The sequence below is a fragment of the Hyla sarda genome, chromosome 6 (assembly GCF_029499605.1).
Source record: "Hyla sarda isolate aHylSar1 chromosome 6, aHylSar1.hap1, whole genome shotgun sequence".
NCBI classification, from domain to species: domain Eukaryota; kingdom Metazoa; phylum Chordata; class Amphibia; order Anura; family Hylidae; genus Hyla; species Hyla sarda.
Window position 1 is genome coordinate 91,343,893 of NC_079194.1, and position 144,179 is coordinate 91,488,071.

General features: G+C 45.3%; 2 protein-coding genes and 2 long non-coding RNA genes across 9 annotated transcripts in view; 2 read left to right on the forward strand and 2 right to left on the reverse strand.

The window, feature by feature from the left end:
- Positions 1 to 4,168: 4,168 nt before the first annotated feature.
- On the reverse strand, positions 4,169 to 71,736 carry DENND6A (DENN domain containing 6A). Of its 3 annotated transcripts, XM_056524438.1 has the most exons (22): positions 71,331 to 71,434; positions 62,506 to 62,731; positions 59,452 to 59,483; positions 53,254 to 53,292; positions 52,589 to 52,631; positions 51,962 to 52,074; positions 50,943 to 51,023; positions 46,907 to 47,012; positions 40,949 to 41,028; positions 39,368 to 39,430; positions 38,952 to 39,007; positions 37,353 to 37,475; positions 34,392 to 34,487; positions 26,411 to 26,505; positions 18,068 to 18,133; positions 17,919 to 17,983; positions 13,110 to 13,199; positions 12,083 to 12,136; positions 11,883 to 11,992; positions 7,197 to 7,299; positions 7,014 to 7,088; positions 4,169 to 5,706 (listed from the first exon to the last, which is right to left on the reverse strand). In XM_056524438.1, the coding sequence occupies exons 2-22, from the start codon at positions 62,525 to 62,527 to the stop codon at positions 5,575 to 5,577; spliced, it is 1,644 nt and encodes a 547-aa protein (XP_056380413.1). In that variant the 5' UTR covers positions 62,528 to 62,731; positions 71,331 to 71,434; the 3' UTR covers positions 4,169 to 5,574. The 3 variants fall into 3 exon arrangements, 2 of the variants coding, with proteins under 2 accessions (XP_056380413.1, XP_056380412.1); XR_008844932.1 differs by lacking the exons at positions 59,452 to 59,483; positions 62,506 to 62,731 and having other exon boundaries at positions 4,169 to 5,198; positions 5,443 to 5,706; positions 71,331 to 71,736; XM_056524437.1 differs by lacking the exons at positions 59,452 to 59,483; positions 62,506 to 62,731 and having other exon boundaries at positions 71,331 to 71,736.
- Positions 15,417 to 37,345, forward strand: LOC130275870 (uncharacterized). Its single transcript, XR_008844933.1, has 3 exons — positions 15,417 to 16,669; positions 34,243 to 34,328; positions 36,884 to 37,345. It is a non-coding gene; the product is annotated as an uncharacterized LOC130275870 (long non-coding RNA).
- A 47,301-nt stretch (positions 71,737 to 119,037) lies between the features above and the next one.
- LOC130277573 (uncharacterized) lies at positions 119,038 to 122,172 on the reverse strand. Its single transcript, XR_008845472.1, has 4 exons — positions 122,050 to 122,172; positions 120,715 to 120,732; positions 120,021 to 120,095; positions 119,038 to 119,188 (listed from the first exon to the last, which is right to left on the reverse strand). It is a non-coding gene; the product is annotated as an uncharacterized LOC130277573 (long non-coding RNA).
- A 15,601-nt stretch (positions 122,173 to 137,773) lies between these two features.
- SLMAP (sarcolemma associated protein) overlaps positions 137,774 to 144,179 on the forward strand; it is a 159,174-nt gene continuing 152,768 nt past the window's right edge. For 2 of the 4 annotated variants that reach the window (XM_056524439.1, XM_056524442.1), the window contains exon 1: positions 137,775 to 138,817. In XM_056524439.1, the coding sequence (XP_056380414.1) occupies positions 138,620 to 138,817 (198 nt within the window). In that variant the 5' untranslated portion in view covers positions 137,775 to 138,619. Of the gene's footprint in view, positions 138,818 to 144,179 lie in introns of all 4 variants that reach the window. The other 2 variants (XM_056524441.1, XM_056524440.1) reach the window with 2 other exon arrangements.

The window sequence follows — 144,179 nt, forward strand, 5'->3', positions numbered from 1 at the left end:
ACGCAAAAATTAAGCCATTATATATAATTTTAGGTGAAAATTTTTAAGAGTTATGATTTTTTAAAGTTAAGGAGGAAAAATTGAAAATGCAAAAACGGAAAAAGCCCGGGTCCTTAAGGGGTTAAGAGTCTCCTCTGTCCTCCACTCATTACCTGTATTAATGGCACCTGTTTGAACTTGTTATCAGTAAAAGACACCTGTCCACAACCTCAAACAGTCACACTCCAAATTCCACTATGGCCAAGACCAAAGAGCTGTCGAAGGACACCAGAAACAAAATTGTAGACCTGCACCAGGCTGGGAAGCCTGAATGTGCAATAGGCAAGCATCTCAGTCTGAAGAAATCAACTGTGGGAGCAATTATTAGAAAATGGAAGACATACAAGACCACCGATAATCTCCCCCGATCTGACCCCGTGGTGTCAAAATGATCACAAGAACGGTGAGCAAAAAGCCCTAAACCACACGGGGGGGGGATGTAGTCAATGACCTGCAGAGAGCTGGGACCAAAGTAACAAAGGCTACCATCAGTAACACACTACACCGTCAGGGACTCAAACCATGCAGTGCCAGATGTGTTTCTCTGCTTAAGCCAGTACATGTCTTGGCCCCTCTGAAGTTTGCTAGAGACCATTTGGATTATCCAGAAGAGTATTGGGAGAATGTCATATGGTCAGATAAAACCAAAGTAGAACTTTTTGGTAAAAACAACTCTTCATGTTTGGAGGAGAAATAATGCTGAGTTGCATCCAAAGAACACCATACCTACTGTGAAGCATGGGGGTGGAAACATCATGCTTTGGGGCTGTTTTTCTGCTAAGGGACCAGGACGACTGGTCTGTGTAAAGGAAAGAATGAATGGGGCCATGTATCGTGAGATTTTGAGTGAAAACCTCCTTCCATCAGCAAGTGCATTGAAGAAGATACATGGCTGGGTCTTTCAGCATGACAATGATCCCAAACACATCGCCAGGGCAACGAAGGAGTGGCTTCTTAAGAAGCATTTCAAGGTCCAGGAGTGGCCTAGCCAGTCTCCAGATCTCACCCCCATAGAAAACCTTTGGAGGGAGTTGAAAGTCCGTGTTGCCCAGTGACAGCCCCAAAACAATCACTGCTCTAGAGGATATCTGCATGAAGGAATGGGCCAAAATACCAGCAACAGTGTGTGAAAACCTTGTGAAGACTTACAGAAAATGTTTGATCTCTGTCATTGCTAACAAAGCGTATATAACAAAGTATTGAGATGAACTTTTGTTATTGACCAAATACTTTTCCACCATAATTTGTAAATAAAGTATTTTTAAAAAAAATCAGACAAATGTGATTTTATGGATTTTTTTTCTCATTAAGCCTCTCATAGTTGAGGTATACCTATGATGAATATTACAGGCCTCTCATATTTTTAAGTGGGAGAATTTGCACAATTGGTGGCTGACTAAATACTTTTTTGCCCCACTGTACATTCCATAATTTTAGAGTTAACAGCTATGCCATGCATGATTAACCACCCATTATACTCACTGCTGAGTGTGCAGCTCTGCCTGTTACACATACATGACATGTCAGACTATAGCAGATGTCTGTAAGGGTTGGATACAGGATTTTCCAGAAACATTTACTGTACTATGATTTATATCATATAAACCTACAATATAACTTACTGTAGTAGCAAAATAGTTCACACCTTAAGTGTGAGTACAATGTAAACAGGGGTATACAGGTATGGAAAAGTATACATGGTGGTGATATTGAAGGTTTGTTTTACATGTGGGTATCATGTTTGCTTTTGGGTGTTCGTTTTAATGCATTTTGCACTTGTATTGTGATTTTTTTTATGTATACTTTGCCATACCCGTATATATTGTATTCACACCTATGTTGTGTTGGATGACATTGCACATATATTTGTAATTCTTTTGCTCTGCACATCCCCAGTACACCCCATTATTTCAGTTACTACCATCTCATATATAAATTTTTTTCTTTTTCTAAGTGTGTGTTTTTAACTTTAATAAAGATTAGATTTTTTTTTATATTCTGCTGCAGTCAGTTCATTTGTAGGTTTATATTCAATACTGCTGCTAAAGCAAGTTACATTTGTTCATCACTCTTTCGCTGAGAGGTATATGTGGACGTTGATCCTCCCGGTACAGCAGTATTGTAATACACTGTGTTTTGTTGGTACGTATGATTTATATAATCAGTTACCCCTGTACAATGCAGGCTATAACCAATGCATGTGTAGGCTAACACAATGGTACTTTCCAACACAAGAATTTTTAAATGGGTAAATTTAGAGCAATGGCTGGGTATACAGGAATCCTAAAAATATTTTTATGCCTGTCAGGAGATTTTTGATGCTCTAACTGAACTGTATTTAACAGAGAAAGAAAATGAGCTCTGTAATATAGGTTTATATGAAGCCTATAGGATTTGGAGTAGGAGTAAAAACCAGAGTATATCCTGACAGGACTCTTGATAACCAGAGTATACCCTGACAGGAATCCTAATAACCAGAGTATATCCTGACAGGACTCCTAATAACCAGAGTATATCCTGACAGGACTCTTGATAACCAGAGTACTGTATACCCTGACAGGAATCCTAATAACCAGAGTATATCCTGACAGGACACCTAGTGATTGGCAGCTTACTGTATACACACCCTGATATAGAGAAAAATGTCAATCACTAGGTGTGGGCGGGGTAAGGAGGACTCTCACTATCTTACCTAGGAGTCACAGGATTTACTCAGAAACCCAGCTCCTAAATGATATAAATCTATTCCAGAACGAAGCTTATCTCATATGCTGCTTCATATAGGACATCCAAAATCAAAACAATAGGTAACTATCAGACATTAGAACCTAGCCTTCTATTGATTTACCACATCATCTGCTGTACTAAACATTCAAAAACAACAAGAAAAAACCCTTTCCCACTACTTTATACTGGCATACATATGAACAGTCCAATATATTGTAAAGCTTCATGTTTTGTGTAGTGCAGTACATATTCGGTATAAACATTCTAGAGCTCACATCAAATCTCTTCTTTTGGATGCATGAGACAAGTATGGTTTGTAGCCTTGACTGGACAAAAACCTAAAAATATATTTATTGCAGCAAAACCCAATATTACCATACAGGTAGTGGTATCACTATGTTAAAATGTGCAGTTAAAACACGATAAATTACATTTGAAGAGATTTCTTCAGTCAGTCAAATCTTATGGAATTTTAAAATAGTTAAGACAATTTTCAGAAATGCTACTCATAGAAATGTATAATAATCAGAATCACAAGGTTTCAAATTGTAACAGTCAGCGTTTTTGAAAGAATCCATTCTACATGGTTTAATATCCAAAATGGCAGGTCTTACTTTTATACACACTGAAAACAAACTTTACCCTAATCGCCTTAAAGGGGTTCTCTGGTGCTTAGACATCTTATCCCCTATCCAAAGGATAGGGGATAAGATGCCTGATCGCTGGGGGTCCCGCCGCTGGGGACGCCCATGATCATGCACGCGGCACCCCGTTTGTAATCAGTCCCCGGAGCGTGTTCGCTCCGGGTCTGATTATTGTCGATCACGGGTCGGCGGCGTGTGACGTCACGCCTCCGCCCCCGTGTGACCTCACGCTCCGCCCCTCAATCCAAGCCTATGGGAGGGGGCGTGACAGCTATCACGCCCCCTCCCGTAAACTTGCATTGAGGGGCGGAGCATGACGTCACACGCCGTCGGCCCTGTGGTCGCCCGCAATCAGACCCAGAGCGGGGACTGATTACAAACGGGGTGCCGCGTGCAAGATCCCGGGGGTCCCGCGATAAGGCATCTTATCCCCTATCCTTTGGATAGGGGATAAGATGTCTAAGCACCGGAGTACCCCTTTAAAGAGGGGTTGTTGTCAGCTCTGGTATTTCCCATTATAGAACAATGCTGGAGTATTTATTTTAGAACATCACATGCTGCTGATCCTCCCGCAGCTGGGACCCCCGCAATCTCTGTGCGGCACCCAGCATTCCTTTAGAACGCTGGGTGCGGGCGGCGGGGGTTGTGATGTCACACCACGTCCCTTGTGATGTCACACCATACCCCCTTAATGCAAGTCTATGGGAGGGGGTGTGGCGGCCGCCATGCCCCCTCCCATAGACTTGCATTGAGGGGGCGTGGCGTGACATCACAAGGGGCTTGGCCGTTACGTCACGGCCCCCACCGCTCGCACCCAGCATTCGGAACAAAATGTTCCGAACGCTGAGGCAGCGGAGTACCCCTTAAACACACCCCACTGACTATGTTTTGACTTTTTCCAACGTTTCCAGTACCACTATAAGTACCTACTAAAACAGACAGGCCAATAGAGTGGAGTCGTAATGCATAAGCTTACAAAGGTGTTATCTACATATAGAAAAACAAGGCTAATATCTTCCAAAAAACAGCACCACACCTGTCTTCAGGTCGTGTGCGGTATTCACTCCATTCACATGAATGAAACAGACATGCAATACCACACACAACCCGAGGACAGGTGTGGTGCTGTTTTTTGGAAGAAATTAGCTCCATTTTTGTATAACCCCCCCATTACTTTTATGTGACCAAAGGTGCTACCCGCTAGTGTAATTTACTATTATGATCAAATTTCAGATTAACATTTTTCCATGGACTACTGTAGTTCAATGTTAGGAAGTTCAATAAAGGATATGATCCGCGTCTTCCCTGTCACATACTGATATCCAATTCTCTCAATGTTTCACATACGCATAAAACAGGTAACAAAGCTCTAGTTTTCCTTTTCCTGTCGTGCTACATAGGTATGTGTGAGGGTTTGTCACTGCTCCGTTGCTATGCTTTGGAAAATGGGATATTAGCTTATCTGCAGATCTTTTAATAGGATTTTGTACGTGCCGCCAGCTCTGCATCCTCTTGGATCCATTTACCATCCCGGCATACCATTGATCAAGTGAACTATTCTCTTTATTTCCATCATACCATGTGATCGCGCCATAATCTTTGTATTGATATTGGGATTATTTATCCCTGTATAGTGTTCTCTTTGCATTTATCTATCTTTTGCTGCTCGATCTTGTGTAGAGCAGCGGTATAGGTTGCACTTGTCACTTTAATGGATTTCCGCTTACCTGATCATTTTTCTACCCATTGCAGCGGCCAGAATTTGTCTGATTATTGTTGTCCTTTTACCTATGTGTTTCAAAAAAGATTTTTTGATATTTTTCATGAAAATTGCCTTCTGGTGTTTTTAATGTGTCTTTTTTATAAAAAGGGAAGAATTGAATTATTTCATGATCCAGATTTCATTGATCCAATGCCCAACATTTTGCTCTCCTCTGTGTCGACAAATGACTGTCTATAGCAAAAGATTATAAAAATATACCAGATATGGATTCTGCTGTAAGTACAGTAGTAAAGAGCCTTCCAGTCTCACCTGGAGGATCTGCAAAGCACTGTATGCTTGTGCCATCAACAGTTCGTAGGGGAGACCCAAATGATGCATGGTTGTTGCTGTACAATGGAGAAGTCACATTGTCAGTGCCTTGTTGCCTTGACCCCATAGGACTCATGAGTTGGTGGTTTTCAGCAAGATCTCTTGCAAGTCTTCGGGCAGCTCCTGTATGATGGTGCCCACCTGCTCTTGCAGCTTCTGTAATGTGTCTGCACTCACAGGGAGGTTTTCTTTTTGTGCAAAATCCTGTCAACAGCAACCCTGGTTAGCTCAAGGTTTATAGAATCCATAAACTGAAGATGTTTGGGGGCAAAATTCTACACTGTAGATAAAGCCCTAAAATCTTACCTCATGTCCCTGCCTTCGTTTCTCCAGAGCTCAACATTAGAGATGTTCGATTCGTCGAGTAAATTCGACTCGTCACGAACGTCTCGGCTCGGCAGTTGATGACTTTTCCTGCATAAATTAGTTCAGCTTTCAGGTGCTCCGGTGGGCTGGAAAAGGTGGATACAGTCCTAGGAGACTCTCTCCTAGGACTGTATCCACCTTTTCCAACCCACCGGAGCACCTCAAAGCTGAACTAATTTATGCAGGAAAAGTCGTCAACTGCCGAGCCGAGAAGTTTGTGACAAATCGAATTTACTGTAAGTTCGCTCATCTCTACTCAACATCAGGCCAGTGATTCACTCTCAGCCATCTTTATAAGGCAGTGTTTCCCAACCAGAGGGCCTCCAGCTGTTGCAAAACTACAACTCACAGCATGCCCGGACAGCAACCGTTTGCATCCATTTTGTGTCCCTTTTTTTTGTTCAAGTCAGTTTTTATTTTTGACGGGAGGGGTCTAGATGGCCATGTGAACACAGCCTAAGGAGTAACAATGCAGTGTTCTAAGAAACCAGAAGAATTGTTACTTTATGGGAAATCTAAATATTTACTAAGGCTGGGTTCACACCACGTTTTGTTAAATACGGTTCCCGTATACGGCTGGGAGAAGTGGCGGCGCCCGCACTCAGCCATATTTAATGTATGTCTATGAGCCGACCGGAGTGAACCACAGCCTCCGGTCGGTTTCGTTTTCGGCCGTATGCGGTTTCCCGGCCATAGGCAAAAACGCGGTCGACCACGTTTTTGCCTGCGGTCGGAAAACCGCATACGGCCGAAAATTAAGCAGACCGAAGGCTGCGGTTCACTCCGGTCGGCTCATAGACATGCATCAAATACGGTTCCCGAATACGGCTGAATGCGGGCGCCGCGATTAAGCCCTCCCCTCCTCCCAGCCATATACGGGAACCGTATTTAACAAAACGTGGTGTGAACCCAGCCTAAAACAGACTTATCAAGAGAGCCAGAGCCAACATGATGTCTGCGAGGTTGGTTAGACTGCTGTGAACATCCTGCAGTGCTTCTAAACCAAACTTAGATCTTTTGGAATCTATGTTTAAGTCCAAAAGTTATCGGATGCATCAAAATTATACTTTTTCCAAGAAAAACAAAATCACTATATTATTATCAACATAAAAAAGAAAAGACATGCTGCAGTTACTGATACTCACCAATTTATTTTTAAGCTTTAATACCAAATCCACAGATTCTACTTCAGTGTGTTTCTGAACCCAAATGAGCAAATCCTAAAATAAAAATATAAAAAGCAAAAGGCATTGCCAACATGGATTTAAGATCAACATTTTTACGTTTCATACTGCACTAGAAAGCATGAGAGAGTTACATGAGATTACCTCATTGCAAAGTGCTTCTAGTTGAAGAGCCTCAAGTTTCTGCATCATTTCTTTTCTGCGAGCTCTGAACCAACCGTCAAAGTTTGGGGATCTCAAAAAATGTCTTCAATAAAGAAGAAGAAAAAAAAACAAAAAAAAAACATGTGGATACAAGAATTCTCATTCATCAGTCATGCATGAATTTCTAAAGCAGTTCAGCACCAGTCTGAAGTAAAGCTACAAAATGCTTGTACTCAGTGGCTACAGAACATGGGGGTGAGAATGTAAAATATACAAGTAGTTACTCCCGTCTCACTACTATATTCTGAAGCCACTCTGATCAGTAGCATTTTAACACAAATTAAAAAAAATAATAGCGCTTTCCCAAGCTCAACCCATCTGGACATTTATAGCATATCAACAAGATAGGCCATATGTCTTATGAACTAGGGTCCTGCCTCTAAGATCCTGCATTTATCTTGAGATATCAGCTTCCCAACCAGGAGACCCTCAAACAGCCCAATGGGATGCTTTACGCAGTTTATATGACTTCCATAGAGTTGCAAAACTGCGTAGCACTGCGAAATATGCTGTTCCCTTAACTTCGAAGATATAAAAACAATATAGCTTGCAGTGATAAACTGTTTAAGCCCATTAATGCCACTTCCAGCAGACACAACCTCTTTCAGACATTTATGGCATGTCCAGAAGGGAATACCCCTTTAATGGGGTACTCCGGTGGAATTTATTTTTTCCAAAATCAACTGATGCCAGAAAGTTACAGATTTGTAAATTACTTCTATTTAAAAATCTTAATCCTTCATGGACTTATCAGCTGCTGTATGCTCCACAGGAAGTTGTATATAGTTCTTTTCTGTCTGACCACATAGCTCTCTGCTGCCACCTCTTCCACCGGAGTACCCCTTTAAAGTCTGCTTTTCTCTGAGATTTTACAAGAAGTATAAAAAATCTACTTTTCTCGGTCACCTACATTGGGGGACACAGGAACCGTGGGATGTCCTAAAGCAGTCCCTGGGGTGCGAAAAACAAAATCCCAGCAAGAGGAAGTAAGGCGGAGGGACTGAGCCACCGCTGCCTGCAGAACCTTATGACCAAGCCCCACATCAGCAGATGCAAGTGTGCACCTGATAGAATTTAGCAAGAGTGTGCACGGACGACCAGGTGGCCGCCTTGCACACCTTAATCGCAGACGTTCCGGACCGCAGATGTGTGTCATACCAGGCTCGCAGCCTCTATATATATATATATATATATATATATTCACCAAAGAGCACCAATCGGCAGAGGGGCATGATTAGCCCAACACAGAACATGTATATATAAATTACAATATAAAAACAAAAATCATAACAATCACATAAACAGCTTACTGTAGGTATACACAGTAAAAATTATTGTAAGAAGAACTTTAAAAGAAGATTGTTATAAAACATAACTAGTTATGTAACGTAACCCAGATGTGATCAAGTGGAATTCTTCCGGACAATAAGTAAACATTGCACTTACCGAGACCCAACGGTCCCGTATACTGAAATAAAACTAAATAGCAAAATGTAAAAAAGGAATTAATACATCTGCAAAGCAGTTGTAACTAAAAAATTGTAGGGAAAGTTCAAATATTTAAGCAATACGGCCATAGGTGTTGTAGTAGTATCTATGTGTATACGTAATCATAGTAACAGCAATTTTATGAATGAACTAAATAGGCATCAAGACAAAAGTGCAGTGACGGCCGCAGGCTGGGGCATATTATGAATGGACGTGCGTACTGCTAAATGGTTGTAACGAAGAGAAACCAATTAGCGGCTAATAGTAGTACAGACAGGCTAGCGGCTAATGGTAGACAAAATGGAGAATGAAAGTAGCCAAGCGAAATTGATTGAGAATTCGCATGTCAGCGGGACTACAAAGGTTATATTTAGAGATGAGCGAACTTACAGTAAATTCGATTCCTCACAAACTTCTCGGCTCGGCAGTTGATGACTTTTCCTGCATAAATTAGTTCAGCTTTCAGGTGCTCCCGTGGGCTGGAAAAGGTGGATACAGTCCTAGGAGACTCTTTCCTAGGCCTGTATCCACCTTTTCCAGCCCACCGGAGCACCTGAAAGCTGAACTAATTTATGCAGGATAAGACATCAACTGCTGAGCTGAGAAGTTCATGACTAATCGAATTTACTGTAAGTTCGCTCATCTCTAGTTATATTAAGGACCTAATGGTAAATAATACAAGCATAAAGTGTGTGGTGAAAATTCATAATATAACATTCACATAGAATACAGACTGAAAAATGATGATGCGGAAGAACGTATGTGTTTTAAGATGTTTGATACATTGTAACACAATGCAAAATATAAATGCGTCACTATGTTTACATATACACATGGATACTACTCCAACACCTATGGCCGTATTGCTTAAGTACTTGAGCTTTCCCTACAATTTTTTAGTTTAAACTGCTTTGCAGATGTATTAATTCCTTTTTACATTTTGCTATTTAGTTTTATTTCAGTATACGGGACCGTTGGGTCTCGGTAAGTGCAATGTTTACTTATTGTCCGGAAGAATTCCACTTTATCACATCCGGGTTACATTACGTAACTAGTTATGTTTTATAACAATAAAATATAATGTGCATGCACTATTTCTTCCGTTCATTCGCCCATCACAAAATAACAGCTGTTAATAATAATGGGCGACAACGGGTTAAAACGGCTATTGGAAAAATCCCATAGACTATAATGGGATTTCCTAACGGCCGTTAGGGATTTTGTAATGGCCGTTTAACGTCCGGTTTTCAGGGTTTTTATAATGGATGTTTATAACGGAGGAATTTTTATAGTATGAAAGCAGCCTAAGAGGTGCATCCGGGACCCCTTGCCAGAATGCACCTAAAGCACACAGACTAATGCCTTTCACTGCGGCTGACATACTCATCCAAGGTATCTTTAGCCAGTATGGTGCCACGCTGCATCATGCAAGGCCGCAAAAGGCAGGGCGAGCAGGTGCATGAGCTTAAACTGACCATTGGCGGGGGGGGTATGGGGCGGCGGTAAACGGTACATAGCTTACATGCCGTGCCCCTACCCTGCAAGTGGGAGACCAGGCAGCGCCATGCTCCTGTCATTCCAACCTATAAAACAAAATTTAAAAAAAGGAGAAAGTAGCTAACTGGAGCTAACTAGAAAAAAAGAAAAAGACCAGGCCTGGAGAGCTCCAGACCTGCATCTGCCTCCTACTGACACTAAGCTAAAACTGATTAGCTCAGAGTCAGTGGGCGGGTATATCCTGCTGGGAGGGGCAGACTTTTTTTGCCTAGTGTCTCCTAGTGGACAAGCAGCATATACCCACGGTTCTTCTGTCCCCCAATGTAGGCGACCGAGAAACAGCCTTTTTTTTTTTTTTTTTATTTAACATAACCAATTTAACCGATTTATAGAGAAGCCCATTAATTCTCAGTCTCAGTTGTAAACTGGTGGTCTGACAGCTGCGCACCTTGTGCATATCACAAACATGTTAAAGGCACTCAGCAAATTTAAGGCTAAAGACAAACTATATTCAAATACCCTATTAGAGAATTCTGCATTAGAAGAGAGGAATCTTCTGTTCTACATAGGAATCTCTTGGCTAGTGTGAACAGTGGCTATAAAGAGCATCTCTCTTTCCTCAGTGCCTTGTTTAGCACAACACAGGGAGCCCAACAATGTGAATGGGCAACGTTTAATACCACCTGAGGTGGCGCTGCAGCATAAAAAGGACTCTTACATGTAATTCATGTATAGGTATATCTGGCAGTGTTATTCTACGATTCCTCTTCACGACTATGAAAGTCTAGGTCTTAAAGTGGAAGGGTGGGGAATATGTGATAAGCCACGTTGAAGTCCACTAATACGTCCTTTAAAGAGACAGATTTATGGCTGCAAATAAGTCCCCTACCATGGTTTAGGATGCACAACTGTATTTCTTCCATATGAACAAAATGTACCAGAATGACTTTAAATCGGGATCAAATTTCTGAGAACAATGTCCCTGCTCTTATTTGACAGATGGAACTGGTCATTGTTCTGTAACTCCTATGGGGTCACACAATGTATAAAGCAACCTGTTGACCTGTGATCACAAATAACTTTCTGAAAAAAAGAGGAACTGAAAGGCTGTTTTATGTAGGAATATCACTTAACTAATACATGGCAAAAAATAGCCAGGTTAATTGGCACGGAGCACACGTCTTCAGTAGTCAGTGCTGCCTTCATGCATAGCAATGATGGAGATCAGTAATTTCTATAAAGCATGCCACCTGAAAAATCATTAACCCAATATATGGCTAACTGGCAGCAATAAGGAGGGCAGCACAGTCACCTGCAGAGTCCCATACGTTGTGTGCTCTCAGTATATGAAGAGGAGGAATTATACGGTGATAAGTGAATATGGAATTTTCTGTAACAGGTTTAGAGATTATGGCCCCCACTGCATTTTTTTTTCTAAGAGATAGCATGCTTAATGTATGAGGGCATTTCACACCCATGGACATCATATTTTACAAAACTGCCCAAATGCTACAAATGACTGTGTGAGCTGTGCTGCAGATTTTGCAGAAGTGTTCTATGGCGTTTAGATTTTGTAAAAGCCTAATAGAAAGAGAGTGTGTGAATGAAGATGCCACGACATCACCGGAGAACTATAATAACCTGTACAAGCCTATCCAGTCTCCTTTTAACCGAGAGGTGAGTTGAGGTCCTGCCTTCTCCAATGTCTTCATAAACTCCTCCTGACTGAAGGGTTTAAGCTGTGGAGGACTCTGTGGTAGAACACATGGAGGCAATGATAAATATCCAGCCTAAACTTAAGGGACATATTAGAATTCCCAAAATTCGAACAGCATACCGACCTTCCATGCAGATATGCTCTTCAGTAGAGGCATTAGGCTGGCCACATATCGTTCCTATAGACAAACATAAGTAAGGGTAAATAGACACGTCCAGCATGGTCTGAATTGGCGCTTGCCAGGAGAAACCTGGCTGTATTTTCTCAATAGTCCTCAAATAACCACAACAGGTCGTCATGTTTTCAGGATGTTATAAGTACAGTACAGGTAATGCTGTCAGTGCATCAGAACTTGCTACAGCTATTATTAGAGATGAGCGAACTTACAGTAAATTCGATTCGTCACGAACTTCTCGGCTCAGCAGTTGATGACTTATCCTGCATAAATTAGTTCAGCTTTCAGGTGCTCCGGTGGGCTGGAAAAGGTGGATACAGTCCTAGAAGACTCTTTCCTAGGACTGTATCTACCTTTTCCAGCCCACCGGAGCACCTGAAAGCTGAACTAATTTATGCAGGATAAGGCATCAACTACAGAGCCGAGAAGTTCATGACGAATCGAATTTACTGTAAGTTCGCTCATCTCTAGCTGTTATCTAATATTAATCCCTAATGGCCTATTCTAAGGCTAAGCCATCAATAACTGATAGATTGGGATCTCCCAATACATAAATAACTTTAATGGGAGCTGCACAGCACTAACCCAGCATGGCCACTACACAATGTATGGAGTCAGCTGCTTCTTGCTTGATCAGAGATTGATGAAATATCATGAGGATAAGCTATCAATGAGAGTCCCAGAAAACCCTCAAAAGGATCTGTTGGGGGGGGGGGGGGGGGGGGGGGTATATGATAACCAGAGCTATTAAATATGGGCCTAGTGGGAATGTTCTATTACAGTACATATTACAAGATAAATACAGCCCCATAATTTGTGGTGGACATTCAAAGAGATAATAAGTAATACAATAAGCAAAAAGAAAGTAGAACATAGTGACAGAGATACAGGAAGAAACTACTAGCGCACTGTGGTTAAGAGATCCTGTAGTTATACAAGAGAGGAGACCGGGCCGCCACGAAACTCCACTACATACCAGAGGAATGATGAAGCTCTGAGTCAGCTCCAAGAAATGACGCCTGAGAATCGCATTCTGAGCTTCTGATGGTCTCTTCTGCTGAATGCCCTACAAAAAAGAGTTAACAGTATATCAGAATCCATGAAAATAAATGATGTTATATTATATTTTCTAACATCAAGTATATGACCGACGGATTAACTATGGCTAGAAACATTCCCAGCATCTGGTGAGTTAACTGAAACCTTATGACCAAGCAGAAGACCAAGTAAAATTAGATACTAACATTCCAGAACATATAGATAGTAGTAGAAGACATTCACTTCATATATACTGTAAATGTATGCTGGTACCAGTGGTCCCTCAACATACGATGGTAATCCGTTCCAAACGGACCATCGTTTGTTGAAACCATCGTATGTTGAGGGATCCGTGCAATGTAAAGTATAGGACAGTGGTCTACAACCTGCGGACCTCCAGATGTTGCAGAACTACAACACCCAGCATGCCCGGACAGTCAACGGCTGGGTGTTGAAGTTTTGCAGCATCTGGAGGTCCGCAGGTTGTAGACCACTGTTAGAGAAAGTTGTACTCACCTGTCCCTGCCGATCCGGACCGCCACTGCTCGTCACCGCTGCCCGGGATGTCTCCTTCTATCGCTGTCACCGCGTCCCCGACGCTCCGGCAAGGCCTCTGCTTCCCCATCATCCTCGCTCTCAGTCGCCGCCATCACGTCGTTGCGCACGCCGCTCCTATTGGATGACGGGACGGTGTGCGCAGCGACGTGATGACGACGATGGAGAGCGCCGACGATGCAGGGGATCCCGAAAAGGACGTGCCAGAGCCCCGAGGACAGGTAAGTGACCATCCCTGGAGCTCACGGGGCACCGTAAACAGCTATCCGGTGGCAGATGAAGCAGTCTGCGCTGCCGGATAGCCGTTTATGCGATGGCCCCGACATAAAAAAGCATTGTATGTTGATGCTGCCTTCAACATGTTTAAAAATTATCGTATGTCGGGGCCATCGTAGGTTGAGGGGTCATTCTGTATATTGTGCAAACAATGGTGGTAGTGACACATGGAAGCTGTTTTGCAATGCCCTTGGATACATCTGAGACATATGATGCCATATTTGAGAAGACCCTGCAGTACAATTTTTGTGACACCTACAATAGTGTCAGATATTTAGTTTAGTGTAACGTATCATAGTGGTAGGTAGGGGTTAGAAGCACCTCCACAGGCATACCTTAAGAATTACGAACTTATTCTTGATAGATATTTAATATATTATATATATATATTATATATATATATATATATATATATATATATATATATTTTATGCACACATATACACAAATAACAAAAAAGGACAGGGTCGAGCAATTGGAGTACCCAGCATTTCCATTCCCTATGTCTACTTGCCACCTCCTCTTCCTAAATCTGCTTGACAGCGTCTGTTCTGTGTGCAGTAGGGGATGGAAATGCTGGGTCCTTAAAGGATAGAGGATAAGATGTCTGATCGCGGGGGTCCCAACACTCCATGCCGGATGACTGGTGATGCGGGGCGGAGACCTGTGACGTCACAGTCATGCCCGCTCATGATGTCACAGCCACACACCCCTCAATGCAAGTCTATGGAAGACTTGCATTGAGGGGGCATGTGCCGCGGGGCATGACAGTGATGTCACGAGTCTCCGGCGCTCCACCCGAAGCTCTTAACGAACGCCGGGTGCGGCGAGACCCCCGTGATCAGACATCTAATCCCCTATGCTTTGGATAAGGGAAAAGATGTCTAGGTGCGGAGTACCCCTTTAAAGTGATGGGCCTCGCCCTATGGACCCTTGCTGCTCATTCACATATATGAAACCCAAATTGCTCACCTCACAAACACAAATCTAAAATGTAGGCCTGTAACACCTACATAACGCTAAGATTAGTTACACTATGTCAGACAATGTATCTATCTGCATCCAGCTGCTAGGCCATTGGTAGAATATAGGCTGCTTACTTTGAATGAGGCTTTGTTTCTTATTAGAGGTGGTAATATTCTTTAAGGAATAGCTGCAGTTACTACACGTATATACACGCCATATACACTGTGCCTGCCCCAACTATCACACAGAGCTCTACATGATGCTCCTGGCTGCAGACTGTATTCTCTGTCCTGAGAAAACATAACACGCCTGGCAGAACCATGACAGTCAGTGATCACTGGGGCCAGTCTCCTGTAAAGAACGTGACAGTGCCCGTCTGCTTGTTCAAACAACCAGTCACTTTTACTTTTGTAAGGATTGTGCATAAAATAGAAATGTCTCACATATTACGATCGGGTAGTAATACTCTCATTGTGCAAGATCCTTCCTCTGCTTCTTTGCTTCCTGTAACAGAAAACCTCTGCCTATAAAGTAATGACCGCATTATATACGAAGAAACAGGTCTGCAGTAAGTGTCTGAACGGACAACACTTACTGGAAATCTAGTTCATATTAGATTTTTCTATTTTTTCTGGTAGACAACCTTTATTGGGGTACTTACAAGTCATAGAAAAAAAAGAGTCTATACTACCCCTTACTACTATAAGCCAGAAAGTAAAGCTGCTACAACAAGGGCCTAAAAGGGTACTCCAGCGTTTAACTACTAATTCACTATCCACAGGATAGAAGTGTGTGATCGCTGGGGGCTCCAACCTTTGGAAGCCTCTGTGATCCTCAGAACAAGGGCCTAAATTTCCCAGCTGCAAGGTGCACCATGCATCCTCTGGGGGGCGCCAGAGGTAACAGAGTGCAGAGCTTGTGTATCTCTGGCACTTCCATAGAGAATGCATGGAGCTTGTGCCGACCCTGCACTCCATGCAGCTGGGAGATTCAGGGCCTAGAGGTCAGATTCCCCACAATCAAACACTTATCCCCTATCCAAAGGATAGGAAGTCATTGTTAAGTGGAGATCGGTCTTTTTTGTTCTGCTTCTTCATGAAGCAGCCTATTCCTGCAACTGTAAGCAGGTATGACAGCAATATTTTTAAAGAGTTACTACCATCTGCTATAAAAATCCTTATTTCAGAACTATTAGTATCATGTCCTCACCAAGACCATTGAGGACGTGAGCATTATTTGTGCTCCATGCTGCACTCCTCTTGCAGTGTATACACACAACTTGTCAGTGTATTTGCCCTCTCACCTAAAGTAATAACTGCGAGTCAGGTTGTATGGTGCATATATCAAAGTAACAGGACCAAGATGATATCCCGTAATATGCCCAAAATAATGTTTACAAAATTTGAACCCCCCCCCCCAAATTCACTAAAATAACAAACTGTTACTTAACTCTGCCGCCATTCCCACATCAATCCACCATTCTGCATCTGGTGACCTCTTGAGCCAGTCAGCGGCCTTGACCGTCATTCTTTGCACTCCTGGCACCAGGGCCCCTGTCACTGAGCATTTAAACCAGGAATACAGAGCGTGACCGCCAAGGCTGCCAATTAGCTGCAGTGGTCACATGACATACACGGCTGAAGTAACACTAGAGCGCCGACTGGAGGCAGAATGGAATATCAGAGCAGGGACAGAGATACAGTATGTAACAGTTTGTTATTATAATGCAATTGAGGCCTTTATTTTTTAAATATAGATAACCCCATTACATGCTGGAAAAGGCTGACAAAAACCTAGGCACCATGGGGGAGATGTATCAAAACCCGTGCAGAGGAAGAGTGGTGCAGTTGCCCATAGCAACCAATCAGATCGCTTCTTTCATTTTCCACAGGCCTCTAAAGAGGCCTGTGGAAAATGAAAGAAGCAATCTGATTGGTTGCTATGGGCAACTGCACCACTCTTCCTCTGCACAGGTTTTGATAAATCTCCCTCCATGGTGTTAGAGCGTATTACTTCAATGTGTGTTAAGTACCCTAAAAGTGGTATGCCAGTAATAACCGGTTATCTCCAACTCACTAAATATGTGGTAACTGTTAGATTGGTGGAGCTCCAGCCACTGGGTCCCCCATCGATCACCAAAACTCGGGTCTAGTTTCCTGTTTGAATGGAGGTTATTCAAATAAATATGCGCCATATACTTTAAAGCATAGCTATTGTTCTAGGTACATTTTTAAGATGAACGGTCATGTTTTGCATCAGTTCACCCTGGGGGAGATTTATCAAAACCTGCCCAGAGAAAAAGTTGTGGAGTTGCCCATAGCAACCAATCAGATCGCTTCTTTCATTTTAGAAAAGGCCTGTAAAAAATGAAAGAAGCAATCTGATTGGTTGCTATGGGCAACTCCACAACTTTTTCTCTGGACAGGTTTTGATAAATCTACCCCCCACCCCCTTGTTAATTTTTAAAGTATATGGGGGAGATTTATCAAAAACTGTGCAGAAGAAAAGTTGCCCTGTTGCCCATAGCAACCAATTAGATCGCTTCTTTCATTTTGCAGAGGCCTTGTTAAAAGTGAAAGAAGCGATCTGATTGGTTGCTATGGGCAACTGGGCAACTTTTCCTCTGCACAGTTTTTGATAAATCTCCCCCTGTGTTTTCTACTCTTGGAAAGGATAAAAATGTATACGTACTTCAAATTAGATACTAAAACAGTTTCCTATCAAGCCACATTCTGAAAAAACTCAGTGGAATGTGTATATATTTTTATGAAGATAATAAAATAAAGAAAGAAAAATAAATAAATAAAAAAAGAAAATAAACCGTGAAATGTCTGAACCTAGCCTAACCGGGCTGGTTGTCCCCAATTAACTACAATAGTCATATTTTTCTTATTTTTTTGGTCCGGTTCAGACGTGGATGATCACTGTATTGCAGACATTTCCCAATTACCTTCTGTAACTGCTTGATGATTTCCTCGTCTTTGTTCAGAAATGGCTTATAAGAGCTATACACCCCTGCGGAGAAAGAAAACTATAATGACACATAACAGTCTCACATAATAAGCCAATCACAATGATATAATACAAAAGCGCACTCACCAGGCTTTGAATCCAAGGTTTTTAGTGTTTTCAGCTTCTTTACTTTGACCTGTTTGGGCACATCTCCTGCAACGTGTGCAATGTTACATGTTCACAATACTTAAACGTTATACAATGCATTGCTGCCATGCAAAATCTATGAAATCCCTTATTTAAATTAGGGATCGACCGATTATCGGTTTGGCCGATATTATCGACTGATTCACGATTTTGGACATTATCGGTATCGGAAATTACCTTGCCGATAATTCCCCGCCCCGCCCCCCCCAGAGACCACCGCCGCTGCACCATTGCCTCCCCCATCCCTGGTTTTATAATTGCCTGTTCTCGAGACCGGGGGTCCGTGCTACTTCTGGCTCCTGCGATGTGCTGCGCAGCACAATGACGAGTGACGTCCTCAACGCGACGTCACCGTCAATGCACACAGTCACAGCTCAGGAGGACGCCACCGGAGCCAGAAGTAGCGCGGACCCCGGGAACAGGTAATTATAAAACTGGGGATGGGGGAGGCAATGGGGCAGCAGTGGTGGTTGGACTAGGGAGGACCCCAGGAAAGGCAGGGGGAGAGAAGCGGGCAGCGGCGGTCTCTGGCCCCGCAAAAGCCGCTGCAGTTCATTGATTTAAAGTGCCCACTTTAAATCATTAATCTGCAGCAGCTTCTGTGGGGCCGGGGGGGGGGTGGTGGAAATAGCTGATAACGTATACCGGAATATGGGCCTGAAAGGTCACAGATAATCGGTATCGGCCCTAAAAAAAAAAAATTATAAAATCGATATTGGTCGATCCCTAATTTAAATTCTTATTTTTTTAAACTGAAATGTACATAGATGAGTGTTTCTCAAGGAGGGTGCCTCCAACTGTTGGAAAACTACAAATACTGGGAATTGTAGTTGTGCAACAGTTGGAGGCACCCTGCTTGGGAAACACTGACATAGATCATCAACTAAACATCAGTTTCAGCCCCCAAAAAGGACCAAGATCCAATTTCCTATCTGTATATTTTGGAAGTGTGGGAGAAAGCTAGAGGATCCAGCAAAATCCACCTAATACACCAAGTTGGTGTCCTTTACTGGATTCAGATCTTGCACCCATAGAAGAGTCTTTGCTGTTTATGTACTTTATATGGTCATTGGGTGTGACCACATAGTAATTTATTTATCGTAACTATTGAAAACTTGGAAAGTCCAGAATTGTAATATGAGTGATACTCGCACTGTTGTTAAGCATAAATGCTGAAGTCCCCAAAAATACTAGCTTAGGAATTGAGTGCTCAGGGCAGTGTCTGTAATAACCAAGTGTCACATGCCTTTTTCTCAATGCAATAGTCAATTTTAAAGGTCAATACCACTGCCTTACTTCTTCAGGTGGTCTAGCTCAATGGGGGATATTTATCAAAATAGAAGAAAAAAAAACGTAGTTCAGCTCACCACCCAATAAGGACAGTGGATAACAGAACTGCGGCTGCGGTGCGGCACTGCAGGATTGCCAATGCGGGCCGTATCCCGTATGGAATGGATAGAACAAAAACTGGTGGGGTCCAGCTCAGAAAAGTATAAAATTAAAACATAACCTTTACTGAGTGATATTAAAACATGAACAAAAAGCAACAAACACCTAAGGGTGAGTTAAACAAAATGCAGACGAATTTTGAACTTCAAGAGAGTTCTTAGTCATGGCAAAACACGTCGTCAGTGTTTTGTTTTTAATGGACCCTTAGGTTTTTGTTGCTTTTGTTCATGTTTTAAGATCGCTCAGTAAAAGTTCTGTTTTAATTTATACTTTTGTGAGCTCGACCCCACCATTTTGTAGCGATATTTGTCAAAACCTGTGTAGAGGAAAAGGTGGCCAGTTGCTAACAGCAACCAATCAGATTGCTTTTATTTTTCAGAGGCCTTATACAAAATGAAAGAAGCAATACGATTGGTTGCTTTGGGCAAAAGGTCCACTTTTGCTCTGAACAGATTGTAATAAATCTCACCCAATGTTTCTTTCAGCAGCCCTATAAACAGGTTGTAGTCCCATATGCCTTATATCTTGCATATCACAGGAATGGTGGCAGAATGGGTGTTCCAACACTGCTGACCAACTATTCAGAACTACCAGAGTATTCCCAGGCACATTCTGCAGCAACGGGGCAAGTGCTGGTAGACATGAACAGTTTACTATGTCCAGCAAAAAAGCCATGACCATGCATGCCCTGCACAGAGCGAGGAAGAGAACCAATATACAGTGATCCCGTTCTACGATGGCCCCGACATATGATCATTTCAACATACGATGGCCTCTCAGAGGCCATTGTATGTTGAAGGCAGCATCAATATACGATACTTTCATATGTCGGGGCCAGCGCATAAACGGCTATCCAGCAGCGCAGACTGCTTCAGCTGCCGCCAGTTAGCCCTTTAATGTGCCCCGTGTGCTCCGGTGAGCGTCACTCACCTGCCGGATGTTCCGGACCGTCCTCTTCATGCTCCGCTGCATGGCCGTCGGTCTCCTTCATCGTCATAATGTCGCCGCGCACGCCGTCCCGTCATCCAATAGGAGCGGCGTGCGTAGCAACATGATGACACCGATGGAGAGCGAGGATCCAGGGCAGCGGTGACTGTCTGGAGCGGCGGGGACACGCGAGTATAACTACCTATATTATTGCACGGATCCCTCAACATACGATGGATTCAAGTAATGATGGTTCATTTGGAACAAATTACCATCGTATGTTGAGGGATCACTGTACTGACATAGTGGTGACAGGCAGTACAAGAACAGCCTGCAGAAAGAACTAATGTGGGGGATGTAACAAATGGCAACCAGGTAATAAACTAAATAGATTGGATATTTAAAGGGGGTATTCCAGGCAAAAACTTTTTTTTATTTATGTTAACTGGCTCTGGAAAGTTAAACAGATTTGTAACTTACTTCTAGTAAAAAAATCTTAATCCTTCCAATAGTTATTAGCTTCTGAAGTTTTCTGTCTAACTGCTCATTGTTGATGTCACGTCCCGGGAGCTGTGCATTATGGGAAAATATCCCCATAGGAACTGCACAGCTCCCGGGACGCGAGTCATAAGAGAGCAGTTAGACAAAAAACAACAACTCAACTTCAGAAGCTAATAACTATTGGAAGGATTAATATTTTTTAATAGAAGTCATTTACAAATCTTTTTAACTTTCCAGAGCCAGTTGATATATAAAAAAAAGTTTTGGCCTGGAATACCCCTTTAATAGTGTAAAACAGACTTATTATTATTTATTTAAATTTGTATTAAACCAATGATTTTTAAAATTGAAAGGGCAATAATAATGTTCATATGTTGGGACTATCCCTTTAGGATCTGCTCACACGTACAGTATTCTGCACAGATTTATTTGATGCTCAGGATCAGAAGCGGTGTTCAGTCATTTTGTTTACATTAAAATCTGCAGCATAAAATCCTGAGCATCAAATCTGTGCAGAATACTGTACGTGTGAATAGACCATGAGGGTGTGTTCACACGCTATTTGTTCTTGCGGGTTTTCCGCTGCGTATTTGAAAGTTGGCGGGCTCTTCTCGGCTGTCCGAAGCAGATTTTCCGCGGCAGAATTTACGCTGCGGAAAATCCGCTGCAGTCCCTACTGACTTCAATTGGGCTTGCGGCAGATTTTCCACAGCATAAATTCCTCCATGGAAAATCTGCTGCGTACAGCCGAGAAGAGCCCGCCCCCTTTCAAACACGCAGCGGAAAACCCGCAAAAACAAATAGCGTGTGAACGCACCCTTAAAGGGGAATGCATATGTATGGAATATGCAACCATATAATGATCAGTAAAAGGCTGATCTAGAGTTTGTCAGAACACAGAGGTTGCAGTCATGTTTTTTTTCCATGGGACCAGCTACAGATCCTTGTACAGCCGGGTGGTCAAGAAAACCCCTGCGCAGGGAAAAACTCAGAAGCAGGTGCAGTGGTAGATTGGTGCTGCATGACCTGCATTCTCAGGATGGATGGGGACTGGTCAGACACCCACTGATCATAAAAGGGATTAAAAGGGTTACCAGGATTAGAAAAACAGATCTATTTTCTTTCAAAGACAGCACCACACCTATCCTCAGACCGTATGTGGTATTACAACTTGGTTCCATTTACTTCAATGGACTTGAGCTGCAATACCACACGCTACTTGAGTAGTACTAATTTGTTTTTAAGAAATCAGATGTTTGTTCTTGTTGTTTTTTTAAATCCTGGATAACCCATTTAATATCCTAGCCATATGCCATTTGAGATGGGAAAAGCCCCGAAAAATGAATGTTCACCCTTAAAGTGATTCTAAATGAATATGATTAATAAAATCGGAAGTCAAAAAGGAACAAATAGAAGGTTTAAAAAGAGTGGAGGATTAAGAAAAATCAGCCATGATTTCCTATCACCTAGGGCGGTCTTGGGTGGGTGACAGATCCATCTTAAAAGGAGTACTGAGGCCTTATACAACTTACCCCCTATCCCTATTTTTTTATTTACTTTCTCGGCCTGGAGCCCCCCTGGCCTCATCTAAGATTATGGTTTATGAGTGTCTTTAGATCTATTTCTTTATTTCCGTTCTTGGAATACATAAGATGTTAAATATTATACAGGAAAGAAACAGAAAAAATTATAGTTGAGGAAGATTAGTGGAGAAGAGGCTCCAGGATTTAATGGAGGGGCAGAGCCAGGGGAGGGGGGCAGAGCCGGGGGGGGGGAGAGGAGGAGGGAGGCAGAGCCGGGGGGGGGGGAGAGGAGGAGGGAGGCAGAGCCGGGGGGGGGGGGGGGGGAGGAGGAGGGAGGCAGAGCCGGGGGGGGGGGGGGGAGGAGGAGGGGGGGGAGGAGGAGGGAGGCAGAGCCGGGGGGGGGTGGAGGAGGGAGGCAGAGCCGGGGGGGGGTGGAGGAGGAGGGGGGGGAGGAGGAGGGAGGCAGAGCCGGGGGGGGTGGAGGAGGAGGGAGGCAGAGCCGGGGGGGGTGGGAGGAGGAGGGAGGCAGAGCCGGCGGGGGGGGGGGGGAGGAGGAGGGAGGCAGAGCCGGGGGAGGAGGGGGAGGCAGAGCCGGGGGAGGAGGGAGGCAGAGCCGGGGGAGGAGGGAGGCAGAGCCGGGGGAGGAGGGAGGCAGAGCCGGGGGAGGGGAGGAGGAGGGGGGGGGAGGAGGAGGGGGGGGAGGAGGAGGGGGGCAGAGCCGGGGGGGGTGGAGGAGGGAGGCAGAGCCGGGGGGGGGGAGGAGGAGGGAGGCAGAGCCGGGGGAGGAGGAGGGAGGCAGAGCCGGGGAAGGAGGAGGGAGGCAGAGCCGGGGGAGGAGGAGGGAGGCAGAGCCGGGGGAGGAGGGGGGAGGCAGAGCCGGGGGAGGAGGGGGGAGGCAGAGCCGGGGGAGGAGGGGGGAGGCAGAGCCGGGGGAGGAGGGAGGCAGAGCCGGGGGAGGAGGGAGGCAGGCCCCAGGTAGAAAAACAAAAAATTAGGGAGTATGGGGTAAATAAGTACTTCTCCAGTTTAATGCCTGTGTAGCTTTAGGATCAGGAGTACACGTCAACTCTAATTAAAGATCCCTAGGAGGTGTTAAAGGGGTACTCCAGTGGAAAACATTTTTTTTAAATCAACTGGTGCCAGAAAGTTAACAGATTTGTAAATTATTTCTATTAAAAAGCTGATATGTAGTTCTTTTCTTTCTAACCACAGTGCTCTCTGCTGCCACCTCTGTCCATGTCAGGAACTGTCCAGAGCAGGAGAAAATCCCCATAGCAAACCTATCCTGCTCTGGACATTTCCTGACATGGACAGAGGTGTCAGCAGAGAGCACTGTGTTCAGACAGAAGAGAACTACACAATTTCCTCTTTAGCATACAGCAGCTGATAAGTTCTGGACAGATTAAGAATTTTTAATAGAAGTAATTTACAAATCTCTGTTTAACTTTCTGGCACCAGTCGATTAGAAAAAAAAATTCTCACCAGAGCACCCCTTTAAAAAGGAAAACCGACAGATTGTTCACCCACACTAAACACAATACACTGGGTTATAGTTTGGGTGAACATGAGTCAAATAAGCAAAATTATAAGTATTATCCATATTTCCTTTTGTATGCAAAGAAGAACTTAAAGGGGTACTCCTTTGGGCAACTAGTGCCAGAAAGTTAGAGATTTGTAAATTACTTCTTTGTAAAAATCGTAATCCTTCCAGTACTTATCAGCTGCTGAATGTTCCAGAGAAAGTTGTATAGTTCTTTTCCATCTTAACACAGTGCTCTTTGCTGACACATCTGTCTGTGTCAGGAACGATGCAGAGCAGGATAGGTTTGATATGGGGATATGCTCTTTCTCTGGACAGTTCCTGACATGAAGAGAGGTGTCAGCAGAGAGTACTGTGGTCAGACTGGAAAGAACTATACAACTTAATCTAGAGCATAAAGCAGCTAATAAGTACTGAAAGGATTAAGATTTTGAAATACATGTAATTTACAAATCTGTTTAACTCTCTGGAACCAGTTGATTAGAAAAAAAAAATTCCACTGGAGTACCCCTTTAACCCCTTAAGGACGCAGGACGTAAATGTACGTCCTGGTGAGGTGGTACTTAACGCACCAGGACGTACATTTACGTCCTAAGCATAACCGCGGGCATCGGAGCGATGCCCGTGTCATGCGCGGCTGATCCCGGCTGCTAATCGCAGCCAGGGACCCGCCGGCAATGGCCGACGCCCGCGATCTCGCGGGCGTCCGCCATTAACCCCTCAGGTGCCGGGATCAATACAGATCCCGGCATCTGCGGCGGTTCGCGATTTAAATGAACGATCGGATCGCCCGCAGCGCTGCTGCGGGGATCCGATCATTCATAACGCCGCACGGAGGTCCCCTCTCCTTCCTCCGTGCGGCTCCCGGCGTCTCCTGCTCTGGTCTGTGATCGAGCAGACCAGAGCAGGAGATGACCGATAATACTGATCTGTTCTATGTCCTATACATAGAACAGATCAGTATTAGCAATCATGGTATTGCTATGAATAGTCCCCTATGGGGACTATTCAAGTGTAAAAAAAAATGTAAAAAAATGTAAAAGTAAAAGTGAAAAAAAAGTGAAAAATCCCCTCCCCCAATAAAAAAGTAAAACGTCCGTTTTTTCCTATTTTACCCCCAAAAAGCGTAAAAAACATTTTTTATAGACATATTTGGTATCGCCGCGTGCGTAAATGTCCGAACTATTAAAATAAAATGTTAATGATCCCGTACGGTGAACGGCGTGAACGAAAAAAAATTAAAAAAGTCCAAAATTCCTACTTTTTTAATACATTTTATTTAAAAAAAATTATAAAAAATGTATTAAAAGTTTTTTATATGCAAATGTGGTATCAAAAAAGTACAGATCATGGCGCAAAAAATGAGCCCCCATACCGCCACTTATACGGAAAAATAAAAAAGTTAGAGGTCATCAAAATAAAGGGATTATAAACGTACTAATTTGGTTAAAAAGTTTGTGATTTTTTTTAAGCGCAACAATAATATAAAAGTATATAATAATGGGTATCATTTTAATCGTATTGACCCTCAGAATAAAGAACACATGTCACTTTTACCATAAATTGTACGGCGTGAAAACAAACCTTCCAAAATTAGCAAAATTGCGTTTTTCGTTTTAATTTCCCCACAAAAATAGTGTTTTTTGGTTGCGCCATACATTTTATGATATAATGAGTTATGTCATTACAAAGGACAACTGGTCGCGCAAAAAACAAGCCCTCATACTAGTCTGTGGATGAAAATATAAAAGAGTTATGATTTTTAGAAGGCGAGGAGGAAAAAATGAAAACGTAAAAATTAAATTGTCTGAGTCCTTAAGGCCAAAATGGGCTGAGTCCTTAAGGGGTTAAAGATTACAGAAGGAAAAAAAAAATAAGTATGATTAATCTTACATATTTATAAATCAGACAAAGTTCTGTTTTTGTGAGTAAAATGCTCAAGTTCTGTCTGCCTGCAGCCACCACAAGCAGACGTTTAGGATCTTACAGTCAGTATACCTTCTATAGCACAAGATATATTCAAAACATAGAGATCCAAGATAAACTATAACAAGAATCCGCTCATAATGTTGAATTGTTATTTGTTAGCCCTCATATCTTTTGTACTCCCCGATGTGCTGAGCCTGTATAGTTGTAATGAGGGTAATCTGCAAGAACATCCAGATAAGGGGCCAGGAAAGGGAGGTAACACTGAGGTGCTTTACCTTTCCCTCAGTTTTGATGCATTATTCAATTGCTGCTATAGTACATGTCAGTGGTGCAGTTTACTTTAAGATATTACAATAAAAATATGAAAAAAGCATTATTATGTGAACAATGTGGTTTAGAGAGAGCAGTTCTTACCTGCCAATTTCACATCTCCAATTCGTATTATGTGTGGCCAATGCTGCAGAGTTTTCGCAAAGAAAGGATTGGTAACACCGAAGATAACAGAAGGTCTATGGAGATGAGAACAAGAGTAATAATGCAGCAACATGAAAAGGACTAAAGCATTATTCTCTCATTCATCACCATTATACATTGTGTTCTTACACCTGCTGGAATGTGCCCGTTTTTTTTATTTTATTTTTTATTCTGGCACTGTAGAATAAATATAAAATCTGTGTCCGGGCCTTCGGTTCTGGTCCCCAGCCTTTCATCTTTTCAACCTGCTTTTGAGACATGCGCTCGGGGCAGGACCTTCCTGTTGACCTATTTACTGGCTGAGGAGGGACACGGCTGCAACCAGTAATTGATGGTCCTGGTCGGAGCTGTCACGATGCCGGCTGGCAGGTAGTGGATCCTCTGTGCCAGAGAGGGATTGGCGTGGACCGTGCTAGTGGACCGGTTCTAAGCCACTACTGGTTTTCACCAGAGCCCGCCGCAAAGCGGGATGGTCTTGCTGCGGCGGTAGAGACCAGGTCGTATCCACTAGCAACGGCTCACCTCTCTGGCTGCTGAAGATAGGCGCGGTACAAGGGAGTAGGCAAAAGCAAGGTCGGACGTAGCAGAAGGTCGGGGCAGGCAGCAAGGATCGTAGTCAGGGGCAACGGCAGAAGGTCTGGAAACACAGGCAAGGAACACACAAGGAACGCTTTCACTGGCACTAAGGCAACAAGATCCGGCAAGGGAGTGCAGGGGAAGTGAGGTGATATAGGGAAGTGCACAGGTGAACACACTGATTGGAACCACTGCGCCAATCAGCGGCGCAGTGGCCCTTTAAATCGCAGAGACCCGGCGCGCGCGCGCCCTAGGGAGCGGGGCCGCGCGCGCCGGGACAGAACAGACGGAGAGCGAGTCAGGTAGGGGAGCCGGGGTGCGCATCGCGAGCGGGCGCAACCCGCATCGCGAATCGCATCCCGGCTGGCAGCGGAATCGCAGCGCCCCGGGTCAGAGGACGTGACCGGAGCGCTGCCGCGGGGAGAGTGAAGCGAGCGCTCCGGGGAGGAGCGGGGACCCGGAGCGCTCGGCGTAACAGTACCCCCCCCCTTGGGTCTCCCCCTCTTCTTAGAGCCTGAGAACCTGAGGAGCAGACTTTTGTCTAGGATGTTGTCCTCAGGTTCCCAGGATCTCTCTTCAGGACCACAACCCTCCCAGTCCACTAAAAAAAAATTTTTCCCTCTGACCTTTTTGGCAGCTAAAATTTCTTTGACCGAGAAGATGTCCGAGGAGCCGGAAACAGGAGTGGGAGGAACAGATTTGGGAGAAAAACGGTTGAGGATGAGTGGTTTGAGAAGAGAGACGTGAAAGGCATTAGGGATACGAAGAGAGGGAGGAAGAAGAAGTTTATAAGAGACAGGATTAATTTGACACAAAATTTTGAAAGGACCAAGATAGCGTGGTCCCAACTTGTAGCTAGGGACACGGAAGCGGACATATTTAGCGGAGAGCCATACCTTGTCTCCAGGGGAAAAAACGGGGGGAGCTCTTCTTTTCTTATCCGCGAACTTCTTCATGCGTGATGAAGCCTGTAAGAGAGAATTTTGGGTCTCTCTCCATATGATGGAAAGGTCACGAGAAATTTCATCCACAGCGGGCAGACCAGAGGGCAAGGGAGTAGGGAGGGGGGGAAGAGGGTGACGGCCGTACACCACGAAAAATGGGGATTTGGAGGAAGACTCAGAGACCCTGAAGTTATACGAGAATTCGGCCCATGGGAGGAGATCTGCCCAGTCATCCTGGCGGGAGGAAACAAAATGTCGCAAATAATCACCCAAGATCTGGTTAATCCTTTCTACTTGTCCATTGGACTGGGGATGATATGCAGAAGAAAAATTTAATTTAATCTTGAGTTGTTTACAGAGAGCCCTCCAGAATTTAGACACGAATTGGACGCCTCTATCCGAGACAATCTGCGTAGGCAACCCGTGAAGACGAAAAATGTGTACAAAAAATTGTTTAGCCAACTGAGGCGCAGAAGGAAGACCAGGAAGAGGGATGAAATGTGCCATTTTGGAGAATCGATCAACGACCACCCAAATAACAGTGTTGCCACGGGAAGGGGGTAAATCAGTAATAAAATCCATACCAATCAGAGACCAAGGCTGTTCGGGGACAGGCAGAGGATGAAGAAAACCAGCGGGCTTCTGGCGAGGAGTCTTATCCCGGGCACAGATAGTGCAGGCTCGCACAAAGTCCACAACATCCGTCTCCAGAGTCGGCCACCAATAGAAGCGGGAGATGAGTTGCACAGATTTCTTGATACCCGCATGACCTGCGAGATGGGAGGAGTGACCCCATTTGAGGATTCCGAGGCGTTGGCGAGGAGAAACAAAGGTCTTTCCTGGAGGAGTCTGCCTGATGGAGGCAGGAGAAGTGGAGATCAGGCAGTCAGGTGGAATGATGTGTTGCGGAGAGAGTTCAACTTCTGAGGCATCCGAGGAACGAGAGAGAGCATCGGCCCTAATGTTCTTATCGGCAGGACGAAAGTGAATCTCAAAATTAAATCGGGCAAAGAACAGAGACCACCGGGCCTGGCGAGGATTCAGCCGTTGGGCAGACTGGAGGTAGGAGAGGTTCTTGTGGTCGGTGTAGATAATAACAGGAGAACTTGATCCCTCCAGCAGATGCCTCCATTCCTCAAGTGCTAATTTAATGGCTAGAAGCTCTCGATCCCCGATGGAGTAGTTCCTCTCCGCTGGAGAGAAGGTCCTAGAGAAAAAACCACAAGTGACAGCATGCCCGGAAGAATTTTTTTGTAGAAGAACAGCTCCAGCTCCCACTGAGGAGGCATCAACCTCCAATAGGAAGGGTTTGGAAGGGTCAGGTCTGGAGAGGACGGGAGCCGAAGAAAAGGCAGACTTGAGTCGTTTAAAGGCGTCTTCTGCTTGAGGAGGCCAGGACTTGGGATCAGCATTTTTTTTGGTTAAAGCCACGATAGGAGCCACAATGGTAGAAAAATGTGGAATAAATTGCCTGTAATAATTGGCGAACCCCAAAAAGCGTTGGATAGCACGGAGTCCGGAGGGGCGTGGCCAATCTAAGACGGCAGAGAGTTTGTCTGGATCCATCTGTAGTCCCTGGCCAGAGACCAAATATCCTAGAAAAGGAAGAGATTGGCATTCAAACAGACATTTCTCAATTTTGGCATAGAGTTGGTTGTCACGAAGTCTCTGAAGAACCATACGGACATGCTGGCGGTGTTCTTCTAGATTGGCAGAAAAAATTAGGATATCGTCCAGATATACAACAACACAGGAGTATAACAGATCACGAAAAATTTCATTGACAAAGTCTTGGAAGACGGCAGGGGCGTTGCACAGTCCAAAGGGCATGACCAGATACTCAAAGTGTCCATCTCTGGTGTTAAATGCCGTTTTCCACTCGTCCCCCTCTCTGATGCGGATGAGGTTATAGGCGCCTCTTAAGTCCAATTTAGTGAAGATGTGGGCACCTTGGAGGCGATCAAAGAGTTCAGAGATGAGGGGTAAGGGGTAGCGGTTCTTAACCGTGATTTTATTAAGACCGCGGTAGTCAATGCAAGGACGTAGGGAGCCATCTTTTTTGGACACAAAGAAAAATCCGGCTCCGGCAGGAGAGGAGGATTTACGGATAAAGCCCTTCTTTAGATTCTCCTGGACGTATTCGGACATGGCAAGAGTCTCTGGGGCAGAGAGAGGATAAATTCTGCCCCGGGGTGGAGTAGTGCCCGGGAGGAGGTCGATAGGGCAATCATAAGGCCTGTGAGGAGGTAGAGTCTCAGCTTGTTTTTTGCAGAAAACATCCGCGAAGTCCATATAGGCCTTAGGGAGACCGGTTACTGGAGGAACCACAGAGTTACGGCAAGGGTTACTGGGAACCGGTTTTAGACAGTTCTTGGAACAAGAGGACCCCCAACTCTTGATCTCCCCAGTGGACCAATCCAGGGTAGGGGAATGAAGTTGAAGCCAGGGAAGTCCAAGGAGAATTTCCGAGGTGCAATTGGGGAGGACCAAAAGTTCAATCCTCTCATGATGAGATCCGATGCTCATAAGAAGGGGCTCCGTGCGGAAACGTATGGTACAGTCCAATCTTTCATTATTTATACAATTGATGTAGAGGGGTCTGGCGAGACTGGTCACCGGGATGTTGAACCTGTTGACGAGAGAGGCCAAAATAAAATTTCCTGCAGATCCAGAGTCCAAGAAGGCCACTGTAGAGAAGGAGAAGGCAGAGGCAGACATCCGCACAGGCACAGTAAGACGTGGAGAAGCAGAGTAGACATCAAGGACTGTCTCACCTTTGTGCGGAGTCAGCGTACGTCTTTCCAGGCGGGGAGGACGGATAGGACAATCTCTCAGGAAGTGTTCGGTACTAGCACAGTACAGGCAGAGGTTCTCCATACGGCGTCGTGTCCTCTCTTGAGGTGTCAGGCGAGACCGGTCGACCTGCATAGCCTCCACGGCGGGAGGCACAGGAACAGATTGCAGGGGACCAGAGGAGAGAGGAGCCGAGGAGAAGAAACGCCTCGTGCGAACAGAGTCCATATCTTGGCGGAGTTCCTGACGCCTTTCGGAAAAACGCATGTCAATGCGAGTGGCTAGGTGAATAAGTTCATGTAGATTAGCAGGAATTTCTCGTGCGGCCAGAACATCTTTAATGTTGCTGGATAGGCCTTTTTTGAAGGTCGCGCAGAGGGCCTCATTATTCCAGGACAATTCTGAAGCAAGAGTACGGAATTGTACGGCATACTCGCCAACGGAAGAATTACCCTGGACCAGGTTCAACAGGGCAGTCTCAGCAGAAGAGGCTCGGGCAGGTTCCTCAAAGACACTTCGGATTTCCGAGAAGAAGGAGTGTACAGAGGCAGTGACGGGGTCATTGCGGTCCCAGAGCGGTGTGGCCCATGACAGGGCTTTTCCGGACAGAAGGCTGACTACGAAAGCCACCTTAGACCTTTCAGTGGGAAACAGGTCCGACATCATCTCCAGATGCAGGGAACATTGGGAAAGAAAGCCACGGCAAAACTTAGAGTCCCCATCAAATTTATCCGGCAAGGATAAGCGTATCCCAGGAGCGGCCACTCGCTGCGGAGGAGGTGCAGGAGCTGGCGGAGGAGATGACTGCTGAAGCTGTGGTAGTAACTGTTGTAGCATAACGGTCAGTTGAGACAGCTGTTGGCCTTGTTGCGCTATCTGTTGTGACTGCTGGGCGACCACCGTGGTGAGGTCAGCGACAACTGGCAGAGGAACTTCAGCGGGATCCATGGCCGGATCTACTGTCACGATGCCGGCTGGCAGGTAGTGGATCCTCTGTGCCAGAGAGGGATTGGCGTGGACCGTGCTAGTGGACCGGTTCTAAGCCACTACTGGTTTTCAGCCCGCCGCAAAGCGGGATGGTCTTGCTGCGGCGGTAGAGACCAGGTCGTATCCACTAGCAACGGCTCACCTCTCTGGCTGCTGAAGATAGGCGCGGTACAAGGGAGTAGGCAAAAGCAAGGTCGGACGTAGCAGAAGGTCGGGGCAGGCAGCAAGGATCGTAGTCAGGGGCAACGGCAGAAGGTCTGGAAACACAGGCAAGGAACACACAAGGAACGCTTTCACTGGCACTAAGGCAACAAGATCCGGCAAGGGAGTGCAGGGGAAGTGAGGTGATATAGGGAAGTGCACAGGTGAACACACTGATTGGAACCACTGCGCCAATCAGCGGCGCAGTGGCCCTTTAAATCGCAGAGACCCGGCGCGCGCGCGCCCTAGGGAGCGGGGCCGCGCGCGCCGGGACAGAACAGACGGAGAGCGAGTCAGGTAGGGGAGCCGGGGTGCGCATCGCGAGCGGGCGCAACCCGCATCGCGAATCGCATCCCGGCTGGCAGCGGAATCGCAGCGCCCCGGGTCAGAGGACGTGACCGGAGCGCTGCCGCGGGGAGAGTGAAGCGAGCGCTCCGGGGAGGAGCGGGGACCCGGAGCGCTCGGCGTAACAGGAGCACTTGTTTCGGAAGCAGTTTGAAGAGACTAGCAGCTGGGGCAAAAGAAGAGCCGGAGCTGCGGGGGATCAGGGGCAAGCAAGTATAGTTTTTCTTTTCTATTTTACTAGGGACCCAGCACAGATTTTTATCTACCATATATACTCAAGTAGAAGCAGAGTTTTTCGTGCTGAAAACGCCCCCCTCGGCTTATACTCGAGTGAACTCTCCATCTTTCAATCCCTTCTCAGTGGTCTTCAACCTGCGGACCTCCAGATGTTGCAAAACTACAACTCCCAGCATGCCCAGACAGCCATCGGCTGTCCGGGCATGCTGGGAGTTGTAGTTTTGAAATATCTGGAGGTCCGCAGGTTGAAGACCACTGTGGCCTTAGTCATCATCCAGACCCCCCTTTAGTTTTCTACTCACCTCCCCTCGGTGGGAAGGAAGGGGAGAGCTGGTCCGGGCCATCTATGCTGCAGGGACCGTCCGGTGGGGAGGGTTAGTCGTTCCAGGCTGTACCTCTTCTCCGTCCGGGCTGGCCCCGAACTAGTGACGTTGCCTTGACGACGACATACAGGGACGTCCCTGCGCATGAACGTCCCTGTGCGTCGTTGTCAAGGCAACGTCACCAGTTCGGGGCTGGCCCGGAGAGGAGAAGAGGGCCTACCGGTGAAGATGGACAGCCCGGAATGACTAACCCTCCCCACCGGACGGTCCCTGCAGCATAGATGGCCCGGACCAGCTCACCCTTCCTTCCCACCGAGGGGAGGCGAGTAGAAAACTAAAGGAGGGTCTGGATGATGACAAAGGCCGCAGTGTTCTTTAACCTGTGGACCTCCAGATGTTTCAAAACTACAACTCCCAGCATGTTGAAGACGACTGAACAGGATTGACAAGCGGTGATGATGAAAGGGGGGGGGGGGGGGGGAGATGATGATGATGTATTTCCCACCCTAGGCTTATAGTCAAGTCAATAACTTTTCCTGGGTTTTTGGCGTGAAATTAGGGGCCTCGGCTTATAATCGGGTCGGCTTATACTCGAGTAAATACGGTACATCCCCAGAATACCTTTTAAATGTTTGTTTTTGAACCTTTGATATTTTTCCACAAAATGTGTTTTCGCTTTATACGTCACTGCACTCCAAGAGAAATTACTTATTTATTTTTCCACTGATGTAGCCATAGGATGGATATGTTTTTGCGGTACAATGTAACTTCACAGCTTGGTACCAAATATGTATTTATTTTAGGGAAGCCATCTGAAAATGCATAATTTTTACTACTTTTTTTTTTTGGGGGCCCTCTAAGAAACTTAAATCAGCTTTTGATCACTTAATAACTATTTGGAATACACAGAATGCCAACGCATTATTGCGTGTCAGTGTTACACATATACACGTGTAGCATAAAGCAAAAGAAGGGGGTATTTTGAAAGGGGGGGGGGGGGTGGCTTGTTCTGGAGATCAGTGGGTATTCCAATGGTCGAACTCACACTAATCTCAGCTTTTATCACCTATACAGTGGATAAGTGATAAATGCTTCTGGCTGGAATAACACTGTGTGCCAAGGGGTTAAGCATGACTCTAGGTCTCACCTTGGGGAATGGAGTTAATGGTTTGTTAATTATGAAGTGAAATTTTTGTGCATATTAAATCTCTGTTCACAATAGAATCAAGGCTTCTATGAAACTGAGGTACGACTGCTATGATGGATCCGTAACGAGCAGATCATCTTTATTAAAGTTAATGCAGTCCATTCTGGTTTTGGCATTTTAAGTAATAGAAGTAGCAATAGAGATTGTGCTATTTTGCAGGCAATAAATCTGGAAAGGCCAGCAGAAATCCCTGAAGTCGAACGTGAACAGAGCCTTACAGAAGTACCAAAGACAGTAATAAGATGGTAAATTGCCTTCTGAATTGGTAGTTTATCAGATCCCTCACAATTTGCTCTGACAATACATACGGTGCCTGTGTGCGGGTGGTATACTCTTTGAATTCTGCATCGTGGATGGTGAAGTACGGTCTGAAATCACTGCAGTATTTCAGAGGGGCTATGCACCTGAACACAAAGATGAAAAATAATAAATGCTGATTCTGTCAAGACATAACAAATAACATCAAATTGCCTTTAGTATTAGATCTGTACAACAAGACAAAAAGATGTGTTCGGAATTGCAGAAAACAATGTCAACAAATACATAATACAACTGTGCCTTAAAGGGGCTGTATGGCTTACGAAAAACCATTCACAATTATTATGGCAATCTGAATTAATAAGGTCTCGACAGACAGGAGAATGGGCCCAAAAAGTGTCACCTATTCTGAAGGACTAGCCCATGTTTATTGATTTAAATGGCTTGTACAGGATAAGGAAAACATGGTGGTCTTCTAGAAACAGCTCAATACTGGTCCATCGCTTGTATGTATTATAGCGGCAGCTCAGTCCTATTCCCTATTATAAGACTTCTTTAAAGGGGTACTCCGGTGAAAACCTTTTTTCTTTTCAATCAACTGGTGGCAGAAAGTTAAACATATTTGTAAATTAGCTCTATAAAAAAATCTTAATCCTTCCAGTACTTATTAGCTGCTGAATGCTACAGAGGAAATTCCTTTCTTTTTGGAACACTGATGACATCACGAGCACAGTGCTCTCTGCTGACATCTCTGTCCATTTTAGCAACCATGCATAGCAGATGTATGCTAAGGGCAGCATGGTGGCTCAGTGGTTAGCACTGCTGCCTTGCAGTGCTGGGGACTTGGGTTCAAATCCCACTAAGGACAACAATAAATAAAGAGTTATTATTATTATAATGACATCAGCAGAGAGAACTGTGCTCGTGATGTCATCATAGAGCATTCCAAAAAGAAAATAATTTCCTCTGTAGTATTCAGCAGCTAATAAGTACAGGAAGGACAAAGATTTTTTTAATAGAAGTAATTTACAAATATGTTTAACTTTCTGCCACCAGTTGATTTAAAAAGAAAAAAAAGGTTTTCACCGGAGTACCCCTTTAAATAGGTACTGTCAGATACAAAAACTTTTTATATGTTGTACATATTGGAAAAACACTAGCCTAATATACTTAATTAGAAAATGTTATTTCCTTTTTATAGAAATCATGGCTTATATAATCATGGTTTGTCCAAGCTGAAGCACAGGCATGGACAGAGTCTAGAAAGTGAGGGTAGGCTAGCACTCCTCTGTGCTCTCTCCTGTCTGACAACACTCCTCTGTGCTCTCTCCTGTCTGACAGCACTCCTCTGTGCTCTCTCCTGTCTGACAGCACTCCTCTGTGCTCTCTCCTGTCTGACAGCACTCCTCTGTGCTCTCTCCTGTCTGACAGCACTCCTCTGTGCTCTCTCCTGTCTGACAGCACTCCTCTGTGCTCTCTCCTGTCTGACAGCACTCCTCTGTGCTCTCTCCTGTCTGATAGCACTCCTCTGGGCTCTCTCCTGTCTGACAGCACTCCTCTGTGCTCTCTCCTGTCTGACAGCACTCCTCTGTGCTCTCTCCTGTCTGATAGCACTCCTCTGTGCTCTCCCCTGTCTGATAGAACAGGAGAGAGCACAGAGGAGAGCCATCAGACAGGAAAGAGCACAGAGGAGTGCTATCAGTCAGGAGAGAGCACAGAGTTATATTTATACACCAAGTTATAGTGCGAGTGAACAGCAATAAAACGAGGGTTCACTTACGTTAATTGGTCTTGTTCTGCCTCCCAGGATCCTCATTGCTATAGCGCTGCTGTGCTTGCCAAGCTCCCCTGCCTTCTCTATACACAGCGATATGGCCGCCCATCTGTTGAATTTTCACATTTCTTCAATCTCTTGTCCTAGTGATGTACGAGCATACACTGGAGAGGTGCCTGTGCTCTGCTACAATAGCAGTGATCATGAGCCCGCAGGCTCTCACATCACTAGGATATAGGAGTTGTAACAAAAAAGATATACTGGGAGGCATAACTTTAAATCCACAGGACCAATTAATGTAAGTGATCCCTTGTTTTAATGCTGTTTACCTGCACTATAACCCAGCTGGATTTTGTGCGGGTTTACAGCCTGTCAGTTTTCCTTTAAGTGTGAATTCACATACACTGTAGATTTGAAGTTGTGAAATCCGCAACATCAGATTTTACAAGGGAATTGTATTTTTGACTGCTTTGTAAAATATGCAACTGCGGATTTCCCAACTGCAGGATCTGGTATGTGCAAATACACCCTGAGGGCTCAAAACACAGAATTATGCCGAAATGCAAAGCCCCATTGAATTCAATGGGATTCTGCCAATAATTCCATAAGATTTAAAGACAGGTATTGTGGAGTCATTTTGTGGAACGTGAATGCAACAGCAGAATTTCATTAAATATAATCTGCTTTAAATTTTGGCATTCCACCCGGAAATCTTGTTATGTGAATTGACCCTTAGGCTATGCTCACACGTCTTTATTTTTCCTGCAGATTTGCTGCCCATTGACTTCACATCAATCTCTGTCCCCAGTGGGGTTCATAATCTAATTTCCCTATCTCAGGCACACACCTCAGGTAATCTCAATTTTGAATGCTGAAGGAAAGCCATGCATAAAAAACTCCAAGCAAACATGGCTCTTGCATACCCCAGAACCACCATGCTGCCCAACAAAGAGGAAGATTTATCAAAACATGTGCAGGTGAAGAGAGACGCAGTTGCCCATAGCAACCATACAACGTTTTTTTTTTTTTTAAATGGAAGAAGTTATTTAATTGGTTGCTATGGGCAACTGCACCACTTTTCTTCTACAGTGTTTGTAATATCTAATGGATAAAGAATGGACATTGAGCCAACACAGAAAACAGTCATCCATCCCTACAAGTTATTTGTGTATAGTCTCTGTGTGAATTCACATAAATTAGACGATTCCAGCTGACAGGAACCCATATGGATACTAACCCAACAAGAGCCAGTACAGTCTCTGAAGATTGTGATGGAGACGGAGCCATGACTACAAGTGGTTCTCCCAATAAAACAAGTTCCCAAAGTAGCTGGATGTGGATAAAGACGGGTGTGAAGCACCTGCAAAATGCAAACATCGGTATTACAACTTGTGCTACAGCTGGCAAATTCTAAGTTACAGACAAGAGTAGAGCAGTTTCTGGAAAAAATGCAGACCCTTTAATCCTGGATACCCCCTTCAAGGACTACTTTTGTGTAGTACAATGTTAATAAGCTGTTGCTATCACTATACAAACCAACTGTGACAAAAACATTACATTACATTACAACAGTACATTATTCATAAGGTATCAGGTTTTTGAGTTAAAGAGGATGTGCTGCACGATATGAATTTTAACCCATACCACAATACCGGTTGGGCCCCTCCCCCTCGGGAATGAATGAATCAGCCCAGCGCTGATCGGGGAACTAATCATATGTGACCCGCGAGTGCTGTTCTGCCCCCCCCCCCAATTAATTATTAGCCCAGCGCTGCACTGTCCCCATCGGGGTGCTAATAACATGTCACCCGCAATCGCTGCCCTCGTCGTCCTCCCGTTCGTTGCGGCTGCCGGCGCTGACACTCTATAAAAGTGGTCCTCAACCTCCAGATGTTGCAAAACTATAACTTCCGGGCATGCAGGGAGTTGTAGTTTTGCAACATCTGGAGGTCCGCAGGTTGAAGACCACTGCTCTATACTGTATCCCTATGCCCGGGCTGCAAAAGGTAAACAAAATAAACTTTAACTCACCTTCCCAGTCGGTCTGGACCAGCTTCCTGGAGACGGGAACGTCGGAGAGCCGTCAGCCTATCACCGGCCGCAGCGATGTTCCGCCTCGGCCGGTGATAGGCTGAGCCCACTGTCATGTAAGAAGCCGGCTTCTTACATGACAGTGGGCTCAGCCTAAAACCGGCAGAGGCGGAACATCGCTGCGGCCGGTGATAGGCTAACGGCTCTCCGACGTTCACTCCCCCAGAGTAAGGCCGACGTAGGAACATGCGTTAAAGTTTATTTTGTTTACCTTTTGCAGCCCAGGCATAGGGATACAGCTATAGAGTGTCAGCGCCGGCGGCCGCAACTAACAGGAGTACGAGGAGGGCGGTCGGTCCAACCGCTGGGACCCCGGCTCTGCTCCAGGAAATGACGTTTCACACCCAGCACATCAGCTGGTCGAAACACGCCTCATCCATTTGTCCCTATGGGAGAGGCTTACACATAGCGTTAGTGTGTCTCCGCTTCTCCCATAGAGATGGAGGGGACGTGTTTCGACCAGCTGACGAAATGGGCATTAGCAGAGCAGAGCTGGCGACAAGCTAGGCCCCCATACAGGAGATTGTGGGGGGTGCCAGAGGTCAGACTCCCCCTGATGAGACACTATCCTTTGGATAGTGGATAACATTTTGTTTCGCTGGACATTATTAAGTTTACAGTTTCATTTAGTTTAGTGGTAGTGTTTGTTTTGGGTTAATGCTACACTTAAAACAGTAGACACAGATTCAGAAGAGGTGGCATTTTAGGAGTGCCCGCTGTTTCATGTGGTCAGTGTTAGGGTTACCTGAACAAGTCAATTTCATGGATTGTGGGCAATGACACAGAGATCTGTGCATCACTCTGAAAAAAACAAAAAGATGAAAGCAAAATGTATAAGCAAAGTAACTACAATAAAATCAATACCACAAATTACTGTTTTACAACATGTAAGCAACTCTACAACTACTCCAACAGAGTTTCTCAACCAAGGGGCCGCCATCTGTTGCATGGACCACCATCTGTTGCAAAATTACAATTCCCAACATGCACGAACACATCCTTGGGCTGTCAGAGCATGCTGGGAGTTGTAGTTTTGCAAAAGCTTTGGGCAACCTTGTTAGGAAACACTGTCCTAGAAAGAATGCTGTCAGGAGAGGTTATGAGTTTTATTTTGGCAACAACTGGAGAACCACAAAGCAACGTTAGCGAGATGTGTATTACCTGTTGTGTCATCTCCACTATTTGTGTTGTTCCTGGTTTGTCATGACGGGTCGGAATCCGCACCTTGAAAGAGATCATGTAGAATTACATTGATTAATATAATTTATACTTGACAGAAGCATTTTCCTTTTTTTGCAACATTAAAGTTACACATACATGCCATTTTAACAGAATTGTGGAAGGAGAAAAAAAAAATGGTTTTCTATGATTTTAGAAGAAAAAAATAAATACATCATCAATGGAAAAGAAAAGAAATTGTTGCACATCTACATGTTGCACAAAGATCCTGTGTTCCTCAGCATATATTCTGCTACTTGCCACTGGGCCGTTCCCCCTATGGGTGCTGGCACTTCGGCGTTAGTGGTCACCGACCAGCACATTGCCATTTTATGCTAGGGACCCGCTATATACAGGTGGTCGTGATGTGGCTAGCGTGCCTGCACTTTATGATCATAATGTACACTAACAACTTTATATATATATATATATATATATATATATATATACACATACATATACACACACACTATATATTTATTATACCAGGTTGTTAGTGTACATCATGATCACAAAGTGCAAGCACAATAGCCACAACACGACCACCTGTATATAGCGGGTCCCTAACGTTCCTACCATAAAATAGCACTGCACTGGGCAGCGACCACATGGATGCAAGCACGCTAGCCACGTCACGACAACCTGTATAAAGCGGGTCCCTATCATCCATAGCATAAAATGGCTCTGCGCTGGGCGGCAGCCACCAACACCAGCACCCATAGGGGGAACGGCCCAGTGGCAGAGCAGCAGCATTAATGCTGAGAAGCACAGGTTCTTTGAGCAAGATGAAGACGTACAAACATGTTGTTTCTTCTCCATTGAGGTTTCACAACTAATAATAGTGTATGTGGCCTTATGGTAAACCAGTAGGTTTGGCAAGATGGGAGTCCCAACAAGACATTCACCAACATTAGTTGCAATGTAGAAGCATTATTTACTCTCAACTAGTCAGTCATTGTTTGTTTTCCATTGTTTTTGTTTTGTTATTTGGGGAGTATGATCCATGTGTACATGTGGCATATAGTGCCACTACAATGTCCCCTGACTAGGAGAATTAACCAGTGTAAATGTTTAAAAGCCAGTAACAATATGGTTACTAAATTACATCAGAATAAATATGTCATGAGCAGTGATCAATGGCTGATTTAGGGTAGGGTCACACGTAGCGTATGCGCAGCATATTTCTCACTGTGCAGCAGGAAATACACTGTGCTGCGGGAAATCCACTATGTATTCTCCTACACAGTGCATTTACTGCTGCACAGTGGATTCTGCCCAGTGAGAAATATGCTGCACATACGTTACGTGTAGTTATGTCTGGGCGCTGGCCCCGCCTCCAAACCTCACTGCACAGACAGGGCTGTTGTGGTAGCCCTGTCTGTCTGCTCCTAGGAGAATATGCAGTGAATTTTCCGCTGTGCAGTGGATTTTGCAAAGTGTGAAAAACACTGCATATATGCTACGTTGAACCCTACCACAAATACAGCATAAATGGCCACTTAAGAAGGGAAAAATGGATTGTACCTTTATTACAAGCCCCATAATCGGCAAATGCAGAGTCTTCCCTGGCACAGGTGGAGGCCATCGATCTATTTCACTGCAAGCTACACGGAGGAGAGAAACAATGTTAAATAAATCATTTATTACACTTGATGAAACATGAGCAAGTAAAAGAATAGGTACAGGATTTATTCCAGTCTCTGAAATACACAAATAACCACCGGCAATTTATCAATAGAGTTACCAGCATCTACATTCCTAAAGGGGTTATCCTGGGTTACAAAAAAAACAGAGCAGATTTCTTCCAAAAACTGCCCCCCATCTGTCCTCAGGTTGTGTGCAGTATTGCACCACAATACCCTGACAGGACTACTGAAACATGAAGGTGGGCAATGTATGGAAGGGACAACTATGGTTGCCCCTTTTTTTCTTTCATACAGCAGCTAGAAAAGGGTTCTCCTAGCATGGCTGACCGCTTATCTGATGCTCGAGTCAATACATATACACAGCCCTCCAGTCACTGGATAGAACTCAAGCCTGTGAATCCTGTGGTAAAGAGATCTGCATAGACCATGGGCTTGAATACCTATTTATAGCAAAGCTTTAAATCAATGGAAAATAATAGATGGGTATTTAGGATTCAGCAGAACATAAAAAGGATTGGATTACTTATTTGTACATTATGTGAAATGGCTTCTCAATTATAGTAGGGGAGGTCAGGTACAACCTCTGCTATAGCTGGACTGGTGATCAATAGGTGTCAAGTCGGAGGAAGACAAAGTGCTGGACGCCAAAGAAAAGGAATAACTAATGTACAAAGCTCACGTAATAAGTGGGAAATAAAACAGCATTAGGATTGCTATTATACTAAACCTGCCCCCTGGTGGTGAGGTGCACCTGGAGGACCAAAGGTGAATTACAAGTGCTCAGACTCTCTTGAAAAGCCATACCAGACTTTTCTAGGGAATAAAAGCATTTTCCAGCGATTTTTTCATTTTTGCTATTTAGTTTTTTCTTCTCACCTTCTAATAACCATAACACTTTGAATTCCTACTTTAAGGGGCATATGATGGCAGGTTTTTCAGCCACCAATTGTACTTTGTAATGATATAGCTAATGTTCCCACCAAATCTAAGGCTAAATAAAAAAAAACTATTTGTGGAGAACAATTGAAAAATAAATCAACAAAAAAAATTGCTCAGATAGGGGAAGGGTGTTACAAAATATCACAACTGATGTGCCCAAAAAGGCACCATTTCCCTTATTGTCCCCTAATCACTAAAAACATAGGGGGAGATTTATCAAAACCTGTGCAGAGGAAAACTTGCCCAGTTGCCCATAGCAACCAATCAGATGGCTTCTTTCATTTTTCACAGGCCTTCATAAATATGAAAGCAGCAATCTGATTGGTTGCTATGGGCAATTGGGCAAGTTTTCCTCTGCACAGGTTTTGATAAATCCCCCCTCATTACTTTTTATTGTTTGCTAAAAAAAAAAAAAAAAAAAAAAAAAAAAAAAGTGTACATAATGTGGATACAAAAAAATAAAAAAAGTTTAAAATCACAGCATCAGTGTTTATATAGAACCAATGAATATCACCTAGTGAAGGGAGCACTACACAAATGGCACCCCGAGAATATAGTCATAAGGCACCTAATTGAATTGAATATATGCACAGCTTAAGAGATTGCCATGCAAATATGCACTAGTACCTAATCACTAAATAGTGTGCATCTCTAAAGAGGTTCCTAATCATACCCCAGGTACTTAGAAATGTAGTGATTGATCCACTACTCAATGGTTATGCACATCCTAATGTACACTTATAACTACACACTAGTGCCTAATATCCAAATAGTCTGCACCTCTAAAGAGGTTGCTAAATGTCCGATGTGTACTTATCAATGTACACTAGTGTCCAAAGATGTGAAAATCAATGGTGCTATTCAAATGTCAATTCAGGACATCTCATAGAGATTATTAAGTAGTGAACATAACCAGTAAAGCTTATGCATCTCCACTAAATCTGCAAAAATTGAAATAGATGTAAACACTGGGGCTGCTAACTGAAAACCTTAATGGCTGCTACTTCTTACATGTTTTGCCACTGCAATGTGGCTTCATCAAGGAAGAACATTGGCAGTCTGCAAAATACAAAGATCTTGCAGTGTAACCACAATATCAATTGACATATTAAAGGAGTTCTGTAGTGAAAGATAACTTCTCCTATCCAAAAGGATAGGGGATAAGTTATAGATCACAAGGGGGTCCGAGCGCTGGGACCCCCTGCGATCTCCTGAACGGGGCCCCGGCAATCTGCTGGAAGGGGATGTGCCGAACTTCTGCACAGAGCTATATGGAGAGGGCGTGTCGGCCGTGCCTTCCTGCTGGGGTCGGAACGGCCACTTCAAAACAGACTGCCGGGGCCCCTTCAGGAGATCGCAGGGGGTCCCAGTGGTCGGGCCCCACCCACAATCTATGTTTCACTGCACTAGTCCTTTTAATCAGTATTGCAGATCAGTTATCACACAAATTCTGTCATGCTTTTTTTTTTTATTTGGCATGGATGCAATTTCTACATGTCCCCTCCACATTACGGCTACATTAAGATGCGGTAAACTTTCCACACACACACGAACTGCTGCTGAAAATCTGCAGTATAATTACAGATGTAACCATATCCTAATGGGGACACCAGTATCAATGAGAGTTTTCTATGGATGCTCACAACCAGGGTGCTTCCAGCTGTTGAAAAACTACAACTTCCAGCATGACCCGGACAGCCAAAGGCTGTGTGGGAATGCTGGTAATTGTTGATTTGCAACAGCTGGAGGAATTCTGGTCGGGAAACACTAATCTACATGTTGTGCGTTACCAGATCATGGGGCAAGAGGTATGTACAGGCAATACAAACTGACCTGAACATATATATTGTTTGGTGTAAGCAGTGAATAGTACTTGGTAAGAGCTCAATGCAAGTGTTTTTCACTGTGGATTTTTCTGTTCATAGGAGTTCTTTTCAGAACGGCACAATGAACATTTCTCCATAGGAGTATCTTAGTATCTTATTACTGTATACAAAGACACAATTTAAAAAGACACATTAGCCACTTTAATGTTACAAAGTTGCTTTTTCGTGTCAAGCACTTAAAAACATTGACTATTTGAGTGTTTGTAATACAAAGTCTCAGTGTGACTATTTAGTCTAACACTAATGCAATACAAGTCTGTGGTGGTTTGATAATTTATTTATTCATTCAGTGTTTTACATTATTTTATTTGCAACAGCTTTTTTATTTTTGTTTCTTAACCACAAGCACCCTGTGGGTGAACTAAATAAAATTTCATAGGATGTATATAGTATAAATAAGTGAACATTTATAAAATACATTATTTGCATCTGTAAAGCTTATATTATCTAAAGCACTGACAGCATAGACATATCTTTATTTCCCTTTTCTTTCACCTATAAGTCTATTTCTGGCTAGCTCGATTTAAAAGGAGTACTCCAGGATACAAAAACGAATCCCTCATCCTGTCAGCTCGCAGTCGGTTGGACCCCCGCAATCTCCTGTACGGGGCGCCTGCTCTCCCCCTGAATGGGACGTGTCCGACCACCGCACGAAGCGGCGGCCAACATGCCGCCTCTGCAATCTCCCATAGAGCTGCACTGAGGAGGCATGTTGGCTTCCGCTTTGTGCGGTGGTCGAAGAACTCCAATTTAGGAGGAGAATCGGGGCCCTGTACTGCTAGTGGTCAGATTACATAAGCAATAAAATCATGAAAGTTTATTCAAATCAGTTATTAAAATAAGGACTATAAGAATAATAATAAGTGAGGATATATAGTTACGGCAAAACCTCCAGTGATTTAGAAGAAGAAATATAGATATTAAGCTAGAAGTGCAAAATTACATCTTGGCGTTTATTCGGACCTGACGGGACCCGTGTGGCTAAATTCAGGATATAAAATATTTCTCTATTGAGCAGTTTCTGCCGGTGATCCCCTCCTCTCATAGGGGGGGGGGGGGGGGGGTAACTCGCTCAATGGCAGAAAATGTCAAAGAGAAAGAACCATCATGTTTATCAGCTGAATGTATTGACACCACAGAGACGTTCTTGGAGACAAAGTAGGGAATATCAAACAGGTGTTTTCGTACCTGATTTTTAAAGGATTTCTAGTGCAGCCCACATACTGGACTCGGCAGGTGGTGCATGAAACCAAATAAACCACAAATGTTAATACAATTTATATATATTGTTTTATAGCATACGATTTATTAGTAACATAAGATGTAAATGTTTTGGTGACATGCATCACACTACAGCAATTAATGCTGCACCTACACGATCCCTTATATGTGAGCCAAGACAAAAGGGTAGGTAGAGATGTCTGAAATAAACTGGGGGACACTAATTGGCCGATGGTCGGTGCCTTTTTAGCAACACACCTATATGACTTGCTAACACAGGATAAAAGAGGATCAGATACAGTAATATCATAGGCATATATTTGTGTATTATCCTGCATACAGATGAAAATTCCTGCTCTGTGTCAGCAAGTCCAAACAGGGTTTATTAAGAGCAATATTTTTTGCTCTAACCAAAGACCATCTAGGAAAGCCCAAGCCTGCATTCTAAATGTGATAGACTCAGCTTCCGAAAAAAATCCACATTGGTTGTACAATTTCTGCTTTGCTGACACAGAGCAGGAAAACCAGTCAGACTTTGGAATGTGTTTTCTACAACATATAGTTTAGAATTTTCATCTAAATGCAGGATAATACACAAATATATGCCTATGATATTATCTGATCCTCTTTTCTCCTGTGTTAGCAAGTCAGGGTATAGGTGCATTGCTAAAAAGGCACTGACCATCGGCCAATTAGTGTCCCCCAGTTTATTTCGGACATCTCTACCTACCCTTTTGTCTTGGCTCACATATAAGGCATCGTATAGGTGCGGCATTAATTGCTGTACTTTCTGCAGTGTGATGCATGGCACCAAAACATTTACATCTTATGTTACTAATAAATCATATGCTATAAAACAATATATAAATTGTAATAACATTTGTGGTTTATTTGGTTTCATGCACCACCTGCCGAGTCCAGTATGTGGGCTGCACTAGAAATCCTTTAAAAATCAGGTACGAAAACACCTGTCTGATATTCCCTACTTTGTCTCCAAGAACGTCTCTGCGGTGTCAATACATTCTGCTGATAAACATGATGGTTCTTTCTCGTTGACATTTTCTGCCATTGAGGGAGTTAACCCCCCTATGAGAAGAGGGGATCACCGGCAGAAACTGCTCAATAGAGAAAATATTTTGGATCCTGAATTTAGCCACACGGGTCCCGTCCGGTCCGAATAAACGCCAAGATGTAATTTTGCACTTCTAGCTTAAAATCTATATTTCTTCTTCTAAATCACTGGAGGTTGTGCCATAACTATATATCCTCACTTTTTATTATTATATTCATTATTTTAATTACCGATTTGAATAAACGTTCATGATTTTATTGCTAATGTTTTATGTGTAAGGGGTTAAAATAACTCCGGCTCATGTAATATAGCCGGATGAATTGCCCTCCCTATATAAACCTGTGTATCTGTTTCACCTGCGTACGACTAAGAGCGCACCTGTGCTTGAAACGCGTCATCTGTCTACTCGCTGTTCATGTGTGTGTCTGTTTGGAAATAAATCCACCATTTTATGCATCTTTAGAGCTGGATCCGTCTCCTTCTCCTCATAGGAATGCTGTCCAGCATTGGAGTCCGTGCTCCGGCCGTTTGCTCTCGGGTGAGCTGGAATTGAACTCGTTTTTGAATTTAATACCAAAGCTTTTCAAATTCTATGACCCAGGGTAGATCATAATAAGTAAAGCTATGTACACTATGAATAGCTGTGAATCTCTAAGGTAAGCTGGAGACTCCCTTGAGGATGCCAAGAAAGGGTTTTATATTAGACTATAAATGTTACCTGCTTCCAAGCATGGATCATTCCTCTCAAAGTACTCAGGGGCGATCTGCTTCACCACCGTGTGGAAGAAATTGATGTACGGCAGCTTACTTATCAACACTAAGGACTGAGGATACAAAAACAGTTGTCAAAGATCAATATGTCACACCTGTGGTCCTCCAGGTGGTGCAAAACTACAACTCCCAGCAAGCATACTTAATATTAGGTAGGTAGTTTTATGTTAAGGCTGATCAGGGTACATCCTCAATAGGCAAGTCCCTTTAACACTGTAAATGTAGAGAGATGCACCGAGCTATTTTTTACTGTGCAACTACAGATACAGTATCAGGGCAGTGGGACTGCAGAGCGAGCTCCTGTCTACAACCGGGTAGTTCTGTGTGTCTGCTCTTTTTATTTATTTTTTTTATTTTTTATTTTTTGGATGAAATAATTTTTTGAATGTTTAACACACCAAACAGGAGTGGCTCAATGCCAAACAAAGTACATATCAAAATCATAGTCAACAATAAAGGACACAAATAGGCATATCGATGAAATGTACCAAGATAAATAAAAAAATAAAAAAGAGAAAGAAAACATTAAAAGCAATGGTCTCACGCACCCGGTATAGTATACGCAGTATACCAAGAGTGGCATACTCATCATGCAGATCCTGCTCCAGACAACCCAATACGCATAACAGGGGGGACAGGGAAAGAGCCACTCCATAGACATCATGCACTAACTTAATACCTCACCAATACTTCAAACTCTCTACACTCCTAGAACATATGTAAGATACAGGAACCCTCCACAAGGCATCAGAAGAAAGAATCAGAGCGCACTCCTATCTTATACAAAAACTTAGAGGTTCTGAATACCCTATGTAACAGACAGAGCTGGAAAAGACACTGCGCTTCACTAAGAGACAGAAGTGGGATAGTCTCCAGAATACACGTCAGAAATAGGGTCCACATCCGTGACCCACTTTTCTCAAACTATAAGAGGAGAGATAGGCAGTCAGGAGAAAGGCATAGGCAGAAGAGATGCGTGTCTGCTCTTAGCGGCAGATTTCTACCACGGGAAATATGCCACTACGAGCGGACACACAGACAAACCCGGGAGCAGTCTCTCTGTGACTGCTGGTGATGCATTTGAAGCATCAAATACGATGTGGATGCGCCCTGTATGACTCTGCCCTAACTGTTGAAATGAACATTAGAAGTGTCTGGGAACTGCAAGCAGTCACAAAAAATAGGCGATATCGAACGGCGCTTGAGCTCCGATGTAGAAAGAACAATACTAACCTTAGATCTTACATAAAAAGAACTAGGTCATTTATTTCATTTATATGCCCATACAGCATATTTGGAATTAACTACTTGTGGTTAGTATAGTCAGTCATTCTTCCTTCATCGGAGATCAAGGTTTGTTGGATATTGCCTATTTTTTGCGGACTTCTTACTGTTCTCAGACACTTACACTGCTTGCAACAGGGATCCAGCCAGACCCAGGGAGCACGCTGCAGCAGCTGATCTATACCAGGACTACACTGCAAAACCAAAAAATGCTGTAGACTTGCAGTGTTTCTGTTGTTCACAGACATCTGTAGAATATTCAAAGGCTACCTCTGGGACCGATACCATCTTCAAGAAAAGAAGTTCCCTGATCCCTGTCCTGCCTGGTAAGGTGGCCAACAGTTTCCATGTTGCAGTCGTTATTATAGTTATCATAAACAGTGGTCCCTCAAGTTACAATAATAATTATATATATTCTATAATTGGTTCCAGGTTGAAACCATAACTTTATGGAAACCTGGTAATTGGTTCAGAAGCCACCAAAATGTAAATCAAAAGATAGGAAAAAGTGAGGATTCAGCAAAAATAAGTAGATAACTAATATAGATAAAGCAAGTCCTTATATATGAAAGTAAGAAAGATCTGCTGGGAGCTGTAATCACTGTCTATGTAGAGGACAGGAGCTTCTTCAGGGTCCTGTACAGTACACAGTGTCCTAAAAAAGTAAAATGGAGACGCTTTCACCTGGTGTCAAAAAGGATCAGCAAACCCTGGCACAGGTTAAGAGTACAGATCATGTAATACCGCCCTGTATTGTAGGGGGCGCTACCAGACAGCAAGTCAGTGCATGCACTTCAGTGATACAGGGGTTTTGCCAGTGAATGTCCATTCTGATTGGTCAGTTCTTCCAGCCATTGACCGGTTTCACAGATCTGGACTGTCTGTAGCATTGTATGTTGAGTCTGGTTTCAAGTTACAATGGTCCAGAAAAGAGAATTGTATGTTGAAACTATTGTATGTTGAGGCCATTGTAACTTGAGAGATTACTGTATAGTCTTAATTTTTTTCACTACTGCAATGAGAATTATAATGGAAATAACTGCGTTAACTCTGACTTCACATAGGTTGTATACAAACCCCCAACACATACAATTATATATTAAAAACTTTAGACCACCACAAGATTGCACTAAACCATCAACCATTAAAGCAAATAAATGTTTTTGAAACATTTGTTGACCAAAGGTTTACTATAGTGCAGGGATGTGGTAATCCTATCGCCCGACGCCCAGGACATTTAGTTCCAGGTGCCGGGCAGGTGACTTTTTCCATAGATTTAGCCCTGTATTGGGCAAGCAGGGCCAGACTGACTTCCCCCTTTATTTTTATTATGCCGGTGTAAGATGCAGGAGCGGACACAGACTTGCATGGGATGCAAGTCTGCACCTCACATCAGCGCTCAGGGTATATGGAGCGGGCTCCTTACTCGAGCCCGCTCCATACCTGTCGGCCCCCGGCTAGTGGTCTAGTGGGGTGGATCGCCCCACCCTCCAGCAGTGCAATCCACTGTGGCAGTAGCCGGAGGGCTTACCTCTGCATTCATGGCTGCCCCCTTGGATCTGCATTTGATTGAGCCTGCCTTGAGCAGTATCAACCAAATGAGCTCAGATCAATAGAGTTCAACAGAACTGCATTGATCTAATAATTCCACCTAATAAAGTGTATTAAAAAAAAAAAAAAGTTTTTAATTTAAAGTAAAAAAATAAAATAAAACAACATTAACCCATGATCCATATTAAGTTCATATCACCCCCATTTCCCATATAAAAATGATGTTCACATAATAAAAATAAACCTATTTGATATTGGCGTGTGCGTAATTGTCCGAACCATTAAAAAATAAACATTATATATCCTGTACAGTCAATGACGTTAATGTAAAAAATGTAAATAAATAAATGCAAAAAAAAAAAAATCACAGAATTGTGTTTTTTATGTTTCTAGCATCATATCCCAGAAAAAAAAAAATTATGTAAAAAAGTGTTCAAAAAGCTAGATCAATACCAACATGGTACCAATACAAACAGCAGATTACGGCCCAAAAAATTAGCCCTCATACAGCCCAGTATACAGAAAAATAAAAATGTTATAGGGGTCAGGATTAAAAAAATATATATAAAGAAGTTTAAAAAAAATGCATTTAGTAAAACATGATGGAACTAAACAAATTTGGTATTGGTGTAATCAGGCTGACCTAAAGTATAAAAATAATATGTAAGTTTGACCACAAGGTGAATGACAGAAAAAAAAAAACTAAACATTTGCTCAATTTCCCCTCACAAATGTTTTTTTTCCAGAGCATAGGTTATGGAAAAATGAAAGGTGTCATTACAAAGTATACTTGGCCATTATAGGACGAGGAGGAAAAAACAAAAAGTGCAGAAACAAAAAAATTTTATTAAATAAAAAAACGACCGTATTTACCTACTAGTGGATTTTCATGAGGGACAAGTAGATTGTGCCCCGTTTTAGTCCCTTGGACAAGTAGATTTTTTAAAAATTTCCACACCCCTGTAGCGTCATGCCAACATCTGAACATACCAGATGTGACAGTGCTGAGAACGACTGTATCAGACACATAACAAGTTAAATAAAGTGGATAAATGCAAATAAACAAGCCATTATTCTTTCATGCCTAGAATCTGCTGTCATTTAAAACTTGTTAGAAGAAATTGCACGAACCACCGCGAGAGAATTACCTTTTGAAAATAGCCTCTTTTTAAAGTCTTGTCTCGAACTTGTCGGAAATAGACGTAACCATAGAAACAGGAGGGATCTTTCTATTGAAAACACAAAATTGGCATATAAGAAAACACCAATACATTTGTTTTACACCACTTAAAAAATCTGCAATTGTTACCAACACTTTATCTTATAAGAATTTCTGCACTTATTAAAGGGGTATTCTTATCTACTGTAAAGGTGATACATGTTTAAAGTGTACCTGTCATTAGCCAAACCTTTTTATATATAATGTAGAAAACAACATTATATGTATATTTGTAACATACATTCGATAAAAAAGGTATATTTTGTCCCTGAAGCTCTGGGCACCGAGGACAAGCAGGGCCCGGCTCTGGGCACCGAGGACAAGCGGGGCCCGGCTCTGGGCACCGAGGACAAGCAGGGCCCGGCTCTGGGCACCGAGGACAAGCGGGGCCCGGCTCTGGGCACCGAGGACAAGCGGGGCCCGGCTCTGGGCACCGAGGACAAGCGGGGCCCGGCTCTGGGCACCGAGGACAAGCGGGGCCCGGCTCTGGGCACCGAGGACAAGCGGGACTCGGCTCTGGGCACCGAGGACAAGCAGGGCTCAGCTATGGGCACCGAGGACAAGCGGGGCTCGGCTATGGGCACTGAGGACAAGCAGGGCCCGGCTCCGGGCACCGAGGACAAGCAGGGCTCGGCTATGGGCACTGAGGACAAGCAGGGCTCGGCTATGGGCACTGAGGACAAGCAGGGCCCGGCTCTGGGCATTGAGGACAAGCAGGGCTGAACGTCAATGTCTTGCCTGCAGCATCAAAATGCCTAGCATGTGGAGACCGGGCACTCTGATATCAGAGGCTGGGGAATAAGGGAGGCATGCATAGGTTTGTTTTATTTTCTCTGATAGCCTGGGCACATCGAACATGTGATAGGGGTTCAAAGAGAATTCAATATAGTGATATTGACATTTGTGAGTAATTAGTATGAATAACTGATTATTAATAAGTAACCAAACCTTTAAATAAACAGGTGAATCTCTGTCCATTTGATCCAGGACACAATGCAGTGAGGATTTCCTGCCGGCCGACTGACGGAACCTAAAGCAAAACTGTGTGTCCCCCAGGCAGCCTAAAGTAGAAAGCAGATATATTATTTGTACCTATCAGATGCTGGGATATGTTCTCAGAGGAAATTAAACATTGCAGCTACCAGGAAGCCGGGCTATGCACATTAAGCACAAATAAGAAGGCAAAATCAATCTTCATTTGTTAAAGTGCTGCCTCCATCCTAAAGCCACAGAAATGTCCCTGGGATCTCTGCAGCTTCTGATCAGCACATTAAAGGGAACCTATCAGAAATGTCATGCAGCCTGGGCATAAAGGGGTGAATGAAATGGTAACAGGCTCCCTTACTGCAGCAAGCTAGGATCTAACAAGGAACGCTGCTGCATTTCAGAGAAATCATAGTTTGTTTTTTTATTCTGCTTTGGCGGTTGTTGGTTTTTTACTGTTCCTTTCTCTAAATATTAAAGTGGAAAAGTCACAAAAAACTATCAGAATCAGATCGGCAAATACCAACTGCAAGTTTATCTCCTGTTCACTTGTGTCATTCATTTTTTAGTGATAAAGGAACAAATACCTACCAGAATTGGAGTCAGGGAATGACAGGTAACAGATGCTGGTTTTCTGTAAAACGAAATATTTTTAAATATTGATGAAAATGGAAAATTCATTCCTAAAATATGATTAACATAAAAACTTCATCTAAAACCGTAGGTCATTTTATGTTCAAACCTTTTGAATGGACACTGTCAGATTCCAAAACTTTTTATATGTTGTACATCTTGGCAAAACATTGACCTTTCTAAAACTAAAAAACACACCACTAGGGGTCCCCATACCATCCGGAACATAATCCTGCCCAGCTGCCACATTATCTTGAAGCAAAGGCTGGGACAAAGTCTAGGAAGTGAGGGTGGAACTGTGCTCACTCCTGTCCTATCAGACTGCAGCATGAAAACAAGGGGGGGGGGGGTTACAAAGCAGTTTGCAGTAATTGGATGAAGAGACCCAGCACAGCACAGCAGCCTCAGTGTTTGCGACTGACACACCTTTCTGAGCAGTTGATGTCAGAATGAGTGAGCAGCAGAACAGGGGGATTTGTGAGCCCAACACAGACATTAGACACATAAAAAAGACATTTAAAGCATCTGCATGACCTAGGGAGTAATACATATAAACATTTTTTTTTTCTGTGATATGACAGGTACATTTTAAAGAAAGCCAGAGGAAATGCTTGCAGACTTACCTCCTTGTCAGTTAATTTGGCATGGGGAGGATACAAGGCCTATATAGGAAAAAGATACTATTAATTATCTGTAAAGAAATAAGTACATAAGTCTAAGAGGTAACTAGTACATACAATTTAGACTCTGTTCACAGAAACAGGAAAAATAACATGGAAATGCAGTGTAAACCCTCCCTAAGAATGCAAATGTGAACTATTAGGGTCCTATTTGACAGCACAACGCTCGCTGTAAATAAACAGATCAAAATGACCTGAACAGCCGAAGAACGAGCGTTTACTTGTTGTACGCCTGATCATTCAGCCTATTACACAGGTCATTCATCAGTCTGTTCAGCCGATACCCACCCCGTGTAGTAGGGACCCTTAATTCTTTGTACAGGGTATGTACTGTACCTCCTGATGCCAAGCATACATATCTATTTTCTTTCTTTTGCACACAGCTAGTGTCCTCGTGTGTGACAGAGGCTTGTACAACATACAATCTGCTGGCTCAGCAAAGTCACAAATCAAAGGTCTGCAGAGACATTCTAACAATTTTCCCAGCCATAAAACACAATAATAAAAAAATAATAAAGAACTCCATGTCGTTAATGAACACAATAGAGATAAGAAGTTCATAGAGTATTCTGAGAGGTCACCAAGGTCTCGGCAACATTTATCTGCTTCCGAAGAACTTTATATTGAACATTTTCTATCTACAGAGATACAGTGATCCCTTAACTTACAATGGCCTCAACATACAATAGTCTTTTCTGGACCATTGTAACTTGAAACCAAGCTCAACATACAATGCTATGGCCAGTCCAGATCTGCGAAACATGTCAATGGCTGGAAGAATGGGCATTTTACTGGTTACACCCCTGTATTACTGAAGTGCATGCACTGACTGATGTCTGGTAGCACCCACTACAGTACAGGGAGGTATTACATGTTCTGTACTGTTCTTTACCTGTGCCAGGGTTAGCTGCTCCTTTGGACACCAGGTAAGGGCGGCTCCATGTAACTTTTTTAGAACACTGTACAATACAGGACCCTGAAGAAGCTCCTGTCCTCTACATAGACAGTGATTACAGCTCCCAGCAGATCTTTATTACTTTTTATATGTAAGGACTCGTTTTATCTCTATTAGTTATCTACTTATTTTTCTTTAATCCTCACATTTTCCTATCTTTGGATGACATTTTTGGTCTTTAGAACCAATTACCAGGTTTCCATAGAGTTCTGGTCTCAACATACAATGGTCGTCCTGGAACCAATTAAAGGGGTACTCCAGCGCTAAGACATCTTATCCCCTTTCCAAAGGATAGGGGATAAGATGCCTGATCGCAGGGTTAATGCTGCTGGGGACCCCCGTGATCTTTCACGCAGCACCCTGTTACCACTCGCCCCCCGAAGCATGTTCGTTTTGGGTCTGATGACTGCCGATCACGGGGCCGGAGTATTGTGATGTCACGCTCCACCCCCTCAATGCAAGCCTATGGGAGGGGGCTGATTCTAACGGGGTGCTGCGTGAAAGATGACGTGGGTCCCCAGCAGTGGGACCCCCCCGATCAGACATCTTATCCCCTATCATTTGGATTGGGGATAAGAGGTCTTAGCGCCAGAGTACCCCTTTAATATTGTAACTTGAGGGACCACTGTAAAGTTATCTTTTGCATCAGCAAAACCCGAGGATCATCATCTTATTATGACAATCCAATATCTTTTGGAGATATAATGGGGTGTACATTTACATTTTGATTGCATAGTGGTATCACTATTTTTGCTATTCCACATCACAAAATGAACCAGTTTTTATTTTAAAAATAGTGAATACTGACATAAACCAATAGTGAAACACTGACAAACTAAAAAGTATTCTGTGAAAAACTCCAAAAGCAAAAGATTAAAGGGGTACTCCGGTGGTCAACATGTTTTTCCATTTTTGACTTACCCTATTTGTTTTGTTTCATTTCTATTCTTGTTGTTTAGCCTACTCTATTTCCGTTCTTTGTTGTCTCTTTATCCCCCACTTTGTTTTCCAATCTTTGCTTCTATTCCGTTTCTTGCTGTGCTGAAAACTACAAATCCCAGCATGCCACATGCCTTGCTGGTTTGGGGCGGCTCCTTTTTATTTTATTTTTTTTGTTTGTTTGTTTGTTTGTTCCGCCCTTTACCCATCCTACTATTTTCCCGGGTCGGCCCCCTTATGCACAGCACACTAATATAAATCAGCCCTGGTTGGGATACACTGGCATACACACACAAAAGGGACTACAACTCCCAGCATGTGTCATTCAGGAGTCTTCAGTCTGCGGTATAACACCAGCATGCTGCCTCTGTAGTCTCCTGGGGGTTGTAGTTCACCACACCTCTGTAGGGCATACACCAGTGTTTCCCAACCATGGTGCCTCCAGGCGTTGCAAAACTACAACTCTCAGCATGCCCTGACAGCCTTTGGGCATGCTAGGAGTTGTAGTTTTGCAACAGCTGGAGGCACACTGGTTGGGAAACACTGGTGTAACATGATGTGTATGCTGAATAGGCTAGAACAGTGTTTCCCAACCAGTGTGCCTTCAGCTGTTGCAAATCTTCAACTCCCAGCATGCCCAAAGTCTGTCAGGGCATGCTGGTAGTTGTAGTTTTTCAACAGCTGGAGGCACACTGGTTTGCAAACCCTAGCATACACACACAACAGGGACTACAACTCCCAGCATGTGTCATTCAGGAGTCCCCCCTCTCCCTTCAAATATAGAGATCATTCCCAGTATGAGATTTATTCCCCTGCAGTCCATACATCCCCAGCCCGTGCACCTTCTCCTCCTCCCCTTCAGATAACACTTATCTTCTCTGTGAGGTCCTTCTCCTGTGAAGACCTGCGTCCTTAGAATACAGAGCAGGGGGAGGGGAGGAGCTGTGTACTCAGCTGGATGAGATGAGGGGGCGTGGCTTATTCCTCTCATGCAGACAGAGGGAAAATAAAAAAAATAAACAAAAGCCGTGACATCTTGTCCACCACAGACTCAGAACTGTGGACAACAGTAAGAGAAAACCCCCTGAACTACAGAACTTCCTGCCCAACAAACAGGTAAGAAAAACACATACATGCTGCCAAAACATATAACACATGTATATTGCAAAAAAACTAAACTTACAAAGAAGATGCCATATAGTCAGAAAAATTTACCACCGGAGTACGCCTTTAAAGCTCATTGTAACCAAGAAATGAGGAGAGGGGTTCACATTACCCAATGAGTGAGGGAGACCCCAACATGAACAACATGTCGCAAATCCCAAAGCAGTTACAGGGACTAGTCCTTAGTGTACCTGCATGTATCAATTCCGTATGTACATGCATACAGTGAAGCCTCTCTAAAAGACCACCCCATATACAGACCAGATCCTGTATGGTATTTCAGGGAACTAAAAACTTTCTAGACACTTACCCCCTAACTACAGGATAGGGGATAAATATGTGATTGTGGGGGTCTGACCACAGGGACGCCTCACAATTTCCTGGCTACTTACAAGTTCTCAGCACGTGCCGGAATGCACCTAGGATGGGTAAGTAGTTGGGGCTCCTTACAAGAGATTGCAGGGGTCCTGGCAGGCGGAACCCTTGTGATCAGACACATCCACTAAACTGTACAAAGGAGAGAAGTGCCTGATAAAAATGTAGTTCCCTGGACAACCCCTTTAAAGATTATACATAGCTGCCATTTTCTTTAAGACCACTTGACAATGCAATTTTGGATGGTCTTCTTAAAGGGGTACTCTGCTGCAAAGGATAGGGGATAAGATGTCTGATCGCGGGGATCCTGCTGCTGGGGAACCCAGCAATCTCCAGGCCTGTACCGGCAGCATCCAGAACACGGAAGCGTGAAGCTTCCGCGTTTGTAACGTCACGCCACACCCCCTTCAATCATGTCTATGGGGGGGTGTGATGGCTAGTACGTAGCTTTATCTATGTGCTCTGTTTGTTGCTTGCTTTTGCTGTTTGTGTTTTTTCTTTCTTTTAGGTCTGAGGATACATCACTGCGGTCTGCAGCTCCAAAACCCGAACAGACCATTTGATTATCTCTTATATGAGCAGAGTCTAGTATTGTTTATTTATCTATGTACTTGCTTTATTTGCTGCCTATATGTTTTATATGCTGCTCACACAACTTTTTGCACTATAGCGACCACAACCATCTTTTTACCCCTGATGAACCGTATGTTACTGTAAATTACCCAGTTACGGGGAAACGCGTCGGGTGAGGATGTACTATTGGGGATTGTCCCTACAAATATCGCACTTTGTGTATTGACTGTTAATTACTGTTTTTATGGGGATTTATATACTGTATTCTGTAATATGTTATTTGTAATAAAATGAAGATATTTTAGCAATTGGAGATTTTGATTTGTTAGTGTGAGCTACCTATAATTTATCTATATATCAGTGATTTGGTGTACGTAGTCATCACGCCTCCTCCTATTGACATTAATCGAGGGAACGTGGCTGCTGTAGTCACCATTCACGTGGCGGAGCATGACTGGGATTCCATCCTGCAGATAACGGGGGTCCCCAGTGGTGGGACCCCCATGATCAGACATCTTATCCAGGGAATAAGATGTTAAGATGTTTTTCGGCAGAGTACCCCTTTAAAGAGGATTCACCATTTCTCCTGAATAGCCCCCCACCCCCCCCAAAAAAATAATAATATGGGGTGGTGTTTGGGGGGTGTCAAAGAAATGTGCATCACAGAGGCCAAGTTGCCAATGAGAGATGAGTATAGAGAAAGTAGAAAAGGCATGGGTCACCTAGTATGCCACAACAAAGTACAATAAACAGTACAAAACAAGCCACAAAAGGAACAGAAAAAGGTCAAAGCTGTATTAACAGGTAAGTAAGGTGCAGACTGTGAATCAGTCAATTGAAAATACACATTTGACTGCTAAAATAATATATATTTTTCACAAAAAAAAAGTACTAATAAAATAAAATGCAGGTCAGTCACAGGGCCCGGCCCCTTGCTTAGGGAGAAATACTAATATTTGCCTAGTTGGCCTGTCTGCTACGTGTCTTGTAAACAGCTGAGTAACTAAGAAATAGGTCTTGTTTCCATTATACGAAACTAAAGAAGCCAGATAGAAGCAAAACAAAGACCTATTCAAAATGTCCGATATAAGAAATTTGCACATTGTTGCTTCCTTTTCCTACCTGAATCACACTTCAACCCAAAACAATACAGTGGTCCCTCAACATACAATGGTAATCCGTTCCAAATGGACCATCGTTTGTAGAAACCATCGTATGTTGAGGGATCCGGGCAATGTAAAGTATAGGACAGTGGTCTACAACCTGCGGACCTCCAGATGTTGCAAAACTACAACACCCAGCATGCCCGGACAGCCGTTGGCTGTCCGGGCATGCTGGGTGTTGTAGTTTTGCAACATCTGGAGGTCCGCAGGTTGTAGACCACTGTTAGAGGAAGTTGTACTCACCTGTCCCCTCCGCTCCGGACCGTCACTGCTTGTCACCGCTGCCCGGGAAGTCTCCGTCCATCGCTGTCACCGCGTCCCCGAGGTATCCCCAATGCTCCGGCAAGGCCTCTGCTTCTCCGGCATCCTCGCTCTCCGTCGCTGCCATCACGTCACTACGCACGCCGCTCCTATTGGATGACGGGACGGCGTGCGCAGAGACGTGATGACGACGATTGAGAGCGCCGACAATGCAGGGGATCCCGAAGAGGACGCGCCGGAGCCCCGAGGACAGGTGAGTGACCATCGTCGGAGCTCATGGGGCACCTTAAACAGCTATACGGTGGCAGCTGAAGCAGTCTGCGTTGCTGGATAGCCGTTTATGCGATGGCCCCGACATAAAAAAGCATCGTATGTTGAAATGATCGTATGTCGGGGCCATCGTAGGTCGAGGGGTCACTGTACAATACTTTCTACAGTTTTCTTCTATACTTACATGGTCATTGTTCAATTTGACAAACTTTGTATAAAATACAAAAGTACAAGAAAATATAGGAATATAAAGGTTTTCCGTCATGCACGCTAAATGCAGATTAAAAGGGGGTGTGAACGTGCTGTGGAGCAGAACACGTTTCTATGTCTATTACTTTCCTGTGTTTGTCTTGTATACAAACAGTAACCACAACAGCAGTGGCCACTTCCCAATTGGTAAGACATAAAAAATACCGCACAAAATACCCAATATGTACACACCACATGTGCCAAATCTTCAATCATTTCACCATCTGCCAGGAAAAGGAGGCAAGAAGTAAGACTTGATTCATTTCTAGCCCTTTGTCTTGTTCTAAAATAAACTGGGGCAAGTAAGGCTGCATTCACACCACGTTTTTGCAATACACTTCCCGTATGTGGTTTTTGATGAACGGATTCCTCAAAACTGGACTAAACTGTATCAAAAAGTGTGGACAAATTTTAACCCGTATACAGTTAAAAACCGTATGCGGTTTAAAAAATTTTGTCCGGTTGCATCCGTTTTCTAAGAAAAAAACGTATACGTTTTTAACTTTTCACTCCATTATGAATAAAGTAGGGCTGGGCGGTATACCGGTTCATACCGAATAACGACATTTTTTGTGCTGCACGATATGAATTTTAACCCCATACCGCAATACCAGTTGGGCCCCTCCCCCTCGGGAATGAATTAATAATCAGCCGCAGCGCGCTGTCCCCACATCGGGGAACTAATCATATGTGACCCGCGAGCGATGTTCTGCGCCCCCCCCCCCCCCCAAATAATTATTAGCCCAGCGCTGCGCTGTTCCCATCGGGGTACTAATAACATATCACCCACAGGCGCTGCCCTCCTCGTCCTCCTGTTTGTTGCGGCCGCCGGCGCTGACACTCTATATCAGTGGTCTTCAACCTCCAGATGTTGCAAAACTACAACTCCCAGCATGCCCGGACAGCCAACGGCTGTCTGGGCATGCTGGGAATTGTAGTTTTGCAACATCTGGAGGTCCACAGGTTGAAGACCACTGCTCTATACTGTATCCCTATGCCTGGGCTGCAAAAGGTAAACAAAATAAACTTTAACTCGCCTTCCCCGTCCGTTCGGACAAGCTTCCTAGGGAATGGAACGTCAGAGATCTGTCAGCCTATCACCTGCCGCAGTGATGTTCCACCTCGGTCGGTGATAGGTTGAGCCCACTGTCATGTAAGGAACTCTGGCCGGCTTCTTACATGACAGTGGGCTCAGCCTATCACCGGCCGAGGCGGAACATCGCTGCGGCAGGTGATAGGCTGAAGGCTGTCCAAGGTTCACGTACCCAGCGTAAGGCCAACGTGGGAACATGCGTTAGTTTATTTTTGTTTATCTTTTGCAGCCCGGGCATAGGGATACAGTATAGAGTGTCATCGCCAGCAGCCGCAACAAACAGGAGGACTAAGAGGCAGCACTTGCGGGTGATATGTGAGTATTTACCCTGATGGGGACAGCGCAGCGCTGGGCTAATAATTTTCTTTGGGGGGGGGGGGGGGGGGGGGGGAGGATACCGTTATATACCGTGGAACCGCCATAAGTTACACGAATACCTCGATAAACATATTTGGCCATTCCGGTACCCTTATACAGTTTAATACGGTTTTTTACCCGGACCAAAAACCTTGTTAGACTATGGTTTTGGGTATGGCAAAAAAAAATGACAAAACCGTACAAGATGCAAAACAGATGCATCATTTGGCATACGCTTTTCAATGGAGAGTCAATGCATACGGTTTTCAATACGGTTCTGTACGGTTTTCACATTGAAAACGTATACGGGAACTGTATTGCAAAAATGTGGTGTGAATGCAGCCTAACAGATCTAAGTCAAAGCTGAGCCCCATTCATTAGAGTTGAGCGAACTTACAGTAAATTGGCTCGTAGCGAACCTTGCAGCTCGGCTGTTGATTATTTTAGTCTGTGTGAATTAGTTCAGCTTTCCAAGAGCTCTGGTTGCCTGGAAAAGTCCGGGATGACAGTCTTAAATCTCCTAGGTCTGTAGTCACCTTTTCCAAGCAACTGGAGCCCTTGGAAAGCTGAACTAATTTATGCAGACTAAAGTAATCAACAGCCGAGCTGTGAGGTTCGCTACGAGCCAATTTACTGTAAGTTCGCTCAACCCTAATGAAGATGTGCACTGTCTCCATAAATGTGACAATCACTGTACGACACGTTTACCGGTATTAAAGGGGTTATCCAGGAAAAAACTTTTTTTTATATCAACTGGCTCCAGAAAGTTAAACAGATTTGTAAATTACTTTTATTAAAAAATCTTAATCCTTTCAGTACTTATGAGTTTCTGAAGTCTAAGTGCTTTCTGTCTAAGTGCTCTCTGATGACACGTGTCTCAGGAACCGCCCAGTTTAGAAGAGGTTTGCTATGGGGATTTGCTTCTAAACTGGGCGTTTCCCGAGACACGTGTCATCAGAGAGGATTTACACAGAAAAGAACAACCTTAACTTCAGAAGTTCATAAGTACTGAAAGGATTAAGATTTTTTTAATACAAGTAATTTACAAATCTGTTTAACTTTCTGGAGCCAGTTGATCTATATATAAAAAAAAAAAAATAATAAAAAAAAAAGTTTTTTCCTGGATAACCCCTTTAATAATCCCCACTCCAAAAAAAGAAAAAAAAAAACCTACCGTAGATGCAAAATCTATAGAGAAAAAAGATTACCAAGTAGGCTGGGTTCACACTACGTTTTTGCCATACTGTTTTCAATCCGTTTTTCTAAAGAAAACCGTATGGCAAAATAACGGATGGAACAGTATGGAAAAAAGTAAACCGTATGCGTTTTTAAACAGTATACTGTTTTTAAAAGTGCATACAGTTCCGTCAGTTTTCATCGAAAAAACCCCCATACGTTTTTGAAAATTTTGTCCATTTTTTATGGGAGGGGTCTTGGGTGGGGACTTTAGGATTCAAATGCGCCATACTGTTCCATCAGTTTTTTTGCCATACGGTTTTCTTTAGAAAAACGGATTGAAAACAGTATGGCAAAAAACGTAATGTGAACCCAGCCTAAAATAAAAGGTCCTCTTTTTTCAAACTTCATTAAAAACGTTCCGATGCTAGGGTAGGGAGACGCGACAGCGTCTCCCTACCCTAGCATCGGAACGTTTTTAATGAAGTTTGAATAAAGAGGACCTTTTATTTTACTGGGTAAGTTCGATCTTTCTTTTTTCTCTATAGATTTTGCTATCATTGGTCGGCTCGATATACAGATACAGCGGTCACTTACATACACGGACCTGCACTTCCTACCTGCACTTCCATGTAAGTCCATAGCTCCGGGATTTTTGCAATGGTGCCTGCCGGGTCTTTCTCAACCTAAGTGTTTTTAATAAAATAGATGCCACTTCACACTACACAGCAGAATTGGTTAGTTTTGACCGATTTGATTCCCTTTCTAATAGTGACATTGGGCAGGTGGCAGCTGCAGAAATGGCTCCGGGCGGAATCCCTTCTATCGTGACTGGTAAGTATTTATCTGTTGCCAAGGACAAGAAACCACAAACATGTCAGGAATCAGAACAGTTAGTTCTTGGCATCACTGTCTGAGAGTTAAGGAAAAGTCATATGAAATTCATCACAAAGAATAGAGAATCATGAAGGTCAAGTATACAGAGATGTCAGTCCTCAGCACATGCCTCCAATATCCCATCCATATTACTGTATTAGAGACATTCTGCTGTCAGTTACTATAGGACCATACAACACATGAGAATGAGAAGATAGCAGAAAAGATGTGTTGTAACCGGCACTACCGTGAAATGCTGAGCAACGAAATGAGCAGACGGCCAATGCTACCGGAATCCACACGAACAGGCTCAGGAGGTGCTACGGGTGATACAAGTCCATGCAATGCGAAAGAAAGAAGACTCGGCGACTCACCATGCCGCAGCAAACTTCTCTTTATTCCGAGAGGTACGTCAGGGTACACATAAGGGCAAGGGAGGGCAGGGAGAGAGGCAGGGGGTGCTGGTAGGACTGCACGATCATGCCGATTTCGTGCCGATCATATTGCATGTAGCTTGAGGAAGAGCCAGGTGCCTCTCTCCCTGCCCTTGTGTGTACCCTGACGTACCTCTCGGAATAAAGACAGAAAAAAGCACAACCAGCTCACCCCGCCGGGCAGATGGAGCACGGACTCAGGTGCTGGGCAACAACGAAGCACATAGAAAACGAAGAGTAGAATCCAGCTCTTGGTGCAAATAAAATCCACTTTATTCGATAAAGAGAGACACAGGAAAACAGGAAGTTAACGCGTTTCAAGCGTAGAGTGCTCTTAGTCATACAATGTCTCAGAATAAAGATGTTGCATTACATTCTATTAAAAGGCTATCAGGCGAAATGAGTTTTCAAGCCACTAACACTTACCGTATATACTCGAGTATAAGCCGAGGCCCCTAATTTCTCCCCAAAAACCCAGGAAAAGTTATTGACTCGACTATAAGCCTAGGGTGGGAAATGCATCATCCCCCCCCCCCCATGTCATCATCCAGACCCTCGTCATTAACACCCTCTTCATCATCACCCTGTCATCATCCCCCCCCCCTTCATCATCATCACCCCCCCCCCCCCCCTTCATCATCATGCGCAGGGATGTCCCTGTGCGTAGTCATCGAGGCAACGTCACTAGTCCGGGGCCAACCCGGAGCGGAGAAGAGGACCTCCCGGTGAAGATAGACAGCCCGGAACAATTAACCCTCCCCACCGGACGGTCCCTGCAGCATAGATGGTCCTGACCAGCTCACCCTTCCTTCCCACCAAGGGGAGGGGAGTAGAAAACTTAAAAGGGGGGGGTCTGGATGATGACGAAAGCAGCAGTGGTCTTCAACCTGCGGACCTCCAGATGTTTCAAAACTACAACTCGCAGCATGACCGAACAGCCGATGGCTGTCCGGGCATGCTGGGAGTTGTAGTTTTTTAACATCTGGAGGTCCGCAGGTTGAAGACCACTGAGAAGGGATTGACAGGCGGAGAGTTCACTCGAGTACAAGCCGAGGGGGGCATTTTCAGCACGAAAAATTGTGCTGAAAAACTCGGCTTATACTCAAGTATATACGGTATTCTCTATCCACATCATAGGTGATAAGTGTATGATCATGGAGGGTCTGACTGTTGGCACCCAACCCATATGAACTCAAGATCAGCGTTCTGAGCCGCCCGTCAGAATGGAGCGGTGGTCATGCATGTGATCTGCTGTCCTATTCATTTCTATAGGAGAAGCCATTTTTATTTACATTCAGCATGTACACCTGGAGCCGAGGGTGTACATAACATAGTACCATGAAGCTGCTATGGTATGATAGTTGATAGAGATATATATACATGTATATAAAAATTTTGTTTCCTGGATAACCCCTTTAATTCTTCTATGTACACCACTGGTAGAATAACTCCAAAAGTGCATTCTAATGGTGTCCATTGCCAGACAGACACCAAAAGAATGTAATTGTGACCATTGTATGTACATAAGACGGTTGTCCAGTCCAGTAAAAAGACAAATCCAATCTAAATTTATAGCGGTTTATTATTTTTGTTTTTTATTAAACATGGTAGCCCATGGGTGACGGACACTACAGTCTGGGATCCATTAAACGCATACGTCACAGGGTTTTCAAAAGCTTCTCATGACATACGTATGAGACCAATAGCCTATGCATAAAAGAGATGCATTAAACCCAAGTCTAACTATACCGTCCATCACGGTCACAGAGTTGTATATTGTATCGTTCTCAGAAGTGGAGGAATTTTACAGAGTATATGTGGGAGCTGCGGAAATAATTCCATAACATTAGAAAGCTACAGAAAGAAAAAGCTACAGCAATGGCAGAAGAGGCCTTCAGTGGGACAGCTGGGAACTTTCACAAGACATACTGAAGCTGCTGACCGCCACAGAGAGGTCCCATGAGGAAACCCCTTTCCATTTGTCCCAGGAATAAAGGCGTCATGAAGAGAGACTTCCCTTCACCTATTAATTCAAGTAGAAAACCTCCATACATCAGACCCACCAAGTTCTACTGCATTTTCCCTAAATGTGCGGCCACCATAGAAACCGATCACCAAGGGAGCCGTATTTTAAAGAGTGGTCAGCTCGGAAATTCCAGTGCAGCAGAGTCCCATTGATTCAGTCGGTTTAGACAACCGTTATTGACTTTTTCCCTGGAAAAATTGACAGGGTCTACTGCAAATGTGTAAGCGCTGCGGCCTTCACTCCCTATTAGGCACAGCTCCATTCATTGGGTAGTTGATGCAGCTGATATTGCAGCTTGTCCTATTAAAGTCAATGAGATGAACTGCAATACTAGGTACAGCCACTATATAGTTCTATGGCAAGAGATGAAACAAGAGCCTAATGCAGTGTTTTCCAAACAGTTTGTCTCAAGCGGTTGAAAAACTACAAGATTTAGCATGCCAAAGGCTGTCCGGGCATGCTGGGAGCTGTAGTTTTTGCAACAGCTGGAGGCACACAGTTTGGAAAACACTGGCCTAATTGGTCTGGATCCCACATCTGCTTTCTAAAGATTTTAAAAAAGGGTATTCCAGGACTTTATTCTTTAGCTATGAGACCATGATGACAATTTATAATAATGTATAATATGCTTCTATTACCATTTTCATGGACAAGACGCACTCCCAGGAAATGCTTTGGCGCAAGTCCTTATTTTACTGATGTCTCTGACCTTTTCCAGCATTCCATGCAGCCAGAGACAACATGTCATAAGGCACAGAGTCCAGGGGCATGGCTATGCTGCAGTGGGGGGTGGATAGCAGGGTGGAAGGGATTTACAGAAGTAATGCTATCTAACCACCCACCTCAACATAGCTATGCCTCCTAGAGACCATGTGACTTATTACATATTTTCTCTGGCTGCATGGAATGCTGGGAAAAGTCAGAGAAAAGTAATCTTGTACTACAACACTTCTATGTGAGGGTCCCGTACATGAAAATGGACAAAGCGATGCAGGAAGGTAATCGAAGTGTATATATTACACAGTATAATGGCATCATAGGCTGAAGAAAAAATATCCTGGAGTACCCCTTTAATTCAATGAGGAGGCAGCTGATGTAAAAGGAAACCTGCTCTCCCCATGGATACCAGAGATGGCATAACCCATCAGGCCTTTACAGCAAACCCTATGGAACTCATAAGCACCCTGGTGTGCCCCTCTGATAGTGTTAGGCTGCATTCACATCACGGTTGCAGCCTACAGCTGCCTGATCAAGCTGGGGGAGGGGAAAACCAAGCGCTCCCGTACCCCAGCCAGACCGGCGCCAAAATCCATTCACTTTAATGAGCCGACTGGAGTCCATTATAAATAAAGTTTCACTTGTTTGATTGAAATTCCAAGAAAAAAAAATGTGCAAAGTCAAAAACCGTATGGTGCAAACCGGATGGAACCGTACGCACACACGGTCCTGTCGGGTTCCCATTGACTCCCATGTTAAAAAAAAAAAAAAAAAAACGTATACAGTTAAATATGGTTTTTCACCGGGACCAAAAACCGTGGTAGACTATGGTTTTGGGTATGGGAAAAAAATAAAACGGACAAAACCGTACAAGACGCAAAACGGATGTATCATTTGGCATACGGTTTTCAATACAGTTCCGTACGGTTTTCACATTGAAAAGGTATTGCAAAAACGTGGTGTGAATGCACCCTGACTCCGGTCGGCTCATTAAAGTGAATGGGTTTTGGCACCGGTTCAGCTGGGGTACGGGAGCGCCTGGTTTTCCCCTTAGGATGGCATCCCATGCCATGTGCATCCCCCATGCTGCCGCCAATCACTGGTGTTGGAAATTCCCCATTATTACAATTCCCTTATGAAGGTGACTAATCTATTCGTATAACATGATGATTAGAATACTTTTTAACCTCTGGACCTTACTCTCTCATCCACCTGAGCAAAGCTTTTTCTTATCGGAGTTGTCAGATTGTAAAGGACCAGAGAACACACTGACTCCCGAATTATACCCATCTGTGATATGAACAGAGCAATTCTACATTCTAAATAAAACGCAAATACGTGAGCTCAGGAGAAGAGCTGGAAACACAACACACACACGCACACACACACACACACACACACACACACACACACACGCACACACACGCCATCGCACCGTAGACTCTGTTCAGGTCTGCACTAGACACCCCTGGTGTCCAATGGACAGGTTGGTCAAAGATAAGACTGAATCCTTGATTTACCTTTCTAGCACAGCGTGGACCCTCTGGAGCAGGCAGACAGGCTCAGTTTGCATGCACAAGCCCCAGGATCCCTTCTGTGTACGACAATAGGTAAGACTCACCCCCACATCCCATGTTCTACCTGGTTTCCCTGCAGCATGAGATAGATTTCACCTAATAGGAGGTGGACGGTAGTTTGCAGGAAAGTGAGACTTTTTTTTTCTGGTGTAAGGGGGTCATTTTTGGTAAATGAAGTGAATACAGAATATGTTAGGAATCACATCACAAGGAGGGAAGCTGTTTGAGATGACAGTAACCATGTAACAAAGCTTGTATACCAATTCTGACAGTACAAGAGTGGCTACTTTTTTGTAATAGTCATTCTGCTCAAGGAGTCCCACTTTTTCCATCTTCACACAAAGTGGATTGACTTTAGAGCAGTGTTTCCCAACCAGGGTGCCTCCAGCTGTGGCCAAACTACCACTCCTAGCATGCCCGGACAGTTAAGGGCTGTCCGGGCATGCTGGGAGTGGTAGTTTGGCCACAGCTGGAGGCACCCTGGTTGGGAAACACTGCCTTACGCCCCTTTCACACTACAGGTACCAGTCCTGTCCTGAAGACAGCCGGCAAAAAAATCCCATTTACGTCAATGGGATTTTTTGACCATCCTTTTGCATCAGTTATGTCCGTTTTTACTAATATCCGCTATTTTTGCCTGCACAAAAGACGGTGCATGCTAGGGATCGACCGATATCAATTTTTTTTAGGGCCGATACCGATACTCTGTGGCGGTTAGGGTCGATGGCCGATAACTTATACCGATATTCCGGTATAAGTTATCGGCTATTTATCCCCCCCCTCCCCGACACCGATGGAGATCACTGATTTAAAGGGGGTGCTTTAAATCAATGAACTGCAGCGGCTTTTGCGGTGCCAGAGACTGGCGCCGCCACCTGCTTCTTTCCCCCTGCCTGAGTCCTATCACCGCCACTAAATAAATAACTAAATAAATAAATAAATAAATTAAAAAAGTAAAAAATCGGACGTTAAAACTTAACATTGAAGTCTATGGGAAACGGATGTTAAAAAAAAATGTAAACAAACATCCGTTATAGTCTGCTTTTTTACCTCCGTTTTTTGCACTGAGCATCCTCAGTACAGCTTTACAAAAAAAAAAAAAAGCATTAAAAACCTGATTAAAAAAAACTGCTGTAACTGGTAATTACAGATAAACAACATCAGGTTTTTTTTTTTTTAAAGAAAAAACCCATTAAAAATAACGGGTGATGTCATCATTTATCATCCGTTATTACATCCGTTTTTTCTTCATCAGTTACTGTTAAAGGAGTTCTCTAAGCTAAAACTTTTAAACCCGCTGTGCCCGGGCTGTAAAACTATACATAATAAACTTTCACTTACCTGCCTACGGTCCCCCATTGTTCTGATATCGCCGCCCATTCTCCAGTCCCAGTCTCTTCCACGCGACGGGACATTGCTGCGGCCGCTGATCGGCTGAGCGCAGAGTGAAGTCACCGACCCGCAGGAAGTGGAAGAGACTGGGACTGGAGAACGGGACGGCGATATCGGAACAACGGGGGATCGTAGGCAGGTAAGTGAAAGTTTATTATGTATAGTTTTACAGCCCGGGCACAGCGAGGGATAAAAGATTCCAGTTGGAGAACTCCTTTAAATAACGGCAGCAAAAAAGCAGGATGATACCTGTAGTGTGAAAGGGGCCTTAGAGGGAGGGACACGTCCCCGGACAGCCACTAACCCTTTGTCCTGCCCTGGATTAGGGTAAATGGAGGAATACCACTACATCTCTCTTTACAGAGCAGCAGCAAATTACAATTCCCTGTGTGTCCTACATTTCCTTTCAGGTCCGATTTGGTGGAACCGACTGTGGGATTCGATGTAGACTGAATAAATTTGCCTTAAATCAAGAAGTCCAAACTCCCACAACCTAATTTTCTCTCACCCCTTTGGAGATTCTAAAATAGGTGTTTCTGAACAGTGTGTCATGTGACCTTCATTCCAGTACAATAAACTACATTACCCATGATCCCTCACAACTCTCCTGTGAGGACTTCGTATACACATCATCACTGCAACTCGTATTTTCCAACCAGGTATAACCCAACAATAGGAGCTCTATTAACCCCCTTATGACCAATTGATGATTCTTTACGGGCATAGGGGGAGATTTATCAAAACCGGAGCAGAGAAAAAGTTGACCAATTGCCCATAGTAACCAGACTGATTTTCTCACTTTTGAAAAGGCCTCTGAAAAATGAAAGAAGCGATCTGATTGGTTGCTATGGGCAACTGGTCAACTTTTCCACTGCACAGGTTTTGATAAATCTGATAAAGGATTTCAGGCAAACGCTTACAGAAGCAAACAATATTCGTGCCCTATATGTGGGGCACAAATACTGACTGGCCGCTGCGATGTCCCCCCTCGGCCAGTGTTACACTCTGGGCCCAAGCATCACAATTTATGTAAAGAAGAGGATCTCAGGGACCAGAGCGGGACACGGAGGCACCACTAGAGTGCCGGAGGTAAGGTTTTTTATACACCGTTAACTGCCAAACCTGTTGTATATAAGAACATGCTTTAAAGCATTGCTGTAATTTAGTAAACCCTCCAACATGTGGTCAAAAGTTTAGATTGCACCAGGTCACAGTCACAAGAACCTCTGCGATCAGGAGTTGTAACCAGAAGACACGTGAAGCAGCACTTATCATCCCATGGAGCCTATCTGCCTCCTCCTGAGGGTCCACGCTGTGCTTGAAAAGTAATTCAAGCCTCCACCACAGAACACAGGCTGCTGGAGTTAGGTGGGAGGAAGAGCAGCTGTACGGGATTAGATACTCCTTGCAGTTGTGTTTTATTGCACTAGAAGAAACCCGTAGAAGAATGAAGGGCTAAACGCAGGGCGCCACACAGGGATGCCGCAGGGCGCCACACAGGGATGCCGCAGGGCGCCACACAGGGATGCCGCAGGGCGCCACACAGGGATGCCGCAGGGCGCCGCACAGGGATGCCACACAGGGATGCCGCAGGGCGCCGCACAGGGATGCCACACAGGGATGCCGCAGGGCGCCGCACAGGGATGCCGCAGGGCGCCACGCAGGGCGCCGCACAGGGATGCCGCAGGGCGCCACGCAGGGCGCCGCACAGGGATGCCGCAGGGCGCCACGCAGGGCGCCGCACAGGGATGCCGCAGGGCGCCACGCAGGGCGCCGCACAGGGATGACGCAGGGCGCCACGCAGGGCGCCGCACAGGGATGACGCAGGGCGCCACGCCGGCGCACAGGGATGACGCAGGGCGCCACGCCGGCGCACAGGGATGACGCAGGGCGCCACGCCGGCGCACAGGGATGACGCAGGGCGCCACGCCGGCGCACAGGGATGACGCAGGGCGCCACGCCGGCGCACAGGGATGACGCAGGGCGCCACGCCGGCGCACAGGGATGACGCAGGGCGCCACGCCGGCGCACAGGGATGACGCAGGGCGCCACGCCGGCGCACAGGGATGACGCAGGGCGCCACGCCGGCGCACAGGGATGACGCAGGGCGCCACGCCGGCGCACAGGGATGACGCAGGGCGCCACGCCGGCGCACAGGGATGACGCAGGGCGCCACGCCGGCGCACAGGGATGACGCAGGGCGCCACGCCGGCGCACAGGGATGACGCAGGGCGCCACAATACGGCACATGGATAATACATGTTACAATGCAGGGGGTCATGCACTTGTCCTTTGTGTGAGGGATCAGACCTCCCTCCCCCAGTATCAGGTGGTCCTCAGCTGTGACACAAGGCCTAGAACAAAAGATCCACAAGCCCATCCAGTAACATTAAAAGTTCTAACACAACTTGTAGACCTCTCACCTCCACAGTCTGGCCCAACTCCAGATCGAAGCCCACCACACAGATACAGTGCAGCCACGACGAGAAGCGGTCCCAGGGAAGACACAGCGGGTCCCCGCAGGGAGTCTGCGCCTCCTCAGCCCCCTCCATCCCCGGCGAAGACATGTCTAGTAGTTGAGAGCCTCCATCCAGCCGTCAATCAATACAACACAGCACGTCATCACACAGCGCCGACAGCGCTGGCGCACACGGATGACGTCACCGGGAAGCGAAGTTAGTGAGGGCAAGAAGTTCCGCCAGGCGATGTTGTTTATAGCAAGTGTCTTGTGTGCAATACATCCCATAGGGTTATTTCTGCATACTAATATCTATTGATATTGCCTCATATAACTGTATATATATCTCACACATATACAGAGAAACCTCTCCAAACACCATCCCCATAGAACAGTGGTCTCTAAACTGTGGACCTCCAGCTGTTGTAAAACTACAACTCCCAGCATGCCTGGATAACCGTTGGCTATCCAGGCATGCTGGAGTTATAGTTTTGCAACAGCTGGAGGTCCACAGTTTAGAGACCACTGCCATAGAAGACCATTTTACAATGCAATGTTATGTGATCTTCACTGTATACACACAGGATTTACTGTAAACACATATTTACTATAGTAGTATGTAATATCTAGCTCTGTGTATATGAGATATTTATTTATTTATATTTATATATATTTAGCGCTTTCTTTGTTTATAGACAGAAGCTGCATGCAGTCAGGACAACATGTACAAGGCTTCACCAAGAGAAAAGCTCACAATACTGAACATTAGTTATTTTGTGGTTGTCATTGTTCTCTTATCTGCTGAAGTACAAAATACATAATATTAAGAATATGTATTAATTAATTTCTTCTATATTCAGTGAAGTTTGGTCCTGATCTAGAGCACAGCCCAGATGGTTTATTTATCAAAAGGCACTCAACAGTACAGAGGGCACCTGTGACTACAGAAGGCACTCCACACTACAGAGGACACTCATGACTATAGAAGGCACTCCACACTACAGAGGACACTCCACAGTACAGAGGACACTCATGACTACAGAAGGCACTCCACACTACAGAGGACACTCCACTCTACAGAGGGCACCCATGACTACAGAAGGCACTCCACACTACAGAGGGCACTCATGACTACAGATGGCACTCCACACTACAGAGGGCACCTGTGACTACAGAAGGCACTCCACACTACAGAGGGCACCCATCACTACAGAAGGCACTCCACAGTACAGAGGGCACCCGTGACTACAGAAGGCACTCCACACTACAGAGGACACTCCACACTACAGAGGACACTCCACACTACAGAGGGCACTCATGACTACAGAAGGCACTCCACACTACAGAGGGCACCCATGACTACAGAAGGCACCCATGACTACAGAAGGCACTCCACACTACAGAGGGCACTCCACACTACAGAGGGCACCCATGACTACAGAAGGCACTCCACACTACAGAGGGCACTCCACACTACAGAGGGCACCCATGACTACAGAAGGCACTCCACACTACAGAGGGCACTCATGACTACAGAAGGCACTCCACACTACAGAGGGCACCCATGACTACAGAGGGCACTCCACACTACAGAGGCCACTCCACACTACAGAGGGCACCCATGACTACAGAAGGCACTCCACACTACAGAGGGCACTCCACACTACAGAGGGAACCCATGACTACAGAAGGCACTCCACACTACAGAGGGCACTCATGACTACAGAAGGCACTCCACACTACAGAGGGCACCCATGACTACAGAAGGCACTCCACACTACAGAGGGCACTCATGACTACAGAAGGCACTCCACACTACAGAGGGCACCCATGACTACAGAGGGCACTCCACACTACAGAGGGCACTCCACACTACAGAGGGCACCCATGACTACAGAAGGCACTCCACACTACAGAGGGCACTCATGACTACAGAAGGCACTCCACTCTACAGAGGACACTCCACTCTACAGAGGGCACCCATGGCTACAGAAGGCACGCCACACTACAGAGGGCACCCATGACTACAAAGGACACTCCACTCTACAGAGGGCACCCATGACTACAGAAGGCACTCCACACTACAGAGGACACTCCACTCTACAGAGGACACTCCACTCTACAGAGGGCACCCATGACTACAGAAGGCACTCCACACTACAGAGGGAACTCCACACTACAGAGGGCACTCCACACTACAGAGGGCACCCATGACTACAGAAGGCACTCCACACTACAGAGGGCACTCATGACTACAAAAGGCACTCCACTCTACAGAGGACACTCCACTCTACAGAGGGCACCCATGACTACAGAAGGCACTCCACACTACAGAGGGCACCCATGACTACAGAGGACACTCCACTCTACAGAGGGCACCCATGACTACAAAGGACACTCCACTCTACAGAGGGCACCCATGACTACAGAAGGCACTCCACACTACAGAGGACACTCCACTCTACAGAGGGCATCCATGACTACAGAAGGCACTCCACACTACAGAGGGAACTCCACACTACAGAGGGCACTCCACACTACATAGGGCACCCATGACTACAGAAGGCACTCCACACTACAGAGGGCACTCATGACTACAGAAGGCACTCCACTCTACAGAGGACACTCCACTCTACAGAGGGCACCCATGACTACAGAAGGCACTCCACACTACAGAGGGCACCCATGACTACAGAAGGCACTCCACACTACAGAGGGCACCCATGACTACAGAAGGCACTCCACACTACAGAGGGCACTCCACACTACAGAGGGCACTCCACACTACAGAGGGCACCCATGACTACAGAGGACGCTCCACTCTACAGAGGGCACCCATGACTACAAAGGACACTCCACTCTACAGAGGGCACCCATGACTACAGAAGGCACTCCACACTACAGAGGACACTCCACTCTACAGAGGACACTCCACTCTACAGAGGGCATCCATGACTACAGAAGACACTCCACACTACAGAGGGACTCCACACTACAGAGGGCACTCCACACTACATAGGGCACCCATGACTACAGAAGGCACTCCACACTACAGAGGGCACTCATGACTACAGAAGGCACTCCACTCTACAGAGGACACTCCACTCTACAGAGGGCACCCATGACTACAGAGGACGCTCCACTCTACAGAGGGCACCCATGACTACAAAGGACACTCCACTCTACAGAGGGCACCCATGACTACAGAAGGCACTCCACACTACAGAGGACACTCCACTCTACAGAGGACACTCCACTCTACAGAGGGCATTCATGACTACAGAAGGCACTCCCCACTACAGAGGGCACTCCACACTACAGAGGGCACTCATGACTACAGAAGGCACTCCACACTACAGAGGGCACCCATGACTACAGAAGGCACTCCACACTACAGAGGGCACCCATGACTACAGAAAGCACTCCACACTACAGAGGGCACTCCACACTACAGAGGGCACTCCACACTACAGAGGGCACCCATGACTACAGAAGGTACTCCACTCTTCAGAGGGCACCCATGACTACAGAAGGCACTCCACAGTACAGAGGGCACCCATGACTACAGAAGGCACTCTACACTACAGAGGGCACTCATGACTACAGAAGGCACTCATGACTACAGAAGGCACTCATGACTACAGAAGGCACTCCACACTACAGAGGGCACCCATGACTACAGAAGGCACTCCACACTACAGAGGGCACCCATGACTACAGAAGGCACTCCACACTACAGAGGGCACCCATGACTACAGAAGGTACTCCACTCTACAGAGGGCACCCATGACTACAGAAGGCACTCCACAGTACAGAGGGCACCCATGACTACAGAAGGCACTTCAGTCTACAGAGAGCACTTATGTCTACAGAAGGCACTCCACACTACAGAGGGCACTCATGACTACAGAAGGCACTCCACACTATAGAGGGCACTCATAACTACAGAAGGCACTCCACACTACAGAGGGAACTCATGACTACAGAAGGCACTCCACACTACAGAGGGCACTCATGACTACAGAAGGCGCTCCACACTACAGAGGGCACCCATGACTACAGAGGGCACTCCACACTACAGAGGGCACTCATGACTACAGAAGGCACTCCACACTACAGAGGGCACCCATGACTACAGAGGGCACTCCACACTACAGAGGGCACTCATGACTACAGAAGGCACTCCACACTACAGAGGGCACTCATGATTACAGAAGGCATTGACTTCAATGGGAAGCAAAATCTGCTGAAGCAAATCTGCAGCAAAAAAATATGCATGTGTAAATGCATCCTTAGCAGGTATCACCTAGTGATTGAGAAGAAAAAGTTCAAGGCCCGTCAATTGTGAAGAGTGTAACTGAACGTACCACTTCTTTCACTCCAACCAAAAAGCATCCAATGCTGGGCAGGAAAACATGGTACGTGTGCAGGGGATCCTATGCCTGGCCACATCTCCAGCATGCTGGGGAAACCTGAAGAAAAAATTGTGTAAACGCATCGGGACCATATACCAGCCCAATAAAAGTTTATAACTAGCTTCATGGCATTTGGAGCTGTGGTAAGCTGTAGGGGTTTAAGGTGAACAGGGGTGTTGCAGAGTAGTGATGCAGGGTGTAGCATTAACCCTTGATTGTCGTGACGCCAGGGTGCGGGCTTCCTCTATGTATATGTCCTACCGCCACCCGTCCGAGGAACGATAGGGAGGAATAAAGGATTGTCCGCAGCAGAAGTTGTAGTAAACTAGAAGTAACTTTCCTGTAAATTTTATGCAGATGGAGATAACAAACAGTCTTTTGCAAGAGGACCGAGATACAGGCTCCTCATGGGTTTGCTGGGGCTTTGTAGTGAAATAAGTTTTGATTTTGCTGTACGCTGCTCCACTGAATTTAGGGGTATGTTTAGGTTCAGTAGTCACGTAGGATTGGTATGGTTGGAGTTGGATTAACTCACGATTTTGATGGCTGCTGAAGTAGAGGCTTCAGGCCTAGTTTGTCTTGTAGCTGTAATAACAGATCTGCTTTCTCTGAGATCCCAAGGGAAAGCGCAAGATTATTGGATACAACGCCCTTATATACTGAAGAGGCAGGATCAAAGCTTATTGGTTCCCAGACCTGTCGGTCCTGACCCAAAGCATTATGGTCACATCACATGACCCCTTGAATCTTGCATAACACAATTCACTAGTGATCACATGACCTAATGTCCTGTACATTTATTTCACTATGACAGAATATATTAAATATATACATTTTTGAATAGCATTATGAGGCAACTAGGGGTTAACCCACCAGGAGAGCCCCGAAAGCATGGAGGAACTCAGACTGTGGGGACTCACGAAAAAGGTACGGGACCAAGTCCACTACCGGGACACCACAGAGCTAATAGATTTGTGAGCCAGGGAAAGTATTCTCAGCCGCTACTCAGGTGAAGCATAAATGTTCAAGTCTAATTCCCATTACAGCAGAAACAGAGGGGGAGGTAAGTCTGGCGCGGCTTCGATATGTGAGTCCATTTTTGTAGTGTATGTTGCAGCTCTTCAGAATAGATACAGAGTTCCTCAAATGTAATGTTAGTCCGCGAGATGGACTAAAAGGGGGGTAAAGTAGATAGGAAATGGCGTAGTGGGGTCAATGAACATAGAGATCTGAGCGGCATTCTGTTTTCCCTTTCTTGACTGTCTGACTTCGACTATCATAAAGGCTTTTTAAATGTGGTTCATGTTTTTTTTGTAGAGTCTCAGGCACTCAATTCCCAATGTATCTGGTAGCATTTACCTGCACTCTCTGGTACTGGATAAACAAGCAAATGTGTCACATGTCACAGTAACCTATTAAATAGGTTATACAAGCTTTTAAAATTAAACAGGGCAGCTCCCAATGAAGTGGACAATGCTGAGACTTCCGACTCCCATTACATTATATCCGGCACTGTGGCCGTGGTGATTGCCAGGGGTGCTGTGGATAGGCCATCAATATTTTTTGGCTGGAAAATCACTTTATGTGAATTGCATCTACTGTGATAATTTGCAGCAGTGCCAAGTCCAAAGTTTTGATCCCGTGCAATTCTTCCCACACTGGGTAGTCCAGTTATCGAGACAACCGTACAGCGCTCAGCAAAGTTCTGTGGATAAAAGAAACATGTTCATTCTTTGTGCGAAAATCTCCGAGCCCTGCATTGCCGTCAATGGTGAAGTATTTTGAAGGCGGCCGCCAGATGGAATCTCCAATCGCGGAATTCTGTTTTATTCATGCCATTCATTGTGTGGGATCAATACAGTTATATTTTAACCCCTTATCATAGACTGCTGTACATGTATACATTAATCAGTATAAGCAATCTAATGATGCAATAAAACCTCCTCTTATTGTTTTAATACAAAATGTACACAAAAGAAAAAATAAACATCTTTGGTATTACTGCAAATTAAAATGTCCCGCAAATTTAAATATTTATTAAAATTCTGCTTTTTGGTGTCATTATATATATATAAAAAAAATTTTAAGTCCCATAAATCCCTGTAGATGGAAAAATTTAAGTTATTGGAGTTAGAATTTTTTTTTAAAGTTTCAATCTTTTACCAGTAGTGAAATAAAAGGAAAGCTATATAAATTGGGTATCACTGTAATCGTACTGGCCCATAGAATAAAAATAACATACCAGCGTCTACCCCACTAGCCACTTGCTCAGTTTATTGTGACGGAAGTATCAGAAGTACTAGTGCAGCCGTCACTGTATAAAATGTCTGCTTCTCTAGAAGTTTCCATGTCACTGCCTGATTTAGAGCACAACAAAGCATAAGAGGTCTGTGCTGTACATGTCATGTGCTGTTATAATATAACGTACAATAAAACTATAACTATTATGTTGCCTTTTTCTGCATTTTTTTTTAGCTAAATAACCTAAAGATGGGGGAATCTTACAGTAACATTCAGGTATCAATATGGAACCCTCACCATAATTAATCCCTAAACATAACCTTATTATAAAGGGTCATATATCTGAGTACAGTGACCCCTCGACCTACGATGGCCTCGACATATGATAATTTCAACATGCGATGGCCTCTCAGAGGCCATCGCATGTTGAAGGCAGCATCAACATACGATGCTTTTGTATGTCGGGGCCATCGCATAAACGGCTATCCGGCAGCGCAGACTGCTTCAGCTGCCACTGGATAGCCATTTACGGTGCATCGTGTGGTGGGCTGACAATCACTTACCTGTCCTCGGGGCTCCGGCGCGTCCTCCTCAGGATCCCCTGCATTGTCGGCGCTCTCCATCGTCGTCATCACGTCGCTGCACACGCCGTCCCGTCATCCAATAGGAGCGGCGTGCGTAGAGACGTGATGGTGGCGACGGAGAGCGAGAATGCTGGGGAAGCAGAGGCCTTGCCGGAGCGTCGGGGACACCCCGAGGACGCGGCGACAGTGATGGACGGCGACATCCCGGGAAGCGGTGACGAGTGTTGATGGTCCGGAGCGGCGGGGACAGGTGAGTACAACTTCCTCTACCAGTGGTCTTCAACCTGCAGACCTCCAGATGTTGCAAAACTACAACTCCCAGCATGCCCGGACAGCCGTTGGCTGTCCGGGCATGCTGGGTGTTGTAGTTTTGCAACATCTGGAGGTCTGCAGGTTGTAGACCACTGTCCTATACTTTACATTGCACGGATCCCTCAACATACGATGGTTTCAACAAACGATGGTCCATTTGGAACGGATTACCATCGTATGTTGAGGGACCACTGTCATTATATTTTACAGTGTGCGGTAAAAGTACTTGTGTTTTACTTTTATATTACAATTATGCTCTGGCAGTATAATTTCTAACCATTTTCACTATCTGTCAGCTGTCTCAGCATGTCTCTCCTCTCACAGAAGCAGACCCCGGAGGAGACCTCAGCCCCCTGTTTTTTACATTTCATGGAGATCTGATCACTATTATTTGATATTCATAATGACCACACACCCCATAAAGTTATTTCATTTTCCGATCTTCAAGCTCCTTGCTGTAAACTAACAGGTTTTGGCACTAATTTATTCCAAAGCACCTTTGTAAAGAATAGAATAAAACCTAATAATGACCACTATAGAAACGTGTATTGAGGGCCTCCATTTCCCCTTCTTCAGAGGAACTTGTAGGTGATAACGCTCTTCTTTACTGCAGCCAACACTAAAGAGGGCTCAGTGCATATGAATTCATACAACCACTATAGAACGCAATAGGAGCTGCGCAAGTCTCTATGCAGTAAACTCCCCATAGTGGCAGCTGAAGGTTTAGTCTTTGATGGTGTGGGGAAGAAATAGAAGTTATCAAGTGCTGGACCCCCTTTTTACAATGGGCCCTGTGTCAGTGGACAAAGGAAAATGTAAATCATCTCATCGCCATATGTAGCTCAAAGTATCCAGATGGAATGCAAATGGAAGCACAGAGAAATGGAAAATGGTAGGCCGACTCCGGTTAGATTAAAAAAAAAAAAGTATTTTCCAGCTCTGAACTGAAAAAAGAATGCATTAGGACAAAGATATATGATGACAATTACACAAAGAAGATATAGAAGAAACACAGCAAGTGCGAGCAGAATGCCTATGCAGATGTTCCGGAAATGTTCCCGTGGATAATGGGTATCCAACTATAGGATCCAATATGCTTCTATCTGAAATATGTGCTTATTCCAGTTCCCACCACATTTGATGTCAGTCATGGAAGTGGAAAAAATTTCAAATATATTACACAGAAACTTTCACAATTAATAAATTATTGTGCCAGGTGTTTTTTTTTCATACCCAGTGTCCTTTAACTTATTTTAAAGGAGTACTCCGGGGGAAAACTTTTTTTTTTTTAAATCAACTGGTGCTAGAAAGTAAAACAGATTTATTAAGTACTTCTAATAATCCTTCCAGTACTTATTAGCGACTGTATACTAGAGAGGAAATTCTTTTCTTTTTGGATTTCTTTTTTGTCTTGTCCACAGTGCTCTCTGCTGACACCTCTGTCCATGTCAGGAACTGTCCAGAGCAGGAGAAAATCTCGCAAACATATGCTGCTCTGGACAGTTCCTAAAATGGACAGAGGTGTCAGCAGAGAGCACTGTGGTCAGATAGAAAAGAAATCTAAAAAGAAAAGAACTTCTTCTGTAGTATACATCCGCTAAGAAGTACAGGAAGGATTAAGAATTTTTAATAGAAGTAATTTACAAATCTGTTTAACTTTCTGGCACCAGTTAATTAAAAAAAGAAAATGTTTTCCACCAGAGTACCCCTTTAATATATGTTATTCACATAGCTTAAGTTATTTATTTATTCTTGGTACATGTTGTACATGCTATAATTAATCATTGTTATCTTACCTGTAGCTGATCCATGCCAATTCTTTATTTTTGGTCATATGGCATGATGCTGCTTCTACTGCTTGAGTTGTCATGAGGCTGAAGGTAGTGCTGGGCAGTATGACCAAAAATTGATATCACTGTATTTTTCCAAATTATGGCGGTTTCACAGTATTTAACTGTATTTCTTATTTTACTCATTCCCAACCTTCCCCCTGGGGAACTAGTCATATATGACCCACGGGCGCTGCTCTGCTTCTCCCCCTCCCCCACAAATGAATTATAAGCCGCAGCACTCTGTCCCCACATCGGGGGACTAATCATATGTTACCCTCAGGCGCTGCTCTGCTTCTCCTCCTGTGAGCGCTGCACATCCTCCCCGCGTCGGGAAATGAATGATTTGGGGAACGGAAGCTGTCACCTCCCCTGCAAGCGCTTAAAGCCTGTAAGCCTTGGGCGCTGCAGAGCTTCTAGTCCCTGTCCCTTCTGATCAGAACAGAAGCCCTGTGCTTGCAGAAGCAGGGCTTCTGTTCTGATCAGAAGGGACGGGGATAAGAAGCTCTGCAGCGCCCATGGCTCACTGGCTTTGAACGCTTGAAGGGGGAGGTGACAGCTTCCGTTCTCCAAACAGAACAAAAGTCCTGCGCCTGCGGCTCACAAATCATTAATTTCCCGATGTGGGGAGGATGTGCAGCGCTCACAGGAGGAGAAGCAGCGCCTGCGGGTAACATATGATTAGGCCCCCGATGTGAGGACAGAGCGCTGCGGCTGATAATTCATTTGGGGGGCCCGACCAGTATTGCGGTATATGGAAAAATTTATATCGTAAACAGAAAACACACCTGTATTCGGTATGAACCGGTATACCGCCCAGCAATAGCTGAAGGTGTCTCTTTTCCTATTCAAGTTGCCTCAGTATTTGTATGTTTTATGGTTTTGCCCTGTAACAGCACTGTGGTCTGGCTTAAGCAAAGTGCATATACAGTGATAAGTTGTGGCAGCGCTCTTAACTCTTTGAAAAATATCTCACACTCATTTATTGCTTTTTAATGCATTACTGTTGTTAGAAACAACTTTTGTTAATTTAATACATCCCTAAAAACTAAGCATTTTCCTAATATATTTCATAAAAAATGTCATTGCTAAAGATGTGAAATAAATGTTTAAAAAAATAGCCTCTAGGGGGTCACTGTCTACTTATTTTTGAAAACTAACCCTGGTATCCAGGGCTCTTTGGTCCTGACTATACAAAAAAAGGACCAAAATTCTAAAGGAAGGGGGAGTGGGAGTGTTGTTTTCTCTCTCCTCTGCTCGCTCCCCTGCCTCAATACAGTGTATAACCCAGCTTTCCACTGTGTGAGGAGAACACCTGTCACGATGCCGGCTGGCAGGTAGTGGACCCTCTGTGCCAGAGAGGGATTGGCGTGGACCGTGCTAGTGGACCGGTTCTAAGCCACTACTGGTTTTCACCAGAGCCCGCCGCAAAGCGGGATGGTCTTGCTGCGGCGGTAGTGACCAGGTCGTATCCACTAGCAACGGCTCACCTCTCTGGCTGCTGAAGATAGGCGCGGTACAAGGGAGTAGGCAGAAGCAAGGTCGGACGTAGCAGAAGGTCGGGGCAGGCAGCAAGGATCGTAGTCAGGGGCAACGGCAGAAGGTCTGGAAACACTGGCAAGGGACACACAAGGAACGCTTTCACTGGCACTAAGGCAACAAGATCCGGCAAGGGAGTGCAAGGGAAGTGAGGTAATATAGGGAGTGCACAGGTGATAACTCTAATTGGAACCACTGCGCCAATCAGCGGCGCAGTGGCCCTTTAAATCGCAGAGACCCGGCGCGCGCGCGCCCTAGGGAGCGGGGCCGCGCGCGCCGGGACAGAACAGACGGGGAGCGAGTCAGGTAGGAGAGCCGGGGTGCGCATCGCGAGCGGGCGCTACCCGCATCGCGAATCGCATCCCGGCTAGCAGCAGGATCGCAGCGCCCCGGGTCAGAGGACGTGACCGGGGCGCTGCAGCGGAGGAGGTGAAGCGAGCGCTCCGGGGAGGAGCGGGAACCCGGAGCGCTCGGCGTAACAGTACCCCCCCCCTTGGGTCTCCCCCTCTTCTTGGAGCCTGAGAACCTGAGGAGCAGACTCTTGTCAAGGATGTTGTCCTCAGGTTCCCAGGATCTCTCTTCAGGACCACAACCCTCCCAGTCTACTAAAAAAAAATTTTTTCCTCTGACCTTTTTGGCAGCCAAAATCTCCTTGACCGAGAAGACGTCCGAGGAGCCGGAAACAGGAGTGGGAGGAACAGATTTGGGAGAAAAACGGTTGAGGATGAGTGGTTTGAGAAGAGAGACGTGAAAGGCATTAGGGATACGAAGAGAAGGAGGAAGAAGAAGTTTATAAGAGACAGGATTAATTTGACACAGAATTTTGAAAGGACCAAGATAGCGTGGTCCCAACTTGTAGCTAGGGACACGGAAGCGGACATATTTAGCGGAGAGCCATACCTTGTCTCCAGGGGAAAAAACGGGAGGAGCTCTTCTTTTCTTATCCGCGAACCTCTTCATGCGTGAAGAAGCCTGTAAGAGAGAATTTTGGGTCTCTCTCCATATAATGGAAAGGTCACGAGAAATTTCATCCACAGCGGGCAGACCAGAGGGCAAGGGGGTAGGGAGGGGGGGAAGAGGGTGACGGCCGTACACCACGAAAAATGGGGATTTGGAGGAAGATTCAGAGACCCTGAAGTTATACGAGAATTCGGCCCATGGAAGGAGATCTGCCCAGTCATCCTGGCGGGAGGAAACAAAATGTCGCAAATAATCACCCAGGATCTGGTTAATTCTTTCTACTTGTCCATTGGACTGGGGATGATATGCAGAGGAAAAATTTAATTTAATCTTGAGTTGTTTACAGAGAGCTCTCCAGAATTTAGATACGAATTGGACCCCTCTATCCGAGACAATCTGCGTAGGCAACCCGTGAAGACGAAAAATGTGTACAAAAAATTGTTTAGCCAACTGAGGCGCAGAAGGAAGACCAGGAAGAGGAATGAAATGTGCCATTTTGGAGAATCGATCAACGACCACCCAAATAACGGTGTTGCCACGGGAAGGGGGTAAATCAGTAATAAAATCCATACCAATCAGAGACCAAGGCTGTTCGGGGACAGGCAGAGGATGAAGAAAACCAGCGGGCTTCTGGCGAGGAGTCTTATCCCGGGCACAGATAGTGCAGGCTCGCACAAAGTCCCCAACATCCGTCTCCAGAGTTGGCCACCAATAGAAGCGGGAGATGAGTTGCACAGATTTCTTGATGCCCGCATGACCTGCGAGATGGGAGGAGTGACCCCATTTGAGGATTCCGAGGCGTTGGCGTGGAGAAACAAAGGTCTTTCCTGGAGGAGTCTGTCTGATGGAGGCAGGAGAAGTGGAGATCAGGCAGTCAGGTGGAATGATGTGTTGCGGAGGGAGATCAACCTCTGAGGCATCCGAGGAACGAGAGAGAGCATCGGCTCTAATGTTCTTATCGGCAGGACGAAAGTGAATCTCAAAATTAAATCGGGCAAAGAACAGAGACCACCGGGCCTGGCGAGGATTCAGCCGTTGGGCCGACTGGAGGTAGGAGAGGTTCTTGTGGTCGGTGTAGATAATAACAGGAAATCTTGATCCCTCCAGCAGATGCCTCCATTCCTCAAGTGCTAATTTAATGGCTAGAAGTTCTCGATCCCCGATGGAGTAGTTCCTCTCCGCTGGAGAGAAGGTCCTAGAGAAAAAACCACAAGTGACAGCATGCCCGGAAGGATTTTTTTGTAGAAGAACAGCTCCAGCTCCTACTGAGGAGGCATCAACCTCCAATAGGAAGGGTTTGGAAGGGTCAGGTCTGGAGAGCACGGGAGCCGAAGAAAAGGCAGACTTGAGTTGTTTAAAGGAGTCTTCTGCTTGAGGAGGCCAGGACTTGGGATCAGCATTTTTCTTGGTTAAAGCCACGATAGGAGCCACAATGGTAGAAAAATGTGGAATAAATTGCCTGTAATAATTGGCGAACCCCAAAAAGCGTTGGATAGCACGGAGTCCGGAGGGGCGTGGCCAATTTAAGACGGCAGAGAGTTTGTCTGGATCCATCTGTAGTCCCTGGCCAGAGACCAAATATCCTAGAAACGGAAGAGATTGGCATTCAAACAGACATTTCTCAATTTTGGCATAGAGTTGGTTGTCACGAAGTCTCTGAAGAACCATACGGACATGCCGGCGGTGTTCCTCTAGATTGGCAGAAAAAATTAGGATATCGTCCAGATATACCACAACACAGGAGTATAATAGATCACGAAAAATTTCATTGACAAAGTCTTGGAAGACGGCAGGGGCATTGCACAGTCCAAAGGGCATGACCAGATACTCAAAGTGTCCATCTCTGGTGTTAAATGCCGTTTTCCACTCGTCCCCCTCTCTGATGCGGATGAGGTTATAGGCGCCTCTTAAGTCCAATTTAGTGAAGATGTGGGCACCTTGGAGGCGATCAAAGAGTTCAGAGATGAGGGGTAAGGGGTAGCGGTTCTTAACCGTGATTTTATTAAGACCGCGGTAGTCAATGCAAGGACGTAGGGAGCCATCTTTTTTGGAGACAAAGAAAAATCCGGCTCCGGCAGGAGAGGAGGATTTACGGATAAAGCCCCTTTTTAGATTCTCCTGGACGTATTCGGACATGGCAAGAGTCTCTGGGGCAGAGAGAGGATAAATTCTGCCCCGGGGTGGAGTAGTACCCGGGAGGAGGTCGATAGGGCAATCATAAGGCCTGTGAGGAGGTAGAGTCTCAGCTTGTTTTTTGCAGAAAACATCCGCGAAGTCCATATAGGCCTTGGGGAGACCGGTTACTGGAGGAACCACAGAGTTACGGCAAGGGTTACTGGGAACCGGTTTTAGACAGTTCTTGGAACAAGAGGACCCCCAACTCTTGATCTCCCCAGTGGACCAATCCAGGGTTGGGGAATGAAGTTGAAGCCAGGGAAGTCCAAGGAGAATCTCCGAGGTGCAATTGGGGAGGACCAAAAGTTCAATCCTCTCATGATGAGATCCGATGCTCATAAGAAGGGGCTCCGTGCGGAAACGTATGGTACAGTCCAATCTTTCATTATTTACACAATTGATGTAGAGGGGTCTGGCGAGACTGGTCACTGGGATGTTGAACCTGTTGACGAGAGAGGCCAAAATAAAATTTCCTGCAGAACCAGAGTCCAAGAAGGCCACTGTAGAGAAGGAGAAGGCAGAAGCAGACATCCGCACAGGCACAGTAAGACGTGGAGAAGCAGAGTAGACATCAAGGACTGTCTCACCTTTGTGCGGAGTCAGCGTACGTCTTTCCAGGCGGGGAGGACGGATAGGACAATCCCTCAGGAAGTGTTCGGTACTAGCACAGTACAGGCAGAGGTTCTCCATACGGCGTCGTGTCCTCTCTTGAGGTGTCAGGCGAGACCGGTCGACCTGCATAGCCTCCACGGCGGGAGGCACAGGAACAGATTGCAGGGGACCAGAGGAGAGAGGAGCCGAGGAGACGAATCGCCTCGTGCGAACAGAGTCCATATCTTGGCGGAGTTCCTGACGCCTTTCAGAAAAACGCATGTCAATGCGAGTGGCTAGGTGAATAAGTTCATGTAGATTAGCAGGAATTTCTCGTGCGGCCAGAACATCTTTAATGTTGCTGGATAGGCCTTTTTTGAAGGTCGCGCAGAGGGCCTCATTATTCCAGGACAATTCTGAAGCAAGTGTACGGAATTGTACGGCATACTCGCCAACGGAAGAATTACCCTGGACCAGGTTCAACAGGGCAGTCTCAGCAGAAGAGGCTCGGGCAGGTTCCTCAAAGACACTTCGGATTTCCGAGAAGAAGGAGTGTACTGAGGCAGTGACGGGGTCATTGCGGTCCCAGAGCGGTGTGGCCCATGACAGGGCTTTTCCGGACAGAAGACTGACTACGAAAGCCACCTTAGACCTTTCAGTGGGAAACAGGTCCGACATCATCTCCAGATGCAGGGAACATTGGGAAAGGAAGCCACGGCAAAACTTAGAGTCCCCATCAAACTTATCCGGCAAGGATAAGCGTATCCCAGGAGCGGCCACTCGCTGCGGAGGAGGTGCAGGAGCTGGCGGAGGAGATGACTGCTGAAGCTGTGGTAGCAACTGTTGTAGCATAACGGTCAGTTGAGACAGCTGTTGGCCTTGTTGCGCAATCTGTTGTGACTGCTGGGCGACCACCGTGGTGAGGTCAGCGACAACTGGCAGAGGAACTTCAGCGGGATCCATGGCCGGATCTACTGTCACGATGCCGGCTGGCAGGTAGTGGACCCTCTGTGCCAGAGAGGGATTGGCGTGGACCGTGCTAGTGGACCGGTTCTAAGCCACTACTGGTTTTCACCAGAGCCCGCCGCAAAGCGGGATGGTCTTGCTGCGGCGGTAGTGACCAGGTCGTATCCACTAGCAACGGCTCACCTCTCTGGCTGCTGAAGATAGGCGCGGTACAAGGGAGTAGGCAGAAGCAAGGTCGGACGTAGCAGAAGGTCGGGGCAGGCAGCAAGGATCGTAGTCAGGGGCAACGGCAGAAGGTCTGGAAACACTGGCAAGGGACACACAAGGAACGCTTTCACTGGCACTAAGGCAACAAGATCCGGCAAGGGAGTGCAAGGGAAGTGAGGTAATATAGGGAGTGCACAGGTGATAACTCTAATTGGAACCACTGCGCCAATCAGCGGCGCAGTGGCCCTTTAAATCGCAGAGACCCGGCGCGCGCGCGCCCTAGGGAGCGGGGCCGCGCGCGCCGGGACAGAACAGACGGGGAGCGAGTCAGGTAGGAGAGCCGGGGTGCGCATCGCGAGCGGGCGCTACCCGCATCGCGAATCGCATCCCGGCTAGCAGCAGGATCGCAGCGCCCCGGGTCAGAGGACGTGACCGGGGCGCTGCAGCGGAGGAGGTGAAGCGAGCGCTCCGGGGAGGAGCGGGAACCCGGAGCGCTCGGCGTAACAACACCTGTGAGATCCAGACAAGATCCAGACAGCTTGCAGTCTCTTCAGGTGAGAAGCATTCCCATGTACAGTGACAAGCAATACAAGGTGCTAAACTATTATTTATATGCAAAATGATTTCTCTTTGGTCATTTTATGAACTTACTGTAACGCCGAGAGCTCCGGGTCCCACTGCTTCCCCGGAGCGCTCGCGGCGTTACTCTGCTTGCAGCGCTCCGGTCGGCGATGCTGACTGAGAGCGCTGCTACCCTGTCACCGGAGGGGATGCGACCCGTTCTCGGGTCGCATCCCATGTCTCTTCTCACCTGCCCCGTCCTTCCTCTGTCCCTTACCGGCGCACGCGGCCCTGCTCTCTAGGGCGCGCGCGCCGGATCTCTGAAATTTAAAGGGCCAGTGCACCACTAATTGGTGCCTGGCCCAATCAAGTCCAATTACTGTTTTCCCTATAAAACATCACTTCCCCTTCCTGTCCTTGCCGGATCTTGTTGCCTAGTGCCTAGTGAAAGCGTTCCAGAGTGTCCTTTGCTTGTGTTTCCAGAATCCTTGCTGTTGCCCCTGACTATGAACCTTGCCACCTGCCCTGACCTTCTGCTACGTCTGACCTTGCCTTGTCTTGTCCTTTTGTACCGCGCCATCTCAGCCACAAGAAGGGTTGAGTCGTTACCGGGTGGAACGACAAGGGGGTTACCTGCCGCAGCAAGTCCATCCCGCTTTTCAGCGGGCTCTGGTGAATACCAGTAACCCCTTAGACTCCGTTCCCCTGGTACGGCCAACGCCATCACCTCTCTGGCACAGAGGATCCACCTCCAGTGCCCTCACTCTCCGCCAGCCCGGATCCTGACACTTACTTCTTGTATATTTGCACCATATAGGCTCCACATGGCTGCTTTAGGGTTATAATAAGCATGCACTTTGGTCACAAAGCTGTGAAAATGTAAAAATCTAAATATTTTGGCATGAAATGCAGGTTTTTATTTTGTCCTTGCACCATATAGTTTCACAATAGAGTTATATAGAGCATGCATTTGGGCAGAAAGCTGTTAATGTAAAAATGTTTGTGCAGACCTCATGACGGGAGGGGAGAGGAGAGAAATTAAGAAAGACTCATTACAGTAATACATAGATCAAAAGGTATTTTACATATTATCACATGCATATTATTATGCATACAGACCTTAGGGCAAATTACTACACTGATATAAGCATTTGTTAAAATGTTCTTTCTAATGACAGTAACACATTAAGGGTTTTTTTTTTACATCCCCTTTCAACAAAGTAGCTGGTAAAAGGGAATGGCAGAAAAAAAAACATATTTACCCCGCTGCTTCCTCCTGGTCCAGCACCGCCACTGCTCTAAGTAGATATAACAGTTTACTTGTCCACCATCCAGACACAGTTTGCGCCTTCATTTCACCCATGTCTCTGACTGGAGTTAAGAAATTTTAGGCTCTGACCTGTTGCAGAGGTTTCATCCTATTACAGGACCACACTGGAATATAGTGAGCTCTTTAAAAAAATACCAATTCTAGCAGAAATGTTTGTAAAGGCAGACTTGATTGCTAGGTGCTATGTTTTACACATCTGTAGCAAAGGGACTAAATAAAAAATACCCAAACTCAATGACTAAGAGATGGGACCCAACATGGCGTATGTGTAAAATATCCATAGATGACTCAGACATCAAGTTCAACCTTAAACCCTTCAGTGTCTGGATCAACACAGTAGGGTTTTAGGTTGAACTTTTTTTCAAACTTACAAACTTTATAACTCTGACAAATAATGGGTGACACATTATTTTGGGATATTTGTGGAAATGTACTACTTTGATATGACACACAATTATGGGATATCTGTGAGTGAAGCACTATTTTGACATAGGCTGATGTGCTGTAATCCGTGGCGTAGCTATAGAGCAGGGGTACTCAACTATTTTTAGTGAGGGTCCGCTCATCCAGGTCTGGCACTGGTAAAGGTCCAAGCTAAGCGCTAAGGCCTGGTTCACACCTAGTGGCCACAGTGCCATGAAGGATATAGGTAAAATGACTGAACTCTGGAGGATGTAAATGTACTGTTTCCTGTATTTTCTGAATACTGCCACATACTGTACCCCACACAATACCGCTGCCTACTGTACCCCTGACAATAATACTGCCTCATACTGTACCCCTATAAATAATACCGCTGCCTACTGTACCCCTGAAAATAATACTGCCGCGTACTGTACCCCTAAAAATAATACTGCTGCCAACTGTACCCCTGAAAATAATACTGCTGCATACTGTACCCCTGAAAACAATACTGCCACAGACAATAAAATACTGCTCCTAAATGTAATACTGCCACACTGTACTCCTAAAAAAAATGCTGCAGCATTGCACCCCTTAATATAAAACTGTTGCACACTGTACCCCTGGAAATACTGCCACATATTGTACCCCTGAATATAATACTGCCACATGCTGTACCCCTGAATATAATACTGCCACACACTGTACCCCTAAATATATTACTGCCACACACTATACCCTGAAATATATTACTGCCACACACTGCACCTCCTGAATATAATACTGCCACATACTATACCCCTGTATATATTACTGCCTGCACGCTGTGCCCCTGGATATATTACTGCCTCACACTGTGCCCTACTATATTACTACCACACGCTATGCCCCTGGTATAGTGCTGCCACATACTATGCACCTAATATATTACTGCCACACACTGTGCTCTAGGTATATTACTGCTACATTACTGCTATATTACTGGTATATTTCTAACGCATGGTATGCCCCTGGTATAGTACTGCCACTTGATATGCCCCTGGTATATTACTGCCACACACTATGTCCCCAAAGATAATTTTGACAAACACTGTGCACTGTGCTTTCAGGAAGGACATGCCTTGAAGGAAGGGGCTTTGCATGCTTGGGTGGGCACCTGCTTGGGAGGACGACCCGATGCAAAGGACCAAAATGGCTGAAAGGAAGCCATCTTCTGACGGGGTCGGAGTGGCGGGGTTTGTTCTGCGGCAACAGAGAGCCGTTACCCAAAAAGCTGAGAACCTGAGAAGGGCAACCTAGTTAGAGATTCCAAAGCAGCCGAACAGAGGAAGTCCCCGGCCTGAGAGAGTTGAAGAGCAAGATCTGCCAAGGCATCCTGTCTGGCACTCCTCAGGAGGATTTGGCGGATCTCGCTCATCAACTCTCGTCAACTCTGAAAAGCCCAAACCGAGACGGCCTTGGATACCCAGGCGGAAGCGAAGGTAGGTAACAAGGACAAACCTGCCACTTCAAAGGCAAACTTCACCAAGTTCTCGATCTTCTTGTCTTCTTGTTCTTTCTGGAGGAAAGGGAAACTGAGCTTGAATCTTCTTGGCTCCCTGGAATCGTTCGTCCAGATGCTTCCAAGCCGCGTCAAGCAAGGCATAAAATTCAGCATGAGAACTGAAAGCCTTGGGGGAATGCCGAGAGCGGCGAAAAGAAACTTCCGGACCAGGATCCAAAGTTCTTTGGTCCTCCAGATGAAAAGTTTCCCTGATGGCTGACACCAAGCTGTCCACCATATCAGACACGGCAGAGTGGTCCTCATGATCCCAGGGGATTTCTGACCTGTCATCTGCTACTTCCCCTGGAGAGTGGGAGCGTGCGGTGGTAGCCTTAGACTGAGGCATGTTAGACCAAGATCGAGGGGTCCGGGACCTGGGATGGTCATCGGGGGAGCGGCCCCTAGAGTGGGGGCTCTGCCGGCGAGCTGGGGAAGATTAGCTTGATCTATGCGAAGAATGTCTGTCCCGATTACGCGACTCTGGAGAAGAGCCTGAAGGAAGCACTTTAGGGCGCTTGTGAGAGCGCTGGAAGTGGGAGTAAGGAGAGACTGTGCGGGACATCCTGAGAAGTATGCACAGGAGGGATGGTGCGCATGGTGGAGAAGGCGTAACTGGTGGATTCAGTGGAACTACCTGGCATTTTGGTCTTGCAGCCCACACAAGAGTAGTAGGTGACTAAGGCTGCTGAAGTTTGGGTCTGGGGGCCGCAGCCTTAGTCACCTACTACTCTTGTGTGGATGACCCCCAAAGCACGCAAACTAGGCTGAAAGGGGAATCAGTGACCCCTGGTGCGTGTGCAGGAAAACTATTGACCGGCCACAGGAGGAGGACAGGAGCCCCGCCAGTGTGCCTGAATACGGGGAGGGGCAGAGCTAAGTACCGGACTAGGCCGCACACTGCCTGCCACACAGCCCGGCCGCAAAAGCGAAACTAAAACAGAAGAGCCGGCCGCGCAACCGCAGCCCAGCTGAGAGGCGATGCGGTCGGCGCACCGGAGAACAGACAGGCTGCTGCCCAGAAGTAAGCAATGTTGGGGAGGGAGAAAGAGAGGGAGCTGCCCCACGATCCCCGGAGCCCTGACAATGCTGCAATAAAAATCGGAGCCCCCATCCCTGCCACCTATAATAATAAAGAAATCCCCCTGATGCCCCTGAATGAAGATGAGGGGAAAATCCCCCTGAGGTCCAAGTTATAAGGAGGGCCCCCTAAAGGCAGAGAAAGATGAGAAGGAAAAGGGAGAGGGGTGGGAGAAAGGGGGAAAAATACTCACCCTGTGTCCTGCACATACTCACCCAATACATCTTCGGCCAGCTATGGTCACCTGCGTCATGTCAGGCTGAGACAGCGGGATGAGCAGGGAAGATAGGGTGACCCGGACCCAAGGTGCAACCCCAGGCGCGGGCCGCTGGGGGAAAGGGGTTAACGGTGCATACTCTATGCCCCGTGCCCCTTAGCCGCATATGGGGGAACAGGTAGCGCCATGCTCCTGAACACCCACCTAAAAACCAGAAAAGAAAAAGATAAAAGAACCTACATACAGGCCCTAGATAAAATAAAAAAGAAAACCAGGTCTGGAGAACTCCAGACCTGCGTCTGCCTCCTACTGACACTAAGCTAAAACTGATTAGCTCAGAGTCAGTAGGCGGGGTATATCCTGCCAGGAGGGGCTGACTTCTCAGTCTCTGTGTCCCCCAATGGAGCAGACCGAGAAATGGATTATTATTATACTTTTTACTCAAATCTGGTCGTTACTTTATTCCTTAATAATCAGTCTGCCCCCCACTGCAGTATGATATGGGGGGGGGGATACTTTGCTGCCTCAATTTATAGACAACTTGCCATCATTAAAGCAACCAATAATTTGAACAGCATAAAAAATGACCTAGGCTTTGTACTGTTCATTAAAGTGAAGATGATGGACTAAGTAACTCTAGAGGGAGCTACACAAAAGGACAAATATTACCAGCAAGTAATAAAAGTGTGAAGGTGACATATCCTGCACACGGACACACCTGGTTCTATTGTTGCTTCATATTTTAGCTGTACCTGTCTGACTAGATTCCTCTTTCATTCATAGTCAACTAAAAATAAAATCCAACCAGCACCTAAAAGTTACAAAAACATTCTAAAAGGAAACTCATTGAGAACATAGTATTAGTTATACAATCAGCTGCTATAGGTACCTAAAAAAAACAAGGTGTTCCAGTCCTACTTGCAATTGGGTGCTAAAGACTTTTCAGGAAAAAAAAACATTCTTATTGGGGGTGGGCCAGTGTATCAAAGCCCAACACCACAAGAGAGACCATGTTGGTGTTGTGTCATAGTAAACTTAAAGGAGTTCTCCGGTGCATACACATAGGGGATAAGATGCCTGATCGCGGGAGTCCCGCCGCTGGGGACCCCCGGGATCATGCACACGGCACCCCGTTTGTAATCAGTCCCCGGAGTGTGTTCGCACCGTGTCTGATTACAGGCGACCACCGGGCCGGCGGCGTGTGACGTCACGCCTCCGCCCCCGTGTGACGTCACGCCCCCTCCAGTAGGCTTGCATTGAGGGGCGGAGCGTGACGTCACACGCCGCCGGCCCGGTGGTCGCCTGTAATCAGACACGGTGCGAACACGCTCCGGGGACTGATTACAAACGGGGTGCCGCGTGCATGATCCCGGGGGTCCCCAGCGGCGGGACTCCCGCGATCAGGCATCTTATCCCCTATCCTTTGGATAGGGGAAAAGATGTGTAGGCACCGGAGAACCCCTTTAAGGATACCATGACCTCTTAAACTTATTGTGCAGATATCTGCCACCCCACCACCAGGGCTTAAGACCATGGCCTTTGCATGCTACTAGCTTGGCAAACACCAATATAATACCCAACACATAATATTCATTGAAACCTATAGAAATAGAAATTGAGCATCCAAGCCTAGCCTCCTCCATTTATTTTTAATAGCTGTTCCTCTATCTAATACAGATCATGTGAAGTTAATGAAATCTAACATGTATTAATTTTTCTTTGCCTGTGAAAAGAAATTATGCCAGCCTGGTGTGCAGTGAAAAGTCACCTATGATGAATTGATCTCTGGAAATGTTCATTTGTTTGATTATTGAAGTGCATCTTTAAACCCAGAATACTGATATAGCACCAACACAGAAAATTTCCTGCATTTTTTATCTGAATCTGAACATTAGGCTCCAGATTTAGGGTGCTCAGGAGGCAGAACCTAAAACTATCATGGGGTTAAATGGGACACAGCTCTGCTTGGCTCAGTAGTTCTTCATTATGGACAGGGGTGTGGTAGCCTGGGGGTGTAGGGTATATGGGGTGTAGCTGTGCAGTACTTTAATGGGGTCTGTTTAACCCTTTCTACTCGTGATGCCAGGGTGAGGGCTCCTCTGTAATGCTTGTCCTACCACCACCCCTCCCAAGAGCGATAGGGAGGTATGAAATAATTGAATGTCCACAACCGGAGAGTTTGCTGAAAACAGTCGGAACTTTTACTGAAGATTTTATGCAAGCTTTATAACCGGAACAGTCTCTTAGATATTGACAGTGGTTGGGACCTTAAGCGCTTTAGAGTCCGTAGACTGATTTGCGCTGTTCCGCTGGATTTAGGGGACTTAGTTGAGGTCCAGCAGTCACGCTAGCTTTAGCAGGGATTCAGTTTAAGACTCACGTTTTGAGTTCATGCTGAGGCCAGCAGGCTTCAGGCCTAAGGTTATCTTTGCAAGTTGCACGGATCTGTCCTCTCTGATAGTCCGGAACCCAAGAGAGCAGCAACCCAAGAGAGTGATAATTGGCTGCAGCTCCCTTATATGGGCAGGGGCTGGCCTTAAGCTGATTGGTCCAAAACTTCTGTCAATTATCTGTACAAAGAGTTATGGGTAACCATGTGACCCAAGGACCTCCAAAGGTCCTCCAACATACCATAGAGGAATTAACATAGTCACATGACCGAAGGTCCTGTGACGCTACCAAGGTAAGCATACCAATATACATTATATTAAATATATACATTTAAACATTACAAAATTAGAGAAGTAGGAGGTGACTAGGGGCTGTCCCACCTGGGGCACCCTACCTGAACATAGTAACTCTGACTTTGGGGACCACCATACAAGGTACGGTATGCAATATGGTACCGGGACACCACAAGGGCATTTGGCAATTTTAGGATTGAAAGCTCTGGAGCACAATGCTCAGTGTAGGAGTATTTTGACCTGGAGGTGCAGATGTAGCAATGATGTTAGAAGCTCGATGGACATAGGATTAATAGGAATAGATTAAAGAGAATGGATAAACGTGGATTTTACAGGATGGAAATGTGGTGATTAAAGGGGTATTCCAGGATTTATTTTTATTTGACTATGCTACAGAAGCTGTAAAGTTAGTGTAGTTCATATTTATAATGTCTCTACCTGTGCTTTATGGTGATTTTGCAATTCTTCTGTGATTTTTCCCCCCAATGTTTATTTTTAAAGGAGTACTCTAGTGCAGAGTATTCCTGCTCCGTCCTGCCCGGGCTGCAAAATAAATGAAAATAAACCATCACTCACCTCCCTGGGTTCCCGCGGAGCGCCACTACAGCTGATCGGTCCTCCGGTCCATCTCCTTCATACTTCCGGGTGTAACAAAGCGTCACATGGCGCTCAGCCTATCGCCGGCCGCCGTGATGTTCTCCCTCGGCCGGGGATAGGCTGAGAGCCATGTGACGCTTCGTTACACCCGAAAGTATGAAGAAGATGGACAGGAGGACCGATCAGCTGTAGTGGCACTCCGCGGGAACCCAGGGAGGTGAGTGATGGTTCATTTTCATTTATTTTGCAGCCCGGGCAGGACAGAGCAGGAATACTCTGCACTAGAGTACTCCTTTTACAGCATACAAAATGAGTGTAATCCCAGGTTTTCCCAGGTTGCAGTGCGGCCCAAGACATTGCATGACTAGTCAGGTGTTAGAAAACTCAGGTCTATTGCATTGAAGGAAGCACAGTGTGTTTCAATTGGTGGGATAAGTGATGTGTGGGAGGAAGAAAATGACATCACACTTACAAACAAGGAATTATGGGAAATGTAGTTTGAGGGAGGTAACTTCAACAGTAAATAGCCAGCTCACAGTGTTATTGTTGACTCAGCACATAGCCGTTTGGCTCCAAGACAAGCATGGATTCTTCCTAAACATGTCCATTACTGTCTGGCAGGTAGGTACTTAAATCACTTTATGATGGATAACCCCTTTAATTCAGGTTGTGGTTAGCAGTTTCCCCCTCCAGGGTTTTAGACTAGGTAGACTTTTTTTTTTGTTAATGCCAAAACCTTACATTTCTTTTCTCAGGAGGAAAGGTGGGTTTGGCTCTGGCCAGCTGGCCCTCCTACACCCAGTATGTAATATCAATCGTATCCTCCTAAAAAAAGGAAACTTTACGCCCCTATGGAAATCTTGTCTGAATTACATACTATAACTCTATTACGCTCTCCTGTATAAATGTTACGCCGAGCGCTCCAGGTCCCTGCTCCTCCCCGGAGCGCTCGCGGCGTTCCTCTCTCTGCAGCGCACCGGTTAGACCCACTGACCGGGAGCGCTGCACTGACACTGCCGGCGGGGATGCGATTCGCATAGCGGGACGCGCCCGCTCGCCAATCGCATTCCAAGTCTCTCACCTGTCCCGGTCCCCGGCTGTCTCGTCCTGGCGCGCGCGTCTCCGCTCTCTAGGGCGCGCGCGCCAGCTCTCTAGGATTTAAAGGGCCAGTGCACCAGTGATTGGTGCCTGGCCCAATCAGTCTGATTAGCTTCCACCTGCTCCCTGTCCATATAACCTCACTTCCCCTGCACTTCCTTGCCGGATCTTGTTGCCATTGTGCCTTGAGAAAGCTATCTCTGTGTTTGCCATTTCCAGTGTTCCTGACCTCTTGCCGTTGCTATTGACTACGAACCTTGCCGCCTGCCCCGACCTTCTGCTATGTCTGACCTTGCCTCTGCCTAGTCCTTCTGTCCCACGCCTTCTCAGCAGTCAGCGAGGTTGAGCCGTTGCCGGTGGATACGACCTGGTTGCTACCGTCGCAGCAAGACCATCCCGCTTTGCGGTGGGCTCTGGTGAAAACCGATAGCAACTTAGAACCGGTCCGCCGGAACGGTCCACGCCAATCCCTCTCTGGCACAGAGGATCCACATCCAGCTAGCCGAATCATAACAGTAGATCCGGCCATGGATCCCGCTGAGGTGCCGCTGCCAAGTCTCGCCGACATATCCACGGTGGTCGCCCAGCAATCCCTACTGATTGCCCAACAAGGCCACCAGCTGTCGCACTTGACCACCATGCTACAGCAACTTCAGTCACAGCTACAGCAACAACCATCTCCTCCGCCGGCTCCTGCACCTCCTCCGCAGCGAGCGGCCGCTCCTAACCTCCGCTTGTCCCTGCCGGACAAATTTGATGGGGACTCTAGACTCTGCCGTGGTCTCCTGTCTGGGAAGGCCCTGTCATGGGCCACACCGCTCTGGGCACCTCTCTCACTGTATCCTTTGCAATCTACCCCTGTGCCTTCCGCCGAGGAGGCTATGCAAGTGGATCGGTCTCGCCTGACCCATGAAGAGAGGACTCGCCGCAGAGATAAAAATTTATGTCTGTACTGCGCTAGTACCGAACATTTCTTGGTGGATTGCCAGTAGCAACTTAGAACCGTTCCGCCGGCACGGTCCACGCCAATCCCTCTCTGACACAGAGGATCCACATCCAGCTAGCCGAATCATAACAATAAAGATCAAAGAATATTCTCAAGGATATAAAAAATTACTAGATGACTACACAGCATGTTTCTATAAAATGGTTTCCTTTGTTTGACTATTTTTGCATCAGCTTATAACTCCATCCTTGAGAGTAATTTTTTTCCTATGCTCACATTACGGTTAAACGAATATGAATCATTTTTCTTTTCTCAAATTGTTCTGGTAAAATGGAATCTGAGCTCTGATTGGTCGCCATCTGCCTGAGACAAAAATGTGTCTGATTTCTGTATGAGACAGATTGTGGAATCTGGGCTATAATTTGTCTGCAAGAAATAACGAATGGGTATTCTTTGGAAAGTGGAATGTCAGGTAAATGGGATTTGCAATATGTTTGGGTCTTATTTCAGAACTCTTTAAGGCTTGGGTCTGGATTTTAAGTCATAGTTGGATCATTTGAATCTTCCCAAACTTTCTGTTGCAAATTATGCCATGCTGGACTCGCCCTTTACCCCGGAAGTTGTGCATTCTACAAATAAACACAAGGCCTCAGGCATGGATGTGCCGTTTATGCAAAATATCATGCTAACTCGCTTCCTCATCTTCCCCATAATTGTATTAAATTGATGATGATTTGATCTATAAAGGAATCAGCTGTTGTATGTTCACACAGTGGATTTTTTTTACGAATGTATGCACAGATAATATCTGCAGACAGCAGGCACCAGCAGAACAAGCTGGCACTACGAACACTCGGAAATGCGCTATCTGCATAGACGGCAATGCAATTGCGAGCAGATTTCGCAAAAAGAATTGCTTAGTGAGATCAGCACTTTGATCACCGAGAGGCCAGCACGGAAGCCTTAATGTGGCCTCCCTGCAAACCAATTGACCTTTCTACAGTCATCCTGCGTCAGGGAGGGGGGAATTGTACAGGCTCTGTGTTATGGTTCAGATAGCGACATCGCACAAGGGTTAAACAGTGTCTGGGGATTAAACAGTGTGAGCACTGACAGACACTTTTCCCCAGACTTTCATAGTGCACATTAATAGACTAAAAATAAAGTCATTTTTTTATACCTTTTTTTACGGCCATATATATATATATATATATATTTTTGTTTGTTTTTACAGATGTGCCTTAGAGACCAGTTACATTGTCAAACTGTGATGTCAAAAATTCTTTCTAAGATGTTTGTCAAAGTTACAGGGGAGATTGTTAAACAGGATCAAACCAGCTTCATACCATGAAAAATCCCAGCACCCAACATCAGGAGACCATTTTAAATTCCAGATGCAGCCTGAGAATATGGGAGATAGTTTGGTGTCACAAAGATATTTACTGTGTTGAGTGGCCTTTTCTTTTTGATACTTTGAAGTTATTTCTGGCTTCTTTTTGTAAAGTGGGTGTGTGTCATGAATGGGAGGCAGGGAGAAGTGAGCCCTAAGCTGTCTCTAAGACCACTTTCCCTGCCTACTTGCCCATCCCCCCTGAACGACTGATCGACAATCGACAACTTGGAGCCGGTCCCTTCCTAGCACTTAAATGCATGGAAGTCGAAGTCAACAAAACAAACGGAAATGTACAACGTCGGTGAACAAGTCAGGAGCATAACAGAATACAATAACCAACAAACAGATATATAAGTACAAACATGGCAGGAAATAGCATACTAACAGGTCAGGAAATCAAGAGCACTGTTCACACTGGACTCAGAACAAGGAACACAGGAGACATCCCCCTCCAATCATGGAGGGACATTTATACCAAAGCCAAATGGGCTCCTAGCTAGAGAGCACACTCCACAGTGAAGGATACCATCCTAGGAGGCAGGGCCGGCGTTAGGGCGGGGCATCCTGGGCAATTGCCTAGGGCCCCCATCCAAAAGGGGGCTCCTGAAAAGCTTTAGGGCATTACTAACAATACTCCATTTTGCGCAAAATCACGGTATAATCGCTGCATTTTTTGCCGCGATTTTACAGCAAATTTGTGTAAAATGCAGTTTTCAGGGCCTAAGGCACTAACTCCTCCCCCTGTCCTGACCATTCTGGAGGAGCGCTGCTTGCGCTCCACTTATCAGACGTCACCAAGTTCGGACCCCTCACATCCTGCTCGCGCTCCACTGCTCAGGGTCCCGGGCGATCACTGCTTGCACTTCCCCCCCCCCTTCTACTATGTGCAGCCCTGCAGGGCTGAGGAGGATAGAGGCTGCTGGGAGCCCCTGCTGTCAGGACCCTGGCGCAGAAGCAAGGCAGCCTCAGCCAACCCGATCTCCAGCAATCATCTCCTGGGGGTAAGGAGAGGCTATTGTATATATGTATTTGTATTGTATGTGTGTATGTGTAAGATTTTGTATGATGTGTGTGTGTGTGTATATATATATATATATATATATATATATATATATATATATATATATTATGTGTGCATGATAGATATATGAGTATGTATGATCTGTGTATGTGTGTTAGATGTATATCTATGATGTATGTATGTATGTATGATGTGTGTATGAGGTTTGTTACAGTGTGTCACCCCAGTAGTAAGGAAATTACATGGGGAGGGGGTTTGTTACAGTGTGTCACCCCAGTAGTAAGGAAATTACATGGGGAGGGGGTTTGTTACAGTGTGTCACCCCAGTAGTAAGGAGATTACATGAGGAGGGGGTTTGTTACAGTGTGTCACCCCAGTAGTAAGGAGAGTACATGAGGAGGAGGTTTGTTACAGTGTGTCACACCAGTAGTAAGGAGATTACATGAGGAGGAGGTTTATTACAGTGTGTCTTCCCAGTAGAAGTGCAATTACATGAGAAGGTTTGTTACTGTGTGCCACCACAGTAGTAAGGAGATTACATGAGGAGGAGGTTTGTTACAGTGTGTCACCCCAGTAGTAAGGAGATTACATGAGGAGGAGGTTTGTTACAGTGTGTCACCCCAGTAGTAAGGAGATTACATGAGGAGGGGATTTGTTACAGTGTGTCACCACAGTAGTAAGGAGATTACATGAGGAGGAGGTTTGTTACAGTGTGTCACCCCAGTAGTAAGGAGATTACATGAGGAGGAGGTTTGTTACAGTGTGTCACCCCAGTAGAAAGGAAATTACATGAGGAGGAGGTTTGTTACAGTGTGTCACCCCAGTAGTAAGGAGATTACATGAGGAGGAGGTTTGTTACAGTGTGTCACCCCATTAGTATGCTTATTACATGTGAAGGGGGCTTGTGACAGTGTGTCACCCCAGTAGTAAGGTGGGAGTGAAGGGGTGACAAAATTAGCTTTTGCCTAGGGTTGCAAAAATGGTGGGGGGGGGGGGGGGGGCGGTGCAAAAAAAATAAAATTGCTTGCCCAGGGTCCAATCAAATTTAAAGATGGCCCTGGCAGTATTGGTAGTGTAAGGATCAGTGGCAGATCCAGGAGGGGGGGGGGGGGGCCGCAACGGGGCAATTGATAAATTTACCCCATCACTATTAAGGACATCCCTATGACCCATTAACTCTCTGCGGCCCTGCATTAACTTTAAAAACGCAGGGGCCACCGGGAGATAGCGCACGCCGGGACGTCACTGACATCCCGTGCGTGTGCCCATAGGAACAGAGGCGTGGAGCATCAAGCAGGAGGAAGCCCGCTGGCCAGCATGGTAAGTTGCCAGCAGCACGTCATCTTCAGTGCTCCGACCACTGCTCCTCCGGTCCCGGGACCTACTGCTATGGCCTATAAGCCAGGAGGAGCAGTGGTCGGAGCACTGAAGCAGGGCAATACATAGACATACAGCCTCCAGCCATACTCTGTATATGGTTGTAGGCTGTATGTCTGTGGGGGAATATACTGCCAATCTAAGGTGGGGGAACTATACTGCCAACCTAAGGTGGGGGAACTATACTGCCAACCTAAGGTGGGGGAACTATACTGCCTACCTAATGTGGGGGAACATACTGCCTACCTAATGTGTGGGAACTATACTGCCTACCTAATGTGGGGGAACTATACTGCCAACCTAATGTGGGGGAACTATACTGCCAACCTAAGGTGAAGGAACTATACTGCCAACTTAATGTGGGGAATATACTGCCAAGCTAATGTGGGGGAACCATACTGCCAACCTAATGTTGGGGGGAACTATACTGCCAAACCTAATGTGGGGGGAATATACTGCCAAACTAATGTGGGGGAACTATACTGTCAAACCAAAGATGGGGGGGGAACTGTGCTGCCAACTTAATATGGGGGGGGGGGGAACTATGCTGCATACTTAAAGGGGTAGTCCACTGCCCCAGCGTTCTGAACATTTTCAGCAGGCCAGGGGCGGGTGAGGCAGGGGAAGGGGGTGGCAACAGCTGGAGGCACAAAATGGGTCAGGTCACCGGCGGATCCACAGATGTTTCTGGCACGGAAATTCCATTTTCTGTGTCCGCACAGAATGCATGGCTGTCTATGAGACGGCGCATTCCTGTGCAGTCCTAGTGCCGGCATATTATGTCGTGTCCTGCAGTTTGCGGAATATCTGCACGGAGATTCCCCATGTGGACATTCTGTCTGTGAACTTAGCCTTATAGTATATGTGGGCGCTATTACTGATAGGCAGCATTGAGATCACTGTTTATCTGTGTGCGGTGACTATTACTGTATAGAGAACAAGGTTACAGTATAAGGTTAGGGCTACATGGCAAAAATGGGTCGCACAGTCAAAGATCACCATGTTGTTCTCCTTGAATTGTGCTGAATCTCAGCTAATGTAAGTAAATGTGGTCACACATAGAGAAATCCAGCACAAATCAGTTCTTGCTCTTTTGGGGGTTTATTAAACCCTTAAAACAGCATCATAAAATGTATGGCTATCTGTGACCCTGTGGTTTCCTGTGACCCCGTGGCTCCCTGTGACCCTGTGGCTTCCTGTGACCCCGTGGCTCCCTGTGACCCTGTGGCTTCCTGTGACCCCGTGGCTCCCTGTGACCCTGTGGTTTCCTGTGACCCTGTGGTTTCCTGTGACCATACATTTTATGATGCCGTTTTGTGCTGGATTTCTCTACGTGTCCTTACAAGTTGCTGTTGCTCCACAGCTGTCCGTGCGCTTCGCTCTTGCAAAGGGGGGAGCTGAGCTGATCTATAAATGGGGTCATGTGGTGACCCCCAAATTACCACAGCCACAAATTCATACTGGATGGAATTATTATGTTTCTCATGTTGTAGTCACAGCCATTTGTGGTTTGCAGCACAGTCTCATTTACTCGCATTAGTCGAGATGCAGCACATTTCAGGGGGCGCAACATAGTGATCTTTGGTCACGCAATCTGGGGGCCCCCATTTTTTATTTTTGCCCAGGGCCACACTTAGTCTAAAACCGGCCCTGCTAGGAGGAATCAGAAATTCCAAAACAAGCAAACACGGTTACAGACAGAAGAATAGCTCACTCCTAGATAGACGGATAGCACAAGGCTCAGGAATTCTATCCTAGGAGATCCAGGATCAAACAAGGTCAAAAAAGGACTGACAAAACGGACTCAGGAAACACAAAGCATATGCAGAACTAACCAAACAAGAATATAAACCTGACAAAGTACTAAAACAAGGTAAGCTAAAATCTAGATATCAAACAGGACAGATATCCATGGTAAAAACACAGGATATGTGCTCAGACAGACATAGTGAACATAATGGAAACATGGTCAGAGGAACAGGTGAAATAACCAGCAAAGAACAATCCCTGAAGAGGCTTTATATATCCTCCCAGTGCTGAAGTCAGGTAGGTTAACTCTTACCATCCAAGGGAGAATTAATTCAGAATCTGTTCAGACACAAACCTAATGTCTAAACAGGACCCAAAACAGATAATACAAAATACAGATAAACGAACATTACAGTATATTTGCTATACCTCGATCTAGTCACCTCTGCTATTGTTAACAACCAGAAGCCTGTGGGTTTTTTTTGTTTAAAAAAAAAGGGGGGGGGGGGGGAGTTTAGCTCCTTTACCCACCAGCTAAAAATGTTGTATTATCCCCAATGAATTCAACATTCTCATTGTAGAAATGCATTCAGTCAGATTATTTATATATTTTCCTAGATTTTCTGCTCTTTGTAGGCATGTTGATAGTGATGATTTTTTAAGTGTCACAGTGAGGTGCTACAGGAATAGGGTGGTGGGTTACCCTTATCTGTCGCTCTGCCTGGAAAACCAAGAGGGAGGTTCAGTAAGAGGGAGAGAAACATATTCCACTCTACGTCTCCCACATAGATTTCACAATATAAGACTGAAGAAATCTGCAACAAGCGGAGTGATCCACCAATAGAATCTCACCAATACAAACTGTGCACATGGACACATTGGCCCTCATTTACCAAGAGTGGAGTGTTGGTTTGTGTTTTATTTTTGCATTTCCAACCTTTTTTTCTCTTGGTATTTACTAATCTGTCACACTTTTCCCAATGTTTTTTGTCGCATGGGAAAAATCTGTCGCACGGTAATTTCTGTCGCAGGGTTTATCTGTCGCACGGTAAAATCTGTTGCATGGTTAATTCTGTCACATATTAAAATTTGTTGCCTGCATAATTCTGTCGCCCTGAAAATTCTGTCGATTTAAAAAAAAAAAAGGAAATGTATAGATCCATCAATGTACAAGTCGTGGTTGGACCATATCTTTTTATAATTGACGTAGTGGACAAATATCCGGGTTCCTGCCATGATGCATTCATATTAAAGGGGTACTCCGCCCCAAGACATCTTATCCTCTATCCAAAGGATAGGGGATAAGATGTCAGATCGCCGCGGTCCCGCTGCTGGGGAGCTCCGGGATCCCCGCTGCGGCACCCCGCTATCATTACAGCACAGAGCGAGTTCGCTCTGTGCGTAATGACGGACGATACAGGGGACGGAGCAGCGTGACGTCAAGGCTCCGCCCCTCGTGACATCACGGCCCGTCCCCTTAATGCAAGTCTATGGCAGGGGGCGTGACGACCGCCATGCCCCCTCCCATAGACTTGTATTGAAAAGGGCGGGCCGTGATGTCATGAGGGGCGGAGCCGTGACGTAACGATGCTCCGGCCCCTGCATTGCTCGTCATTACGTGCAGAGTGAACTCGCTCTGTGCTGTAATGATAGCGGGGTGCCGCAGCGGGGATCCCGGGGCTCCCCAGCAGCGGGACCCCGGTGATCTGACATCTTATCCCCTATCCTTTGGGGCGGAGTACCTCTTTAAGGAATACTGAATTGTATACTCGATTTGAAAGAGGGGACTATGGAGACCCCTGTCTTTTTCTACAGTAAAGCCAATTGGTAATCATATTTTTTTATAGAGACTTAATGAAGCATTAAACTGGAGCTGAAGGCAAAAAACATTACCAAAAAGAAAGGGTGTGTATTTTAGCAATAGTCCGGTCTAGACAATTTTTTTGCCTATCCTGCCCAGCCTGCCAAGAACTAGAAACTAATCTTTCACTTACCTTCCTACCTTCCCGTGGAGTCCCGCTACAGCTAATCTGTCGGTTGGGCTGTCTTCTTCCTAATTCGGTGGGGCCAGATCATGACATGGCGCTTCAGCCTGTCACCGGCCACAGCGATGTCCTGCCTTGGCTGTTGATAGGCTGAAGCGCCGTGTGACGATCCGGGCCCATGGAAGTAGTAAGAAGACATCCCGACCCATTGATCAGCTGTAGCAGGACTCCGCCGGAAGGTAGGAAGGTAAGTGAAAGATTAGTTTCTAGTTCTTGGCAGGCCGGGCAGGAAAGGCTAAATTGGGTCCATACCGGACTATTCCAGAAATCATCAGTTTTGTGTTTTTAACATAAATGAAATTAAAATTGGCATAGTAACCAATCTTAACCAAAAATTCATGTTTTTCAAGCATCTCAAAACAGACCAAAATGAATGTGATTGGTTGCTATTGGCAACTCAGCAACTGTTCATCAGGACTTGTAAGGTTACCATTCCTCCATGTTTTTTAAATATTTCAATGAAAAATAAAAAGTACAATATTAAATCAACTTTAAACAGTAGCCAACATTATTAATTACATTAAGACAGATATTCTTCATAAACAGGATTATGCTAAATTTGTTCTGCTTTCCACAGGGGACAATGGATATAACTTAAGTAGGTGGTTTTTGACTCCTTATTTAAATCCCCAAAGACGTGCAGAAACAAGATTTAACAGGGCGTATAAACGTACCTGCTGTATGATCGAACGTACTTTTGGATTATTAAAGAGCCGCTTTCGTTGTCTGGACTGCAGTGGGGGAGCACTTCTGTATAAACCAACACGTATACGTGAGATCATTATTGTGTGCTGCATTTTGCACAACATTTCTGAAAAGCATAACATCCCAGGGAAGGTTGCAGAGGACTTCAGAGAAGAAAGCGAGATCTCTAGATATTACTAAATTTAATAAAATAGTCTCTCTCTCTCTCTCTCTCTATCTCTCTCTCTCTCTATATATATACATATATGTATATACACACAAGTAAGAATCACTCGAAAAAGACGAGGCAGGCAAAGGAGCAAACAGCCAGAGAGTTTACTCCGCTTTCTGAAACTTTACACATGCTTTAAAGGGGTTATCCACCATAAGGTGATTTTAGTACGTACCTGGCAGACAGTAATGGACATGCTTAGGAAGGATTTGCTCTTGTCTTGGGGCTAAATGGCTATGTTGTGAGATTACCATAACACTGTGGTTAGCTTTTTATGAACTGGTGTTTCCTGTTTGACTTTTCTTTTTTTTTACTACAAATCCCACAATTGCATTTTCCTCCCTACCACACATCATCCACCCCACCCATTGAAACATAAATGAGCTGCATCCATTCAAAAGACCTGTGGTTTTCAATCTGGGTGCCTATAGCTGTTGCATTAGTTGCAGATTGATCTCTCTCCCACCAAGCGATCACTCCACCCATTGAAGCAGACAGGCTCCCTGTCATCAGCTGACTAGTGAGTCAGGTCTTGGCCGCATTGCAACCTGGGAAAAATCTGAGACAACAGTCATTTTGTATGCTGGTAAAAATAAATATTGGAGTGAAAATCACAGAAGAATTGTGAGAAAACCGTCACACACAGGTACAGACACTATATTATGAACTACACTAATTTTACAGCCCCTGTACAATAGTAAAATAAAATAAAAAATCCTGGAATACCCCTTTAACCACTTCCCGCAGAATGTCATATATAAACGCCGGGTTGTGCAGTGCGTTCGCGCATCCCGGCGTTTATAAATGACATTCAGTTAACCCAGCGATGCGCAGCATCGCACGGGTTAACTGGCAGAAGTCCCGCTGTTTCCAGCAGGGGACAACTTCTGCTTCACCCCCAGGACCATCCATTGATGGTCCTGGTCAGCGATCACTGTGATTGGTCCCTGTGGACCAATCACAGTGATCTGGGGTGAAAGTTCAGATCCCCCGCACTGCCCGCCCCTGGAAGTCGGGCAGAACGGGGGACGATGGCTGCGGGGGCTCGCGGGGACCTGCGGCATAGGAGGGGGAACACGCGGGGACCGGCGGCCTTACCTGGAGCAGCGGCGGGACCGAGGAGCAGCGGCAGGACCGGCCACGTGGACGAGCAGCGACGGGTAAGTATGTGGTCCTCAGAGGCAGCAGTGAAGATCTTCACTGCTGCTTCTAGGAGTCTGAAAACTACAACTCCCAGCATGCCTAGACAGCCTTTGGCTGTCTGGGCATGCTGGGAGTTGTAGTTTTGCAACATCTGGAGGGCCCCAGTTTGGAGACCATTGTATAATGGTCTCCACTCTGTGCTCTTCCAGCTGTTGCAAAACTACAACTCCCAGCATGCACTGACTGTCCAGGCATGCTGGGAGTTTTAGTTCAGCAACATCTGGCCCTTCAGATGTTGCCGAACTACAACTCCCAGCATGCCCTTCAGCTGTCTGGGCATGCTGGGAGTTGTAGTTTTGCAACAACTGGAGACACACTGGTTGGGAAACATTGTTTCTAACTCAGTGTTTCCTAACCTGTGTGCCTCCAGCTGTTGCAAAACTATAACTCCCAGCATGCACTAACAGACCATGCATGCTGGGAGTTGTAGTTTTGCAACATCTGGAGGGCCCCAGTTTGGAGACCATTGTATAATGGTCTCCAATCTGTGCTCTTCCAGCTGTTGCAAAACTACAACTCCCAGTATGCACTGACTGTCCAGGCATGCTGGGAGTTTTAGTTCAGCAACATCTGGCCCTTCAGATGTTGCCAAACTACAACTCCCAGCATGCCCTTCAGCTGTCTGGGCATGCTGGGAGTTGTAGTTTTGCAACAACTGGAGACACACTGGTTGGGAAACATTGTCTGTTTCTAACTCAGTGTTTCCTAACCTGTGTGCCTCCAGCTGTTGCAAAACTATAACTCCCAGCATGCACTAACAGACCATGCATGCTGGGAGTTGTGGTTTTGCAACAGCTGGTGCTGGTTGGGAAACATTGTCTGTTTCTAACTCAGTGTTTCCTAACCTGTGTGCCTCCAGCTGTTGCAAAACTATAACTCCCAGCATGCACTAACAGACCATGCATGCTGGGAGTTGTGGTTTTGCAACAGCTGGTGCAGGTACAGGGTACATTCACATGGGCGAGGCTTTTACAGTGGGTTTCTCTCATCTTGAGATGCAGCAAATTTTGCGCTGGGAAACTCGCTGTAATCCCCCGCCCATGTGACTGTACCCTAAAAACACTACACTACACATACACAAAATAAAATAAAAAGTTAAAAACACTACATATACACATACCCCTACACAGCCCCCCTCCCCCAATAAGAACGTCCGGTACACCACTGTTTCCAAACCAGAGCCTCTAGCTGTTGAAAAACAAAAACTCCCAGTATTGCCGGACAGCCGTTGACTGTCCACGCATGCTGGGAGTTTTGCAACAGCTGGAGGCACCCTGTTTGGGAATCACAATAGAATACCCCTATGTCCACCCCTATGCAAATCCCTAATTTAGGCCTCAAATGCACATGGCACTCTCACTTTGGAGCCCTGTCGTATTTCAAGGCAACAGTTTAGGGTCACATATGGGGTATCGCCGTACTCGGGAGAAATTGCGTTACAAGGTTTGGGGGGCTTTTTCTTCTTTAACCCTTCATGAAAAGGAAATGTTGGGGTCTACACCAGAATGTTAGTGTAAAAAAATTTAATTTTTTACACTAACATGCTGGTGTTGCCCTATACTTTACATTTTCACAAGAGATAAAAGGGAAAAAAGCCCCCCAAAATTTGTAACGCAATTTCTCCCGACTACGGAGATACCCCATATGTGAGCGCAAAGTGCTCTGGGGGCGCACAACAAAGCCCAGAAGGGAGAGCGCACCATGTACATTTGAGGTGATTTGCACAGGGGTGGCTGATTGTTACAGCGGTTTTGACAAACGCAAAAAAAAAAAAACCCACATGTGACCCCATTTCGGAAACGACACCCCTCACGGAATGTAATGAGGGGTGCAGTGAGAATTTACCCCCCACAGGTGTCTGACGGATCTTTGGAACAGTGGTCCGTGAAAATGAAAACTTGTACAGCCCACTGTTCCAAAGATCTGTCAGACACCAGTGGGGGGGCAAATGCTCACTGTACCCCTTGTTACTTTCCTCAAGGGGTCTACTTTCCAAAATGGTATGCCATGTGTTTTTTTTTTTGCTGTTCTGGCACCTTAGGGGCTTCCTAAATGCGACATGCTCCCCGAGCAAAATTTGCTCTCAAAAAGCCAAATATGACTCCTTCTCTTCTGAGCATTGTACTTCGCTCATAGTGCACTTCAGGTCAACTTATGGGGTACCTCCATACTCAGAAGAGATGGGGTTACAAATTTTGGGGGGTATTTTCTGCTATTAACCCTTGCAAAAATGGGAAATTTGGGGGGAAACACACATTTTAGTGGAAAAATTTTTTTTTTTTTTTTTATATATGCAAAAGTCGTGAAACACCTGTGGGGTAATAAGGCTCACTTTATTCCTTATTACATTCCTCAAGGGGTCTAGTTTCCAAAATGGTATGCCATGTGTTTTTTTTTTTGCTGTTCTGGCACCATAGGGGCTTCCTAAATGTGACATGCCCCCCGAGCAAAATTTGCTCTCAAAAAGCCAAATATGACTCCTTCTCTTCTGAGCATTGTAGTTCGCCCATAGTGCATTTCAGGTCAACTTATGGGGTATCCCCATACTCAGAAGAGAAGGGGTTACAAATTTTGGGGGGTATTTCCTGCTATTAACCCTTGGAAAAATGTGAAATTTAGGGGGAAACACACATTTTAGTGAAAATTTTTTTTTTTACATATGCAAAAGTCGGGAAACACCTGTGGGGTATTAAGGCTCACTTTATTCCTTGTTATGTTCCTCAAGGGGTCTAGTTTCCAAAATGGTATGCCATATGAGGGTTTTTTGCTGTTCTGGCACCATAGGGGCTTCCTAAATGCAACATGCCCCCCAAAAACCATTTCAGAAAAACGTACTCTCCAAAAACCCCTTGTCACTCTTTCCCTTCTGAGCCCTCTACTGCGCCCGCCGAACACTTTACATAGACATATGAGGTATGTGCTTACTCAAGAGAAATTGGGCTACAAATATAAGTATACATTTTCTCCTTTTACCCCTTGTAAAAATTAAAAAATTGGGTCTACAAGAACATGCGAGTGTAAAAAATGAAGATTGTGAATTTTCTCCTTCACTTTGCTGCTATTCCTGTGAAACACCTAAAGGGTTAAAATGATGACTGAATGTCATTTTGAATACTTTGGGGGTTGCAGTTTTTATAATGGGGTCATTTGTGGGGTATTTCTAATATGAAGACCCTTCAAATCCACTTCAAACCTGAACTGGTCCCTGAAAAATAGTGAGTTTGAAAATTTTGTGAAAAATTGGAAAATTGCTGCTGAACTTTGAAGCCCTCTGGTATCTTCCAAAAGTAAAAACTCGTCAATTTTATGATGCAAACATAAAGTAGACATATTGTATATGTGAATAACATTTTTTTTTATTTGTAATATACATTTTCCTTACAAGCAGAGAGCTTCAAAGTTAGAAAAATGCAAAATTTTCAAATTTTTCATCAAATTTTAGGATTTTTCACAAGGAAAGGATGCAAGTTACCACAAAAATTTACCACCATGTTAAAGTAGAATATGTCACGAAAAAACAATCTCGGAATCAGAATGATAACTAAAAGCATTCCAGAGTTATTAATGTTTAAAGTGACAGTGGTCAGATGTGCAAAAAACGCTCTGGTCCTTAAGGCCAAAATGGGCTTGGTCCTGAAGGGGTTAAAGTGTAGGGTTTTCTTCCCAGAAAATTCACATGATTTTCAGAGTGGTTTTCTGAAAAGACTAGTGATTTTGGATGAAATGTAGGGAACACGCCCCTTTTCCCGAAAACAATGCCCATTTTTTTTTTTTGAGTGATTCTGATTCTGTCGGGTTTTTTCTGTCACACATTGGCCCTGATTTACTAAGATGATCCCGACTCTTTTTATCAGGTTATGCAACACAAATGTCGCACATCCTCTGCGACACTTTATGCGACACATTTTACTGGTAAAAACCTGATGATTTTCCAATTATTTTTTAAACCCAACTAAAGGGGCGTGGTTTGCATAATTAGGAGCGTAATGACATTTTCCTGAAAACCCGACAGTTGCATTTAAAACCCACCAGAAAAATTGTGAATTACTGAACTTGAAAACCCGACTGCCTTGAGGTGTGGGGAATCTGTTAAAAAGTGTGGGTTTTTTGAAAATCCTGTTGCTTTGTCCCCTTAGTACCTTTTTTTTAATTACATTTTTCCTATTTTTTTTATTAGTTTTTTGAAATTTCTCTTATTTTTTTTTTAAATCTTGGCATTTCCTTTTTTTTTTTTTTTTTACTTTTTGTAAAGTTATGTCATGGTGCAGAGTTACATTGCTTTGCTTTTTAGGTGCCTAAGGTGCCGCTGGTTTTCAAGGCGGGTTGGGTTTACTGCGGCAGGCGACACCCAGATCACTACCCCTGGCATGACTCGACCACACAGGCGGCTGAGGTGAAGCGTGGTACCAAAGGAATAGGCAGGACGTAGTCAGGCAGGCTAGAGGTCAGGGCAGGCGGCACAGCATCGTAGTCAGTGGGGTAGCAGAAGGTCAGTAGGCTGGCGGCTAGAATCATGGTCAGGTCACGGAATACTAAGGACTGGTACATGGCAAGGAATAACAAGAACTGCTTTCTCTAAGGCGCAAGGAAAACAAAGATCCGGCAGTGGTACAAGGGAGGAGCAAAAACCTATATGAAAGGTGCAGGTGCGAACATTAATTATGGGCGCACTGGCCCTTTAAATTTCAAAGCTCCAGCGCTCATGCGTGCTAGGAGGCGGGGGCACGCGCATCGGAGCTGAAGGACAGAGGCCGGAGACGGAGGTGAGTGATGGGCTGGGACTTGCATGCGGGCGCGTCCCGCGATGCGAATCCCAGCCCCGCCGGGAGCTGACACACGGGGGGAGATGTTACGTTACAGTACCCCCCTTTGGTCTCCCCCTCTTCTTGTGGGACAAACATGTTTTGAGGAGATTACGGTCCAAGATGTTTTCCTCGGGCTCCCAGGACCTCTCCTCAGGACCAAAACCCTTCGACCAAAAAAATTTATTTCCCATGTACAATTTTAGAGGCCAGGATTTCTTTAACTTGAAAAATATCAGAGGAACCGGAGACAGGAGTTGGAGAGGAATTTTTTCTTTGAGAATAATGGTTGATAACCAGAGGTTTGAGGAGAGAAACATGAAAGGAGTTAGGAATGCATAAAGAAGGTGGCAAGCAGAGTTTGTATGAAACTGGATTGATTTTTTGCAATACCTCGAACGGACCCAGGAAACAAGGACCAAGTTTGTAACTTGGCATTTTAAACCGGATAAATTTAGAAGATAACCAAACTTTATCACCAAGAGAGAAGGATGGCAGAGGTCTTCTTTTTTTGTCTGCCTGAGTCTTCATTCTGGAGGATGCCAGAGATAAAGATTGCCAAGTCTGTCGTGAAATGTAGGAGAAATCTCTGACAAGTTCATCTACAGCAGGGAGACTGGAACAGACTGGGACTGGAAGAGGAGATCTGGGATGATGACCAAAAACAATAAAAAACAGAGATGTCTTTGTGGAGTCTTTCTGATTGTAGGAGAATTCGGCCCAGGGAAGAAGATCTACCCAGTCGTCCTGACGAGCAGACACAAAATGGCGTAAATAAGTCTCAGAAATTTGATTTACCCTTTCCACCTGACCATTGGACTGGGGGTGGTAGGCAGAGGAGAAATCCAAACTGATGCCAAGACAGGAACAGAGGGCTTGCCAGAATTTGGACACAAACTGTACTCCGCGATTCGAGACAATGTTTTCTGGAAGACCATGTAGACGAAGTGCTTAGCCAGTTGTGGAGCTGATGGGAGCCTGGGGAGAGGAATGAAATGAGCCATTTTAGAAAACCGGTCTACCACAACCCAGATGACTGTGTTATTACGTGATGGTTGAATGTTGGTAATAAAATCCATAGTGATGTGAGTCCATGGAATCCCAGGAATGGGCAACGGTTGGAAAAGTCCTGCAGGTCTCAGTCGGGAGGTCTTGTCTCAAGCACAAGTGGTACAGGAATGCACAAATTCAGAGATATTGTGTTCCAGACGGGGCAACCAATAGTGTCGAGATATAAGAAGTGTCTTGCGTACTCCAGGATGGCCAGCCAATAAGGAAGAATGACCCCGGTTTAGAACTTTGCATCTCAATCTGACTGGTACAAAAGTTTTATCAGGAGGCTGCTGTAGAAGATTGTCAGGAGCTGCAGAAATCAGACAATCAGGAGGGATAATATGTCTTGGAGTAGGATCCAAACCCACTACGTCAGAAGATCTGGAGAGGTCATCAGCTCTGATATTCTTATTAGCTGGACGGAAATGAATAAAAAAAATAAATCGGGAGAAGAATTTGGATGCAAGAATCTGTTGCACTTCAAAAATGTCAGAGGCACCAGAAACCGGAGATGGAGTAATAGACTTGGTGGAAAACCGGTTAAGGACCAAAGGTTTAAGGAGAGAGACATGGAAGGTGTTTGGTATACGAAGAGAATGAGGCAGGAGCAACTTGTAAGCCACCGGGTTGACACGGCGTAGAACTTTGAAGGGGCCCAAGAAACGAGGTCCAAGTTTATAACTGGGCTTTTTAAGGCGGACATATTTAGCGGAGAGCCACATCTTGTCACCAGGAAGAAAAACTGGCGGAGGTCTCCTCTTCTTATCTGCCTGGTGTTTCATACGGGAAGAGGCACGGGCTAAAGATCGTTGAGTGTCCTTCCAAATAGTCTGAAAGTCACGAACCAGGTTATCAACCGCAGGAACCTCAGAGAGAACGGGCAGCGGGAGGGGTGGGCGAGGATGCTGTCCATAAATAATGAAGAAAGGAGAGCTGCCGGTGGAACCGGAATCATGATGGTTATAGGAGAATTCGGCCCAGGGTAGGAGAGAGGACCAATCATCTTGTCGTGCAGAGACAAAATGGCGAAGATAGGCTCCTAGGATCTGGTTCACCCGTTCCACTTGGCCGTTGGTTTGAGGATGGTACGCAAAGGAGAAATCCAGCTTGACCATAAGGCGGGTACACAGGGCACGCCAGTACTTGGAGACAAATTGGACCCCCTGTCCGACACAATATGAAGGGGGAGACCATGGAGCCGGAAGATGTGATGAAAGAATAAGCCTGCTAGCTGGGAAGCAGATGGTAAACTGGAAAGAGGGACAAAGTGAGCCATTTTAGAGAACCGGTCCACAACAACCCAGATTACAGTGCAGTTGGAGGAAGGTGGTAAATCAGTGATAAAATCCATGGCTATATGGTCCCAAGGAGATTCCAGGATAGGTAGCGGTTGCAGAAGGCCAACGGGCTTCAGACGAGAAGTTTTATCCCGGGCACAGATCACACAAGAGCGAACAAAATCGGAGACATCACGGGCAAGGCTTGGCCACCAATAATGACGGGATATGAGAGAGATGGATCTTTGGATTCCTGGGTGTCCAGCCAAGGGAGAAGAGTGACCCCAGTGCAAGATTTTAGTTCTCAGGCGAGGGGGTACAAAAGTCTTTCCTGTAGGTACCTGTAGGGGAGTAGCAGGTGCCACAGGAATAAGGCGATCAGGAGGGATGATGTGTTGTGGCTGCGAGTCTTGTTCTGTCATATCCGAGACTCTGGAGAGAGCATCAGCTCTGAGGTTCTTGTGGGCTGGACGGAAGTGGATTAGGAAGTTAAATCGGGAGAAGAACAAGGACCACCTGGTTTGCCGAGGGTTCAGCCGTTGCGCGGATTGTAGGTAAAGAAGATTTTTGTGGTCTGTGTAGATAGTAATTGGGAGAACAGTCCCTTCCAACCAGTGCCGCCACTCTTCCAGAGCTAACTTAATAGCCAGGAGCTCCTGGTCCCCTATAGTATAATTCTTCTCAGCAGGAGAAAAGGTTTTCGAGAAGAAACCGCAAGTGGAAAATTTGCCGTTGGAGGATTGTTGCGTCAAGACTGCTCCAGCTCCGATGGAGGAGGCATCCACTTCCAGGAAAAAAGGCTTACCCGGGTCGGGTCAAGATGGGAGCCGAAGCAAAGGCAGACCTCAGACGAGAGAATGCTTCCTCTGCAGGAGGGGGCCAAGACTTGGAGTCCCCTCCCCTTTTGGTTAAAGCCACAAGAGGTGCCACCAAGGTGGATAAGTGCGGGATGAACTGCCGATAATAGTTTGCGAAGCCTAAAAAGCGTTGGATGGCTTTAAGTCCAGAAGGTTGAGGCCAGTTCAGAACTGCAGACAGCTTATTAGGATCCATACTAAGACCTTGGCTAGAGACGACATAACCGAGAAATGGGAGGCTAGTTTTCTCAAAGAGACATTTCTCGAGCTTGGCATAAAGATGGTTGCTTCTCAGACGGTGTAGAACTTGGCATACCTGGGCCCGATGAACCTCCAGATTAGGAGAGAAGATTAGAATATCATCCAGATAGACAACGACACAAGAGTATAGTAGGTCCCGGAAAATGTCGTTGATGAATTCCTGGAAGACTGCCGGGGCGTTGCACAGACCGAAAGGCATTACTAAGTACTCATAGTGTCCATCGCGGGTATTAAAAGCGGTCTTCCATTCGTCGCCCTTTCTGATCCTAATCAAGTTATAGGCTCCGCGAAGATCCAGCTTGGAAAAGATCTTAGCTCCACGCAACCGATCAAAGAGCTCGGAAATTAGTGGTAGAGGGTACCGATTTTTGACTGTAATTTTATTTAAACCACGATAGTCTATGCATGGACGAAGTGATCCATCCTTCTTTTCCACAAAGAAAAATCCGGTTCCTGCTGGGGGGGAGGATTTTCGAAAAAAAAAACCTCTGTAAGTTTTCTCGGATGTATTCTGTCATAGCCTTGGTCTCTGGAGAGGACAAAGGGAACTTGGTGACCAGGTGAGCATCTAGAAAGTTGCCGGCCGAATCCACAAGGGCAGGAACAGAGAAGGTATTCCCCTGAGGGGAAGTAAGTCGGACCGGAATATTTAGGCAGGGAGAGGAATTCACACCTAGGGTCGCCTCTCCAACGTACCCTAGGTGCAAGCGTTTCCCTGGCGTGGAGGACGGAGAGGGCACCGACTCAAGTAGTGTTCCGGACTGGCGCAGTAGAGGCAAAGATTCTCTTCCCTGCGGCGAGTTCTTTCCTGAGGAGTGAGACGGGCCCGGTCTACTTGCATGGGCTCGTCGACTACAGGTGGAGGAGAAGCTTCTGGTGGGTATTGGAAGACAGGAGCTAACCTAGGGAAGCGACGTGGCCTCATCTGCTGGCGCTCTTGGCGAAGTTCTTCTTGCCTTTCCGCGAAATGTACGTCGATACAAGTAGCCAAATGGATTAGGTCCAAGAGGGAAGTAAGGGGATCACGGGCAGCCAGGGCATCCTTGGCTCTACTTGACAACCCCTTCTTAAAGGTGGCACACAGTGCTGCATCATTCCAATCCAGTTCAGATGCTAATGTGCGAAACTGGATCGCATAATCGCCCACTGAAGAATCCCCCTGACGGAGACTCAGGAGAGCGGACTCGGCATAGGAGGCTCGGGCAGGCTCCTCGAAGACGCCCCGGAATTCCGTAAGGAAGGCCTGCAGATCAGACGTGATAGGGACACCTTTGTCCCAGAGAGGTGTAGCCCAGGCTAAGGCTTTTCCTGAAAGAAGGCTGAGGACAAATGCCACCTTGGCACGTTCGGACCGGAATTGGTCTGCCATCAGTTCAATATGCATGGAACATTGGGATACAAAACCCCTGCACGCCTTTTGAGTCCCCCTCAAACATATTAGGCATGGAGAGGCGCAACTTAGGACCGAGAGCGGAGGCAGGAGGCACCGGATCAGGAGAAGGCTCGGGGACGGGTGGTATCGGTTGTGGCTGCTGAAGCTGCTGTTGCTGCATGGTAAGAAGCTGCTCCATCATGGCGGACAATTGATTCAATTGTTGAGCCTGTTGCTCCAACTGCTGGGACTGCTGGATCCGCGATGCTAGGCAGAGGCACCTTGGCGGGATCCATGGCCGGATCTTGCTGTGACACTCACCGGAGGAAGCAGGAGGTGGATTCGCTGGGCCCGCGTGGAAGGTGTAGAGAGCCATACCAAAGAGCAGAATCTAAGACGTCCAGGTCGCTACCTCGGGCACGACTCGTCCACGCAGGTAGACGAGGGGAAGCTTGGCACGGAGAGGTGGAGCTGGAAGGCTGGTAGCAGAGAGGCGACCAGGCTGGAGAGTAACTCGTAGTCAGGACTAGTAGAAGGTCAGGGGCAGGCGGCTCAGATTCGTATATGAGAAACGTAGGCTAGGATAGATACACAGACTGGAGTAGTAACACAGGAAATGCTTTCTCTAGGGCAATCCGCACAAAGATCCGGCAGGGAACCAAGGAAGTGACTTCCTTAAATAGAGGTGGGAAAAAACAGGGACAAATGGAAAAAGGGCACTCTCCCTTTAAATCTCACTGGGTGGCGTGACATCTCCAGGGACGCGGCTCCCGTGCGAGCAGGAAGAGGAAGCTGCACGCCGGAGAAGCCCCGGGGAGAGACGCCAGAGTACCAAGGTGAGTAGTGGGGAGGGGACCGTGGCATCACCGGCATGCGGGAACGGGGAAGAGGCCGCAGGACAGCGGGACACGGCGCGGGCCATAACACTTTGGCATAACCTTTTAAGAAACTCCACTTTAATTTTGAAGTTCCTCCTGTCTTTCGGAAAAACGTACATCAATTCGTGCGGCCAAACAGATCAGCTCACATAGGTTAGATGGAGAATCTCGTGCAGCAAAAGCATCCTTTATACTACTAGAAAGTCCTTTTTTTCAGTCTTGTTTTGACCTTGTTTGATCCTGAATCTCCTAGGATATAATCCTGTTCTGAGCCTTGTGCTATCTGTCTATCTAGGAGTGAGTTAGTCTTGTGTCTGTACCTGTGTTTGCTTGCATTTAGGATTTTGTTTCTTCCTAGGCTGAATCCTGTTCACACTGTGGAGTGTGCCCGCTAGCTAGGAGCCTATTTGGCTTTAGTATTGATGTCCCTCCATGATTGGAGTGGGGTGTCCAGTGTGTTTCTTGTTCTGTTCTGTGAACAATGCTCTTGATTTTCTGACCCCTTTAGTGTTCTGACATTAAGTTAACCTGTTCATCCCCTGCATCTCCAGGTTTTATCTGCTGTATGCTTATCCTCTAATCTAGTCTTGTTCATATTATCATATCTGCTGTTAATCTTGATCCTGGTTCTTCAACTGTTTGTTAGTATGCTATATCCCACCTGGTATATCTGTTAGTAGCTTTGTAATATTCCTTTATGTTCATAACTTGTTTCCTGACATGTACGAGTTTGTTTTGTTTGACTCTTACGCCCATGCACTTTAGCGCAGTATAGGGTCTGTTCTTGTGGTTGTCAATCCGTCATTTAGGGCGAATGGGCAATAGGAAAGGATATCCGTTGTAGGGACAGTTAGGGCTCACTGCTCCCTGCCCCCAAATCATGATACCTATATTCATTGTGCTTTTGGCTTTTGTTGGGAGTTTTTTTTTTAAACAAATTCTAGTAAAAGTTAATTTTTATATTAGTTCCTTGCTATATATGCTATATTTTTAAGGAGTTCCTACATTATGCTAGGCATTTTCTAACTGGAGGGTTTTTGCACAGGGATCCTTCTTTTTTATACAAGGCAATGCTCAAGGTGGATTAAAAAGTCATCTAGACATGAATGTGACCATGGTTCTCTGCCATGATTTTTTATGGACTGAGCCAAATCAGAGCATTGTCTTTACAAGAAGCTGAATGAGCCCTTTAATCCTTTAATCTCATTAAACAATAGCCACAATTTTGAATCACTGAAATAAAGACGTTTACTCTGTGTAGGTCTGGTCTGCAGGAATCCTTCGTTCCATCGGTATGTTGTCAAGCACCTGGCAGATGACATTGCTTGCATTTGTGAAGGTCGCCTGCAGGTGTAAAAGTAATGTCATATATAATGCTTTTGTCCTGACTCTTCAGAATCCTTTTCCCCATGACATTATCTTTCATGCTACATTTTCACTCTCCTCTCTAGATGTAGGCTATTGTTCTGCTGAAAACTTTATTCTCTCTTCAATGTTATTTAATGTTATTTTTTCTATAGTTTCTAATTCCTAAAGGCTGCATTCACACATTACTGTCCTATTGTGGTTTATGCTACAATTACTATAAAATTTCAGCAAACTGCACTTGTTTTACAGCAATATTGTGGAAGGAACATTACAAGATCACAAAATGTATACAGACTAAGCACAATTGGATAATTGTTCTGATAAAATTGTAATATTTAGAATTGAAAATGGTAAACAGAAAGATAGCACACATTTATACGAGTAAAAAAAAACGGAAATATGTTTCAGCTTAGCACACTTGAAGATCAAAAATGGAATATCTGTGTGTAATTTCTCCTGTATGATTGTTAGTAGTTAGTGTCTACAAGCTGCAAGCAATGATAGTTATGACAATGGACGTTTCCAACTACTGCTTACCAACAGTGGCAATATGGCAGAAACAGTACCTGAGACTGTGTGGGGATAACTCCAGTGTAAGTGGATGGCACCCATAAGAAAGACTAATGTTAGAAAGATTTAGTAAAATTTCTTAAAAAATACACAAAAAATGCATTTCTGTTCAAACTTTGCATAAATCAATAATACAAGTGAATATAAAAAAAACTTTTAATGCATCTTATTAGAGAAAAATGTCTCTAACTCCAATTATAAGGCTTAGTATTTTTCCCTTCCTTCCTCCTAAACTCACCATTCAATTATTATAAATCCATCTCTTGTCAGATCAGCTCACTGAGGGATAAGGTGACATCCCGGCCATAGAAGTCTAAGGGGGAGAAGGAATTTGCTGTAAAGTTAGGAGGAAGAAATGGATCAAAAGATATGTGGCTGAAAGAATTAGAAAGTCTTATATCACAAACCAGTGCTTGATTTACTTTGCTCAATACAGCTCTATAATGTCATCCATGCTGCTGCTTATACTCAGGTCGTATTTGGAAGATAAAGGGAAGCAGATAGAAATAGTGCTACCTCTCATGTACATGCTCATCAGTCTGAAATATTGCATGACAGTAAATGTATGCTTAAAGGGCTAATCTGGGATTTTTTTTTTATTTGACTGTGCAACAGATCTGTAAAGTTAGTGAAATGCTAATATAGTGTATTTACCTGTGTTTGATATCTGGTCTCAAAATTCTTATTTGATCTTTGCCCCGATGTCCATTTTTATCAGCATACAAAATGAGTGTTGTCTCAGCTTTTCCCAGGTTGCAGTGCAGCCAGAGACATTACACCACTGGGCAGGTGTTGAAAGGGAGCCTTTCTTTATTTCAATTGGTGGAGCGACCGCTGGGTGCGGGGGGGATCATACTCCACAGAGCTGGAGCTGTACTGCAATGTGTTGGAAGGCTAATACGTGGGAGGGAGAAAAATTACCTCATACTTACAAAATAGGGATTCTGGGACTTGTAGTTGGAGAGAAGGTTGGAGAGAAGACTTTAGCAGGAAATAGCCATTTCACTAAAAGATAGCAGCAGCGTTATGGCAGACTCACAACACAACCATTTAGCCCCAACACAAGCCTGGAGCCTTCCTAATAATGTTTATTATTGTTTGACAGGTATGTACTAAAGTCAAATACCCAAAAAATAGCTAAAATAATTTTTTATTTCTTACAAAAATTCCTTAAAAATCTTTACATAAGAATTGGTAAGTATACAACAATTAGGGACCTCCTAAAATAGAGGCTTTCCTATAAATCAATCCAACATAGCTCCCAACGTCTTTCACCATATACCAAATGATACCACGGTTCATCAGGGGATTAACAATGTGAATATGGAAAATTAGATGTTTCCAACCTTGGAACTCAATCCGAGGGTTATGGTAGATCCAATATGGAAGACTTGATATCTATCCTCACGGTGCTACTTTTTATTCCTAAAGGGAAAAAGAACAAAGGCAAACAGATAGACATACCAGATATAAGCAACAAAACAATAAGCTACATATAAAGCAAGACACCAGTTTGATGGAAATAAGCCTATGCTTTACCTTATCGTATACAAATAAGTATAATGTTGTATACAGTGTGGTACCAATGTCAGGTTACAATCACTGAATGGAAGGCCCACGTATAAATCCTTCTTGTTGGCCACTCATGTAGCGGACATCAAGGGGGAGTTCTAAATGTATAGAAAATTATATAGACATATGTCACACCTACCTCTATCCCCACAAACAATAGCTTATATAGATAATAAAAAAATGAAATTACCTCCAGATATACACACCCCTAGGAAAACAATAAAGCACAATAGAGGAATATTATATTAAATAAAGCCTTCTGATGCTCCCCTGAAACCAATACACAAAATTGCACTGATATAAGTTTCATGAAAGGTCCTAAAGACACCAATAATAAATATGCAATAAACTACATGAGCCTATCCCTATATGCCCCAAAGAGTTAACATGCTTACCCACAGCACAAGGGAAGATAAAGCCATTAGATATTGCCAAAGCAGCATGTCTTCATAGTAACAAATAGCCAAATCTAAAATAGAATATATACCACTCTTCAATAGAAGTGTATGTCACATAAAGGAGAGATCACAAACCAGATGAGACAGCCAATCTTACCTCCATGACTAGGAACACACTGCTCCTAACCACGACAACCTCCAATCCATGTTGGTAGTGTCTCTAGACCGCATTACTGCCCCTTACATATACCTCTTATAATTTCCTATACTTGACACCCATAGCGGAACGCCACCTACATCACTTCCAGACCTGTGCCTTCATCACTTCCGGACCTGCGCATTACCCGCGTATTAGCGCTAAAGCAGTGCGTTCCGCCACCCAATCTAGCCTTCTCACACCATCATCTCACTCTCGCACTGCAACAGTGCATGGTCACATGACCGATCTCCCTGACAACCAATACAAACAAGAAGATTCACTACCAATTCACCTCTAAAATATATTCGATTTTGAAGGATATTGTAATCTCAATAGTTATAACTATACATATCCATCCATATGACTTATTTTAATCTTATCAATGTCCTCAAGGAGAGAACATTGTGTGATATACAAAATAGGATTGGTACCCCTGTGTCACAGCATGTCCTGGAAAAACATGGAGGAGACTGTAGGAATATTTCATTCTGTGTGATGGAGGTAGTTAGGTGGTCACCTAGAGGGGTTGCGTGGGACAGAAGGATTTTGCAGAAGAAGGCCGCATGGTTTCATAGAATGAGGTCTGTTACACCACTAGGCCTTAATGGATGTTTAACATTTAGTTGTTTCATTTAGCCTCCTTATTGATGAAAGCACATCCATAGTATAGTAATGTGTCCATAAGCTATGACACTACTCTCCACTAAATAATTATTTATATCTCTTTGTGGTGGGTACTGTCATATCGGATTTAGATCCTTTATAATATTGTGTAAAAGAGTGAGTTAAAGGGAACCAATCAGCAGATTTTAGCATATATAACGCTCGACAATGCGTTATATATGCTAAAATCGTTATCCTCATCATCCTTAGAGGACGTTAGTGCCCCCAGGGAAGGTGAAGATATGAAGTTATTAAGTTATATAGTTGAGATTACGGTACCATATCCCTCGATATCGAATATATTTTAGAGGTGAATTGGTAGTGACCATGCACTGTTGTAGTGTGGGAGTGAGATGATGGCGTGAGCAGGCTAGATTGGGTCGGAGGTTGTAGTGGTTAGGAGCAGTGTGTTCCTAGTCATGGAGGTAAGATTGGCTGTCTAATCTGGTTTGTGATCTCTCTTTTATGTGACATACACTTCTATTGAAGAGTGGTATATATTCTATTTTAGATTTGGCTATTTTTACTATCAAGACATGCTGCTTTGGCAATATCTAATGGCTTTATCTTCTCTTTTGCTGTGGGTAAGCATGTTAACTCTTTGGGGCATATAGGGATAGGCTCATATAGTATATTGCATATTTATTATTGGTGTCTTTAGGACCTTTCATGAAACTTATATCAGTGCAATTTTGTGTATTGATTTTAGGGGAGCATCAGAAGGCTTTATTTAATATACGGTAATATTCCTCTGTTGTGCTTATTGTTTTCCTAGGGGTGTGTATATCTGGAGGTAATTTCCTTTTTTTTATTATTAAGCTATTGTTTGTGGGGATAGAGGTGGGTGTGACATATGTCTATATCATTTCTTTTATACAATTAGAACTCCCCCTTGCTGTCCGCCACGTGAGTGGCCAACAGGAAGAATTTATACGTGGGCCATCCATTCAGTGATTGTAACCTGACATCGGTACCACACTGTTTACAACATTATGCTTATTTGTATACTATTAGGTAAAGCATAAGATTTTTTCCATCAAATTGGTGTCTTGCTCTATATGTAGCTTATTGTTTTGTTACTTATATGTATTTCTATCTGTTTGCCTCTGTTCTTTTTCCCTTTAGGAATAAAAGGTAGCACCGTGAGGATAGAAATCAAGTCTTCCATATTGGATCTACCATAAGCCTCGAATGGAGTTCCAAGTTAATAATAATATCATCTTGTTTGTTGCCAATTTCTGTATATGTGTAAGTGTATGTAAAATGGAATAATCCTATGTTGGAAACATCTAATTTTCCATATTCACATTGTTAATCCCCTGATAAACCGTGGTATAATTTGGTATACGGGGAAACACGTTGGGAGCTATGTTGGATTGATTCATAGGAAAGACTCTATTTTAAGAGGGCCCTAATCATTGTATGCTTACCGATTCTTACGTAAATATTGTGTTGGATATAGAATTGTGTGTTAAAGGTTTCTAAAGAATTTTTGAAAGAAATAAAGAATCATTTTAGCAATTTTTTGGGGGTATTTGATTTTGAACTCGCTTAATGGGAAGTAGCAGTCCATTTTTGTCAGTGATAGTGTAAGTACTTAAGTCACCTTATGGTGGATAACACCTTTATGAAACCTTCTTGCCATAAAAGGGTGCACTTGTTTTGCAGCAATATTTAGGTAAGGCTATATTCACACCAGCATTCTGGAGTTTCATTCTGGAGCTCTGTTACAGGCAATGATAACAGAGCTGGTCTGAGGTTCACAACGAACACCAAAGGATCCCTACAGGTTCCATTGGCTTTAAAAGGGGTCCTTTGAGTTTCTGTTTGATGTCCATTATTTTACATGATTTTAGCAGAGAAAAACCTGACCTGCAGAATTTTTCCCCTGCTAAAGTCCCATAATTTTAATGAAATTAGCAAACAGAGGTACCTAACTGTACTCCTAACAATGTTATGAACAAGACCTTGGTGGTATGTGTAAAGTTATACAGTATATTTTTGCATCAAGAAGCCTTAGGTACTCATGACTCTTTTGCTGGTTCACCAGTTGTCCCTCGACATTGCCAGGAGATACTGTCTAATTATCACTATTATAAGGAGGTTGTTGGACATCTGTTCTTTTATTTTAAAAAAACTGCAGCTTTCTCTGGAGTGAAGCAGTGCGCTGAGCAAAAACACATTTACCACCTACTTTCCCTACAATTTTGAGCTAGTAAAGTTAATTGAAGCCATACATTGTAATTTAGCCCCTGCTGTTTCTACTCAATAATCTATTAGTAAAAATCCACCATCATGTATAAACTAATAATAAGTTGTGTGATACATCTTTGTCTAGATTTTGGAAACAGTATTTGATGTACGGACTGAGCATAAATATTAAAGGAGAACTCCATCCACAAGATAGGTAATAAGTAGCTGTAAATAGGGGATAGTTTAATTTTGGCTGGAGTTTCTCCTTTAAGCAAAAAGCAATAAAATAATATACATAGCTGTAATACATAGTGGCTATTGTAATCAATAGATGGCCAGTAATTGCTACGGGAGTCCTGTAATGCTTTAGTTTCCCAACTAATTAAAGGGGCTCCCAGTAGTAAGATTCCAAGGGACACAAACAGTGAAGGGGCCTTTCTGATTGTATTGTAGTACATATTCACAGATAATGGTTAGTGCACAGAATCAAATCTTGTTTCAAAGGGATTCTCCGGGGAAGTTAAGAAAAATACAAAAGGCCCCAAAACCACCACAATACCTCTTCTTTGTCCCCTGTAGTTATCCATGAGATTTTATCTGTGAAATGGCTGCCAGCCAATTGCTTTCACTATCTGTGTGCATTCTGTGTTGTTGTCAGCAGCACACACTGTACATGTCTTTTCTTTCAAACTATCCTTCCTCCCAGCAGTAAATCATGCTATGCTATGAATGGCAGAAGTCAGTGATTAGATGTACAGCAGGAAAAGAGCAGCGTTATGTGCTGAGTTGTGACTGAGAATCAGCATCTTCACAGGAGACGCTGGCAAGATCCTCACAAAGGGAGGGGAGGGGAAGGGGAGTCGTGGCTGTGAAGCCAGAAAGAAATCACATGGTGTTTGTCTTGCAGGTGGGTGGGGGCTAGTCTCACTGAGGGGTTTGCAAAGAGACAAGCATGATCAGATTATGACGTCTTTCTCTCACTCCCTGCATGTAAGTGACAGCTGAAAGAGGTAAACTGCTCTATGTAGCTAATGAATGATATTTGCACAAATAAATAGATTGGTGAGAGGGAAAGGATGGGTTATGGATTTAGTTCCCCGAAGGACCCCTTTAAGACAGAGTAAGGCTTATTTTCCACTTTCTTTCGCTGTAAAAACACTGCAGCCAGATGTTGACAGAGCTAATAGGGAATTATAAAACGCCAAACCCAGAAACACCAAGCATCACTACTTACTTCCATTGGCTGTATAGTATACAGTGGTGCATGGGTCACTGCTATACACAGTACCAGGACCCGGACTCCCTGCACTATACTGACAAGTATCCCTGCTCCTAGTCGGACTGGGCTGTGCTCCTGCCCAGCAAGAATATACAGTAAGCCAGTGATCTGCCTAATACATTCCAGTGATCTACGTAATAAGAAGGAAAGAAAAACTGAAAATAATGGGTTACTACATTTTGGTACATAAAACAGTGTTTTCCAAACAAGTAGCCCCCAGTTGTTGCTGAAATACAACACAAAGCATTCTCAGACTGTCAAAGGCTGTCCAGGCATGCTGTGAGTTGTAGTTTTGCAACAGCTGGGATACAATGGCATAAAGGGTCTGTTTCCACTTTATATTTTTAACATGTCTTTTTAACACTGTTCCTGTCCATGTTGTGGTGATAAAGTCTTTATCTCCAAGAAGGAGTTTTTCGTCTTTGACAGAGAGAATAAGGCTAAACAAGGGTCTCTCTGCAATACACTAATCTCTTTGTTGGCCTTCATTCAGAGTTAATGCTGCTTGGCATCACATCTTGAGAAGTTTTTCTGAATACGTCCTTCTGGGTATTGTGTCGCAGAGTTGTTGTCAGGATCCGGGTATTGAGAGGATACTGGTGGTGGATCCTCTGTGTCAGTGGGGTGATGACGTGGGCTGTACCAGGGGAACGGAGTCTAAGGGGTTACTGGTATTCACCAGAGCCCGCCGCAAAGCGGAATGGACTTGTTGCGACAGGTAACCCCCAGGTCGTTCCACCCGATAGCGACTCAACCCTGACTGACTGCTGAGATAGGCGCGGTACAAGGGATTAGACAAGAGCAAGTTCGGACGTAGCAGAAGGTCAGGGCAGGCAGCAAGGATCGTAGTCAGGGGCAACGGCAGGAGGTCTGGAACACTGGCTTGGGACATACAAGGAACGCTTTCAATGGCACAATGGCAACAAGATCCGTCAATACAGGGAAGGGGAAGTGAGGTAATATAGACCAGTGCACAGTTGAAGTTACTAATTTGGGCCAGGCGCCAATCAGCGGCCCACTGGCCCTTTAAATCGCAGAGAGCCGGTGCGCACCCTAGGGAGCGGGGCCGCGCGCCGGGACTGGACAGACGGAGGACAGGTCCGGTAAGCAGGCTGGGATGCGAACCGCGAGCAGGCGCGTCCCGCATCGCGGGTCGCATCCCTGCTAGAGACACTATCGCAACACTCCCGGTTAGCGGGCCTGACCGGGGCGCTGCGAGCAGATAAACGCTGCGAGCGCATCGGGGAGGAGCGGGGACCCGGAGCGCTCGGCGTAACAGTTGTGTTAGTAAAGGAAAGGCTAAAAATTGCACCAAGATAAGCCAATCTGTAAAGATCAGTAGTTCCATTCTATTCATGTGGCTCAAAAGGCTGTAACATTCCTAGCTGTACCAAAGAAACTGTGTTACATTGAAATTGCACAAGAAGTTCAGTAAAAATGTTTTATGAAATCCTAATGTCCAGAGATCTCATTCCTGCTCTTAGCCATACATGACAAATGAGAGTAGTTGGGTCACAGGGAAAATCGGTTTATCTACACCACCCTGCCACGTGACATATGTATCAGAACTACAACTCCCAGCTGACCTGCACCACATCTGTCTCAGTGTATCTATTGTACTACAATTCTGCAACAGATAGTTCTCAGAGCTCAACATCATTCAGAATTACATCATTCAATAGCCCATAAAACAACATGAATGTCGAAAGGTCATCAAGTATAACACTTGTTAAATTAAACTGGATTATACAGTATTAAAATAAATCATAGGCTTGTAGGGTGTACTCAAATAATAGGCTTAGATATCGCCATACTGGAAAATAATAGTCTAATAAAGAATTTATTATTGCACAATGTGTACTTCTGTCTATAACACTTTAGTTTAAAGATCCTGCCTGCAGTAACCTCTGTTATGTTTTTTTCTCATACTGTTAAGAAGATTAATACTGGGACCTCCACTTAGAACATGCATGTGGTCAGCAAATATATACTATTAACGCTACAATTCTCAAGTATGACTTTGTTTTTCCTTCAGGGCTTATAATGATCAAAATCCTCCTAGGCCCATGAGAGATCTAGATGACTGAACTCAGTCAGGGCTGCCAAGTTTCACTGCAAATGTTTTGTAAGAGAGCCAGCTCTTGGCAATGTGCTATAGTTTTGTTTTAGGAAGCTCTGCATCATCGGGCCTCCCATGGTACAAATGACATCTTTCAGCTCAGTGCCAGTAGATCCAGCATGTCGTCGATGAATGAATTAAAACAGGTTAACTGTAAAGTGAAGCTCAGTCTTCGATCAACATTGATCATATAGTCAACAACATATTGCTTATGTATTATTATAGTCTTTACTTACCGTATTTCCCTCCCCTTTTTACTTTGTGCAATGTATTTTTTTGCAAGCTGGAGCAGTTGCTGCTGTTGGTGGATCTTATAATAGCTGTATTTGTATTCCCTTTATGGCTCTTATTAAGAAGACACCCACGTAACCTTCTTAAAATGTGAAAACCTGTTGCTTGCTTTGGAAATTTATGTTTCGATAAACATGGCTGCCGGATTTATTAAAGGAGTAGTATTCTTTGGAAAGCCAAGGTTTGGTCTAATAGGAAACAATAGGAAATCTTCTAACACCAAGAGCAGGTACCACATCCATGCATTTCATGGACAGCTGAATGATTGCATCACTTGCCATGTAATGCTTCTCTTTATGTTGGACAACCCCTCTAAGATCTTCCTAAACCAGTGAGACAATATCATTATGCACAGAAAAAACGAAATAATAACTCATAGGATTATCTCATAGAACTTTAAAGGGGTACTCCGTTCTAAACATATTATCTCCTATCCAAAGGATAGGGGATAAGATGTTGGATCGTGGGGGGTCCCACCGCTGGGGACCTCCACCATCTCCAGGGCCGGCAGCAGCGGCGTATGGAACACCCTTGCAGCTTCCGTGTTCGTGACGTCACGCCACCCCCCTCCATTCATGACGATATGAGGGGGTGTGATGGCTAGTACGCACCCAATTTTAATGGTGCAAAATCTAGAAAAAAACAGATTCTGAACCCAACAGTGGTCTTCAACCTGCGGACCTCCAGATGTTGCAAAACTACAACTCCCAGCATGCCCGGACAGCCGATGGCTGTCCGGGCATGCTGGGAGTTGTAGTTTTGCAACATCTGGAGGTCTGCAGGTTGAAGACCACTGGTAGGAGGTAATACTCACGTGTCCCCGCCGCTCCGGACCTGTCACCGATGCCATGGATGTCGCTTCATCGCTGTCGCCGTGTCCCCGACGCTCCGGACGTCTTCTTCCCCGGGATCCACGCTCTCAGTCGCCGTCATCACATCGCTACGCACGCCGCTCCTATTGGATGACGGGACGGCGTGCGCGACGACGTGATGACGTTGAAGGAGAGTGCTGGCCATGCAGGGGATCCCGGCCCGGAGCAGACACCGAGGAGGCAGGTAAGGTCCATCCCGGTGTCCTCTAAGCTGTTCGGGACGCTGTGATTTCACCGTGGTGGTCCCGAACAGCCCGACTGAGCAGCCGGGTTAGTGTCACTTTGGCTTCAGACGCAGCGGTCAGCTTTGATCGCCGCGTCTGAAGGGTTAATACAGGGCATCACCGCGATTTACAATTTAGGGACATTGAGGATAAGTTTCCACACAAATTTTTTTCAGCCGTTTTTTTTTTTTTTAATTGCCACTGCAATTATTAAGCCAAAGTCAGAAGTGGATCCAGTAGAAAGGAGAAGTATATGCCATTTTTATATTTCCCATTCCGTTTGAATACACCTCCGGCTTTGGCTAAAAAAAAAAAATGTGGGTGGCAGTTTTCCAATAAAAATCTTGTGTGGAAGCCCTTGAAATCCCCATGTAAGTCAATCAAGTGTCTGGGAGTGTCACTGTGTCTGGAAAATCACTGAAGGAGAGGCAATGTGGCCCCTATAGTGCTGGATATTACAGGTATAAGCATATCATTCCAAAAGTTCTAAAGTTATTTGTGGGATAACTTTAAAAAAATATATAGATTTTGACTTTTGACAGCTCTAGATATGGTTGTGCATTACTGGACCTGATGTGCCTTCTTGTCGCTGAAACTTGCCCTCACATAAAACATTGGACCATGTCCCAAAAATAAATCTCCCCTGTTGCCTTGATCCAAATCACAATGCAATGCCCGCTTCCTAACCGGCCTAAGCTGTGTGTGTGAGAGAGCTCCCTTGGCATTAATAGGAATTTCCATTCACAGAAATGATATGCTTGACTACCCTTGAAAGGTGCTTTACTCTCCTAAAATGCAGAGAGACTAAAATATGTTTATTTATAGGGGGAAATCCTGTGGTGTGACTTTCATGTAAGTTCATGTCAACTTCATTTACCAGCAGAGGGCAGTGCAGGTAGATCTACACCCAACTACACTGCAGTATTTACAGGACTATAACTATAGTGCAGCTGTATAAATTATTAGAAGTTATTTAAGGACTTTATGGGTTAAGCTTTGTTGCAGTTGTATGCGAAAAGGGAAGGGTTTGGGAGCATGGAGATTTACATAATCGAGCCAGATCTCAGTGTGCTTGTTCTCTACCTAAATGGCCTAATTCTAGTGCAGTTGTTTAAAACAGTTGTTGAAAATCTACACAGTAAATTTTTCGGTAAAAATGACAATTATATCTTAATTCTGTAGGTCCATACGATTAAAATGATACCCTACTTATATAGGGTTGATTTTGTATTAGTTCTGGAAAAAATCATAACTACATGCAGGAAAATGTATACGTTTAAAATTGTCATCTTCTGACCCCTATACTTTTTGTTTTTCTGCGTATGGGGCAGTATGTGGGCTCATTTTTGGTGCCGTGATCTGAAGTTTTTAGCGGTACCATATTTGTATTGATCAGACTTTTTGATCGCTTTTTATTCCCTTTTTCATGATAAAAAATTTGGACTTTGGAATTTTTTTGCGCATACGCCATTGACCGCGTGGTTTAATTAATTATATATTTTTATAATTCGGACATTTACGCATGCGGCGATACCACATATGTTTATTTTTATTTACACAGTTTTTTTTTTTTACATGGGAAAAGGGGGTGATTCAAACTATTATTAGGGAAGGGGTTAAATGATCTTTATTCACTTTTTTTTTGCAGTGTTATAGCTCCCATAGGGACCTATAACACTGCACACACTGATCTCTTACATTGATCACTGGTTTCTCATAGGCAAGGAGGCAGGTCCTGTACGTTGTTCGGGATGCCGCGATTTCGCCGTGGTGATCCCAAACAGCTCCCTGAGCTAACTGGCAACGTTTTAGAATGGGAGCGGACTCTTGGCGGGTTTAACAGGTTAAGCATTAATAACTCTGAGATGCTTTTACCTTTCATTCTGATTCCGAGAATGTTTTTTCGTGACATATTCTACTTTATCTTAGTGGTATAATTTTGTCGATACTTGCATCATTTCTTGGTGAAAAATTCCAAAATGTGATGAAAAAATTGAAAATGTTGCTTTTTTTTTACTTTAAAGCTCTCTGCTTATAAGGAAAATGAATATTCCAAATAAATTATATACTGATTCACATATACAATATGTTTACTTTATGTTTGCATCATAAAGTTGACATGTTTTTGCTTTTGGAAGACATCAGAGGGCTTCAAAGTATAGCAGCAATTTTCCAAATTTTCACAAAATTTCTAAATCGAAATTTTTCAGGAACCAGTTCAGTTTTGAAGTGGATTTGAAGGGCCTTCATATTAGAAATACACCATAAATGTCCCCATTATAAAAACTGCACCCCCAAAGTATTCAAAGTTACATTCAAAAGGTTTGTTAACCCTTGAGGTGTTTCACAGGAGCAAATTGAAGGAGAAAATTCAAAATCAAAATTTTTTACACTGGCTTATTCTTGTAGACCCAATTTTTGCTGAAATGGTTTTTGGGGGGCATGTCACATGCCCCTATGGTGCCAGAACAGCAAAAATAAAAGAATAAAAACACATGGCATACTATTTTGGAAACTACACCCCTCAAGGAAGGTAACAAGAGGTAAAGTGAGCCTTAACACCCCACAGGTGTTTGACGACTTTTCGTTAAATTTGGATGTGTAAATAATTTTTTTTTCTCACTAAAATGCTAGTTTTCCCCCAAATAATTTTTTTTTACAAGGGGTAATAGGAGAAAATGCCCCCCAAAATTTGTAACCCCATCTCTTCTGAGTATGGAAATACCCCATGTGTGGACGTCAAGTGTTCTGCTGGTGCACTACAATGCTCAGAAGAGGAGTCACATTTGGCTTTTGGAAAGCAAATTTTGCTGAAATGGTTTTTGGAGGGCATGTCGCATTTAGGAAGCCCCTATGCTGCCAGAACAGCAAAAAAAATAAAAAAAAAATAAAACCCCACATGGCCTACTATTTTGGAAACTACACCCCTCAAGGATTGTAACAAGGGGTACAGTGAGCCTTAACACCTCACAGGTGTTTGACGACTTTTTCATAACGTTGAATGTGTAAATGTAAAAAAAAAATTTTTTCACTAAAATGCTGTTTCCCCCTCAAATTTTACATTTTTACAAGGGGTAATAGGAGAAAATGACCCCCAAAATTTTCTAACCCCATTTCTTCTGAGTATGTAACTACCCCATGTGTGGACGTCAAGTGCTCTGCTGGCGCACTACACTGCTCAGAAGAGGAGGAGCGCCATTGAGCTTTTGTAGAGTGAATTTGTTTGGAATGGAAGTCAGGGGCTATGTGCGTTTACAAAGCCCCCCAGTGGTGCCAGGACAGTGGACCCCCCCCCCACATGTGGCCCCATTTTGGAAACTACACCCCTCACAGAATTTAATAAGGGGTGCAGTGAGTATTTACACCCCACTGGCATTTGACAGATCTTTGGGACAGTGGGCTGTGTAAATGAAAAATTACATTTTTCATTTTCACGGACCACTGTTCCAAAAATCTGTCAGGCACCTTAGGGGCTTAAATACTCACTGTACCCTTTATTACGTTACGTGAGGGGTGTAGTTTCCAATATGGGGTCACATGTAGGGGGGGGTCCATTGTTCTGGCACTATGGGGGCTTTGTAAACACTAGTGTTGCTCGCGAATATTCGCAATTCGAATTTTATTCGCGAATATCGCATATTCGCGAATTCGCGAATATTCGCGAATATAGCGCTATATATTCGTAATTACGAATATTCGTTTTTTTTGTTGTTTTTTTTTCACAGTACACATCACAGTGATCATCCCTCTCTGCTTCCAGCTTGTGTGGTGTAAAGAAGGCTCTAATACTACTGTGTGAGACCGGCGTGCGAATTTTCGCATATGCGAAAATTTGCATATGCTAATTTTCGTATATGCGAATTTTCACCTAAGTTAATTTTTGAATATGTAAATTTTTGCATATGTTAATTTTCGCACACGCGAATATTTGCATATGCGAAAATAAAACGAGAATATTACGAATATGCGAATATTCGCGAATATGACAAATATTCGTCCACATATTCGCGAATATTCGCGAATTCGAATATGGCCTATGCCGCTAAACACTAGTAAACACACGTGGCCTTCAATTCCAGACAAATTTTCTCTTCAAAAGCCCACTGGCGCTCCTTCTCTTCTGAGCATTGTAGTTCGCCCGCAGAGCACTTTACATCCACATATGGGGTATGTTCTTACTCAGAAGAAATGGGGTTACAAATTTTGGGGGGCTTTTTTTGTATTTTCCCTTGTGAAAATGAAAAATTTAGGGTAACACCAGCATTTTAGTGACATTTTTATTTTTTTCATTTTTCCATCCAAATTTGAAGAATTTTCATTAAACACCTGTGGGGTGTTAAGGATCACTATACCCCTTGTTACATTCCGTGAGGGGTGTAGTTTCCACAATGGGGTCACATGTGGGTATTTATTTTTTTGCGTTTATGTCAGAACCGCTGTAAAATCAGCCACCCCTGTGCAAATCACCAATTTAGGCCTCAAATGTACATAGTGCACTCTCACTCCTGAGCCTTGTTGTGCATTTTACGCCCACATATGGGGTATTTCTGTACTCAGGAGAAATTTTGTTACAAATTTTGGGGGTCTTTGTTCCTTTTAACTTTTGTGAAAATAAAAAGTATGGGGCAACACCAGCATGTTAGTGTAACATTTTTATTTTTTTTACACTAACAGGCTGGTGTAGCCCCCAACTTTTCCTTTTCATAAGGGTAAAAGGAGAAAAAGCCCCGCAAAATTTGTTGCGCAATTTCTCCCGAGTATGGAAATACCCCATATGTGGCCCTAAACTGTTTCCTTGAAATATGACAGGGCTCTGAAGTGAGAGAGCGCCATGCGCATTTAAAGACTAAATTAGGGATTGCATAGGGGTGGACATAGGGGTATTCTATGCCAGTGATTCCCAAACAGGGTGCCTCCAGCTGTTGCTAAACTCCCAGCATGCCTGGACAGTCAGTGGCTGTCCGGAAATGCTGGGAGTTGTTGTTTTGCAACAGCTGGAGGCTCCGTTTTGGAAACACTGCCATACAATCCGTTTTTCATTTTTATTGGGGGGGGGGGGAGGGGGGCAGTGTAAGGGGTGTATATGTAGTGTTTTACCCTTTATTATGTGTTAGTGTAGTGTAGTGTTTTTAGGGTACATTTGCACTGGTGGGTTGCGGTGAGTTTCCCGCTAGGAGTTTGCGCTGAGGAGAAAAATTTGCTGCAGCTCAGACTTCAAGCAGGAAACTTACTGTAAACTCGCCCGTGTAAATGTACCCTGTACCTTCACATGCTGGGGGGGGGGGGGGCAAACCTCCAGCTGTTTCAAAACTACAACTCCCAGCATGTACTGACAGACCGTGCATGCGGGTAGTTGTACTTTTGCAACAGCTGGAGGCACACTGGTTGGAAAACCTTCAGTTAGGTTCTGTTACCTAACTCAGTATTCTCCAGCTGTTGCAAAACTACAACTCCCAGCAGTGCACAGAGCCCTGCTTGTCCTCAGTGTACAGAGCCCTGCTTGTCGTCAGTGTACAGAGACCTGGTTGTCCTCAGTGTACAGAGCCCTGCTTGTCCTCAGTGTACAGAGCCCTGCTTGTTCTCAGTGTACAGAGCCCTGCCTGTCCTCAGTGTACAGAGCCCTGCTTGTCCTCAGTGTACAGAGCCCTGCTTGTCCTCAGTGTACAGAGCCCTGTTTGTCCTCAGTGTACAGAGCCCTGCTTGTCCTCAGTGTACAGAGCCCTGTCTGTCCTCAGTGTACAGAGCCCTGCTTGTCCTCAGGTACAAAGCACTGCTTGTCCTCAGTGTACAGAGCACTGCTTGTCCTCAGTGACTGCACCTAATGTGGGGAACTATACTGCACCTAATGTGGGGGAACTATACTGCACCTAATATGGGGACTGTACTGAACCTAATGTGGGGAACTGCACTGCACCTAATGTGGGGGGAACTGTACTGCACATAATGTGGAGGGAACTGTACTGCACCTAATGTGGGGGAACTGTACTGCACCTAATGTGGGGGGGGGGGAACTATACTGCACCTAATGTGGGGGAACTATGCTGCACCTAATGTGGGGGAACTAAACTGCACCTAATGTGGGGGAACTATACTGCACCTAATGTGGGGGAACTATACTGCACCTAATGTGGGGGGAACTATACTGCACCTAATGTGGGGGGAACTAATATGCTTTAAAATGCATGATTTTACCTTTTATGAACAAGAAAATGACGACGTGCTGATATAATGACGCAACACTATGAGGCTGGTATGTAATTTTTTCCAGGGCTGGTTTTCACACCCAGTCCGGCCCTGTCTTCATGTCCTCAGTGTAAAGAGCCCTGCTTGTCCTCAGTGTACAGAGCCCTGCTTGTCCTCAGTGTATGTACAGAGCCCTGCTTGTCCTCAGTGTACAGAGCCCTGCTTGTCCTCAGTGTATGTACAGAGCCCTGCTTGTCCTCAGTGTACAGAGCCCTGCTTGTCCTCAGTGAACATAGCCCTGCTTGTCCTCAGTGTACAGAGCCCTGCTTGTTCTCAGTGTACAGAGCCCTGCTTGTCCTCAGTGTACAGAGCCCTGCTTGTCCTCAGTGTACAGAGCCCTGCTTGTCCTCAGTGTACAGAGCCCTGCTTGTCCTCAGTGTACAGAGCCCTGCTTGTCCTCAGTGTACAGAGCCCTGCTTGTCCTCAGTGTACAGAGCCCTGCTTGTCCTCAGTGTATGTACAGAGCCCTGCTTGTCCTCAGTGTAGAGCCCTGCTTGTCCTCAGTGTACAGAGCCCTGCTTGTCCTCAGTGTACAGAGCCCTGCTTGTCCTCAGTGTACAGAGCCCTGCTTGTCCTCAGTGTACAAAGCCCTGCTTGTCCTCAGTGCACAGAGCCCTGCTTGTCCTCAGTGCACAGAGCCCTGCTTGTCCTCAGTGTACAGAGCCCTGCTTGTCCTCAGTGTACAGAGCCCTGCTTGTCCTCAGTGTACAGAGCCCTGCTTGTCCTCAGTGTACAGAGCCCTGCTTGTCCTCAGTGTACAGAGCCCTGCTTGTCCTCAGTGCACAGAGCCCTGCTTGTCCTCAGTGTACAGAGCCCTGCTTGTCCTCAGTGTACAGAGCCCTGCTTGTCCTCAGTGTACAGAGCCCTGCTTGTCCTCAGTGTACAGAGCCCTGCTTGTCCTCAGTGTACAGAGCCCCGCTTGCCCTCAGTGTACAGAGCCCCGCTTGTCCTCAGTGTACGGAACCCCGCTTGTCCTCAGTATACGGAGCCCTGCTTGTCCTCAGTGTACAGAGACCTGCTTGTCCACCCTCACTTCCTGTGTTTGGACTCCTCATAGATACACACAGGCAATAGCTGCAGGGACAAAAATAGACATATTTTTTAAACAATGTATATTACAAATATACATATAAGGGTATTATCTACATTATATTAAAAGTTTTTGTTGCTGACACGTACACTTTAAGGAAGAGCGACAAAGCAATCTTTGGCAGTGCTTTAGTTGCTGTTTAGGCCATGGTGTATCTTCGCATACGTTACATGTATCACAGGCTTGTTGCACTTTCATTATGTGAACCTGAGTCTGATACGGTCAGAAAACTACCGTATATGGCTGGTGGGAGTTGTAGTCTTGCAACAGCTGGAGAACCACAGGTTGTGAACACTGCTGTATGGGAATGATTCTACTTTGGTCATGAAGGGTATTGGTGCATGATGGGAGTTGTATTTTTGTAACTGTTGGATAGTCACTGCCACACAGGTGGTTGGAGAACATTGATGTACCGGAAGGATCCACTTTGATGAGTCATGAAGTGTGTTCGGGCCATGCTGGGAGTTGTAGTTTTGCACTAGCTGGAGAGCCACAGGTTGGGGAACACTGCTGTATAGGAATGATTACAATTTGGTCATAAAGGGTGTTGGGGCATGATGGGAGTTGTAGTTTCAAAAAAAGCCAGAGAGCCACAGGTTGGGGAACACTGTTATATAGGAAAAAGATTCCACTTTGATCGGTCATGAAGTAGTTAACAATTCCGCAGCCAATAACGACTCAGTGACCGCACTCCCGTACCGGGGCCACACAGGGTCAGTGCACCCCGGTCACTACCGGCGGAAACTACAGCCCCTCCCACGGAGTTCTCTCTGTAACAGTTTAGAGCGGGCGTGGACAAGAAAGGGATGGGCTACGACGCTGATTGGCTATCACTCTCGCCACGCCCAGCAAGTCCCCGCCCCCGTACAATCTCCGCCCGTTGCTTTGGTGACGCAGTAGGCCGGCTGCTGTGCGGCTCTGCGGGGAGGTCGCTAGTATTCAACATGGCGGCGCGGGAGGAAGGGGATCGCGGTGGGGCTGCGCTCCATTAAACCGGCCGGAATCTGTCACCGGAACGAAGACTGGGGGATAGAAGCCGCCCTCGCGTCCTGCTTGGAGAACTTCCCTTCACGACAGCTGCGCTTTCCGTCACATCCCTTGGTGATCACGTAACTCCTTACCGGGCCCCTGGTTTTGTGCAGCGGGTGACAAGTCCGGCCTATCCCCAGGGGGCAGGGCCGTTGTTCTCCTTCTCCTGTGGGTGCTGAGGATGCCGCCTATGCCCTGAGCCCACCTGTCACCTGTGTAGAGTATGGGATGTGACTGACACCTGCCATAGTGCCCATCACTGTGACCGGCCCCTGGGGCCCCGACTACAGGGCAGCTGTGTCATCTGGATGCTGGCACTGGGAGGGCAGCAGCCTGGCACATGTTGGTTTCTCAACCCTTCTCTATGATGGAGTAGATGCTGGAGAGCGGAGCATCATCTGGTGGTCTTCATCATCTGGTGGTCTTCCTATGGGACCAGTATGGGGGATCGGCTGTGGACCTGGAAGGATAGTTTACAGACTGACCCCCGATGTGTTATGAATTGGTGACCATTCTCTCCGCAGAGGCTTGGTGACTCCCAGCAGCTACTGCTGGTGTTCGGTCTGGAGTCAGGATTTTTTTTTTTTGTAATTTTTTTTTTGTTCTTTCCCCCCTCCCCATTATTATTTGGAGTGACCCCCACTCCTCCGCCGACGCTGTCCCTGATGCCTTCAGCCTTTGCAATCTTCACCTGCCGTCCGAATTCCCATCCTTTCCAGGAACGCCATGTCTACCTGGATGAGCCCGTCAAGATTGGGCGCTCGGTGGCCCGCTGTCGCCCGGCACAGAACAACGCCACCTTCGACTGCAAGGTGCTGTCCAGGAACCATGCGCTGGTCTGGTTTGATCACAAGACTGGCAAGGTAAAGGACTTGTATGGATCTGGACGGAGGTTTACGTAGAGCTCTGCGCTAATCATGTCAGGGGATGCTTTACTTGCCTTGGGACAGGAGGGATTGTGTTTCCTTAAAATGGAAATGTGATGGTATAGCCTTACGCTTCCAGCTGCTCCCACCAGACGTACAGGAGGCCTGGAGTATAAATAGTGGGGGCAGGGGGCGGTGATGTCACTGGGGGACTTAGGGATGGGGCTTGTATCCGTACTGTCCCTGGCAATAGAACTTTTAAAAGTTGAGGCGCGGATTTACTACTTCCCAGTTTTGAGCAAAACTTGTCAGGTGCGTCGTGTGTATCCATATACTTGTAAGACATTGTATCAAGGTTTCCTGGAATGTAAATCTGTGCCATGTAGCAATATAATTGCCCAACCTGTATCAGTTCTGACCCTTAGTGCCAAGTAGTATTTCCTACCATGTCTCTCTCTCTCTGTTTCAAAACGACAACTCCCATCATGCTCTGACAGCCTTCAGCAACTCCGCCATTCCTTATACCAGTGTTCCCAACCAGGGAGCCTCCAGCTGTTGCAAAACTACAACTCCCAGCATGCCTGGACAGCCGAAGGCTGTCCAGGTATGCTGGGAGTTGTGGTTTTGCTACAGTTGGTGGCACCCTGGTTGGGAAAAACTGTCCTATAACATGTAACATCTTAAACTGGGTAACTAATAATCCATATGCCCCATTATATATACACTCTCAGAAACCGGTTTCCTACCCAGGGCTCTTCTGCTATTGCAAAACTACAACACCCATCATGCCTTGACAGTCTTAAAGTGTACCTGTGGTCAACAAAAACTTTTTATATGATGTAGATAATGCCATTATATGTATATTTGTAATATACATTGGTTAAAAATTTTGAATATTTATGGGTGAAAAAATGCTGTCCCTGCAGCTATTGCCTGTGTGCGTCTATGAGGAGTCCAAATACAGGAAGTGAGGGTGGACAAGCAGGGCTCTGTGCAGCTCCTGGTTTGTCAATCATCCTGTTGGGTGAGCCAGGAGCGTGTCATAGAGCCTCAGTGTACAGAGGCCTGCGTGTCCTCCGGCGCGCAGAGGCCTGCGTGTCCTCCGGCGCGCAGAGGCCTGCGTGTCCTCCGGCGCGCAGAGGCCTGCGTGTCCTCCGGCGCGCAGAGGCCTGCGTGTCCTCCGGCGCGCAGAGGCCTGCGTGTCCTCCGGCGCGCAGAGGCCTGCGTGTCCTCCGGCGCGCAGAGGCCTGCGTGTCCTCCGGCGCGCAGAGGCCTGCGTGTCCTCCGGCGCGCAGAGGCCTGCGTGTCCTCCGGCGCGCAGAGGCCTGCGTGTCCTCCGGCGCGCAGAGGCCTGCGTGTCCTCCGGCGCGCAGAGGCCTGCGTGTCCTCCGGCGCGCAGAGGCCTGCGTGTCCTCCGGCGCGCAGAGGCCTGCGTGTCCTCCGGCGCGCAGAGGCCTGCGTGTCCTCCGGCGCGCAGAGGCCTGCGTGTCCTCCGGCGCGCAGAGGCCTGCGTGTCCTCCGGCGCGCAGAGGCCTGCGTGTCCTCCGGCGCGCAGAGGCCTGCGTGTCCACCCTCATTTCCTGTGTTTGGACTCCTCATAGAGACACACAGGCAATAGCTGCTGGGACAGAAATATACACATAATGGTATTATCGACATGATATAAAAAGTTTTTGTTGATGACAGGTACACTTTAAGCAACTTAACTGATCCCTCCACCATGTAAAATCTAAAATGAATCAAGCTGTTGATCCGTATCCTCATTGTTCGTACTCTTATCCAGTGTTTACCAACCTGCAGCTCTTGTTGTTGCAAAACTACAACTCCCAGCATGTCCTGACAGCCTTCATGAATGCTGCCACGTACAGTTTTGCAGCAGCTGTAGAGTCACAGGTTAGAAAACCCTGGCTGAGATTATATGTAAATGAGGGTGGGTTTGGGGCATGGATCAATATTGTTGCCCGGTTTGAGATTTTACATGGTTGGGTGCACAGTGGAGCTGCATAACTATTAGACCTAAATTTGTCCGGACATAATGGAGGTTGTAGTCTTGCAACAGCTGGAGAGCCACAAGTTGGAAAATGGGACATGGATCAATATTGTTGAGCTTTTACATGGGAGAGGGCATGGAAAAGTTGCAAAACTACAACCCTCATCATAGCTTGACGGTCTTCATGCATGGAGGCAGGTGCATTTATTGCAACAGCTAGAGAGTCACAGGTTTGCCTAGAATATAAATCAGACGCATGGGTTAGTATAGTGCAGTGGTCTCCAACCTGTGGACCTCCTAGATGTTGCAAAACTACAACTCCCAGCATGCCCGGACAGCCAAAGGCTGTCCGGGCATGCTAGGAGTTGTAGTTTTGCAACATCTGAAGGTCCACAGGTTGGAGACCACTGGTAGAATGTGTCCGTTTGAGCTTTTACATGGGCGCTAGAGATGAGCGAACTTACAGTAAATTCGATTCGTCACAAACTTCTCGGCTCGGCAGTTGATGACTTATCCTGCGTAAATTAGTTCAGCTTTCAGGTGCTCCGGTGGGCTGGAAATGGTGGATACAGTCCTAGGAAAGAGTCTCCTAGGACTGTATCCACCTTTTCCAGCCCACGGGAGCACCTGAAAGCTGAACTAATTTATGCAGGAAAAGTCATCACTGCTGAGCCGAGAAGTTTGTGACGAATCAAATTTACTGTAGCGAGCGCTATGTCACTAGAATGTAAGTGTGGGGGATATACATCAGTATTTCCCAAAATAAAGGTTACAAATTGGCTACATGGATCTAAACCAGTGATCTCCGAACTGTGGAAATATACATGTTGTTTTTATTGTTTTGACACTCCTGGAGGTGCACAGTTTGGAGACCACTGATCTATACTCTTCCTCATTTTGAGGGGGGTGCATGGATCAATACCGCCCTTGGGCCTAGACTTCACAAAGTGGACAATTGTATATATGCGGCCCGCCAGGCTGAAGTATAACTGTTGTCTGGCTGATCATAGTAGCGGGTCTCTATAGATCTTGTCTGTCGGTCCAGGCAGTTGGGGGCATATAGATATATGGGCTGGACTATAAATATTGTGCACGTGAATCAGCAACCTTGCCATATGTACACATGGGACGAACCTATTCGTCATGACTAGAAATCAGTGTTTCCCAACTAGAGTGCCTCCAGCTGTTGCAGAACTACAACTCTCAGCATGCCCGGACAGCCTTCATAGCTGTAGTTGGAAAACACTGCTATAAATATTGGAGCATAGTGATCAGCACCCTATTCTGGTGTCCAGATAGTGGGGGTTGGACAGATGCCACCCAGACTACAGTATAAATGGGGGGGACACATGAAGCGGTCATGTTGCCTCTGCTCTGTGGGCACGGCGGAGGTAGCCCAGTGTTGTCTGGGGATCCACAACTTGTAGGTGCTTGTTGCTTCTGAACATACAGTTCTGTCTTAACAATGACCATTCAGCAACGGACAATTGGGAGGAACAAGCCAAACTAGAAGCTGACTCACCTGTATTTAAAGGCGCCCTTGTGTTTACAGTATTACGTATCCGGGGTAATTTTAGGGTGGACATATTCTGCGTCCGAAGATGATAATGGGATCAAACCCAGTTAGATTATTCATGATCTGCCTCAATAATTTCTTTGCCTGTCCCTTGTAGTAAGTCGGCAGTGACTGAATCACTAGGATTGTCTTGGTGATTCAGCCTGAGTTGGTTTATTATTGCTCTTTGCCTGGTTCCCAAATCCAACTTATGGGATGAGTGTGTGTATGATTGTGTAGTGAGGAAGCGACTGGTCGGGTCTCCATACCCTGGTCTCTCCTCTTTAAAGGGGTTATCCAACATAAAATGACTTTAGTGCTCACCTGTCAGCCAGTATTGGACATGCTTTGGAAGGTTATGCGCTTGTCTTGGGGCTAAATGGCTGTGTTGTGAGTCCACTATAACACTACTGATTTCTTTCATTTTTTATTTATTTTTTTTTTAAATGGCTATTTCCTGTTGGAGTTTCTTGCATCCAACTACAAGTCCCAGGATCTCTTGTTTGCAAGTGTGAGGTCACTTTTCTCCCACACATCAGCTACCCCACTCATTGAAGCACACCTGAGCTCCCTTCCATGGTGTGTTGTGCTCAAAACTATAATTCCCTGCAGTCCTGTCAACAATAATCACACTCCCACCCAGTGCTTGCTCCAACCATTGAAGCACTGCCATGCTCCCTTTCAACACCTTAATGGTGATGTAAAGTCACGGGCCGCACTGCAACCTATGAATAGCCCAAGACAACACTCATTTTGTATGCTGCTAAAAAATTAACATCAGGGCGAAGATCACATAAGAATTGCGAGACCATCATCAACCGCAGGTTCAGACACTATATTATGAACTACACTAACTTTACAGCCCCTGTTGCATAGTAAAATAAAAAAAACAGAATACCCTTTTAAGGCTTGGTGGTCTGTGTCATAGTCTGTGTAATAGTCTTTCTAGATATCCGCTGATGGGAAGAGTATTACCCAAACTAGTGAAAACTGCTTTTCCGTAGCAGCCAATCAGATTGCAGATTTTGTTTTAAGGGGTTATTCATATAAATGGCCTATGTATAAGGGCCTCCTGACTCAGATGCCAGGTCAGAGAAAGATATGATTTAAATTGCCCAATTGTTTTTGTTTTCATAAAAAAAATAAACCGCTACCTGAGGAATCTGACAGCAGTTTACCCCTCCTCTCTCCATTCAGAACACATGGACAACATTTATATGTATGGAGGGATTGGCTGACCAGGCTAAAAGCTATCCCACGTTTATGGGTACTTTTTATACTAGTGAGTATCATATAACTCTATAGCCAGCTCCCCGTACTTCTCTCTGGGGGTGGGGCAAAAACAAAGCACTTTTGGCTTTTGTGAAGTCACAGGACTCCTCTCAGCCATTCAGCAGCTCTAAAATGTATCACATGTTCAAAAGTGAAATTGCAGACTTAATCACATGACTTGATATTTTATTTTTATTTTTTAGAGAGGCTGACTGGCTGAGAAGAGGCATGTGATACCCCATGTGACTCTCCTGAATCAGGAATTGCTTTCCTTTTTCCTAGTGGGTGTGCTTACTAATTTAATGCTATATTGCAGTCTTTTTTAACCAGTGTTCCTCCAACTGTTGCAAAACTACAACTCCCAGCATGCCCGGGCATTCTGGGAGTTGTAGTTTTGCAACAGCTGGAGGCACTGTTTGGAAAACCCTGCTGTAACGTGAAGTGCTCTGACAGGACACCTATCGGGACAGGACACCTATCTGTATGTAGTAAGCATTACATTTATAACTGTTAGGGTGTGTTCATTCTCAGCTTTATTCTGA

What these genes read in the sequence shown, in the direction of transcription:
- DENND6A (XM_056524437.1), bottom strand. Translation starts at nt 71,474, where the DNA reads ATGTCTTCGCCGGGGATGGAGGGGGCTGAGGAGGCGCAGACTCCCTGC. An exon ending in CCAAATTAACTGACAAGGAG is followed by an intron (nt 52,632 to 53,253) that starts GTAAGTCTGCAA and finishes TTCGTTTTACAG; the next exon opens with AAAACCAGCATCTGTTACCT. An exon ending in TAGAAGCACTTTGCAATGAG is followed by an intron (nt 7,089 to 7,196) that starts GTAATCTCATGT and finishes TTTTTATTTTAG; the next exon opens with GATTTGCTCATTTGGGTTCA.